General features: G+C 46.0%; 2 long non-coding RNA genes across 3 annotated transcripts; both read right to left on the reverse strand.

The window, feature by feature from the left end:
• Positions 1-41877: 41877 nt before the first annotated feature.
• On the reverse strand, positions 41878-64373 carry LOC148522306 (uncharacterized). The gene is made up of 3 exons (XR_015878757.1): positions 64307-64373; positions 48959-49111; positions 41878-46964 (listed from the first exon to the last, which is right to left on the reverse strand). It is a non-coding gene; the product is annotated as an uncharacterized LOC148522306 (long non-coding RNA).
• A 7838-nt stretch (positions 64374-72211) lies between these two features.
• LOC148522307 (uncharacterized) lies at positions 72212-112147 on the reverse strand. 2 transcript variants are annotated; one of them, XR_015878758.1, is made up of 2 exons: positions 112036-112147; positions 72212-72962 (listed from the first exon to the last, which is right to left on the reverse strand). It is a non-coding gene; the product is annotated as an uncharacterized LOC148522307 (long non-coding RNA). The 2 variants fall into 2 exon arrangements; XR_015878759.1 differs by having other exon boundaries at positions 112057-112145.
• Positions 112148-121896: the final 9749 nt, after the last annotated feature.

Raw genomic sequence — 121896 nt, forward strand, 5'->3', positions numbered from 1 at the left:
TCCTCAAAGCGCCAAGCGTGCGTCTGTCTGTTAAAGGGTGGTGTAACCCCCAAAGTGCGCTCCAACCAAAATAAAATAATCTTCTTCTTTTTTTCTGTTTGTGTGTGAAATGTATGCGCAGTAGCCGCACCTGCATCCTCAAAGCAGCAGCGACAAGCGTGCGTCTGTCTCTTAAAGGGTGGTGTAACCCTCAAAGTGCGCTCCACAAACAATAAAAAAATTCTTCTTTTTTTTCTGTCTTTGTGAATTGTGTGGGCTGTAGCCGCACCTGCATCCTCAAAGCAGAGGCGACAAGCGTGCGTCTGTCTGTTAAAGGGTGGTGTAACCCCCAAAGTGCGCTCCAACCAAAATAAATTAATCTTTTTTTCTGTGTTTGTGTGTGAAATGTATGCGCAGTAGCCGCACCTGCATCCTCAAAGCAGCAGCGACAAGCGTGCGTCTGTCTGTTAAAGGGTGGTGTAACCCTCAAAGTGCGTTCCACAAAAAATAAAAAATTATTTTTTTTCTGTCTTTGTGAATTGTGTGGGCTGTAGCCACACCTGCATCCTCAAAGCAGCAGCGACAAGCGTGCGTCTATCTGTTAAAGGATTACATCGGTGACAGTATCCAAGTGAGCATGTCAGACAGTCCGTACATGTACTGGCAGGAAAAAGAGGCAATTTGGAGGCCCCTGTACAAACTGGCTCTATTTTACCTGAGTTGGCCCCCCTCCAGTGTGTACTCCGAAAGAGTGTTTAGTGCAGCCGGGAACCTTGTCAGCAAAAGGCGTAGGAGGTTGCTTCCAGAAAATGTGGAGAAGATGATGTTCATAAAAATGAATTATCAACTCTTCCTGGGAGACCAGCCTCCAGAACGTACAGAGGGACCTGTGGTGGTGGATTCCAGCGGGGACGAGTTAATAGTCTGTGAGGATGAGGATATACACAACACTGAAGAGGGTGAGGAATCGGTGGATGAGGACGACATCTTGCCTCCGTAGAGCCAGTTTGTGCAGGGACAGATTAATTGCCAGCTTGTTTTGTGGGGGCCCAAACGAACCAATCATTTCAGCCACAGTCGTATGGCAGACCCTGGCGCTGAAATGATTGGTTTGTTAAAGTGTGCATGTCCTGTTTATACAACATAAGGGTGAGTGGGAGGGCCCAAGGACAATTCCATCTTGCACCTCTTTTTTGTTTCTTTGCATTATGTACTGTTTGGGGCCTAGTTTTTCAAACTGCCATCCTGTCTGCCACTGCAGTGTCACTCCTAGATGGGCCACGTGTTTGTGCCGCCCACTCGTGTCACTTAGCATAGCCTTTTGGACATAAAAACATTATTGTGTGGTGTGAGGTATTCAGAATAGACTGGAAATTAGTGGAAATTAAGGTTATTGAGGTTAATAAAAGCATAGGAGCAGAAAAACCCACACATTCTGTGATTTTAGCTGTTTTTATTCTTTTTTAAAAAAAAATACAGATACAAAACCCAGAACCCAAAACACGGAAGGGTGGTTTTGGCAAAACCAATCCAGATCCAAAACACAAAGAAAGATCCAGATCCAAAACATGAAAAGTGGCCGGTGCACACCCCTACATTAAACCCTTTTTTACAGGTACAACACACAAGCAGCCTGCACATATCTCACTGATATGTGCAGGCTGCATGTTCTGGAGAGTTAGGCAGAGAGAAGACACTGCAATCTCGGGTGAGTAATCTCTTCTAAACTTGCTACTCGGGGGAGAAGTCTTGATCTGTTTCACCATCGGAGAACTCACTCTCAATTAAACTCACTTCTTAGTAAATTCATGAATTTAAAAACGGGAAAATCACCCAAGTTTCGGCGATGCAAATCGAGTTTAAAAAAACCAAACAAACTCAATCAAACTCGATTCTTAGTAAATTTACCCCTAGTAGTTAGTCCCAGACATTCATCCCAGCACATTGTACCTAATGCATGCTTGCTGACATTTGGCTCCCTCCTTCCGGGAGGGAGCTGTCGGGCTTACAGGGCTGGGGGCATGATGCTGCCAAAGGTTGTGGCAGCATCATGATGCAGCATTGGAGGCGGAGCATGGGGGCGTGACAGTGCGATCGCGTCATCGTGGCTCCGCCCCCTCTTCACAATGCCATGATTAATAGCATTGTGCAGCGGGGGTGGAGCCACGATGACGCGATTCAGCGCGAATTGCGTCACCGGCCCCCCTGCTGCCGGGGTTTGTACCTAAAGGCGCGGTGGGGTGCGGGCACATCGCCGGGGGCCGGGAGGATTGCCTGCCTTCCCGGGAGGTCGGGAGCGGCACCCGATTTTCGGGAGGCTCCCGACCAAATCGGGAGGGTAGGCAAGTATGACCTAATGCTGTCTACGTGGCCTTCTGTTAGGTGGGTCCCCCAACAGGAGCTTTCCTACCATATAATACATAACTGCATCTCTGCCGCAGAGTGTAAGTGACTCCTGATGTCTGACACAGGTCTCCCTAAGCTACCCCAGTGGTCTCTACTGCACTGAGGGGGAGATGCACCAAGCCTGCTAAAGAAGACTGGGAGAGACGTTTCCCTTAGCAACCAATTAGCCTCAGGCTGCCACTATATAGAATGTACCCGATAAATGATCGGAAGAAGTTGATTTGTTGCTATTGGAAACTTCTCCACTTATCATTTTTAGAGGATCTGGTACATTTTTTTATCTAAATAAGGGCGGGATGTATCAAGTGTCGCATTTTGAATGCGATACATCCCGCCACTTACTGCATACATACCGTTGTGATATAGTCAATTCAGACTTTTGAAGCACCTTTCTCTATCACCCGGCTTGATGGACACTTGTTTTCTGGAAGTCCTATTGCCTCCATGACAGCCCCAGTTAGGATGTCTCTGGGGCAGGGGCATTTCTAGAGAGGAGGGGGCCCGTGTGCAGTCTCTGACACGGGCCTCCTCCTCTCCGCCCGGCAGCCGGCAGCACACTGAGTTGTGCGCGGCCAGCACCGGAGTTATAGACTCTGGGCACTAGAGTGCACCCAGAGTCTATAATGTATGCACGGGTCACCGGGAAAATGGCCGCAACGGCCATTTTCCCTGTACTGCGCATGTGCAAACGATGGGAAAATGGCTGCCACGGCCATTTTCCAGTCGTTTTACAGCGCCGGACGCCAGCGCCGACATTGAACTCCAGAGAGGTAAGTAATACTATGGGTGCAAGGTGTGCGGTGCGGGCCCCCCTGGACCCAGGGGCCCATGTTCCCCGTACCCTTGCACCCATTATAGATACGCCCCTGCTCTGGGGTGTTTGCATAAAGAACACATACTCTTCTTTGTCATTGAAGCCCCATTTGTTTCCACTAATATCGGGGTATCCCTGACTTTTTATACAGAATTACAATTGACTCGGTGACTTGACTGATTTCTCAATGGATTTTACACTGTATTAAGTCTTGCCTGACTCCAATTACAGTTTTACCTCCCATTTCTACAAGTTTGCTGGATTATTATATTGAATTCGAAGATTTATTCAATAAAAAATCACGTCCTTCCCCTCATGGTCAGTGTGACTGTGGAATAGAACTTTTGCCAGGGAGCCATTTACCCAAAGTTTACGCGCCTCTAAAAGAAAGGTTATGTGGCCGAGAACCAGACCCTCCACATCTCCAGGAGTCGGTATTTGGAGCAGACAAATAGGTTTAGAAAATAATTAAATCTCAAAGGGAATCCTACAACATAGGAATAATTGATTAATCCAGAACAAATATTTTATATTCCAAGTAGAGGCGTAACTAAAACTTTGAAGGAGCCCCTGTCCCAATGCTTCTAGAAAGACACCTCTCTCCTGGCTGTTCATTGTATGCTCCACAGTAGTAGTGCCCCACTTCACATTATGCCACTTTACAGTAGCCGCAGTTCACATTATATCATGTTATTTTTCAGGCCTGAGCTTACCACACTCCTTGCCGATACCCTAAGCTGGCAGATGGTGGTTACACGCTACATTTTCTGCTCATTAATGGATCTGTGAGCCAGGGTCTCACTCCAAAACACGCATAAAATCCATCAGACCTATCCAAATATTCTCCAAATACCCCTCAATCTCTCCACATGCCTTAAAATCTTGACATCAGACCTCTTAATATAGCCCCACAAATTCCACTCTGACCTCCCCACATCCCAGGGGAGGCACTAGCGGCGGTACAGCCGGTGCCTTGCACCCGGGCCCGCTATGGTGCAGGGGCCCATAACTGCCGCTGCACCCACCGCTAGTCCCCCGGGCCCCCGCAAGTATAGGGCAGACCGCAGTGAGAGTGGTCTGCCCTACACAGTAACAAACACACAGCTGCCAGACTCTCATTGGCTTCTGCATCCACAGAGGGAGCCGGTTGGAGCTCACTCATGAGCTCCGCCTTCCGGCTCCCCCCGCAGCGGGTGATTGGAGAGACATCATGGCGTCTTTCCCATAGTGCAGAGCGGGCTGGGATGAGCGGACAGTCAGTGGCAGTCAGAAGCGGGGATTCAGGCAAGTTGTGTGTTTTTTTTTCTGTGCGTGTAAGCCTGGCACAGCACAGGGGGGGGGGTGGCTACTAGGGGGCACTGTATAGGGGTAGCCACTACTGGGGGCACTTTATGGGGGGTCCCATCAGATGCTGTTTTAGTGATTGCCTCAGCACAGTTTTGAAAATTTATACTGGGTAAATTACAACTACTGCTCCCATCAGATGCTGTTTTAGTGATTGCCTCAGCACAGTTTTGAAAATTTATACTGGGTAAATTACAACTACTGCTCCCATTAGATGCTGTTTTAGTGATTGCCTCAGCACAGTTTTGAAAATTTATACTGGGTAAATTACAACTACTGCTCCCATCAGATGCTGTTTTAGTGATTGCCTCAGCACAGTTTTGAAAATTTATACTGGGTAAATTACAACTACTGCTCCCATCAGATGCTGTTTTAGTGATTGCCTCAGCACAGTTTTGAAAATTTATACTGGGTAAATTACAACTACTGCTCCCATCAGATGCTGTTTTAGTGATTGCCTCAGCACAGTTTTGAAAATTTATACTGGGCAAATTACAACTACTGCTCCCATCAGATGCTGTTTTAGTGATTGCCTCAGCACAGTTTTGAAAATTTATACTGGGCAAATTACAACTACTGCTCCCATCAGATGCTGTTTTAGTGATTGCCTCAGCACAGTTTTGAAAATTTATACTGGGTAAATTACAACTACTGCTATACTAAGAGCAATTTATCTAAAGGAAGTTAGGAATGTATTGTGAATCTGTGTTGGCCTCCCCCTTCTCACAAATTGTTTATCTTAGACTTTATTGCATCCCAATTTAGTGTGTGTTAGAGCTTTTGGGGTGGGGTCCCAATCAGTGAGCACAGAGACACATGTTTGTAACTTTAGATATTACTGCTCCCACAGGCTGCATAGCCGGAGGCTGCCATAGTCTGTTTTAAGATTCAAAGTGTTCTGATTATAAGTGTAAATACAATTTGATAACTAAGTCGGAGTTACGCTGGAGTTAAACTGGAGGAAAACGAAACTCAAAACCAGAACACTTTCTGAACAACAAGAAGCAACATACTTATGTGAATGAACAAAATCAACATCTTCTGCTGTATCCAGGCAACTACTTACTGCACTCACTGCTTGGACACTGCAAGTGCTCCCCTGTCTGTGTGCTGCTCTTGTTGATTGATCTTTGTTGATCAGAACACTTTGGACTGGATCAGCTCGGGTACATTGTAATTTTGTCCTCATTCATTTTGTATTGCCTTTTCCAATTGTGTCACATCTATCCACATTAATCATTTGTTTATAAACTAATTCCTGCACCCACTACTCACATACCTCTCCTTTATATATCACTTTTGGAGCTGCGCTCATACATTAGCAGCACTGTTCTTTACATGTATTTTTGAACATTTAACAACTTTAATCCACACTGACTCTATATCTCACTGTCTCTACATCACACAGCCTCCACATTACACTGTCTCTATATCACACTGACTCTATATCTCACAGCCTCCACTCCAGTTTACATCTCAATTATTACCTTGTCCACAGCATGAACACCCTTACTTCACACAACCCCCATATTCTATGTCCACATAATCCTCTACTTTATCCGTCCCTCTCTTCCCCCTCCTGTTTCCTCCACTTGCTGTTCTTCCTTTTTTTCTCTCATCAGTCTGCTTCCAACCCTCTGCTTCTTTCCCCCACTTCTCCTATACCTCCACTCTCAACCACCTCCCTCCATGGTCTTGTTACCCCACTACTAAGCCCCATTCCCTCCTCGTTCTGTCTGTCACCTCCAGGGCTGCCAAGAGAAATTCTGGGCCCGGGTACTGCAACATCCTGTGGGACCACATCATGTATGGCTGCACCCATTTGTGAGTGGGTCTAGCATGTGAGATGCACCCACTCACAGGAGCATGGCATAGCACCCAGCAGCTGGAACTAAAGTAGTCACTACTGTATTAGGATGGCGGGACAGTCCCATAATAGCTGCATTTCTTGTCAGGCTGTATATAGATGCTAAAATGTAACACACAAATTAAAGTGCTTCTACTTTACTTTGTACATCTCTCATGTAAATAACACAAACAATCTATTTTCTATCATAGAGATAGATGTATGAAGGACTTAATTTTTACATAACATCAGGTCGTCTTATACACACACATTCCGCAACACATATCCTAACCCACTGCTCCATGCTCCTTCTTCACTATCTACCCCTCTGTGTCGCCCCTGTCTGTCTACCCTTCCCCTTTAGAATGTAAGCTCTCACGAGCAGGGCCCTCATCCTCACGTGCTTCTCCTCCCCCTACTTATAGTAGAATTTACTCCTAACTCCCTACAATGGCACCTACCACCTGGTTGCTCATGTCCTGCTGCTTGTGTTTTGCAGCTGAGTTTATAACCTTGTCCTTGTCCTGCATTGTTTTGTATTACTATTAACTGTTTTTCTTGTGTGCTCATTTATGTACTGTGTAAGGCGCTGCGGAACCTTTGTGGCGCCATATAAATAAAGGATAATAATAATAATAATATAGGGGGGCCGTTACTGGGGGCACGTTATTGGGGGGGTGGCCGCTACTGGGGGCACTGTATAGGGGGGACTACTACAGGGGGCACTGTATAGGGGGTACTACTACAGGGGACACTGTATAGGGGGGACTACTACTGGGGTCAATGCATAGGGGGGACTACTACTGGGGGAAATGCACAGGGGGAACTACTATGGGGTGCAATGCAGCATAGGGGGGATTACTACTGGAGGACTGCATAAGGGGGACTACTACTGGGGGCACTGTATGGGGGTGGTGGATGCTAACGTGGGCACTGTATAGGGGGGGAATACTACTGGGGGGCAATGCAGCATAAGGGGGATTACTACTGGGGCAATGCATAGGGGGGACTACTACTGGGGCAATGCATAGGGGGGACTACTACTGGGGGCAATGCATAGGGGGACCACTACTGGGGGCACTGCTTAGGGGTGCCCAAAGAATATTCTTGCACCTTAGCTCACCACTCTCTATTTCCGCCAGTGCCACATGCCATCAGACCATCTCACGTGACCCTTAAATATCCATCAGATCCCGACACGTGCACTCAGACCTTCCCACATGTTCCTTAAATGCCCCTCATACTGATATGTAAAAGACACGCTATACTTGGGTGCAGGGGAGAATGACACCCTAACCGTCCGGGAAACAATAGCGGCAACCCCCTCTATAGTTACCATCCTGGTTCCAAAAATGTAAATGTGAGCAAAATACTCATCATTATACAAATCAAGAAACTGCTTAGATAAAAACAACAATCTATGGCCCTGATTCAGAGCCGGACGCTCTGACAGAGCGCTCGCTCTGAATCAGGGCCGTCCCTGCTCCTTTTTGGAGCGGCCTCCTGGCCACTCGCATAGCTGTGGGTGACCACCCACAGCTATAGCGAGCGGCCATGATGATGGTCATGACTAGGGATGAGCCTGTTCGGTTCCCTGAGAACTGAACCCACCCGAACTTCGGGGATCCGGGGCGATCCGAGCCCAAGCTCGGATCTCCTTGTCTGCCCCGGATCCCTTTCCTGAGGCAAAACCTCGAAATCTGCTGTCGGATCTCGAGGTTTTGCCTCGAGCGGCCATTTAAAAAAAATGCCTTTGCCTTTAATGTGCAAAGTGCTGATTGGCTGACAGAGCCGTCTGTCACGGCTCTCGGCCAATCAGCATTATGGTGCTCATTTGCATGTAGCACGGACCCGGGAGATCCGTGCTACATGCATCTGTGTGATTGACAGTGACACAGAGCAGAGATGGGTCCGTGAGACCCGTCTGTGCTGCTGTGGTAAAAAAAAATAAACCTGTGTAAAAAAAGAAAAAAATGGCGTGCACCCCCCCAAAAAAGAGCAACCAGCCCTGGGCATTAGTGACCCAGTGCTGGGTGTGCTTAAATACAGGGGACAATCGACGTAGGGGTCCCCTGTACTTAAGCACAACCAGCACCAACGCTTGCGAGCGGGTCAGAATCAGGCCCTATGTACACAATTGTTTATTATTCTTGTATCAGCACATTCACCAGCCTGTATTACTGCAATACAATACAACTGACAGTGTACATGAATTTACTAACACAGAGTAATCAAGAGATCAATGCTGTTTCAGATTACATTGGATTAACAGACCCCTAGTAATTTCCAATTTAAAATACAGCTTGTGTCCTCAATGTAAAATTTCCAAAATCTGATTCATCTGGCAGATAGAGCGAGCTATAAACCCTCCAGCAAATCGCTGTTACAAAGTGTTCATTCAAAACGTACAGTTGCCAGGAGACCCGTAATCAGTGGCAAACGCAGCATTTCTAGAGGGGGGTTTCCAAATGCTGGATTTTAGAGCAAGTATGGCCAGTCCATGAAGAGGGCACAATTAGTACTTATCCAGCTTTAATATGCGTCATACAAAGTGTATTGTGTGTATTATTTCAGCATATACAGGACCAGTGATCACAGTAAGCCATTAGATGCGCCAGTAGGCCATCCTGCCTGAGCTGAACGTATTTATTTTAGATGTGAGCACCATTCCAGAGCATTGGAGCAAGTCCGGGAGCCTGGACAAGGGCATCTCATGGATTGGGAGGATTAATGTAACAAGAATGAACATTTTACCTCGGGTGGTTTACGGATCTTCATCAGGTGGTAAAAATTTTTGTGTGGGGTGGGAGAACCCCTCGGTTCAAACACGATATCCTATTTAGACGTCGACACTTGGGTGGACTCCAGCTTCCATATTTTAGTTTTTATAATGACACTGTTATACTTAGTAGAATACTGGAATGGTCCAGTATGGACTCTGTTAAACAGTGGGTAACTATCAAGGGCTTCTTTTTGCAGACACCCCTGAATGTTGTACCTTGGTTGTCTCGATTACCTAGCATTTCACATCCAACCATAGGACCTACATTGGGAATTTGGAAAAGACATATGGGCTTAGAATGCATTTCCACGGTCCCTTCTCCTCTAGCCCCGTTGTTTGGCAATCCTGGTTTTCCCCCTGGGGGTCTCCAACCTGGCTTTCTAATATTGGTCACGGGCAGGGATATCCAGGGTAGGTCAATTGTGGGGTACCTCTGGAGTTTGATCTTTTCAGGGTATTCAAAATCAGTGGCATTTACCCAATGATGAGATCTGGAGATACCTCCAGATTAAACATTTTCTCCAATCACAGAGTCTCCTTTCTTCAGGAACTCATAAATCTCTACCATTTGAGCAACTGGTCCTGTCCTCAACTTTCCCAGCCCACATTGTATTCACCATATACACACTTCTGATAGAATATCGCTTTTCCTCTTTGCCAAACTTTACTAAAAAGTGGGAGACAGATCTTGAAGCGATATTCAATGGGCTTCTATTTTTGAGAAATCCTGGAGTAGCTCTACCAACATATTAACTATTGAGACTCATTTTAAGGTATTCTCTCGTTGGTATCGTCCATCAGTTTTATCTAAAATGTATCCTGGGGTGTCGGCTTGTTGTTGGAGATGTGGTGGGGATTTCGGTAATCCTCTTCACATTTGGTGGTCTTGCTCGGTTCTTAAGCCTTTTTGGGATGGGGTGATCTCGGTTGCACTGGAGATTCTGGGCTTTGAGGTTCCGGATAGGCCTGAATTTTTGCTCCTGAAATTAACCTCTATTCCTTTATCTGTTTACAAAAAAATCTCTTCTTAAGTACCTTAATAGTGCTGCCAAGGCGGTTGTTCCTGTGCAATGGAGATCTACCTCCCCCTGACTGTAGTAGATTGGTTCAAAAGAATTGAACGATATCGCTCAGTGGATGATATTATATTGTCTTCCACTGACCAATCCAAAAACTACCCAAAGATTTGATTTTATTGGTTAGATTTTTGTGAGTCGGCCCGCTATAAATCCATAATGGGGCTATTATAATTTATTTCCCAATCGCCCTCGATAACGTGAGCCTGATTTTTGTTTTCTTTTTGTCTTGGTCCTTAGGTTCCCAGTGGAAAATTCCCCCCCTCCCTCTCCCTCTCTCATCTTGTCACTTTTTTATTTTCTTTCTTCTTTTTCTTTTTCGTTTCTTCTCCTTTTATTATTTTGTATTTGTTATGTTATATTAGATAATTAGTTTAATTTGATCATTTTATGTGATGGTTTATAAATGGCCATTTTAATTGATTGTGGACTTTTTGAGTCCGTATGGTGTTTATACTGCATTAATTGGGCTATTTTGTTTTGTATACTGATATGTTTATTGAATACTTTCACATATTATTGTGTCTGTGGACTTGTACTGTGAAATTCTTTAATAAAAATTACTTGCGGAAAAAAAAGTGCATTTTTGGTGTATTTTTTTTCTCCATTCGCCCAGCTACACCCAAGGCCTCATCAGTTGCAAAGCAGGCCATTAACTCACACAGAATCATCTGATAATGTAAGGCATGCTACCAGAGAGGATATCAAGACCTTTAACGGGACATGCGACAAACTATTAATGAATACAAATTAATTTCTCTTCCTTAGCTTGGATGACTTGAAAGAAATGGAAAATTTTGCAGCGACAGTATAGAAAATAATCAAGAGGCGCAGGTAAACCTTCACAAATGTAACACAAGAAGCGTCATCCAAGAAAATTTTAATATTGATATCTACCTATTTCCAAGCTCAACTGCACTACGTGTTGTCCCCAATATGGTGCCATGTTCCAGAGCTGGCCCTTGGCATTCTAAGCAAATGCCTAGGGCATCGGGAATGCCTAGGGGGCATTCCATGACCCTGCATTTTCCCCCCCTCGCCCCCCGCCACTACCGCAATGTGAGCTCAGCTCTGATTGGGCAGAGCAGTAGTCAGACTGTCAGGTGACAACCAGAAATAGGTCAGAATGAGCTTCTGAAGAGAAACTCATTCTGGCTACAGGGGACAAGGAAGATGTGTTTAATGCCCAGCTGCGGCCCCTCCTCCCATGGTCCTTTGTGGAGCAGAGCCTTCGCATTTGCCACCCACTGGCAAGCGCCCATCGGACCAGGGCACTGCAATGCAACACAGCCCAAGCCCTGAAGTCAGCATGCTGACTAGAGAATGCACTCACTAGGCAGAGAGTGGTGCAGGCTATATATATATATATATATATATATAATCCAAATAAGTCCTGCACTCTCATCCAAAAATGGACATCATTGGGGTGCTTCCAGTGACCTGGACCTGGTCAGTGGAAATCTGGGGCGCCGGACGTGGAGTGAACACGGGGCTTCTCCTCTCTTAATACGCCCCTAAGTGTACTGTGAGAGTCTAGATAGAAATGAGCAAAAGGAAAACACCCCTTGTTAACATGAGAGACACTGAAAAGATTTTATATCTAAACACTACAGTGATATCCAAAATAAGAGTCACTAAGTGCCACACACACACACACACACACATATATATATATATATATATATATATATATATATATATATATATATATATATACAGTCAGGTCCATAAATATTGGGACATTGACAGAATTTTCAAATTTGGGCCTCTATTCACCACCACAATGGCTTTGAAATGAAACAAACAAGATGTGATTTAACTGCAGACTTTCAGATTTAATTTGAGGGTGATTACATCCAAATCAGGTGAACGGTGTAGGAATTATAACGGTTTCTATATGTGCCTCCCACTTTTTAAGGGGCCAAAAGTAATGGGACAAACTAAACAATCCTAAATCTAACTTTCACTTTTTAATACTTTGTTGCAAATCCTTTGCAGGTAATTACAGCCTGAAGTCTGGAACGCATAGACATCACCAGACGGTGGGTTTCATCCCTGGTGATGCTCTGCCAGGCCTCTTCTGCAAATGTCTTCAGTTCCTGCTTGTTTTGGGGGCATTTTCCCTTCAGTTTTGTCTTCATCAAGTGAAATGCATGCTCAATTGGATTCAGGTCAGGGGATTGACTTGGCCATTGCATAACATTCCACTTGTTAGCCTTAAAAAACTCTTTGGTTGCTTTTGCAGTATGCTTCGGGTCATTGTCCATCTGCACTGTGAAGCGCCGTCCAATGAGTTCTGAAGCATTTGACTGAATATGAGCATATAATATTGCCCGAAACACTTCAGAATTCATTCTGCTGCTTTTGTCAGCAGTCACATCATCAATAAATACAAGGGAACCAGTTCCATTGGCAGCCATACATGCCCACGCTATGACACTACCACCACCATGCTTCAATGATGAGGTGGTATGTTTTCCTTCTCCATACTCTTCTCTTCCCGTCACTCTGGTACAAGTTGATCTTTGTCTCATCTGTCCATAGGATGTTGCTCCAGAACTGTAATGGCTTTTTTAGATGTTGTTTGGCAAACTCTAATCAGGTCTTCCTGTTTCTGTGGATCACCAATGGTTTGCATCTTGTGGTGAACCCTCTATATTCACTCTTGTGAAGTCTTCTCATGATTGTTGACTTTGACACATATACATCTACCTCCTGGAGAGTGTTCTTGATTCGGCCAACTGTTGTGAAGGGGTTTTTCTTCAAAAGGGAAATAATTATTTTGTCATCCACCACAGTTGTTTTCCGTGGTCTTCCGGGTCTTTTGGTGTTGCTGAGCTGTTCGGTGCATTCTTTCTTTTTAAGAATGTTCCAAACAGTTGATTTGGCCACACCTAATGTTTTCGCTATCTCTCTGATGGGTTTGTTTTGATTTTTCAGCCTAATGATGGCTTGCTTCACTGATAGTGACAGCTCTTTGGATCTCATATTGAGAGTTGACAGCAACTGATTCCAAATGCAAATGTCACACCTAGAATCAACTCCAGACCTTTTACCTGCTTAATTGATAATGAAATAACGAGGGAATAGCGCACACCTGTCCATGAAATAGCTTTTGAGTTGATAGTCCCATTACTTTTGGCCCCTTAAAAAGTGGGAGGCACTTATTGAAATTGTTGTAATTCCTACACCGTTCACCCGATTTGGATGTAATTACTCTCAAATTAAATCTGAAAGTCTGCAGTTAAAGCACATCTTGTTTGTTTCATTTCAAAACCATTGTGGTGGTGAACAGAGGCCAAAAATCTGAAAATTCTGTCAATGTCCCAATATTTATGGACCTGACTGTATGTGTATATATATATATATATATATATATATATTATATATTTTATATTATATATATATATATATATATACACACTCACACACACGTGTATATACATATATATATATATATATACACGTGTGTATATACTAGGGATGAGCCCCCCGATCCAGCTTGGGTTTTCCCGACAGACTTGGTTCCCGGAATGAGGCAAAACGTCATCATCCTGGTTTCGGATTCTCGCGAGACCCGGACTTTGCACATTTTGTGCCTCCCACCCCACTATCTTCACTCCAGTCCTGAAGAGGGTAGTGAGAGGACGTGTCTCTCTAGTGTCTGTGGGAAAGTGGCGTGGTGACCTGCTCTGCTGTATAAGTCTGGGGGTACCTGCTCTGCTGTATCAGTCCAGTCCAGTGGTGCTGTGCTGCTGTATCAGTCTGGGGGTGACCTGCTCTGCTGTATCAGTCCAGTCCAGTGGTGCTGTGCTGCTGTATCAGTCTGGGGGTGACCTGCTCTGCTGTAGCAGTCCAGTCCAGTGGTGCAGTGCTACTGTATCAGTCTGGGGGTGACCTGCTCTGCTGTACCAGTCCAGTCCAGTGGTGCTGTCCTCTGCTGTATATTCAGTCCAAATAATTTTTACAGGTGCTGCCCTGTGTGGTGTAGGGCTACGGTGCCCTGTGCTCTGTATTCACTCCAGTCTCCAAATAAAAAAATGGGTGATTTAATTCATCCAAATAATTTTTACAGGGGTTATTTAATTCATCCAAATAATTTTTACAGGGGCTGCCCTGTGTTGTGTAGGGGTATGCTGCCCTGTACCCTGTGTATATTCACTCCAAATAAAAAGGGGTGATTTAATTCATCGAAATAATTTTTTCAGGGGCTGCCCTGTGTGGTGTAGGGGTAGCTGCCCTGTGTATGCTCACTCCAAATAAAAAAGGGTGAATTAATTCATCCAAATAATTTTTACAGGGGTTACCCTGTGTGGTGTAGGGGTATGCTACCCTGTGCCCTGTGTATATTCACTCCAAATAAAAAGGGGTGATTTAATTAATCTATATAATTTTTTCAGGGGCTGCCCTGTGTGGTGTAGGGGTATGCTTCCCTGTTTACATTCACTCCAAATAAAAAGGGGTGATTTAATTCATCCAAATAATTTTTACAAGGGTTATTTTATTAATCCAAATAATTTTTACAGGGGCTGCCCTGTGTGGTGTAGGGGTACGCTGCCCTGTGCCCTGTGTATATTTACTCCAAAAAAAAAGGGGTGATTTAATTCATCCAAATAATTTTTACAGGGGTTATTCACTCCATAAAAATAATGGAGGATAAAAATTTGGAAGATAAAATAGGGAAAGATCAAGAATCACTTCCTCCTCATGCTGAAGCGACTGCCACTAGTCATGACATAGACGATGAAATGCCATCAACGTCGTCTGCCAAGACCGATGCCCAATGTCATAGTAGAGGACATGTACAATCCAAAAAGTTCAGGAATATGACCTTAAAATATAAATTGAAATCATCTGAGGAGAAACGTAAACTTGCCAATATGCCATTTACGACACGGAGTGGCAAGGAACGGCTAAGGCCCTGGGCTATGTTCATGACTAGTGGTTCAGCTTCACATGATGATGGAAGGCCTCCTACTCCCGCTAGAAAAATGAAAATAGTTAAGCTGGCAAAAGCACAGCGAAGAACTGTGTTCTAAGAAGATATCACAAATCCCCAAGGAGAGTCCAAGTGTGGTGGCGGTTGCGATGCCTGACCTTCCCAACACTGGATGGGAAGAGGTGGCTCCTTCCACCATTTGCATGCCCTCTGCAAGTGCTGGAAGGAGCACCCACAGTCCAGTTGCTAATATTCAAATTGAAGATGTCACTGTTGAATTACAACAGGATGAGGATACTGGTGTAGCTGGCACTGAGGAGGAAGTTGGCGAGGAGGATTCTGATGATGATGTGGTTTGTTTAAATCAGACACCAGGGGAGACAGTTGTTGTCCGTGGGATGAAAAAGCCCATCACGGTCATGCCTGGGCAGAAGACTAAAAAATCCACCTCTTTGGTCTGGAAATATTTCTATCCAAATCCGGACAACAACTGTCTTGCTATATGTAGCTTATGTAAAGGTGTAATAAGTAGTGTAAGGATGTTAACCACCTAGGAACATCCTCCCATATACGTCACCTGCAGCATGTTCATAAAAAGTCACTGTCAAGTTCAGAAACTGTGGCTAAGACCGTAAGCAGTCCAAGGACACCTAATTCCCTTTGTCCTGTTGTATCCAAGCGTCTGCAAACCACACCAGCAACTCCCTCCTCGTCAATCTCCTCAATCAGGATCGGAAGTAGTCCTGCAGGCCATGTCACTGGCATGACTGACTCCACTCCTATCCGGGATTCCTCCAGAGGATCCTGCATTGCTACGCTGCTGCTGTTGCTGCTGGGAGTCGTTCATTATCCCAGAGATGAAGTAGGAACACCACTACTTCTTTTACTAAGCAACTGACTGTCCAACAGTCCTTTGCGAGGAGGATGAAGTACGACAGCAGTCATCCTGTTGCAAAGCAGATAACTGAGGCCTTGACAGCTATGTTGGTGTTAGACGTGCATCCGGTATCCTTCCATTGGTGCAGTGGGATTTAGACAATTGATGGAGGTAGTGTGTCCCCGGTACCAAATCCCGTCTAGATTCCACTTCACCGGGAAGGCGATACCGAGATGTCAGAAAAAGTGTACTCTGTCCTAAAAATGTGGTTCTACCCAATGTCCGCTTAACCACGGACATATGGACAAGTGGAACTATATGACTTTGACAGCCCACTGGGTAGGTGTATCGCCTTACGCAGCAACAACAGCAGCATCCCCAGTAGCAGCATCTCAGAAACGCCAGCTAGTACCAAGGCAGGCTACGTTGTGTATCACCAGTTTCAGTAAGAGGCACACACCGCCAACAACCTCTTAGAGAAACTGAGGGAAATCATCGCCCAATGGCTTACCTCACTTAGACTCTCCTGGGAATTTGTGATATCTGACAACGCCACCAATATTGTGTGGACATTACATCTGGGCAAATTCCAGCACCTCCCATGTTTTGCTCACACAATAAATTTGGTGGTGCAGAATTTTTTTTAAAAATGACAGGGCTGTGCAGGAGATGCTTTCGGTGGCCCAAAAAATTTCGGGCCACTTTCGAAATTCAGCAACTGCGTGCCGAAGACTGGAGCTTCAGAGGATGGAGGAGTAGCAAATGGCCTGTCAAGCCTATACATCCACCTATGACATAGGCAAAGGAGAGGGTATGCACCTTACTCAAGCACAGTGGAGAATGATTTCTGTGTTGTGCAAGGTTCTCCAGCCCTTCGAACTTGCCACACGTGAAGTCAGTTCAGACACTACTAGCTTGAGTCAGGTCATTCCCCTCATCAGGCTTTTGCAGAAGCAGCTGGAGAAAGTGAAGGAGGAGTTAAAATGGATCGATTCGCCTCGATATGTGGAACTTGTGGATGAAGCCCTTCATTCGCTTTCCCAGGATTCGAGGGTCGTCAATCTGTTGAAATCAGACCACTACATTTTGGCCACCATGCTCGATCCTAGGTTTAAAGCCTTTGTGGTGTTTCTCTTTCTGGCGGACACAAGCCTACAGGGGTGCAAAGACCTGCTGGTGAAAACACTGTCAGCTGAAGTGGAACGTGACATGGCAACAGCTCTTTCTTTATTTTCTCCCGCAACTGGGGCTGCCAGGAAACAACTTAGATATCCTAACCAACCCGCTGGTGGTGATACAGGGCAGGCAGGACCAAGTTTGGACATCTGGTCCGGACTGAAGGACCTGCCAACAATTTCTAACATGTCTACTGTCACTGCATATGATGCTGTCACCATTGACAGAATGGTGGAGGATTACATCGGTGACAGCATCCAAGTAGGCATGTCAGACAGTCCGTACCTGTACTGGCAGGAAAAAGAGGCAATTTGGAGGCCCCTGTACAAACTGGCTCTATTTGACCTAAGTTGCCCCCCCTCCAGTGTGTACTCTGAAAGAGTGTTTAGTGCAGCCGGGAACCTTGTCAGCGAAAGGCGTAGGAGGTTGCTTCCACAGAATGTGGAGAAGATGATGTTCATCAAAATGAATTATCAGCTCTTCCAGGGAGACCAGCCTCCAGAACGTACAGAGGGACCTGTGGTGGTGGATTCCAGTGGGGACGAGTTAATACTCTGTGAGGATGAGGATGTACACAACACTGAAGAGGGTGAGGAATCGGTGGATGAGGAGGATGAGGACGACATCTTGCCTCCGTAGAGCCAGTTTGTGCAGGGCCAGATTAATTGCCAGCTTGTTTTGTGGGGGCCCAAACGAACCAATCATTTCAGCCACAGTCGTGTGGCAGACCCTGGCGCTGAAATGATTGCTTTGTTAAAGTGTGCATGTCCTGTTTATACAACAAAAGAGTGGGTGGGAGGGCCCAAGGACAATTCCATCTTGCACCTCTTTTTTTTCTTTGCATTATGTACTCTTTGAGGCCTAGTTTTTCAAACTGCCATCCTGTCTGCCACTGCACTGTCACTCCTAGATCTGCCACGTGTTTGTGCCGCCCACTTGTGTCACTTAGCATAGTCATCCAGCTACCTCGGTGAAACCTTTTGGCCTAAAAACAATATTGTGAGGTGTTCAGAATAGCCTGGAAATGAGTGGAAATTAATGTTATTGAGGTTAATAATAGCATAGGAACAAATTCTGTGATTTTAGCTGTTTTTATGCTTTTTTCCAAAATAATACAGATCCAAAACACAAAACCCAGAACCCGAAACATGGTTTTGGCATACACACATGTATATGTGTGTATGTATATATATATATATATATATATATATATATATATATACACATTTATACTGTTATACACACACACACATATATATATATATATATATATATATATATATATATATATATATATGTAAATATATATGTACATGTCTTTATATATATATATATATATATATATATATACACATGTATATATATATCTGTCTCAGTGTCTGGCCCGCTGAGATGCTGAACATGTCCCGTACACAGAATATATGTCCGTGAACAACATTGTTCACAGACATATCGCATCAGCTGTGCAGCACAGCCATTGGCAGATATATCTGCTCATCGTGCTGTGTTTACGGGCGTTCAGCTGATCGCCCTTACACTTACTGCAGTGGCCGGAGGGGAGGGGGTCGCTATGTGACGCTCGGCCAGCCGGGCCACAGATGATGGTTGTTCAGTGTATATGAACAACCATAATCTGTAGATATATCTGTCAGGTGTGTACCTACTTTAAGATTGGTGGTGGGATTATTGTCTAGTGGGCACCAGCAAAAATCTTGCCTAGGGCACCAAATTGGCTGGGGACGGCCCTGCCATGTCCTCTTCTCAAACCCCAACTCCACTTTGCTACACAAACACTGAAATTGGTGAACATTAGACATCAATAATACATATTCATTATCAGTAATTTATATAGCACATGCATATACTATGCAGAGCTGTACAGAGAATATTACATTTCTTCACATCAGTTCCTGCCCCAGTGGAGCTTAATATCTATGGGGTAGATATACTAAGCCTTGGAGAGAGATAAAGTTCCAATCAGCTCCTGTCACTTTAAAGGCTGTGTTTGAAAAATGACAGGAGCTGATTGGTTGGTACTTTATCATGCTCCACTTTATCCATTTCCAAGGATTAGTACATCTACCCCTATATTCCTTTTCACTCAAACACTTGGGTCAGAAGCCAAATTAGCTACTGTTATGTAACTGGATACTTGTAATGACAGCTGTGGAGTCAGCAGCATAGTGAAATATAAATGGTTTATTAAAACAAAAACATAGTCCAGAAAACGCTATCTTAGGGCACGAAAACTGGGAGAGAGAGAGCTTGTTGTAAATCTGCCCTTTCCCTAACAGACTAATCTTGGAGGGGTCTGCGATTATGACTCCCTTGTTCTATTAGCGCTGCTGGACTTACCTCCCGATATGTTGATCCTTTTTGGAGTGTCCTTTGTAACCAGCAAGCGTCAGATCTGGCTTTGGTGTGACTGCTGAGTTGTGTCTTGCCTGGGGTTCCCTGCTTTTGACCGAGCCATTTTCAAGTTATCTCTGCCCTGGAAAACCCACAGCGACGCTGATCTCTGAGAGTGGTCTCCGGGAGCTGAGGGGAGACTGGGGGTCTCATTCAGACCCGCTCGCGAGCGCAGGACGCTCGCAAGCGGGTCGATGTTACCCCAATGCGCATGCGCACGACGGAGGGTTTCGCACCAAAGTGGGCGTGCTGTCGATGGTGACTGACAGCACGCCCCCTTTGGTGGGCGTGCCGGGGGCGTGGCTGCCAGACGGAGGCGTTCCCATGGGAACGCCTACCGTCTGGGCCCGGCCCCACTGACATCACTAGTGATGTCAGTGGGAGTGATTTTGGCTCTGATAGAGCCAAAATCACTCCAGGGCTTGCGGCCACGAGACCCTACCGCAGGGTCTCGTCGCAATCCCGATGGTCGCGATGGTCTTGACCAGGGGTTTTCAAACTTGGCCCTCCAGCTGCTGTGGAACTACACATCCCAGCATGCACTGCCACCTTTTTGATATAACAGCATGCTAAAACTATGTGCAGTGCATGCTGGGATGTGTAGTTCCACAGCATCTGGAGGGCCAAGTTGACCATCACGACCATCATCATGGACGCTCGCATAAGCTGTGGGTGGTAACCCACAGCTATGCGAGCGTCCAATAGGCCGCTCCACATTTAAATAGGACGGCCCTGATTCAGAGCGAGCGCTCTGGTCAGAGCGTCCGGCTCTGAATCAGGGCCTGGGTCCCTTCCTGTGGATGGTCCTGCTATCCATTTATACAGACCTGTTCCTCTGTGCCAGCCTTTGAAGTAACCACTCGCTGCACTTTCCCACACAGTTTCTCTGCATCATCTTCATCCCTGCTTTGGTGGAGACATCTTTTCTGTGGCTGCTTTGGCTGGGTCTGCTGCTGCCAAGACTGCTACACTACATCTGTCTGGACTGGGCTTAAGCAGCTCCAGTTATCGCTGAGACAGTCTGCGGTAGCTGAGGTTCCAGGACCACAGTGGGGAAATCGAGTAATTCCCCTAGCAAGAACTTTGCTTACCTTATTACTGTTATTTGTTTATATCATTATGATATATTTTTACCTGTTTTTTTACTGATATTCTGCTCTTCTACCATTTACTGCATGAGCCTCTGTTTTATTTTTTGTAGCTCAGTGCTCTTCAACTGTATATTATAATTTACAAGTAAGGCTTCATATTGCCATCTAGTGGATAAACTTTTACTTGCAGTCTGTAGACTATTTAGTGTTCTATAATACTCTTTTTGGTATTTTGTGAGATCTATCTTTCCCCCTCACTTCACTACCTTCCTATTTTGCCAACAATGGAGGCTCAAGTATTCCATATCAGACGCTAAAGTCTTTGCTACTCAATTGGCGATGGGGTTATCGGAGATCCTGATTCCCTACCTAGACGACAGGTTTAATAACTTGTTGTCTCTTTTAGACCCTGACTCAGTCCCTTTGAATGCCCAAGAACCAAGCCCAATTATACCAATTATACCTGAGAATAATGTACCAGCCCAAATTAGTCTTAACTTTGAGTCTGTTACTTCCTTACCACATGCATGCCTACCCTCCTGGTTTTTGTGGGAGGCTCCCGATTTTTTGGGTAACCCCCTGCACCCCCGGAAGGGTAGGCACTTATCCCGCATTCTGCCCACTTCCTAGTGAAGTGGGCAGAAGGGGGAGAATTTCCGCAGCGATCGCAGGTCCTCGTGTAGGGTCGGGCTTAATGACGAAATTCTCAGTGAATTGCGTCATTTAGCCCCGCCCATTATTTACATGTAAGCCAATCACGGCAATTTGTCTTGAAAGGGGCGGGGCTTAATGACGTGACCGGTCAGGCCCCGTCCCCGTCACAGCCCACCTGCTTCTCCTACCAAGCATTCTCTCAGGGAGGAGAAGACAAAGGTAGGCAACTATGCCTTATCCACACATCGCTCTGAAGATGCCATCGCTATTCCTATCTGTACAACCTCCCAATATGTTGCACTTTTTAGTTTTAAGAGGAGCCCTGCTTCCCATTCTTTTGCATTTCAGACTTCAATCGTGCGCTGGGAACATCACCAATGTATGATGCACACTCTTCTTCCCAGGGGAATGGAGACAGTGGATATAGGGGGTCATTCAGACCCGGTCGTTAGCGCCGATGCGCTCGGACCGGGTCGATGGCCCCCCACAGAGCATGCGCACGACGGTGCCGGCGCCGTCGTGCGCATGCGTGAGACCCGCTACGACCGACAGCGCCGGTCGTAGCGGGTCTCGATCCAAAGGGGGCGAGCTGTCGATGTTGATTGACAGCTCGCCCTGTTTGGAAGGCGGGCCGGGGGATGGCAGCCCACTGACATGGGAACGCCTACAGTTTGGGGGCGGCCCCACTGACATCACTAGTGATGTCAGTGGAGAGCTTCCGGCTCAGACAGAGCCGAAAGCTCTCCAGGGCTTACGACAAGGGAGACCCTACCCTAGGGTCTCGTCGTAAGCCCCGATAGTCGCAATGGTCTTGACCATCGCGACCATCACCTTAAGCGGTCGTAAGGCTGTGGGTGTTAAAAATAAAAAACAATTTTTTTATGTGTTTGTGACTTGTGTGCGATGTAGCCGCACATGCATCAACACAGTAGCAGCGCCAAGCGTGCGCCTGTGTCATAAGTCAAGGGCCGGTTTGGACATCTGGTCCGGACTGAAGGACGTGCCAACAATTTCTGACAAGTCTACTGTCACTGCATATGATACTGTCCTCAAAGCAGCAGCGACAAGCGTGCGTCTGTCTGTTAAAGGGTGGTGTTACCCCCAAAGTGCGCTCCAACAAAATAAAATAATCTTTTTTTCTGTTTGTGTGTGAAATGTATGCGCAGTAGCCGCACCTGCATCCTCAAAGCGCCAAGCGTGCGTCTGTCTGTTAAAGGGTGGTGTAACCCCCAAAGTGCGCTCCAACCAAAATAAAATAATCTTCTTCTTTTTTTCTGTTTGTGTGTGAAATGTATGCGCAGTAGCCGCACCTGCATCCTCAAAGCAGCAGCGACAAGCGTGCGTCTGTCTCTTAAAGGGTGGTGTAACCCTCAAAGTGCGCTCCACAAACAATAAAAAAATTCTTCTTTTTTTTCTGTCTTTGTGAATTGTGTGGGCTGTAGCCGCACCTGCATCCTCAAAGCAGCAGCGACAAGCGTGCGTCTGTCTGTTAAAGGGTGGTGTAACCCTCAAAGTGCGTTCCACAAAAATAAAAAATTATTTTTTTTCTGTCTTTGTGAATTGTGTGGGCTGTAGCCACACCTGCATCCTCAAAGCAGCAGCGACAAGCGTGCGTCTATCTGTTAAAGGATTACATCGGTGACAGTATCCAAGTGAGCATGTCAGACAGTCCGTACATGTACTGGCAGGAAAAAGAGGCAATTTGGAGGCCCCTGTACAAACTGGCTCTATTTTACCTGAGTTGGCCCCCCTCCAGTGTGTACTCCGAAAGAGTGTTTAGTGCAGCCGGGAACCTTGTCAGCAAAAGGCGTAGGAGGTTGCTTCCAGAAAATGTGGAGAAGATGATGTTCATAAAAATGAATTATCAACTCTTCCAGGGAGACCAGCCTCCAGAACGTACAGAGGGACCTGTGGTGGTGGATTCCAGCGGGGACGAGTTAATAGTCTGTGAGGATGAGGATATACACAACACTGAAGAGGGTGAGGAATCGGTGGATGAGGACGACATCTTGCCTCCGTAGAGCCAGTTTGTGCAGGGACAGATTAATTGCCAGCTTGTTTTGTGGGGGCCCAAACGAACCAATCATTTCAGCCACAGTCGTATGGCAGACCCTGGCGCTGAAATGATTGGTTTGTTAAAGTGTGCATGTCCTGTTTATACAACATAAGGGTGAGTGGGAGGGCCCAAGGACAATTCCATCTTGCACCTCTTTTTTGTTTCTTTGCATTATGTACTGTTTGGGGCCTAGTTTTTCAAACTGCCATCCTGTCTGCCACTGCAGTGTCACTCCTAGATGGGCCACGTGTTTGTGCCGCCCACTCGTGTCGCTTAGCATAGCCTTTTGGACATAAAAACATTATTGTGTGGTGTGAGGTATTCAGAATAGACTGGAAATTAGTGGAAATTAAGGTTATTGAGGTTAATAAAAGCATAGGAGCAGAAAAACCCACACATTCTGTGATTTTAGCTGTTTTTATTCTTTTTTTTTTTTAAATACAGATACAAAACCCAGAACCCAAAACACGGAAGGGTGGTTTTGGCAAAACCAATCCAGATCTAAAACACAAAGAAAGATCCAGATCCAAAACACGAAAAGTGGCCGGTGCACACCCCTACATTAAACCCTTTTTTACAGGTACAACACACAAGCAGCCTGCACATATCTCACTGATATGTGCAGGCTGCATGTTCTGGAGAGTTAGGCAGAGAGAAGACACTGCAATCTCGGGTGAGTAATCTCATCTAAACTTGCTACTCGGGGGAGAAGTCTTGATCTGTTTCACCATCGGAGAACTCACTCTCAATTAAACTCACTTCTTAGTAAATTCATGAATTTAAAAACGGGAAAATCACCCAAGTTTCGGCGATGCAAATCGAGTTTAAAAAAAACAAACAAACTCAATCAAACTCGATTCTTAGTAAATTTACCCCTAGTAGTTAGTCCCAGACATTCATCCCAGCACATTGTACCTAATGCATGCTTGCTGACATTTGGCTCCCTCCTTCCGGGAGGGAGCTGTCGGGCTTACAGGGCTGGGGGCATGATGCTGCCAAAGGTTGTGGGGCCTGGCACATGATGCAGCATTGGGGGCGGAGCATGGAGGCGTGACAGTGCGATCGCGTCATCGTGGCTCCGCCCCCTCTTCACAATGCCGTGATTAATAGCATTGTGCAGCGGGGGTGGAGCCACGATGACGCGATTCAGCGCGAATTGCGTCACCGGCCCCCCTGCTGCCAGGGTTTGTACCTAAAGGCGCGGTGGGGTGCGGGCACATCGCCGGGGGCCGTAAGGATTGCCTGCCTTCCCGGGAGGTCGGGAGCGGCACCCGATTTTCGGGAGGCTCCCGACCAAATCGGGAGGGTAGGCAAGTATGACCTAATGCTGTCTACGTGGCCTTCTGTTAGGTGGGTCCCCCAACAGGAGCTTTCCTACCATATAATACATAACTGCATCTCTGCCGCAGAGTGTAAGTGACTCCTGATGTCTGACACAGGTCTCCCTAAGCTACCCCAGTGGTCTCTACTGCACTGAGGGGGAGATGCACCAAGCCTGCTAAAGAAGACTGGGAGAGACTTTTCCCTTAGCAACCAATTAGCCTCAGGCTGCCACTATATAGAATGTACCCGATAAATGATCGGAAGAAGTTGATTTGTTGCTATTGGAAACTTCTCCACTTATCATTTTTAGAGGATCTGGTACATTTTTTTATCTAAATAAGGGCGGGATGTATCAAGTGTCGCATTTTGAATGCGATACATCCCGCCACTTACTGCATACATACCGTTGTGATATAGTCAATTCAGACTTTTGAAGCACCTTTCTCTATCACCCGGCTTGATGGACACTTGTTTTCTGGAAGTCCTATTGCCTCCATGACAGCCCCAGTTAGGATGTCTCTGGGGCAGGGGCATTTCTAGAGAGGAGGGGGCCCGTGTGCAGTCTCTGACACGGGCCTCCTCCTCTCCGCCCGGCAGCCGGCAGCACACTGAGTTCTGCGCGGCCAGCACCGGTGTTATAGACTCTGGGCACTAGAGTGCACCCAGAGTCTATAATGTATGCACGGGTCACCGGGAAAATGGCCGCAACGGCCATTTTCCCTGTACTGCGCATGTGCAAACGATGGGAAAATGGCTGCCACGGCCATTTTCCAGTCGTTTTACAGCGCCGGACGCCAGCGCCGACATTGAACTCCAGAGAGGTAAGTAATACTATGGGTGCAAGGTGTGCGGTGCGGGCCCCCCTGGACCCAGGGGCCCATGTTCCCCGTACCCCTGCACCCATTATAGATACGCCCCTGCTCTGGGGTGTTTGCATAAAGAACACATACTCTTCTTTGTCATTGAAGCCCCATTTTTTTCCACTAATATCGGGGTATCCCTGACTTTTTATACAGAATTACAATTGACTCGGTGACTTGACTGATTTCTCAATGGATTTTACACTGTATTAAGTCTTGTCTGACTCCAATTACAGTTTTACCTCCCATTTCTACAAGTTTGCTGGACTATTATATTGAATTCGAAGATTTATTCAATAAAAAATCACGTCCTTCCCCTCATGGTCAGTGTGACTGTGGAATAGAACTTTTGCCAGGGAGCCATTTACCCAAAGTTTACGCGCCTCTAAAAGAAAGGTTATGTGGCCGAGAACCAGACCCTCCACCTCTCCAGGACCCTGGAGTCGGTATTTGGAGCAGACAAATAGGTTTAGAAAATAATTAAATCTCAAAGGGAATCCTACAATATAGGAATAATTGATTAATCCAGAACAAATATTTTATATTCCAAGTAGAGGCGTAACTAAAACTTTGAAGGAGCCCCTGTCCCAATGCTTCTAGAAAGACACCTCTCTCCTGGCTGTTCATTGTATGCTCCACAGTAGTAGTGCCCCACTTCACATTATGCCACTTTACAGTAGCCGCAGTTCACATTATATCATGTTATTTTTCAGGCCTGAGCTTACCACACTCCTTGCCGATACCCTAAGCTGGCAGATGGTGGTTACACGCTACATTTTCTGCTCATTAATGGATCTGTGAGCCAGGGTCTCACTCCAAAACACGCATAAAATCCATCAGACCTATCCAAATATTCTCCAAATACCCCTCAATCTCTCCACATGCCTTAAAATCTTGACATCAGACCTCTTAATATAGCCCCACAAATTCCACTCTGACCTCCCCACATCCCAGGGGAGGCACTAGCAGCGGTACAGCCGGTGCCTTGCACCCGGGCCCGCTATGGTGCAGGGGCCCATAACTGCCGCTGCACCCACCGCTAGTCCCCCGGGCCCCGCAAGTATAGGGCAGACCGCAGTGAGAGTGGTCTGCCCTACACAGTAACAAACACACAGCTGCCAGACTCTCATTGGCTTCTGCATCCACAGAGGGAGCCGGTTGGAGCTCACTCATGAGCTCCGCCTTCCGGCTCCCCCCGCAGCGGGTGATTGGAGAGACATCATGGCGTCTTTCCCATAGTGCAGAGCGGGCTGGGATGAGCGGACAGTCAGTGGCAGTCAGAAGCAGGGATTCAGGCAAGTTGTGTGGTTTTTTTTCTGTGCGTGTAAGCCTGGCACAGCACAGGGGGGGGGGGGTGGCTACTAGGGGGCACTGTATAGAGGTAGCCACTACTGGGGGCACTTTATGGGGGGTCGCCGCTACTGGAGGTACTGTATAGGGGGGCCGTTACTGGGGGCACGTTATTGGGGGGGTGGCCGCTACTGGGGGCACTGTATAGGGGGGACTACTACAGGGGGCACTGTATAGGGGGTACTACTACAGGGGACACTGTATAGGGGGGACTACTACTGGGGTCAATGCATAGGGGGGACTACTACTGGGGGAAATGCACAGGGGGAACTACTATGGGGTGCAATGCAGCATAGGGGGGATTACTACTGGAGGACTGCATAAGGGGGACTACTACTGGGGGCACTGTATGGGGGTGGTGGATGCTAACGTGGGCACTGTATAGGGGGGGAATACTACTGGGGGGCAATGCAGCATAAGGGGGATTACTACTGGGGCAATGCATAGGGGGGACTACTACTGGGGCAATGCATAGGGGGGACTACTACTGGGGGCAATGCATAGGGGGACCACTACTGGGGGCACTGCTTAGGGGTGCCCAAAGAATATTCTTGCACCTTAGCCCACCACTCTCTATTTCCGCCAGTGCCACATGCCATCAGACCATCTCACGTGACCCTTAAATATACATCAGATCCCGACACGTGCACTCAGACCTTCCCACATGTTCCTTAAATGCCCCTCATACTGATATGTAAAAGACACGCTATACTTGGGTGCAGGGGAGAATGACACCCTAACCGTCCGGGAAACAATAGCGGCAACCCCCTCTATAGTTACCATCCTGGTTCCAAAAATGTAAATGTGAGCAAAATACTCATCATTATACAAATCAAGAAACTGCTTAGATAAAAACAACAATCTATGGCCCTGATTCAGAGCCGGACGCTCTGACAGAGCGCTCGCTCTGAATCAGGGCCGTCCCTGCTCCTTTTTGGAGCGGCCTCCTGGCCACTCGCATAGCTGTGGGTGACCACCCACAGCTATAGCGAGTGGCCATGATGATGGTCATGACTAGGGATGAGCCTGTTCGGTTCCCTGAGAACTGAACCCACCCGAACTTCGGGGATCCGGGGCGATCCGAGCCCAAGCTCGGATCTCCCTGTCTGCCCCGGATCCCTTTCCTGAGGCAAAACCTCGAAATCTGCTGTCGGATCTCGAGGTTTTGCCTCGAGCGGCCATTTAAAAAAAATGCCTTTGCCTTTAATGTGCAAAGTGCTGATTGGCTGACAGAGCCGTCTGTCACGGCTCTCGGCCAATCAGCATTATGGTGCTCATTTGCATGTAGCACGGACCCGGGAGATCCGTGCTACATGCATCTGTGTGATTGACAGTGACACAGAGCAGAGATGGGTCCGTGAGACCCGTCTGTGCTGCTGTGGTAAAAAAAAATAAACCTGTGTAAAAAAAGAAAAAAATGGCGTGCACCCCCCCAAAAAAGAGCAACCAGCCCTGGGCATTAGTGACCCAGTGCTGGGTGTGCTTAAATACAGGGGACAATCGACGTAGGGGTCCCCTGTACTTAAGCACAACCAGCACCAACGCTTGCGAGCGGGTCAGAATCAGGCCCTATGTACACAATTGTTTATTATTCTTGTATCAGCACATTCACCAGCCTGTATTACTGCAATACAATACAACTGACAGTGTACATGAATTTACTAACACAGAGTAATCAAGAGATCAATGCTGTTTCAGATTACATTGGATTAACAGACCCCTAGTAATTTCCAATTTAAAATACAGCTTGTGTCCTCAATGTAAAATTTCCAAAATCTGATTCATCTGGCAGATAGAGCGAGCTATAAACCCTCCAGCAAATCGCTGTTACAAAGTGTTCATTCAAAACGTACAGTTCCCAGGAGACCCGTAATCAGTGGCAAACGCAGCATTTCTAGAGGGGGGTTTCCAAATGCTGGATTTTAGAGCAAGTATGGCCAGTCCATGAAGAGGGCACAATTAGTACTTATCCAGCTTTAATATGCGTCATACAAAGTGTATTGTGTGTATTATTTCAGCATATACAGGACCAGTGATCACAGTAAGCCATTAGATGCGCCAGTAGGCCATCCTGCCTGAGCTGAACGTATTTATTTTAGATGTGAGCACCATTCCAGAGCATTGGAGCAAGTCCGGGAGCCTGGACAAGGGCATCTCATGGATTGGGAGGATTAATGTAACAAGAATGAACATTTTACCTCGGGTGGTTTACGGATCTTCATCAGGTGGTAAAAATTTTTGTGTGGGGTGGGAGAACCCCTCGGTTCAAACACGATATCCTATTTAGACGTCGACACTTGGGTGGACTCCAGCTTCCATATTTTAGTTTTTATAATGACACTGTTATACTTAGTAGAATACTGGAATGGTCCAGTATGGACTCTGTTAAACAGTGGGTAACTATCAAGGGCTTCTTTTTGCAGACACCCCTGAATGTTGTACCTTGGTTGTCTCGATTACCTAGCATTTCACATCCAACCATAGGACCTACATTGGGAATTTGGAAAAGACATATGGGCTTAGAATGCATTTCCACGGTCCCTTCTCCTCTAGCCCCGTTGTTTGGCAATCCTGGTTTTCCCCCTGGGGGTCTCCAACCTGGCTTTCTAATGTTGGTCACGGGCAGGGATATCCAGGGTAGGTCAATTGTGGGGTACCTCTGGAGTTTGATCTTTTCAGGGTATTCAAAATCAGTGGCATTTACCCAATGATGAGATCTGGAGATACCTCCAGATTAAACATTTTCTCCAATCACAGAGTCTCCTTTCTTCAGGAACTCATAAATCTCTACCATTTGAGCAACTGGTCCTGTCCTCAACTTTCCCAGCCCACATTGTATTCACCATATACACACTTCTGATAGAATATCGCTTTTCCTCTTTGCCAAACTTTACTAAAAAGTGGGAGACAGATCTTGAAGCGATATTCAATGGGCTTCTATTTTTGAGAAATCTTGGAGTAGCTCTACCAACATATTAACTATTGAGACTCATTTTAAGGTATTCTCTCGTTGGTATCGTCCATCAGTTTTATCTAAAATGTATCCTGGGGTGTCGGCTTGTTGTTGGAGATGTGGTGGGGATTTCGGTAATCCTCTTCACATTTGGTGGTCTTGCTCGGTTCTTAAGCCTTTTTGGGATGGGGTGATCTCGGTTGCACTGGAGATTCTGGGCTTTGAGGTTCCGGATGGGCCTGAATTTTTGCTCCTGAAATTAACCTCTATTCCTGTATCTGTTTACAAAAAAATCTCTTCTTAAGTACCTTAATAGTGCTGCCAAGGCGGTTGTTCCTGTGCAATGGAGATCTACCTCCCCCTGACTGTAGTAGATTGGTTCAAAAGAATTGAACGATATCGCTCAGTGGATGATATTATATTGTCTTCCACTGACCAATCCAAAAACTACCCAAAGATTTGATTTTATTGGTTAGATTTTTGTGAGTCGGCCCGCTATAAATCCATAATGGGGCTATTCTAATTTATTTCCCAATCGCCCTCGATAACGTGAGCCTGATTTTTGTTTTCTTTTTGTCTTGGTCCTTAGGTTCCCAGTGGAAAATTCCCCCCCTCCCTCTCCCTCTCTCATCTTGTCACTTTTTTATTTTCTTTCTTCTTTTTCTTTTTTGTTTCTTCTCCTTTTATTATTTTGTATTTGTTATGTTATATTAGATAATTAGTTTAATTTGATCATTTTATGTGATGGTTTATAAATGGCCATTTTAATTGATTGTGGACTTTTTGAGTCCGTATGGTGTTTATACTGCATTAATTGGGCTATTTTGTTTTGTATACTGATATGTTTATTGAATACTTTCACATATTATTGTGTCTGTGGACTTGTACTGTGAAATTCTTTAATAAAAATTACTTGCGGAAAAAAAAGTGCATTTTTGGTGTATTTTATTCTCCATTCGCCCAGCTACACCCAAGGCCTCATCAGTTGCAAAGCAGGCCATTAACTCACACAGAATCATCTGATAATGTAAGGCATGCTACCAGAGAGGATATCAAGACCTTTAACGGGACATGCGACAAACTATTAATGAATACAAATTAATTTCTCTTCCTTAGCTTGGATGACTTGAAAGAAATGGAAAATTTAGCAGCGACAGTATAGAAAATAATCAAGAGGCGCAGGTAAACTGTCACAAATGTAACACAAGAAGCGTCATCCAAGAAAATTTTAATATTGATATCTACCTATTTCCAAGCTCAACTGCACTACGTGTTGTCCCCAATATGGTGCCATGTTCCAGAGCTGGCCCTTGGCATTCTAAGCAAATGCCTAGGGCATCGGGAATGCCTAGGGGGCATTCCATGACCCTGCATTTTCCCCCCCTCGCCCCCCGCCACTACCGCAATGTGAGCTCAGCTCTGATTGGGCAGAGCAGTAGTCAGACTGTCAGGTGACAACCAGAAATAGGTCAGAATGAGCTTCTGAAGAGAAACTCATTCTGGCTACAGGGGACAAGGAAGATGTGTTTAATGCCCAGCTGCGGACCCTCATCCCATGGTCCTTTGTGGAGCAGAGCCTTCGCATTTGCCACCCGCTGGCAAGCGCCCATCGGACCAGGGCACTGCAATGCAACACAGCCCAAGCCCTGAAGTCAGCATGCTGACTAGAGAATGCACTCACTAGGCAGAGAGTGGTGCAGGCTATATATATATATATATATATATATATATATATATAATCCAAATAAGTCCTGCACTCTCATCCAAAAATGGACATCATTGCGGTGCTTCCAGTGACCTGGACCTGGTCAGTGGAAATCTGGGGCGCCGGACGTGGAGTGAACACGGGGCTTCTCCTCTCTTAATACGCCCCTAAGTGTACTGTGAGAGTCTAGATAGAAATGAGCAAAAGGAAAACACCCCTTGTTAACATGAGAGACACTGAAAAGATTTTATATCTAAACACTACAGTGATATCCAAAATAAGAGTCACTAAGTGCCACACACACACACACATTATATATATATATATATATATATATATATATATATATATATATATACAGTCAGGTCCATAAATATTGGGACATTGACAGAATTTTCATATTTTGGCCTCTATTCACCACCACAATGGCTTTGAAATGAAACAAACAAGATGTGATTTAACTGCAGACTTTCAGATTTAATTTGAGGGTGATTACATCCAAATCAGGTGAACGGTGTAGGAATTATAACGGTTTCTATATGTGCCTCCACTTTTTAAGGGGCCAAAAGTAATGGGACAAACTAAACAATCCTAAATCTAACTTTCACTTTTTAATACTTTGTTGCAAATCCTTTGCAGGTAATTACAGCCTGAAGTCTGGAACGCATAGACATCACCAGACGGTGGGTTTCATCCCTGGTGATGCTCTGCCAGGCCTCTTCTGCAAATGTCTTCAGTTCCTGCTTGTTTTGGGGGCATTTTCCCTTCAGTTTTGTCTTCATCAAGTGAAATGCATGCTCAATTGGATTCAGGTCAGGGGATTGACTTGGCCATTGCATAACATTCCACTTTTTAGCCTTAAAAAACTCTTTGGTTGCTTTTGCAGTATGCTTCGGGTCATTGTCCATCTGCACTGTGAAGCGCCGTCCAATGAGTTCTGAAGCATTTGACTGAATATGAGCATATAATATTGCCCGAAACACTTCAGAATTCATTCTGCTGCTTTTGTCAGCAGTCACATCATCAATAAATACAAGGAAACCAGTTCCATTGGCAGCCATACATGCCCACGCTATGACACTACCACCACCATGCTTCAATGATGAGGTGGTATGTTTTCCTTCTCCATACTCTTCTCTTCCCGTCACTCTGGTACAAGTTGATCTTTGTCTCATCTGTCCATAGGATGTTGCTCCAGAACTGTAATGGCTTTTTTAGATGTTGTTTGGCAAACTCTAATCAGGTCTTCCTGTTTCTGTGGATCACCAATGGTTTGCATCTTGTGGTGAACCCTCTATATTCACTCTTGTGAAGTCTTCTCTTGATTGTTGACTTTGACACATATACATCTACCTCCTGGAGAGTGTTCTTGATTCGGCCAACTGTTGTGAAGGGGTTTTTCTTCAAAAGGGAAATAATTATTTTGTCATCCACCACAGTTGTTTTCCGTGGTCTTCCGGGTCTTTTGGTGTTGCTGAGCTGTTCGGTGCATTCTTTCTTTTTAAGAATGTTCCAAACAGTTGATTTGGCCACACCTAATGTTTTCGCTATCTCTCTGATGGGTTTGTTTTGATTTTTCAGCCTAATGATGGCTTGCTTCACTGATAGTGACAGCTCTTTGGATCTCATATTGAGAGTTGACAGCAACTGATTCCAAATGCAAATGTCACACCTAGAATCAACTCCAGACCTTTTACCTGCTTAATTGATAATGAAATAACGAGGGAATAGCGCACACCTGTCCATGAAATAGCTTTTGAGTTGATAGTCCCATTACTTTTGGCCCCTTAAAAAGTGGGAGGCACTTATTGAAATTGTTGTAATTCCTACACCGTTCACCCGATTTGGATGTAATTACTCTCAAATTAAATCTGAAAGTCTGCAGTTAAAGCACATCTTGTTTGTTTCATTTCAAAACCATTGTGGTGGTGAACAGAGGCCAAAAATCTGAAAATTCTGTCAATGTCCCAATATTTATGGACCTGACTGTATGTATATATATATATATATATATATATATATATATTATATTATATATATATATATATATATATATATATATATACACACTCACGTGTATATACATATATATATATATATATACACGTGTGTATATACTAGGGATGAGCCCCCCGATCCAGCTTGGGTTTTCCCGACATGACTTGGTTCCCGGAATGAGGCAAAACGTCATCATCCTGGTTTCGGATTCTCGCGAGACCCGGACTTTGCACATTTTGTGCCTCCCACCCCGCTATCTTCACTCCAGTCCTGAAGAGGGTAGTGAGAGGACGTGTCTCTCTAGTGTCTGTGGGAAAGTGGCGTGGTGACCTGCTCTGCTGTATAAGTCTGGGGGTACCTGCTCTGCTGTATCAGTCCAGTCCAGTGGTGCTGTGCTGCTGTATCAGTCTGGGGGTGACCTGCTCTGCTGTATCAGTCCAGTCCAGTGGTTCTGTGCTGCTGTATCAGTCTGGGGGTGACCTGCTCTGCTGTATCAGTCCAGTCCAGTGGTGCTGTGCTGCTGTATCAGTCTGGGGGTGACCTGCTCTGCTGTAGCAGTCCAGTCCAGTGGTGCAGTGCTACTGTATCAGTCTGGGGGTGACCTGCTCTGCTGTACCAGTCCAGTCCAGTGGTGCTGTCCTCTGCTGTATATTCAGTCCAAAAAATTTTTACAGGTGCTGCCCTGTGTGGTGTAGGGCTACGGTGCCCTGTGCTCTGTATTCACTCCAGTCTCCAAATAAAAAAATGGGTGATTTAATTCATCCAAATAATTTTTACAGGGGTTATTTAATTCATCCAAATAATTTTTACAGGGGCTGCCCTGTGTTGTGTAGGGGTATGCTGCCCTGTACCCTGTGTATATTCACTCCAAATAAAAAGGGGTGATTTAATTCATCGAAATAATTTTTTCAGGGGCTGCCCTGTGTGGTGTAGGGGTAGCTGCCCTGTGTATGCTCACTCCAAATAAAAAGGGGTGAATTAATTCATCCAAATAATTTTTACAGGGGTTACCCTGTGTGGTGTAGGGGTATGCTACCCTGTGCCCTGTGTATATTCACTCCAAATAAAAAGGGGTGATTTAATTAATCTATATAATTTTTTCAGGGGCTGCCCTGTGTGGTGTAGGGGTATGCTTCCCTGTTTACATTCACTCCAAATAAAAAGGGGTGATTTAATTCATCCAAATAATTTTTACAAGGGTTATTTTATTAATCCAAATAATTTTTACAGGGGCTGCCCTGTGTGGTGTAGGGGTACGCTGCCCTGTGCCCTGTGTATATTTACTCCAAAAAAAAAGGGGTGATTTAATTCATCCAAATAATTTTTACAGGGGTTATTCACTCCATAAAAATAATGGAGGATAAAAATTTGGAAGATAAAATAGGGAAAGATCAAGAATCACTTCCTCCTCATGCTGAAGCGACTGCCACTAGTCATGACATAGACAATGAAATGCCATCAACGTCGTCTGCCAAGACCGATGCCCAATGTCATAGTAGAGGACATGTACAATCCAAAAAGTTCAGGAATATGACCTTAAAAAATAAATTGAAATTATCTGAGGAGAAACGTAAACTTGCCAATATGCCATTTACGACACGGAGTGGCAAGGAACGGCTAAGGCCCTGGGCTATGTTCATGACTAGTGGTTCAGCTTCACATGATGATGGAAGGCCTCCTACTCCCGCTAGAAAAATGAAAATAGTTAAGCTGGCAAAAGCACAGCGAAGAACTGTGTTCTAAGAAGATATCACAAATCCCCAAGGAGAGTCCAAGTGTGGTGGCGGTTGCGATGCCTGACCTTCCCAACACTGGATGGGAAGAGGTGGCTCCTTCCACCATTTGCATGCCCTCTGCAAGTGCTGGAAGGAGCACCCACAGTCCAGTTGCTAATATTCAAATTGAAGATGTCACTGTTGAAATACAACAGGATGAGGATACTGGTGTAGCTGGCACTGAGGAGGAAGTTGGCGAGGAGGATTCTGATGATGATGTGGTTTGTTTAAATCAGACACCAGGGGAGACAGTTGTTGTCCGTGGGATGAAAAAGCCCATCACGGTCATGCCTGGGCAGAAGACTAAAAAATCCACCTCTTTGGTCTGGAAATATTTCTATCCAAATCCGGACAACAACTGTCTTGCTATATGTAGCTTATGTAAAGGTGTAATAAGTAGTGTAAGGATGTTAACCACCTAGGAACATCCTCCCATATACGTCACCTGCAGCATGTTCATAAAAAGTCACTGTCAAGTTCAGAAACTGTGGCTAAGACCGTAAGCAGTCCAAGGACACCTAATTCCCTTTGTCCTGTTGTATCCAAGCGTCTGCAAACCACACCAGCAACTCCCTCCTCGTCAATCTCCTCAATCAGGATCGGAAGTAGTCCTGCAGGCCATGTCACTGGCATGACTGACTCCACTCCTATCCGGGATTCCTCCAGAGGATCCTGCATTGCTACGCTGCTGCTGTTGCTGCTGGGAGTCGTTCATTATCCCAGAGATGAAGTAGGAACACCACTACTTCTTTTACTAAGCAACTGACTGTCCAACAGTCCTTTGCGAGGAGGATGAAGTACGACAGCAGTCATCCTGTTGCAAAGCAGATAACTGAGGCCTTGACAGCTATGTTGGTGTTAGACGTGCATCCGGTATCCTTCCATTGGTGCAGTGGGATTTAGACAATTGATGGAGGTAGTGTGTCCCCGGTACCAAATCCCGTCTAGATTCCACTTCACCGGGAAGGCGATACCGAGACGTCAGAAAAAGTGTACTCTGTCCTAAAAATGTGGTTCTACCCAATGTCCGCTTAACCATGGACATATGGACAAGTGGAACTATATGACTTTGACAGCCCACTGGGTAGGTGTATCGCCTTACGCAGCAACAACAGCAGCATCCCCAGTAGCAGCATCTCAGAAACGCCAGCTAGTACCAAGGCAGGCTACGTTGTGTATCACCAGTTTCAGTAAGAGGCACACACCGCCAACAACCTCTTAGAGAAACTGAGGGAAATCATCGCCCAATGGCTTACCTCACTTAGACTCTCCTGGGAATTTGTGATATCTGACAACGCCACCAATATTGTGTGGACATTACATCTGGGCAAATTCCAGCACCTCCCATGTTTTGCTCACACAATAAATTTGGTGGTGCAGAATTTTTTTTAAAAATGACAGGGCCGTGCAGGAGATGCTTTCGGGCCACTTTCGAAATTCAGCAACTGCGTGCCGAAGACTGGAGCGCCAGCAAACACTCTTGAACCTGCCCTGCCATCAAGAGCAAGAAGTTGTAACACGGTGGAACTCAACCCTCTATATGCTTCAGAGGATGGAGGAGTAGCAAATGGCCTGTCAAGCCTATACATCCACCTATGACATAGGCAAAGGAGAGGGTATGCACCTTACTCAAGCGCAGTGGAGAATGATTTCTGTGTTGTGCAAGGTTCTCCAGCCCTTCGAACTTGCCACACGTGAAGTCAGTTCAGACACTACTAGCTTGAGTCAGGTCATTCCCCTCATCAGGCTTTTGCAGAAGCAGCTGGAGAAAGTGAAGGAGGAGTTAAAATGGATCGATTCGCCTCGATATGTGGAACTTGTGGATGAAGCCCTTCATTCGCTTTCCCAGGATTCGAGGGTCGTCAATCTGTTGAAATCAGACCACTACATTTTGGCCACCATGCTCGATCCTAGGTTTAAAGCCTTTGTGGTGTTTCTCTTTCTGGCGGACACAAGCCTACAGGGGTGCAAAGACCTGCTGGTGAAAACACTGTCAGCTGAAGTGGAACGTGACATGGCAACAGCTCTTTCTTTATTTTCTCCCGCAACTGGGGCTGCCAGGAAACAACTTAGATATCCTAACCAACCCGCTGGTGGTGATACAGGGCAGGCAGGACCAAGTTTGGACATCTGGTCCGGACTGAAGGACCTGCCAACAATTTCTAACATGTCTACTGTCACTGCATATGATGCTGTCACCATTGACAGAATGGTGGAGGATTACATCGGTGACAGCATCCAAGTAGGCATGTCAGACAGTCCGTACCTGTACTGGCAGGAAAAAGAGGCAATTTGGAGGCCCCTGTACAGACTGGCTCTATTTGACCTAAGTTGCCCCCCCTCCAGTGTGTACTCTGAAAGAGTGTTTAGTGCAGCCGGGAACCTTGTCAGCGAAAGGCGTAGGAGGTTGCTTCCACAGAATGTGGAGAAGATGATGTTCATCAAAATGAATTATCAGCTCTTCCAGGGAGACCAGCCTCCAGAACGTACAGAGGGACCTGTGGTGGTGGATTCCAGTGGGGACGAGTTAATACTCTGTGAGGATGAGGATGTACACAACACTGAAGAGGGTGAGGAATCGGTGGATGAGGAGGATGAGGACGACATCTTGCCTCCGTAGAGCCAGTTTGTGCAGGGCCAGATTAATTGCCAGCTTGTTTTGTGGGGGCCCAAACGAACCAATCATTTCAGCCACAGTCGTGTGGCAGACCCTGGCGCTGAAATGATTGCTTTGTTAAAGTGTGCATGTCCTGTTTATACAACAAAAGAGTGGGTGGGAGGGCCCAAGGACAATTCCATCTTGCACCTCTTTTTTTTCTTTGCATTATGTACTCTTTGAGGCCTAGTTTTTCAAACTGCCATCCTGTCTGCCACTGCAGTGTCACTCCTAGATCTGCCACGTGTTTGTGCCGCCCACTTGTGTCACTTAGCATAGTCATCCAGCTACCTCGGTGAAACCTTTTGGCCTAAAAACAATATTGTGAGGTGTTCAGAATAGCCTGGAAATGAGTGGAAATTAATGTTATTGAGGTTAATAACAAATTAACAATATAGGAACAAATTCTGTGATTTTAGCTGTTTTTATGCTTTTTTCCAAAATAATACAGATCCAAAACACAAAACCCAGAACCCGAAACATGGTTTTGGCATACACACATGTATATGTGTGTGTGTGTGTATATATATATATATATATATATATATATATATATATAACAGTCCAAAGATCCGGCACTCAAGTCATAAAGATGTATACTTGCCGGGTGCCCTCCTCAGTCTTACCGCAAATAAATGAGGGAAGCTGTATATATCGTTCGAATGGCGGCACTCCGTAAAAAACAGCACACAAGTCAGTGCATAGTATAAACAACGTTTCAGCGCTTTATTTTGCGCTTTTGTCAACATAACATACAGAGACACATTACACTTACCACTATAAATACAAGACAAACCCATCAGCGACGACGACTCGCGGTCCCGAAACCGGAAGTGACGGAGACCGGAAGTGACGTCACATAACCCCGTTGTTATAGAAACCCACAATAGAGACAAAACAACATTACAAATAACACGTGACAACGATAACACAATAACATAGTCGCAATGTGACTGCATGGAATTATCAGGAACTGTATCACTGTTTAACAAACAATCGATAGTTAAATAGATACCATCGATACCTTTAAAGGGGCACAAATAAATTAACATGATCAAACTACATGGTAAAGACTGCCGATAACAATCAAAACCAAATGTAGATATATGTGAAATATAAACATTGTCAATCAGTGCAACAAACTGTGCCTTGCATGATAACCGATCTAATGAATAAGAGGTATACTGCTAACATACTAGTATAATGGATATAACATAACCCAATTGTCAGTTAAATGCATAGAAAATCACTAAATAAAACAATGTAAACCCAGAGTCTCATTCAAACCACGTGGGGAAAGAGAGTCCAATCGCATAATCCACTGAGATTCACATTGCAGTAATCTACGTGCTCTGTCACCCCCCCTCACTAGGGGAGGTACGTGATCAATGATACGATAGCGCAAAGTTGAAAGATTATGATGTTCTGCAGCAAAATGCCTGGCCACAGGCTGCTCGCTAGTGCCCGTAACAAGTGCTGCACGCATGGCAGAACGATGCTGCGCCATCCTTTCTCTGAGGGAATTTATACTGTTATACACACACACACACACACATATATATATATATATATGTAAATATATATGTACATGTCTTTACATGTATATATATATCTGTCTCAGTGTCTGGCCCGCTGAGATGCTGAACATGTCCCGTACACAGAATATATGTCCGCGAACAACATTGTTCACAGACATATCGCATCAGCTGTGCAGCACAGCCATTGGCAGATATATCTGCTCATCGTGCTGTGTTTACGGGCGTTCAGCTGATCGCCCTTACACTTACTGCAGTGGCCGGAGGGGAGGGGGTCGCTATGTGACGCTCGGCCAGCCGGGCCACAGATGATGGTTGTTCAGTGTATATGAACAACCATAATCTGTATATATATCTGTCAGGTGTGTACCTACTTTAAGATTGGTGGTGGGATTATTGTCTAGTGGGCACCAGCAAAAATCTTGCCTAGGGCACCAAATTGGCTGGGGACGGCCCTGCCATGTCCTCTTCTCAAACCCCAACTCCACTTTGCTACACAAACACTGAAATTGGTGAACATTAGACATCAATAATACATATTCATTATCAGTAATTTATATAGCACATGCATATACTATGCAGAGCTGTACAGAGAATATTACATTTCTTCACATCAGTTCCTGCCCCAGTGGAGCTTAATATCTATGGGGTAGATATACTAAGCCTTGGAGAGAGATAAAGTTCCAATCAGCTCCTGTCACTTTAAAGGCTGTGTTTGAAAAATGACAGGAGCTGATTGGTTGGTACTTTATCATGCTCCACTTTATCCATTTCCAAGGATTAGTACATCTACCCCTATATTCCTTTTCACTCAAACACTTGGGTCAGAAGCCAAATTAGCTACTGTTATGTAACTGGATACTTGTAATGACAGCTGTGGAGTCAGCAGCATAGTGAAATATAAATGGTTTATTAAAAACAAAAACATAGTCCAGAAAACTCTATCACCCGGCTTGATGGACACTTGTTTTCTGGAAGTCCTATTGCCTCCATGACAGCCCCAGTTAGGATGTCTCTGGGGCAGGGGCATTTCTAGAGAGGAGGGAGCCCGTGTGCAGTCTCTGACACGGGCCTCCTCCTCTCCGCCCGGCAGCCGGCAGCACACTGAGTTGTGCGCGGCCAGCACCGGAGTTATAGACTCTGGGCACTAGAGTGCACCCAGAGTCTATAATGTATGCACGGGTCACCGGGAAAATGGCCGCAACGGCCATTTTCCCTGTACTGCGCATGTGCAAACGATGGGAAAATGGCTGCCACGGCCATTTTCCAGTCGTTTTACAGCGCCGGACGCCAGCGCCGACATTGAACTCCAGAGAGGTAAGTAATACTATGGGTGCAAGGTGTGCGGTGCGGGCCCCCCTGGACCCAGGGGCCCATGTTCCCCGTACCCCTGCACCCATTATAGATACGCCCCTGCTCTGGGGTGTTTGCATAAAGAACACATACTCTTCTTTGTCATTGAAGCCCCATTTTTTTCCACTAATATCGGGGTATCCCTGACTTTTTATACAGAATTACAATTGACTCGGTGACTTGACTGATTTCTCAATGGATTTTACACTGTATTAAGTCTTGTCTGACTCCAATTACAGTTTTACCTCCCATTTCTACAAGTTTGCTGGATTATTATATTGAATTCGAAGATTTATTCAATAAAAAATCACGTCCTTCCCCTCATGGTCAGTGTGACTGTGGAATAGAACTTTTGCCAGGGAGCCATTTACCCAAAGTTTACACGCCTCTAAAAGAAAGGTTATGTGGCCGAGAACCAGACCCTCCACATCTCCAGGACCCTGGAGTCGGTATTTGGAGCAGACAAATAGGTTTAGAAAATAATTAAATCTCAAAGGGAATCCTACAATATAGGAATAATTGATTAATCCAGAACAAATATTTTATATTCCAAGTAGAGGCGTAACTAAAACTTTGAAGGACCGCAGTGAGAGTGGTCTGCCCTACACAGTAACAAACACACAGCTGCCAGACTCTCATTGGCTTCTGCATCCACAGAGGGAGCCGGTTGGAGCTCACTCATGAGCTCCACCTTCCGGCTCCCCCCGCAGCGGGTGATTGGAGAGACATCATGGCGTCTTTCCCATAGTGCAGAGCGGGCTGGGATGAGCGGACAGTCAGTGGCAGTCAGAAGCGGGGATTCAGGCAAGTTGTGTGGTTTTTTTTCTGTGCGTGTAAGCCTGGCACAGCACGGGGGGGGGGGGTGGCTACTAGGGGGCACTGTATAGGGGTAGCCACTACTGGGGGCACTTTATGGGGGGTCGCCGCTACTGGAGGTACTGTATAGGGGGGCCGTTACTGGGGGCACGTTATTGGGGGGGTGGCCGCTACTGGGGGCACTGTATAGGGGGGACTACTACAGGGGGCACTGTATAGGGGGTACTACTACAGGGGACACTGTATAGGGGGGACTACTACTGGGGTCAATGCATAGGGGGGACTACTACTGGGGGAAATGCACAGGGGGAACTACTATGGGGTGCAATGCAGCATAGGGGGGATTACTACTGGAGGACTGCATAAGGGGGACTACTACTGGGGGCACTGTATGGGGGTGGTGGATGCTAACGTGGGCACTGTATAGGGGGGGAATACTACTGGGGGGCAATGCAGCATAAGGGGGATTACTACTGGGGCAATGCATAGGGGGGACTACTACTGGGGCAATGCATAGGGGGGACTACTACTGGGGGCAATGCATAGGGGGACCACTACTGGGGGCACTGCTTAGGGGTGCCCAAAGAATATTCTTGCACCTTAGCCCACCACTCTCTATTTCCGCCAGTGCCACATGCCATCAGACCATCTCACGTGACCCTTAAATATACATCAGATCCCGACACGTGCACTCAGACCTTCCCACATGTTCCTTAAATGCCCCTCATACTGATATGTAAAAGACACGCTATACTTGGGTGCAGGGGAGAATGACACCCTAACCGTCCGGGAAACAATAGCGGCAACCCCCTCTATAGTTACCATCCTGGTTCCAAAAATGTAAATGTGAGCAAAATACTCATCATTATACAAATCAAGAAACTGCTTAGATAAAAACAACAATCTATGGCCCTGATTCAGAGCCGGACGCTCTGACAGAGCGCTCGCTCTGAATCAGGGCCGTCCCTGCTCCTTTTTGGAGCGGCCTCCTGGCCACTCGCATAGCTGTGGGTGACCACCCACAGCTATAGCGAGCGGCCATGATGATGGTCATGACTAGGGATGAGCCTGTTCGGTTCCCTGAGAACTGAACCCACCCGAACTTCGGGGATCCGGGGCGATCCGAGCCCAAGCTCGGATCTCCCTGTCTGCCCCGGATCCCTTTCCTGAGGCAAAACCTCGAAATCTGCTGTCGGATCTCGAGGTTTTGCCTCGAGCGGCCATTTAAAAAAAATGCCTTTGCCTTTAATGTGCAAAGTGCTGATTGGCTGACAGAGCCGTCTGTCACGGCTCTCGGCCAATCAGCATTATGGTGCTCATTTACATGTAGCACGGACCCGGGAGATCCGTGCTACATGCATCTGTGTGATTGACAGTGACACAGAGCAGAGATGGGTCCGTGAGACCCGTCTGTGCTGCTGTGGTAAAAAAAAATAAACCTGTGTAAAAAAAGAAAAAAATGGCGTGCACCCCCCCAAAAAAGAGCAACCAGCCCTGGGCATTAGTGACCCAGTGCTGGGTGTGCTTAAATACAGGGGACAATCGACGTAGGGGTCCCCTGTACTTAAGCACAACCAGCACCAACGCTTGCGAGCGGGTCAGAATCAGGCCCTATGTACACAATTGTTTATTATTCTTGTATCAGCACATTCACCAGCCTGTATTACTGCAATACAATACAACTGACAGTGTACATGAATTTACTAACACAGAGTAATCAAGAGATCAGCAGCAGAAGAACCTAGCACTGCCCTGGACATACTGTATATGTACATATTGGGCTCTATAGCAGTGCATCTCTAACAGTGCATGTTTTCCAGATCTCCTAGTTGGTGCACAGGTTATTTATTACTGGTTGATACATGTTAAAAGATCCACAGGTGGTGCTAATTATTTCATTTGTGATACTGTGAATAACATGTAGCACTACTAACATTCTATTATATTACTATTTCTACTGTGGTCATGGTATGTGCTGGGAAGGTGAGTTTCCAGGCAGACGAAAACCCCCCTGCGTTTTCCTATGATAATCACAATGAACTGGGAACTAACAAAGTTGTAACTGAATTTGAATTATCTAACATATTCTTATATGTATCTCCAAGTACTTCATGCTGTTGGGTCCCAATTTGGTGGTGATCCAACTCACTTGGCCAAATCTCCTCTCAAAGCTGTTTTGTGTAAGGTGCGCTCCTCTAAGACTATCTCCGTACCTTGGGGCCTACTCTGCGTTGTGCGCAAGTCTACAGCAATTGCCCCGCATTGCGTGCATGGACCTAAACGCAGATATTGGCGCACATGCAGAGTTGTACATGCGTAAGCAACTGCATCATCAGCTCTATCTTTGGTGCAAAAGATCCTTCGGAGCTCTGAGTATGCACAAATCAGCGAGGCCCGCAATTCTGGCGACATGCTGTTACTAAACTTCACCTATGTGCGAACGCCCCATTGCCTCCCATTTATGCCCCTTCAGCTAAAAGCGGCGATGTGACTGAGCCGGTGAATTTCCCATAGATGCGTGCGCTCAGCTACAGAGCATATGCAATCATAATGGACTTGTGCGCAACTCTGCATCAGCAACCTGGTCCAGGATCTCACTGTGCACCCTCACACTACATGTACTGCCTAATGGGGGAAAGGGGATTGTATCAGGGCCGCTCGGAAGCTCGGGGCCCGGTACATGTGTCCCCCAATTACCCCACTGTCACCGGGGGCCCGATTATACCAACTGGACAATTTGCACTAATTCTCTGTTATTCGTTGGCTGAACATCACATGGTGATAATAGTTTATACTCGCACCTTATAAAGGTCACCATATACTCATACACTGTGATATCACAGTCTGTATTAATTGTGGCACAATGTTTGACAATGATACTATTAAAATCGATAGGGTCAATGTTGGGCGTGTTGGTTGTGGCAATCGGAAGGTAACCGCTCTCCGGAGCACAGGAGTGATATAGAATAAGACCTACACCACTTTGCGGTACATAAACTGGCTCTTTAGTGAGTGCAGTTTACGACTGTGGTACAGGCTTGCCTACCCTCCCGATTCGCCTGGGAGCCGCTTCCGGCCCCCCGGAAAGACAAGCAAGCCTCCTGGCGGCCGCTGACACTCCCTCCACCCTCCAGAGTAAAGATAAAAAACCCAGCAGCGGTGGGTGCCGGTGACGCGGTTCGCGCTGAATCGCGTCATCGTGGCCCCGTCCCCTGCTTCACAATGTCGGCAATGTGAAGAGGGGCGGGGCCACCATAACGTACCGCCCAACAATGGTCATGCCCCGGCCCTGTCCCCAATACGACAGCATTGCCTGGCCACAGCCACTGCTGTAAACTGACATTCAGCTCCCTCCCGGAAGGAGGGAGCTGATCGTCGGCAAGTATGCTGTGATATAGGGTGTAATTGTGCCCATCTGTGTATCAGGGCCTTCATACTGTATGTTGCCATCGTCTGACCACCACGCCAAGCACAGTGTAGAGCTATGCATTGCATTGCAAACAAGGAAAATGTCCATATACTGTATGAACTAATGGCATGTTCTACACACTTACTCCATAGAAATATAAATACAGTATATTATATAAGAATGCACAAATTAAATTAACACAAGTATAACTGCTACAATCTATGGGCCTGATTCAGAGCCGCTCGTTAGCGGCCGCTCGTTTGCTCGGAGCGATGTTCGCACAACTGCGAATGCGTATGGGTCGTAATGCGCATGCGCCAACCAGTCATTGCGGTCGGAAATCGTGCGCTCGTAAAACAGCGAGGGGCTGCTAATTTGAGTGACAGAATGAGGCGTTTGTGGGTGGTAACAGGGGACGGTGCTTGAAAACGGGGAGTGGAGATCCGAACGCAGGCGTGCCAAACGGTCAAAACGGCGTTTAATGGGTGTGCATAATTAACAAAGCAGTGTCATCGACCACGTCACTTGGTTGTCTTTTAGCCTGAACTGCTCGCAGTGATTGCGGGAAGTAAAGCCTACCACAAGCACTGCGAGCAGTTCAGATGCCTTTCGATGTTCCCGATTCATCTAATAAATAGCGGAGATGACGTATGATGCGAACGGCAAAGGTGACGTCTTTACAAAATAACCTGACTATATATATGATGGGAGGTGCTACCTAATGAGACTAATTGCAGGCACAGAAACAGACAAATCCCAGGTGCACAACTCCAAATCACCAACAACATATATAAATGTAAATGTATAAATGTAGTGAGCTCCGGAGCTAGTGGTTTTCTCCCTCACTCCGGGGCTTGCGCAGGCGCAGTGCGGACGCTGCGCGCGCGCAGGGCCATAAAATCGACCCGGTTATGAGCGCTCAGCGCTTGCGACCGGGTCTGAATGAGACCCATAGAGTGTCCGTTTTGAAGACGTTGAGGTTTTATTTACATTTGTCTTTTGTGATTCCTGTGTGAAAGGAGGACTTCCGAAGGAAAAAGACCATTATTTCAAAAGGCAGCCAATCAGCACCACCTCAGCACAGTACAAAAATCAGGATGTTTTACATTCCGAAGAGGCCACCCACTAAAATAGAAACTCCTCCCTAAAAGGTGACATCTCCATTCCTTGAAGTTCATTTAAATATCTTATTTCAGTAAACTAAAAGTTTGCATTTGATTATTACAACAATTTGTTATCATTATCAGTAATCACTATGGAAAAACACAGTTTGTATCTCATGATGTTTTGTTGCTACAGGGCTTAACCAGAAATTGCACAATTTTTAGCATTTGCTCCATCACCACTGGAGCAGAGTCCGGCATCAATATATCTAGATCTGTGTTGTTGACAGTGAATAACGGGGGTACGGCTAAACCCTCCCTTTCTTTGTTGATGAACAGAGGTCCTACAAAATATAAACATTGTCCAAACGGAGTGTTCACCTTCCAATAAGAGCAGAAAGAATCCCAAGTCACGTAGTACTTTTCATTGTTTTCTCTGAAAACCCAGGTTTGGATGCCGTAGTCCCCTTTTTGAAGACCCCAGTCCCTAGGGGGAGTATCTGAGCTGTAGGCATGGTTAATGCGCTCCCATATCATCTTCAAAGGCCAACAGGCTTCCTGAAATGCCGGCAGGGTTATTAGTGTTTCCATATTTATTTGGGCCATTAATGATTTTTCTTTCAACAGGGTCAATGGAAGTGTAGGCTGAAAATGCTTCACTGACCTCAACCAAATAAATCTGCAACAGAAGATAATTTAGGGACAAATAATATTACATTGGACACGTTGGATTTGTAAGTGGTCACATTTTTGCCATAAGTAGAGACCCGTCTGTCTGTCCCATTCATGGTTATAGTCTCTGCTCAATGTACCCACGTCTGTATAATTGGTCAGTGACTTAAGGTGCGTAAACACAGGGCGAAATTTTGGACGACGGAACGATATCGTTATCGTTCAGATTATCGTTAATTTTTTGCCCCAAAATGATGAACGATAATGATCAATGTGCGCTCCCGTTTGTAGTTGGTCATTATCATTCATCGCCCAAACCTCCCGTCCTGTCCAACCTGATGACAATGTCAGGTTGAACATGTTCGGGGATGAGGGAGGGAGCCCGGCACTGAACAAAATCGTTCTTGATTTCCTTCAGTGCATGTGCTCAGCGTCATTAACGACACTGAGCGCACCCCTGCCGGGGACACATGGAACGGTGTTGTTCATGGAGTAAATCGTCCGGTGTGTACGGACCTTTACGTTACAGAAGTGATATAACAGATCATCCGATATTAACGGATCCTCTCAGATACACCACGTCATAACATCTTGCACTGATGAGATCTAATTAATATCTGCCTACTCTCCCAGAATGTCCAAGAGAAACCTCAGAATTCCATGGAGTTCCCCCCTATGCCGTCTTTTCTTGTGTATGCAGACTCTACATGAACCCCTCTATCTCTCTAACATCCCCCTAAGGAGTCCCAGATGTTGATTGGAAATGTGCCCCTATAAATATGCCCTATATTGTACAATATAATAACATTCCTATGTCTTTTGCATGCTCTAATTTTTTTTGCTTGTTTTCCTGCAACTATACGTCTTTCGGTTTCTATACCCATTCCAAAAAGAACCACTGCGATTTCAGTATTGTTAGAAGGTTTGGGGGAGATTTCTTAAATCTTGGAGAAACATACAGTATAGAGGCCCTGATTCAGAGACGGACGCTCTGAATCTGGGCGTTTTTTTTGTTTTTTTTGTGCGGCCTCCTGGCCGCTCGTATAGCTGTGGATGACCACCCGCAGCTATAACGAGCGGCCAGGGTGATGGTTGCAATGGTCAAGACCATCGCGACCATCGGGCTTGCGACGAGACCCTTGTGTTTGGGTCTCGTGGCATCAAGCCCCAGAGAGCTTCTGGCTCTAATAGAGCCAGAAGCTCTCTCACTGACATCACTAGTAATGTCAGTGGGGTCGCCCACAAACGGTAGGCGTTCGCTTGGGAACGCCTCCGTTTCTGAAGCCACCCCCCGGCCACGCCTACCAAACGGGGCGAGCTGTCAATCACCATCGACAGCTCGCCCCCTTTGGTGCGAGACCCGGAGCGACGGAGTACCTGTCGCTAGTCGGGTCACGCGCATGCGCACAATGGAGCCGACTGCGCTTGCGACCGGGTCTGCATCAGGCCCAAAGTACCAAACAATCAGAACATGGGGTCTATTTACTAAGCAGTGTTAGGAGACAGAGTGAAAAGTGATAAGGTGCCAGCCAATCAGCTCCTAACTGTCATTTTTCAAACACAGCCTGTGAGATGGCAGTTAGGAGCCGATTGGCTGGCACCTTATCACTTTTTACTCTGTCTCCTAAATAGACCCCTATGTCATGTTACGGGCTGTGCTAGAAAACTGACAGAAGCTAATTGGTTGCCATGAGCAATTTCTCTCCCTCTCCAAGATTTGATAAATCTCCCCCTATGTCTTAGATCAGTGATTCCCAACCTCGGTCCTCAAGGCACACTAACAGTCCTGGTTTTAGTGATATCCATGATTGTACACAGATGGTTAAATCAATATAACTGAGTATATTATATATAATTAATATAATTAATATAATTAAGTCACTTGTGCTCAAGTATGGCTATCCCTAAAACCTGGACTGTTAGTGTGCCTTGAGGACCGTGGTTGGGAACCCCTGTCTTAGATCCTGAGAGATTTAACTTGTGGATTTAATGCATACTTACCAATCTATAATCACAGGACTGCAGCAGAACAAGCTCTGAGAAGGCCTTGCTATGAAATCTGATCTGATAGATGGCGGGTGTGTCCGCAGGCGGTGGTCTGTTTATTCCTTCTCCTTCTTTGCTTGGTACCCCCTTGTGTTATATTCCCTACAGCTGTAATAGAGGAGCCACAAGATAGTCATGTACTGTATACAGAATACGGATAACAGAGCATAGTGTAACAGCAATGCACTGACTGCGCACAAGTGTCATTTTACCTAGTGCTGGGGTGGAAAAAGTCATATATTGGAGCCAGAACATTATTTTATAGGGGTCAGGGAATATGTACATCCGCTGATATCAATAGAAAAGGCTCCTGGATGTTAGGCAACAACAAATCATATCAGTCAATGGTCTTTATATTGAAGTTATAGATTCAATTCTATCCAGGGCACTATCAGTGGGGAGTTTGTATGTTCTCCCCGTACTTATTTGGGTTTTCTCCATGTGCTCTGGATTCCTCCAGAAACGCATTGGAAAATAAATTGGCTTTTGAGTAAAAAATATTTCTAGAGTTTGAGAATACAGAGTGTAAGCTCCACCGGGGCAGGGGCTGATGTCACTGACTAAATATTCCCTGTAAAGCGCTGCCTAGTATGTGGGCACTATATAAATAGATATTAATAAACAGACAGTAAGATGAATGTCCCCTTTAAGGAAATAAACATTTTGCCATCTCATTTACTTAATGGCATGTGCGGTCTGTACTGAGATAACGGCCCCAAGCCAGGGCTGTACTAGGGTGCTGTGGCCAATGCCACCGCACAGAGCACAGATGTCCTCTGGGCGGACCTGGCCACCACCACCATGATCTGTAAGTGCCCCTACTGCCTATCACCTGCTGCAATGCATATTTGTAGTGGTGCGTCCAGCTCCACCACTGCCAGAAGCACCGCTATTAGGGGTCTTTTTACTAAGCAGTGTTAGGAGACGGAGTGAAAAGTGATAAGGTGCCAGCCAATCAGCTCCCAACTGTCATCTCATAGGCTGTGTTTGAAAAATGACAGTTAGGAGCTGATTGGCTGGCACCTTATCACTTTTCACTCTGTCTCCTAACACTGCTTAGTAAATAGACCCATTAATATACATTGGAGTGGGCAGTGACAGTCCTCTGTGCTCTGTGGAGTCCTTGCCCCTCTGACATTGTCCATCTCACATACGCTGTGGAGTCCTGCCTATACCCTGCCCAGTGGCGGAACTAGAGAGTGGTGGGCCCAGGTGCAAGAATATGCTTTGCCCCCCCCCCCCCCACACTGCGATTTCCTTGTACCCCAACATTTATTCACCACCCCCCCAGTAACTAAATACAGTGTCTGTCCTGCTGCCCAGCCTTGTTTTTTCACCACCCCTCACTGCCCCTCCCGGTCAGTATATCCAATCTGTCCAGCCCTAGCTTGTCAGCCTCTCCCCCCCCCCAGCATGTGTCAGCCTCTCCCCCCCCAGCATGTGTCAGACTCTTCCCCCCCCCCCAGCGTGTGTCAGCCTCTTCCCCCCCCCAGCATGTGTCAGCGTCTTCCCCTCTCAGCATGTGTCAGCCTCTTTCCCCCCCCCCTGTGTGTGTCAGCCTCTTCCCCCCAGCATGTCAGCCTCTTCCCCCCCCAGCGTGTGTCAGCCTCTTTCCCCCCCAGCGTGTCAGTCTCTCCCCCCCAGCATGTGTCAGCCTCTTTCCCCCCCAGCGTGTGTCAGCCTCTTCCCCCCCAGCGTGTGCCAGCCTCTTCCCCCCCCAGCCCCAGCATGTCAGTCTCTTCCCCCCCAGCGTGTGTCAGCCTCTTTCCCCCCCAGCGTGTGTCAGCCTCTTTCCCCCCCCAGCACCAGCGTGTCAGCCTCTTCCCCCCCAGCATGTGTCAGCCTCTTCCCCCCCGCTCCAGCGTGTCAGCCTCTTACCCCAACCCCAGCGTGTCAGCCTCTTACCCCCAGCGTGTGTGTGTCAGCCTCTTTTACCCACTCCGTACCACCGCAACTTACCTTATTTCTCCTCTGCGGCTCCTCTCAATCCTCTTACTCCAGCAGCCCGGCCCCTTTTTATGACACGGCGCACGTGACGTCATGACGTCACGCGCGCTGTGTCATAACAAGGAGCCCGGGCTGCGGCTGGTTTCTGTCATGTTGGAGCCGGAGCGGCCGAAGCGGGCATGCTCCGGCTCCAACCATTTAGTTAATGGGGACCAGGTCGACGGGCAACAGCGCTGTCGGATGCAGGCGGCCATGGGCCCCTGCACCACAGCGGGCCCTGGTGCAAGGCACCGGCTGCACCGCCGCTAGTTCCGCCCCTGACCCTGCCCATGTGACTCCGTCCATCCCACATACACTGTGGAGTCCTTTTGCCATCCAGCCATCCACGTAGTACTTGATGCGACTGTGGGACACATATGCTCCCATCTAAGCCATGTCATTCAATCACTGTACGCTAGTTCCGTAGAACCAGTGTTGTGATGCATGCCGCAACTAGATCAACATAGGGATGGTCCTCGAAGGGTTGACCATCGATGGTGCATTCTGTGCTTAACATCGATGGTATGAAATGATCGGCGGAATACCATGGACGGTTTGAACCATCACTGAACATTTCTGCTATATGAAGCAAGAAATCAATCAGGGAAATAGGGCTGGGGCTGAGCGACACTACAGGGAGCAGGACTAAGCACTCTGGCCCTGATTCAGAACCGCTCACATGCGTGTTGATGGGCGTGCAGTGCACACGCGCGAGCCCTGGAGCGAGCGAGAAATCACTCGCTCCGGGGCTCGCAGCAAAACGGAGTGGCTGTCGATGTTGATCGACAGCTCGCCCCGTTTCTGTAGGCGTTCTGGACAAACGGAGGCGTTCCCAAAGGAACGCCTGCCGTTTTTGGGTGGCCCTACTGACATCACCAGTGATGTCAGTAGTGAACTTCTGGCTCTATTAGAGCCGGAAGCTCACTGGGGCTTGCGGCAGACGAGACCCTACCACAAGGGTCTCGTCGCAAGCCCGATGGTCGCGACCATCGCAACCATCACCTGGCCGCTCGCAAAAGCTGTGGGTAGTCACCCACAGCTTAGCGAGCGCCCACGACGCCGGTTTAAAAAAAAAAAAGCGGCCGCCCTGATTCAGAGGTTGCCCCTCATTGTGTACATACAGCTTTCTCCATACTCCCGTAGTGTAGATGAGCTGTGGGCCTGATTCAGACCCGGTCACGAGTGCTGTGCGCTCACAACCGGGTTGATGGTGGGCCAGTGCGCATGCGCATGACGGAGCCGGCTCAAGCGGTTACCTGCTCAGCTGCCTGATGGTCCAGAGACTGTGTTCCCCCCTTTTTGATTTTCTTAAATTCTTCCTCTCCTTTCTACTTATTCCCCATTTGTGTCCATCTCTCTCTCTCTCTCTCTCTCTTCTTGACCTTTCTCAGCTCCATTTCTCACTCCACCCTTTTTTTCTCTCTCTCCTGTAGGACTCATGTTCGACTGTAGTCTTTGTCTGGATGGTAGGGGATATCGCAGTTTGGCTAGAAGGCTTGGCCCTGGACACCCCTGTCTGGCTCTGGACAACCACTGTCCCTCCCTGCCTCCCGGAATTCTGCGGGCCCCTACTGATTTCTTTCACCAACTATCCACTTGAGGCTTCATTGATACCTGGAACTTCAGAGCTTTTCCTTCCCCACTTCTTATTTTCTTCTGTGTACATACCTTCCTTGGTAGTCCTCCTCCATGGCAATCCCAGGGCCCAGTCAACTGCTTTCCTTGTGAGTGGACAGGGAAATACACTGACCTCAAGTCCACAGGTTTTTACTTTATTGTTTAGATTGCACTGTAGTGCTTATATGTTACTTACTCCTTTCCCTACTGTGGTTTCCAATACATTCTACCAATGCAGCCTACACCTTGCTCTAATTGCGTCTTTGTCTGCTACTACTCTACTGCTGCCATCTAGTGTCTCTCTCTTTATTCACCGCAAGTTATGTCCTTTCAATGGTTTTTGTTCATACTGCTCCATGTCTGATTTCATTGTATTGCCATATTGTTTTGCCTGCTCTGATTTATTTTGATCTATACCACTGTTCATATTGATAAACTGTGAATGCTATATTCCGCAGCCACCTGTCCGAAATGTCAAACTGATAATGCTGATTTATTTAATTGTTTGTGGATTTGTCCTCTTGGGTTCAAATGAAAAGATACGCAGAGGCTCATTTGGCAATCTATCTCCCATTTACCCCTGAGCGGGCTGTGGCACTGATTCATTACGGATCGCAATTATGATTGCAATAGCGATTACGCATGCAGTCTCACTGCGATAATGTGCTAATCCATTGCGATCGCTATGCCGCCGTAGCACTACATAAGGACGCCCACCTTACCTTACACACATCTGTAATGTTTAGCAAGACTGCAAAACCATCGGTAACATCGAGTACCATCGCAGTCTCACGCACACTTGCACAAGCTCTGACCTTACTCAGGAATTGCTAACTTCATCGCACGCTACGAGTCCTTATGCTGCGTAAGGCATTGTAGTGGATAATTTATCCACGCTTATGCAACGGCGTTCAAACGCAATGGTACGCCTGCGTTTCCACGACCACTCCCCCCCTCACCACCCACAAACGGCACTTTCTGTCAATCACTCTGCGATCGGTCTGCATAGTCACTGCAATCTCAGTCCCGATCGCAGTGGCCGGTTCGCGCACTGCAATGCATACGCAGTACGCAACAACCAGCCGATTGCATGCATATTAGCAGTAGCGATTCAAGCTGAATCAGGCCCTATGTTAGGTAATCTCCCCAGAGACCAAAGGGTGACTAAGGGCTGTTATAACATTATTGTTGGCCATTAGTGCCACAACCAAGAAGACCATCCTCCAGCAATGGATACTCCCATCGCCCCTGCATTGTCTATTTAAGGACAAGTTATTGTATTTATTCTGTGTGGACTAGATTGATACAAAAAAAAATATTTGAGGTTTGGGAATGTTATATAGACAATGGCCCTGATTCAGAGCCGGATGCTCTGACCAGAGCGCTCGCTCTGAATCAGGGCCCACCTCCATAAATATGGAGCGTCCTCCTGGACGCTCGTATAGTTGTGGGTCACCACCCACAGCCTATACGAGCGTGCAGGATGATGGTCGCGATGGTCTTGACCATCGCCAGTGCGAGCAGAAGCCTGCGGTTGAGTTTCTCAACCGCAAGGCCAGGAGTGATTTTGGCTCTATCAGAGCCAAAATCACTCCCACTGACATCACTAGTGATGTCAGTGGGGCCGGCTTCTGACGGTAGGCGTTCCCTTGGGAACGCCTCCGTCTGGCAGGCACGCCCCCGGTACGTCAATCAACATCGACAGCACGCCCCCTTTCATCAGACACAACGAGCGAAGGAAAGCCCTTCGCTCGTCGCGTCTCGCGCATGCGCACGACGGAGCACCCTCCGTCGTGCGCATGCGCAGTGCACACCATCGACCCACTTGCGAGCGGACAGCCGCTCGCGAGTGGGTCTGAATGAGGCCCAATGTCTTTAATGGTGCATACACACGGTCAGATTTTTCCTTCAGATCTGAACGATAACGATTTAAAAATCGTTCAGTCGTTCATATCTGAAGGAAAATCTGACATATCTGACATGCCTGAACGATGGGCGATGAACGATGCGCGTTCCCGATGGTCAGATAACGATATCTGACATCTGATGTGTTTGCAGTCAGACTTGGACGATTCCATTCATTTCAATGCAGTCAGAAATCGTTCAATCGTTCAAAACTTTGGTAAAATCGTTCAATCGTTCATCTGACAAATCTGACCGTGTGTATGCTCCATAACACTCCGTTCCCAACTTCACAATATCTTTGAAGCCATTACTTGGTATGCCCTCCGTCTTTTGGATGGAGACACTCGTATTGCACCCTCCCTTATCACCGTGGTCTTCTTGGTTTTATCATGTTTCTTTTCAGTTTCTGTTTGTTATAGGCTGTGTTACTGTTATTGTTGTCTATTGTGTGACAATGGCAACTAGATTTTTATTAGCGTTCATCAAGCGCCTTATCTCTGTATTGTATTATTAATATGTGGCTTATTGGGAAACAGTCGGGAAGCCGACGGACAGAATCCCGACCGCCGGCTTCCCGACTGTCTAATCCCGGCAAGGGTTAAATGACAGACGTCGAGATCCCGACGCCTGTCACTTTACCTACGCTGGAAGCCCGAAATCCCGATCGAAGGTAAGCCGGGCACGGACAGCTGCGGGGGGGGGAGGGTTAGGTTACGGGCTCCCAGGGGGGACTTAGGGTTAGGCACCCCCCCCGGGAGGTTAGCGTTAGGCTAGGGGAAGGGGGGGTTAGGGTTAGGCACCCCCGGGGGGATGTTAGGGTTAGGCTTCGGGGAAGGGGGGGTTAGGTTTAAGCACTTAGAGGGGGGTTAGGGGTAGGCACTTGGAGGGAGGTTAGGGTTAGGCACCCCTAAAGGAGGGTTAGGGTTAAGGGGTAGAATTAGGTTAGTTTATACTTAGCTTAAGACGTTTGGGATTTCCACCTCTGCCGGGCTGCCTCTGCGGCCGGCGGTAAATCATACCGATCCCGTATTATTGAGGCTGTATCCATCTGTTTATCATTTATTTTCTGTATCTTGCTGTCATTTTTTTTTTTTTTTGGAAAATATTTTTATTGTCAATCAAAGTGTTGAACATAACAAATACAATCAAGGATGAACATGGCTATACAGAATTGGTTAGATATATCAAATCACACTTGTTTGGGGGAAGAGAGAAAAAAAGAACATCTGGACCTCTCAAAGCAGAGTACAATCAGCTATCATAAATCAGTATGAAATGGTCACAATGGATCATTCGGAATATTTTGTAGTGTGGACATATTAGCTTAAAAGAAATGATTGTCCATTAACCAACATACTGAAAAAACAAACAATACATTTGAACAAAGTAAAGAAATTACACAAAAAAAAAAGGGGGGATGGGTAACCTCTATCCCTCCCCTCCCTCCCTCGCCAAACACAAAGAGAATAAAAGACTCCTCAATAATAAATCAAGGTCAAGCATCTAATCTAATTGGAGGATCTCCTGCCACACACTGCGTCAAGTACCACGATGAGTTTTGTAATGTTCTATGGAGCTGGAGACGAAGAGTTCCCGAAAGAGTATCTACGTAGCTCTCCCACACACCAAAAAATCTTTCTATCTTGGATTCTTTTTCCATTATTACTTCTACCCAGCTCATCCTGAAGATATGGTGTAATTTTGCCTTAAAAAGAGCTATAGGAGGTGGCTGCTGATCTATCCATGTATGTAGGATTGTTTTACAGGCTGCTGCACTTATAACTAGCAGTAAACGTTTTCCTCCTGCGGAGATACGAGTATTATCAGGAAGAACTCCAAATATCGCCCATTCAGGCGTTAGTGGAACAAAATTAACTAACTGTGTGGTAATATATGTCCGCACCTGTATCCAGAACCCTCGTATTATAGGACAAGACTACATGCAGTGAAAGATATCTGCCTCAGGAGTCCCACATCTATAACAGTTTGAACTTTGCGATGTGCCTATTAGAAAGCTCCTATGAGGTGAAATATAGGATCTATGCAAAATGTTCAGAAACATAGTAGTGTATGATGAGTAAGGCATTAGTGCACAGGCTTTATCGTAGGATCGATTTAAGTCATCCATCTGCAAAGCTGGAATCTGAGACACCCACTTAGCATAGCTTGCTGGAGGTTTGTCCGATACAAAAACTGTGAGAGTATATATCTGTGAAACAGCTTTTACCTCTAATGGTTGTGAGCTTAAAAGATTGTCTAAGGAATTATTCCAGTCCATAGCTGAAAAACTCCGAACTGTTACCTCAACGTAATGTTTAGCCTGCCAAAACGCAAGCGGATTTCTCGTTAGTACAGGATATTTGTCCCTAGCCTCCTGGAACGTGAGGGGCCTCCCATACTCTCTCTGTGTCAATTTGCCAATATTGTTAATTTCTAAGGTCTGCCACCACGTAAATGGATACGAGGCACCACCAAACTGGAACTCTGGGTTTGCGAGAAAAGGTAAATATAATGTTTTGTAGGCATCCAAAGCGAATTTGCGTCTAACAATATGCCAGGTTTTTCTTGTGAACCAAAGCAAAGGGTTTTCTTTGATCTCCTGCGATATTTCCTGATCTTGGGCATGTAAGAAGGCATGTAAGAAGGCCTGATTCCAAAAATTCCTTTTCAAGAGAGGAATTAGCATACAAGTCACAATGACACAACCAATCCTTGATGTACCTGAGATGTGCTGCATAAGAGTACACCTGCACATTGGGAAAGTTAATACCTCCCTGACTTCTAAGCTGCTGTAATTTATGTAGGCCAATGCGAGGTTTTTTTCCATTCTACACAAATTTCCTGAAAGCATAATTAAGTTGTTGTGCATCTTTGTTATTGATCAAAAATGGCAGAACTTGTATAGGATACATAATTTTTGGAAAAGAAACCATCTTAATTAGATTTGCCCTTCCTGTGTAGGAGAGCATTAACTTCTTCCAACCCTCCAATTCCAAAGAAATGGATTTAATGGCAGTAGTGAAATTCAATTCATAAATGAGGTATGGGTTGTTAGAAATCTGTATCCCCAGGTATGTGATCTGTCTGTTTGCCCAGGTGATTGGGATATTTGAGAAAAATGAAGTACGGGCCGAAGGATGACCCAGACGTAATGCCACTGATTTGCTAACATTGACTTTAAAGCCTGATATGTTACCAAAATCAGCCAAAATTTTAAAAATGAGACTCAGCGATTGTGAGGGGTTTGATACAAATAACAGTACATCATCGGCGAATGCCGTAATTTTGATCTCCTTTGTACCTATCTGAATCCCCTGAAAGGAGCTGTTTGATTCTAATATTCTAAGCAAGGGGTCCAGACTGATATTGAATAGCAGAGGAGAGAGGGGACATCCCTGCCTTGTACCCCTGAACATGATAATGGGGGAGCTACAATGTCCATTGATCAATAAAGAGGTGCGAGGGTCAGTATAAAGAAATTTTACAAAATTTATAAATAAAAGTGGGAACTGCCTTTTTTGTAAAATTTAAATAGTTGCGGCCATAATACCGTTTCAAACGCTTTTATTGTATCTAAGCTGATTAATACATTGCTACTATTGTTTGCATTATGTGAAGCAACAATAGCTGCCATTGCCGTCCTAATTCCCTTAACTATTTGTTTGCCTCTTATAAATCTCAGTTGATGATCCGTTAATATTTGTGGTATTATTGATTGTAATCTATCCGCCATTATTTTGATGTCTGTGTTTAGTAGGGTTATTGGCCTATAAGAGTCTACCAATTGAGGGTTTCTGTCAGGTTTTGGGAGTAAAACCGTGTAAGCGAGCAAGGTTGGAGCTAAGTAACCTTGTAAAATCTTATAGTATTCATTTGTAAGCCCATCTGGGCCAGGGGATTTATGAAGTTTCAATGAAGAAATAGCATCCGTTATCGCCTGTATTGTTATATCCTTACTTAAAATTTCCCCATCTCCAACAGTGAGCAAGGGAAGATTGATATCCGATATCAAACGTTCATGCATTTCCTCATCGAAAGGGCGGGTGTCATATAAATTAGCATAATAATCTTCAAAATGTTGGAGAATATGTTGTGTCGAAGTATCTATAGAGTCTGAGTTGGGGTCTTTAAGAGCAGTGATAAACCGTTTCGATTTTTCCGGTTGAGACATGTTGGCCAGTAACCTCCCAGTCTTATTACCCCAACGGAAATATTTAAACTTTGAGAAAGTTAAATCTTTTTTTGATTGTAATAGCAAGAAATCATCCAATGATTGTCTGGCACTAAGGTAGGATTTCTGGGTATTTGGGTTTGGAGAGTCTATATATGCTCTCATTGTTCTAGTCAAGGAGCTGTGAAGATCCTGATATTGCGCCGAAGACTTCTTTTTTTGTTGCGCTGTATATTGAATAATGTGGCCCCGCATTGTAGCCTTAGATGCCCCCCAAAACACAGCCGGTCTATTCCAGTAATCTATATTATCATCCACATAGGTCGTCCAATTATTAATAAGGAAGTTTCGGAAATCATCCGAAGAGTAAAGGTAATTTGGAAACCGCCATTGGCGGAACCCTTCCATAAAAGCTGGTATGCTCAGTTTCAATGATATAGGGGCATGGTCAGAAATGAGTATACTATGAATGTCGGCCCTGACCGTGCGTTGGACCAGGGCATCTGCTATCAGAAAGGCATCAATGCGAGACCATGAGCCGTGGACGCCCGAATGAAATGAAAAGGAGTGGTCTGTGGAATTTAGTAGTCGCCATATGTCTGTTAGATTGAGAGTGGTTTTTAAAAATTGGAGTTGTCTACTGTCTGACAAATTAGGGTTTCTAGGAATGGGTTGCCTATCCAACGAAGGGGAATCGACTGAGTTAAAATCGCCTCCTATCACTAGGAGACCATTTTGACGTTGAACTAGGAGTTGGGCAATTGCCTGCAAGAATTCTGAGGTAGAAGTATTCGGGGCATAAAGATTAACCAGGGTGTAGCTAATACCCCAGATAGTGACATCCAAGATTAGAAAACGCCCATTAAGGTCTAATACTGTGGAGGTAACAGTGTATTGTACATTTTTAGCGAATAAAATAGAAACACCCCTCGTCTTTCTATGAAATTTGGAGGATATACACTCGCCTAGCCATGGCGCTCTTAAACTAGAGTCCCCATCACTCCTCCAGTGCGTCTCCTGCAGAAATATGACATCTGGACGAAACCTACGCAAGTGTGTGACAACTCTCTTTCTCTTGATGGGTGAATTGAGGCCCCCCACGTTCCATGACATCAACCCAAACTGTGAGGAATTCCTATTACTAGATTGAGGTGTAACATCTGCAGGCATTCAACCCACACCTGTTTTGATCTGACATAGATACAAAAACACATAATTCAAATAAGCGCTCTCTCCGACCCAGCCTTCAGAGGGAGCTTTCAAGACCTTTTTGAGAAAAAATTTAAACAAAAATAAAGGAATGGCGAGGGAGGAGAATGTCAACAACACCCATCCTATAAAATAAAATGCCCAACACTTCAAAGAACATTTTCCAATTTTTCCAAAACCAATTAAACTGAGGGTGGATGTCACCTATGGCAACAAAACACCCATAGTAAACTTAACAAATAGCACAATCTGTAGGAAATACAGTAATAAAGTGAACAAAATCTATTGAGGCGACCTTATATTTTCACCTATCCAAACAGCAATAAAACTAACATCACGATTGAGAATTCTAGTATCAACGGTTAGGAGACCTAATAGGATTCAATAACCCAGAGAAATGTTGTTTCGCTACAACTGGGTCAGAGAAAAAATAGGTTTGATCATTTTCTTGTACATAAGCTGAAAACGTTTGTTGTTTTCATGTAGAACTTTACACACTTCTGAGAACTCCCTTCTTTTCTGTGATACAGAAACCGAGAAATCCTGAAAAATAAGGATTTTTGACCCCTCAACTTCCACATTCTGTGCCCTGCGGTAAGCTCTCAGGACTTCCTCTTTCATACAATAGTCCAGGAACTTCGCTATTACTGGCCTAGGTCTTGTGGCAGAATTAGGTTTTTCAGGGCCAATACGATGGGCTCTTTCTATGTTTGGCAGTGAGGAGTCAGTGGAAACCTGCAGTTTCCTATACAGGGCAGTAGTAATGAAATCAATCAGTTGAGGACCCCTTACAGTTTCGGGGATGCCTATGAAATGTAAATTATTCCTCCTATGACGATTCTCCAGATCATCAACCTTCATTTGGAGCGACTGTAAGGATGATGCCTGTGAATCTGCCAAATTTTGGAGAGTAGCAATACGGTCCTCTGAGTCGCTGGATCTCTGTTCTAAAACAGTGATTCTAGATGAATTGGTTTCAATTTTTGCCACTGTAGCATCAAATGCGGACTGTAAAGCTTCTAATTTTTTGTCAATCATGGGCATTATGATTTTAGATATTTCCTGAGCCGTATCTGAGGCTGAAGGTTGTCTTGTGGAAACATCGGGAGATGAGGGCGCACTTAATGAGTTGTCCGCAAATAGGTTAGGCCCTGGCGGAGAAGGGGGGTTGGAATGACCCACATTTTGCTTAGCTTTACCCATTTTAGAGGTATTATCAGGGGTTTGAGATCTGTGGGAGGACGATCTCTGATAATATCTATCCATACCCCAGCCCAGAAAAGATTCTGGCTGGAATACAAGTTACAGACTCAACACCGACACTCCCACTAGTACTGTTAAATTGGTGTTAGGACAAAGAATGCGGTTATTGTAATGATGGAAAAGGTCACCTCAATTATCAGTCTAACATCAGATAAAAATGATCACATCATATTAACATTACATTTCCTCATTGGTTACTCAGAATAAGCAAAACATTTTTTTATCCTTTTTTCTTTCCCTCCTCAAGTAACTGTAATAGAGCAAGGTATCATACAACTATTATATCAGAAATATACCTATGTATCCTGAGAGACAAAATATGGATATAGTATAGAATTTAAACTGTTATACCAGAACATTTTTTGTCATAGATAGCCCCACTAGGTGGAGACAAATTGTAAAACATAACCCTGTGGTTTGACAGTAGTATAATTGAGCCTAAATACCAATTAATTGAGATCAACAAGAACTATGATCAAACAATTATTAGGACAGATACATTGAGCTGTGAGGCACAATTAGAGATGGTGAATAAATTATTTAGAAAGGTACCAGGACTGTCAGTGGGTGTAATACACTGCACACTTTCCTGATCACGTAGCAGCAGGCAAAAGAGATCATGGGGATCCTTCCCCTCAAATTCAACTCGAAGGTGACCAGCAGAGTCCAAGTGAGGCCTCCCACAGTGACCGCCGCTCACTGTCACCAGAACCACGGGTATATCATCTGCGGTCACTCCGGGATGAAGAGTATCCCTCACAGCCCCTAGGGTTGGGGTAGGGCAGCCAGCCAATGAATTAGAATAATCTTGGGTCTCCAGGGTCAGCCGCTACAACTTGAAGAGGTGTGTGGGATATAGCAACAGGGTCCCCGTGTACAGCCGCACCCCGAGATCCCGTCGGCGTCACAGAGATCACCCAAGCCAGGGGTAACTGAACCAGAGCAGGCTCTTCGGCAGTAGAGGTAAGCAGCATGCGTCTACAGCCAGGGACACCAAGCAGCGTCAGCAGCAACCGATATCCTTCCAGGCAGGGCAAGACACAGAGCGAGGCAGCCGCACCACGAGGTCCCACCGCCGTCACTGAAAGCACCCAATACCAGAGCAGGCTCTTCGGCAGAGGAGGTAAGTAGCAGGCGTCTTTAGCCAGGGAGTAGCTGGTATCCTTCCGAGCAGGGCAGGACACAGCGTGAGGCTCCCGCTAGCAGCCTCAGTCCACGCAGACCAGGGGCAGCCGGGTCAGAGCCTACCGATCAGCGGGCACCACATGCAGCAGAAGTCCTCATCTGGAGACTAAAACAATCCGGCTCCCTTCAGGGCACAACAGGAGTCCTTAGTGCACGGCCGCACCACGAGGCCCCGCCGGCGCCAAACTCATAGGGTTCAGCCGCACTGAGCCGAGACACCCCTGCAGAAGCAAGCCAACAGGCAGCAGGTAAGTGGCACCCCGGGATAGGTCTAGGTTTCAGATTCGATTTATAGAAATGACACCGGGTGAACCAAAAGCCATCAAGGTGCTTTCGCGCCAAACAGACTATCAGTCGGCGTGCAGGCCATCCAGGGTGATGGCTGGATTCCAGGGAAAAGTAAAACGCTCCCAGACAATGTAAGGATCTCCTGAATCCCCAAGCAATGGGCAATCCAAGGAGACCAAGGCAGTCCAATAATTTTAGAAATCCAACAGGATGGATCAGGATTCTTTGTCCGCTGTAGGGAGCTAGGCTAAAAAGCGGCCATACTCGATGACCCGCCCACCGGAAGTCCTCTTGCTGTCATTTTAATCGTGCTTTACTGAAAAAAATGAACTTAAAAAAAAAAGACAGCTGCAGAGACAAACTATCCAGTTAGCGATCAGCATGCATTGTCCACATGAGGAGAAAGAGAATTCCATATAGGGGCCTATGTACTAAGCCTTGGAGAGCGATAAAGTGGAAGGAGATAAAGTGCCAACCAATCAGCTCCTAACTGTCACTTTACAGGCTGTGTTTTAAAAGTGATAGCTAGGAGCTAATTGGTTGGTACTTTATCTCTGTCCACTTTATCTCTCTCCAAGTTTTAGGGTCTGATTCAACGCGGATCGACAGGTTGCGTTCGCACGCACCCGCTAGCTGCGAAAATATGCTAATGAATGTAATCGCACGGCAACCGTATCACTATACCAAGACGCCCATCACTGTATAAAGCCTGCCCACTTCCCATGACATGCATCCGCAAGTCAGCGAAATGACTGTGCAGCTAGTAGTCAATCAGAGCCTCACAGCATATGTGGTGGACTGATAACACACACTCTCCAGTACGGTGCTCGGGTTGGCTCAAATATGGCAACCTCTGCACTGCTCAAAGGCACTGGGCCCCAGGCTAACATTTGCCAGCCAGCCCCTGCACACATAAAAAGCTTTTCTTGTCTCTTATATTTTCACCTAAAGCCCCACTTTCAGAAGTTTCTAGCTTCCATATAGAAGTGTTATAAAATAAATATGAATTATATTTTTACACTCTCAGCAGTTTTTCCACAAGTTTGTTAATGCTCTGTAACACAAACATTTAAAAAAAAAAAAAAGAAACTCCTACATGTGGTAGGGAATATAGATCGTAAGCTCCACTGGGGCAGGTCCTGATGTGACTGGCTAAATGTTCCCTGTAACCTGTTGTATAATGTGTGTGCACAATATAAATAACTGGTAATAAATACAGTTTTCAGTTTCTAATAATTAAGACGCACATAAACCAACAGTCTGGACAGAAAGGCTATAAGACATTAATGGAAGATGTGCAAAATGCTAATAGTTACTATGCAGGAATACAGCTCTGATCTATAAATGAATTGTCAGTGCATTATCTCAGTGCAGTAACAGGATTTCCTTGCTTCACTAATAAATGTAACCCCCTACCTCTTCATTCCTGTGTCCAGTCTCAGTGCCCCTCACCCCAAGCTGACATTCCTACACTACAGTAGCGGATTTGTTTCCACTAATAAAGACCCCAGGCTGCAGTCACATATCTTAGTTCTAACTGCAACAAGTTTCAAACATACTGTACTACATGTACTTATATTCTTCCCTACAATCCGTTAGGAGCAGGCAGCAACAATGGCTGAATGCTGATTATACTGGAGGTTATTTTATAAGACATAAATAAATACATTGTTGCTTACAGTTATTCTTCTCCCAGCCTCGGGCTCTTAGCAGTGCTGGTCTGTCTTCTGCTGTGGCGCAGGCAGGGTCCATAGGTACATAAGGAGGGGTTGGGAGCAGGAAGTGAATATTAGCTGCTCTGCTTAACTCTGTCACTGCTGATGTGGTACACGAATACCATTACTAGCCAACCGGGAGATGGAAGGTTCAGATCATTAAGAGAACTCTACAAGCTGATTAGCGGTAAGCGGATCTATATAAGAAACAGTGGGCCTGATTCAGACCCGCTCGCAAACGGGTCGATGGTTGCCCAGTGCGCATACGCACGACGGAGCCGTCGTGTGCATGCGCGAGACCCGGATCGCTCCGGGTCTCGCACCAAAGGGGGCGTGCTGTCGATGTTGAGTGACAGCACTCCCCCTTTGGTGGGTGGGCCGGGGGCGTGTCTGCCCAGACGGAGGCGCCTACCGTCTGGGGCCGGCCCCACTGACATCACAAGTGATGTCAGTGGGAGTGCTTTCGGCTCTGTTAGAGCCGAAAGCACTCTGGGGCTTGCGGCAACAAGCAACCTACCACAAGGGTCTCGTCGCAAGCCCGAGACCATCGCGACCATCATCATGGCCGCTCGCTATAGCTGTGGGTGGTCACCCACAGCTATGCGAGCGGCCAGGAGGCCGTTCAAAAAAGAAAATAGCCCGGCCATGATTCAGAGCGAGCGCTCTGTCAGAGCGTCCGGCTCTGAATCAGGCCCAGTGTGCACACTTTTCACCAGACTGCCTCCCTTTATCATCACCCCACGATAACAGAGTTTTATGCATCCGAATACTTGAATAAGTTTGAGGATAGATAAGCACCCTGTTTGATATGTAATTTTGTTAGGTAAGTTAAGGGTTAAAAGCTGGAAGGGGGTGCGGTTAGTATTCGTCACTTGAGGAGTATAAGCCTATGGTAGGATTTAAGGGAGGGCTTAGAGGTCCCATATAAATAGCCTGGTGAAGGAAGCCATCTTCCTCTTTCCAGTTTATTTCAACCAGGCTGGCTAAGTGGCATATATATTGTATTTTATCTGTCTGTCTTTCTCTTGTTCTTTCACACCCCATTTATTTCCCCTGGTCTACCACCCTCTCTGTCTCCTGTTAATTTTATCTTTTACTACCTTCCTTTTTCTAATTTCCCCCGTCCTTTCCTTTCAGCACCTGTTCCACACTTTTCCTCCCCCTTACCCTGCTTGTGTTTCCATATAGTCCCCGTTACCTGCCAGTGCCATCCCGCCCTGCCATTTACAGATACACAGGCCCCGTGTCCCCCCCCGCCAGCGGCTGCCAGGCCTCTCACCTCCGTGGCTGCTTCCCCAGCCAGGCGAGGGCCATGGTCCGCTCAGGCGCAATGCTCCACCTGCCTGCACTCCCGCTGCCGGCTCTTGATCGCCGCCACTCTCCATCGACCGCCCCTTCCGCCGCGTCCGCCTGCTCTCAAGTGGCAGCGATATCAGTCCAGACGGCCCCCACTCCCCATCCCCCCTCACGCTAGGCGCGGCCATCCCGCTCCCTGCACCGGTGGCTAACTCCACCCACAGGGTCGCGGCGGCTATCTTGTGCAGTCAGGCGCCGCATGATGCCCTGACGCACCCTTCCGACCCCCCCATGCCCCCACTACTTAAGAACAGGGGGGCACCTCCCTGCACAGCCCCCCCCTGCTCTGCCAGCACCAGAGACCCCCCCTTGGTGCGGTGTCCCCTAGCGCGCCACCCACCAACTTGTCCCCGCTTCTCCCCCTGCACCCTTGGGTGGGGGTTACACCCCCTTGCCTTTAGGGGCGTCTGGTGCACAGCATAATAACCCTGCCCAATTCAAGCCTGCAATTACGCACTGCCCGGCTGCCCCCCCCCTTATTTCAGATGCATGCAGATCCAGTGATTTGGCCAGTTGCTCTTTGGGGTACTTTAATAGGGTTCTCCCTCCAGGTGGCGGGCAGTGGTTATCCATGTTAATCTAACCCCCTTTGTCCAGGTCGTAGTTTACGAGGGTGTTTCAGAATAATATTATAGCTATGGCAGTGAAAGTCGTATTTAAAACAAGTAGCATTAAGTAGTTGCGCTCCTTGCGAGTTTGTTGGGAAACCCAGGGGCCTTATGCCTACTGCCGCTAGGGATTCTGAAAGGATTTTCAGCTTTTGCCCTCAAAGAGGTTTTGCTGTTTTCCATCTTCAGATGGGTCACCCAACTATTTGTTTCCCTTTCCTTGGGGTTAGATTGTTATTGTTATTATACATAGCAATTTCTGTCTGTATTAAATACCAATATCTGTCTGTATAAATGCCAATTCTGTCTAGGTGAACTTTCGGGCAGGGTTGTCCGGGAGTGCTAACTGTCGGGTGTGGGAAAATTCCTATATTTACTGGGCTAGCCAGCACCCTTTGGAGTTACATGCCCAATTTTTGTTGTGAGTGCGTAAGTTGCATTGCTTAGGATTACGAGACATGCACTGTAAGTGCCTGCTGGATGCCCCATGGGCAGCAGAGGAGAGGTTTGGGGCCAGACTTGGGAGGCAATGATTTGGTCGCGTTCGTGGGTATTGAACGGATATGGCCATTGCACGCTTGTCATTTAGCGTTGGGCGGACGCTTCATACAATTCCCAAGTTTATGTTACGGGGCAGAGAGCTTTCATAGGCCCGATGGGGTACATCTCACGAGCACGTGGCTAGAGCGGTTGACCAATGACCTCTGCAGTTTTCACTTTAATTAAGAGGGTCACAGTTTTGGTGGCGGGCATGGTTTTGCGAACCGGGCTTTGGCGGGAAGCAGTGCTCATGGGCGGCCTATTATTAGCGCAGGAGTGCCTGTGGTAGCATTCTTCCTTTGAGAGCGGCCAGTTTGTCACCGCCTAAAGGGGGGACATGGTCATTGTTCCAAGGGAAGGGCCAATGCTGTGCCAATTAGGGGAGGATGGTACTGTCCCAGGTCAGTCTGTGCAGGGCGGGGATCCGCCCCTTTTTAATTGTATTGATATCCATCGGGCTGTGGCCTCGGAGCTCTGCTTTCTTCTTGCCACCTATTCTAAAATTTCAATTTGATCAATAAATTCTGGCTGTGACCTCTTTTCATTCCATATACATGTGTCAGTGTGTTTATTTCTAGGTTTAGGTTTAAGTTAACAAAAGGGAATAATAAAACAAATGGGTGACTTAATACCGGCAATGTCCTGCATCCTCTAACTTGGATATTATTACAAAGAAATCTGGACTTTGGTGTCTACAAGATTTTATTGGTGACTATTACACAAGTTTCTCCAATGATTTATGGTCGTCTGGCCAGTATTCAATCTAAGTGGCAGACACCGCTTGGGTAGTTGAGATTGCTACTTCACACATCATATTATATTGACACCTGCTGCAGAAGGATTCAGTCTATACACTGGGGGTTTATTTATATATATATATATATATATATATATATATATATATATATATAACTATATATAACTATATATATATATATATATATATAGTTATCAAGCTCTATATAGAATACCACACTTCTTGGCCTGTCCTGATCAATCCTTATTTGATACTTATCTATTTATGTATTGTTTGAATTTATTTTTCTATTCAGTACGATATTTTGATGCAATAAATGTTTATTTAGCGCTCTTTTTGAGATTGCATTATTCAGTGATTGGTTTTTAGTATTATTTATTTTATAAATATTCTATTTTATGTGGTCTCAATTTATACAGTCATATTGAGAACATCTGGGAAAACATCAGAGTGTCTCTGAAGGGTGATGGAACATTCCCGTAGGGCAGTAAATAAGCATAAAAGACAGAGGACCTCATTCAGAACCGCTCGCAAAAAGCGAGCGCTCGCTTTTTTTTTTAGCCGGCCTCCTGGCCGCTCGCTAAGCTGTGGGTGACCACCCACAGCTTTTGCGAGCGGCCAGATGATCGTCGCGATGGTGGTGACCATCGGGCTTGCGACGAGACCCTTGTGGTAGGGTCTCATCTGCCGCAAGCCCCAGTGAGCTTCCTGCTCTAATAGAGCAGGTAGCTCACTACTCACATCACGAGTGATGTCAGTAGGGCCGTCCACAAATGGCAGGCATTGCTTCAGGAACGCCTCAGTTTGTCCAGCCACCCCCCTCCCCGCCTACAAAACAAGGCGAGCTGTCGATCAACATCGACAACCGCCCCGTTTGTAGCGAGCCCCGGAGCGAGTGAATTTCTCACTCGCTCCGAGGCTTGCGTGCGCAGTGCCCCACCATCGACCTGCTTCCGAGCGGGTCTGAATGAGGGCCAGAGTGTATTCAAAGTTGGAGACAAGATGTGGAGTTCAACCTGAAATTTTAAGCTTAATCATCTCGCAAGCTGGGCCCTCGATTCATTGGCCTCTTCGAGATCTGTAAGAAAATCAATTCCATCTAATTCAGTCTTGACCTGCCAGCTTCACTGAGAGTCCTGAGGACATTTCACTGTTCTCTCTTGAAACCTGCTTTCAAGTCTAATATTTTCTCCTCCAGGACCACATATAAGCCTGCCCCTATTAGGACACCAGGGAGTAAATTTACTAAGATGGGAGTTCTATTTAAGAAGTGATGCTGCCCATAGCAACCAATCAGATTCTACTTCTCACTTATCTAGCACCTTCTAGAATACCTGGAAACTGATTGGTTGCTATGGACAACATCACTTCTTAATAGAACTCCCATCTTAGTAAATTTACCCACAGGAGTTTGCTATAGAGATGATTTTAGTTGTTTCCCAGCTTGTGTGTAGCCAGGTACAGTATCTGGTGTATTGTAGGGGTTATGGCCCAGAAGAAAGTTCTTGGGTACCAGCAAATAAACTTCATGCAGAGAGACTAAAGTGAGCTTTTCACAAGATGTTCCCTGGGAAACCCCGGTATTGGGGTCCTTCGACCCCTTGTCAAAGAAGAAGAGGGGGGGAGAGGGTGTAATGTTATATTTCGGAGTAGGCACACCTCAGAAACACCTGGTAAAGTTAACACGGTTAGCTTCAGACGATCTCCTGGCAACCATGTAACTGTGCAAACTTGGCATTACCACTCTGTGCTGCATTGTGACTCCTCATTAGGGTGTATCTTGTAGCTGTGCTTAGCTTAGTCAGGAACTGATAGTGATTGGCTGCTCAGCCTTTATAACCCTTCGTCCCTGACTCTCCTGTGCTGGTTGTAATCAGTTGTTCCTGTCTGTGTTAGTGAACACTTGGCTACTGCTCTTGATTGGATATTCTGTGTTTGACAACGTTCTGACTATCTACCCCTGACCTTGGCATGTAACCTGGATCCTGATTTATATCTGCCTGCCCTGTACTGTACTCTGTCTAAATACAGACCCCCAGGGCCTGGGTTGAATAACAGACTCCCTCTTTGATTTTTGATCAAGGGAGCCAATTGTTTACGTTCTGTATTTTCGTACCTATTGTCCTGTTTCCATAACCACACGTCAGTGATCTTGCACCATAGTAGAGCCCTAGTTCACCTTATGCCACGCTATAGTACCCCCAGGTCATATTATGGCTTGTTATGCCCTGTTCATATTTTCAGGCTTGCGCTCACCATACTCCTCCTTGCTGACCCCATAACCTGGCAGATGGCGGTTACACGCTACATTGTCCCATTTTCTGGTCATTAATTGATCTGTGAGCTGGGGTCTAACTCCAAAACATGCATAATGCCATCAGACCTATCCACATGTTCCTTAAATTCCCCTCAGACCTCCCCACATGCCATCAGATCTTCCCATATGCGATCAGACAAATTGCTCTCTAACCTCCCCATATGCCATCAGACTACTTCACAAGACTCTTAAATATCCATCAGATACCCACATCGGCACTTAGACTTCCCCACAAGTTCCACAAATGCCCCTCACACCTCCCTACATGCCATCAGACTACCCCGCATCCCCCTTAAACGCCCATCAGATCCCCACAAGCCCCCAGACCTTCCCATGTGCCCCTTAAATGCCCCTCATATGCTTTAGCCATTGAGCAAGGACAGTGTGGGATGCAGCAGTGATTTTTTTTTTGCCTATTCTCTGCACCACCCACTCCTGTTGGCACAATGGACATCAGTTGTCCTGCTTCCACAGTGACAATATTTACATTCAACTCTAAATTGTTCCCTATTTTGGAGACTGTCCCGGACCAAGAGGCAAGTACCATCTATTGTCTGGGGAGCTAATTCGGAATAGAGTGACTTGTATTGATATTATGTGGCTTGGGGCATGGTCCACAATTTCCTAACCACGAATGAAGAGATTGGGATACTTGAAATAACAAAAAAGGGTCATTTACAAACCCAGCAGCGCAGAGAAAATAGTTTTGTGCACATGTGTCTAGGTCTTCACTAGATGTACACACCCTTCTGCTTTCCAATTCCATTGGTGCAGAAGTATGCACTAGTTTTCATTTATCTGCTTAATTCATTTCAATGTTTACATTTGCCGCCCCTCCCCCAAATTAAGGAGTTATTAAATATTATCCTTGTAGTATTATTTAATATTAGCAGTTGCTGCTGCTTCACCCACGATGAAATGGTTTCGCCCAACATTTTTTTTTTTTTATTTGAGGGGTTCTAGTTGTATCGCTTTGCATAGAGGCCCTGTCGCAGGAGTGGCCCATGTAACCAGAGGCACTATACAGACTGGTGGCAGCAACGCCTTTACCCACCACTCACACCAATGCCACTGTATGCCCTGTGCACAGACTGCTATGTAACCTATCCTATTCACCCACCTCTCATACCAATGTCACTGTGTGCACTGTGCACAGACTGCTATGTAACCTATCCTATTCACCCACACCAATGTCACTGTGTCCCCTGTGCACAGACTGCTATGTAACCTATCCTATTCACCCACCTCTCATACCAATGTCACTGTGTGCCCTGTGCACAGACTGCTATGTAACCTATCCTATTCACCCACCACTCACACCAATGTCACTGTGTGCCCTGTGCACAGACTGCTATGTAACCTATCCTATTCACCCACCACTCACACCAATGTCACTGTGTGCCCTGTGCACAGACTGCTATGTAACCTCTCCTATTCACCCACCACTCACACCAATGTCACTGTGTGCCCTGTGCACAGACTGCTATGTAACCTCTCCTATTCACCCACCACTCACACCAATGTCACTGTGTGCCCTGTGCACAGACTGCTATGAAGCCTATACTATTTAAGTGAGCACCGCAAAAAAAAGAACCTCTCCCCCCACCCCTTACCGGCAGCACGCAGGGTGCCACACCTATCTCTTGCGTTTATGATGTCAATACATTTCGTTTGTGTTATTGCTCAGCTTTAACGTGACGGATCGCGATGAAACAAAGTGCAGGTTATTTCTAGGGGTTTCCACTACACAATGATGCAGTTTTCATGAAAATTAGCTTCAGTAGTTTGTGCGACAACTTGGAACAAACTGACCCAATGTTCTTATAATATTAGTATAGATAATGTGTTGTATTAAATAATTTATGAACAACTTCCATAAGTTCTAATTTTGGGGTGGGACAGTCCTGATTTGTGATCCTTGACAGGGGTTGAGTTTTGTCCAAAAACATGAGCTTGTGGACGGGGATTGGGCAGAGTTTATTTTGGCCTGATTTCAGGGGGTAAATTTACTAAGAGGAGAGTTTTTAGAAATTGAGATGTTGCCCATAGCAACCAATCAGATTCGACTTAACATTTAACTAGCACCTTCTAGAAGATAATAGCTAGACTCTGATTGGTTACAATGGGCAACATCTCCACTTCTAAAAACTCTCGTCTTAGTAAATTTACCTCCAGGCGTAAAATTTTGGGGGAGAGGTGTTGGCAAGCGTAAGGGGACATGGAGTGTCCCACTTGGAGAAGTTAAGGTTTTATTTACATTGTTGTTTGCGATTCCTGTACGAAAGACGAACTTGTGGAGTAAAAATAGCATTTATGGTTTCAAAAGGCAGCCAATCAGCACCACCTCTCAGCAAGTGTACAAAAAACAGGATGTTTTACATTTCCAACACAGCCATTAAAATAGAAACTCCCCCCCCCACCACCCTAAAATGTGACATCTCCAGTTCCTTAAAATATCTTATTTCAATAAACTAAAAGTTTGCATCTGACTTACAACAATGGGTTATCACTATATAAAAACACAGTTTGTATCTCAAGATGTTTTGTTGCTACAGGGCTTAACCACAAATTGCACAATTTTATGCATTTGCTCTATCACCTTTGAAGCCGAGGCTGGCATCAATATATCTAGATCTGTGTTGTTGACCGTCAATAACGGGGGTACAGCTAAACCCTCCCTTTCTTTGTTGATGAACAGAGGTCCTGTAAAAAATAAACATTGTCCAAACGGAGTGTTCACCTTCCAATAAGAGCATAAAGAATCCCAAACCACTGAGTATTTTTCATTGTTGGCTAGAAAAACCCAGGTTTGGATGCCGTAGTCCCCTTTTTGAAGACCCCAATCCATAGGGGGAGTATCTGAGCTGTAGGCATGGTTAATGCGCTCCCATATTATCTTCATAGGCCAACAGGCTTCCAGGAATGCCGGCAGCTTTAGTAGTGCTTCCATGTTTCTATGGGCCATTAAAAAAAGTTTTTTCTTTCCACAGGTTCAATAGAAGTATAGGCTCAATATGCTTCACTGTCCTCAACCAAATAAATCTGCAACAGAAGATAATTTTGGGGATAAATAACATTACATTGGACACATTGTAACGGTTGGACAAATTTATGTCTGTCTTTCTGTTCAAGCCCCCCCTTACTACTATATTTGCGTATATTTTGTACACTTGAAGGTTGAGACTCCTATTTGGATGTAGAAAAAGAACAAAGGCTGCGCTGTCAGTACCGTGTGGGGTGTAGTAAAGAAATACAAATATAAAAGGATGTAGCTAATAAAAATCAGAGGTCATCTGAAGAGTAAGACAAACAAATAAATACAGAAATTAGCGCAATCCAATAATTATATAAATAATATATAAAATCAATAAAGAGGCAGATGAAAATGTATAATAAAACAATTTATTGTCTATATAAATATAACATATAAAATCACATACACATCGAACTATTCATATGTATAAGAATGGCAATATATTGGAAAAGAAGTCCCAACAAATGTTGAATAAAATGAAGTTCATTTATTTGTTTGTCCTTCTATTGGGAATTTGCACCCCACCCATCTGCCCTCAGGTGTTTTTAATCACCAGCCCAGGTTCCTGCATCTCTGTCTACATATTAGAATGAGCACTATATCAAGTATGTCCTGGATACATTTAATGTAATGTGTTAGTATTAGGGACTCATCTTATGGGGTTCACCTTGACAAGGTGGATGGGCAAAACATTTTTGGCCAAACATGTACTGTGGGTCTGATTCAGAGCCGGACGCCATTTGCGCTCGCTCGTTCAGAAAAAGGGGGTGGCTATTTAAATGAACCGTTTGCTCTTTGCGGTCTGTTCACGCCTCTATGTCTGAACGAGCGATCAAAACATGCGGTCATATTTTGGAAAAAGACGCCCCCTGGCCGCTTGCATCATACGTCATGTCCGCTATTTAATAGATTAATCGAGTACATCGAACAGCGTATGAACTGCTCGCTATTCTTGTGGTTGGTTTTTCCTACCGCAATCATGCGAGCAGTTCGGACTATAAAATAACCAAGTGACGTGGTCGCTGACGCTGCTTTATTAATTATGCACACCCATGAAACGCCCGTTATGACCTTTAAGCACGCCTGCGTTCTGATCTCCACTCCCCGTTTTCAAGCACCTTCCCCTGTTACCACCCACATACGCCTCCTCCTGTCACTCAAAATAGCAGGCATTCGCTATTTAGCGAGCACACGATTTTCATCCGCACTGACTGGTTCGCGCATGCGTATTACAAACCGTACGCATGCGCAGATGTGCGAACATCGCTCGGAACGAACGAGCAGCGCTTACGAGCGGCTCTGAATGAAGCCCTAAGAACCTCACTTAAACTCTACAATTGACATGGAGTGTATCAGGATTATTTTGTCTATCATTGTTCTTAGTACCTAGAGTGTGCACCTGCATTCTATGTCCCCTGCATTGTCCTGCAGGTCTCAGCATGGCAGCAGCTTCTATTAGGTTTAAAATTAGGGTGTGCAGTCCAAGCCGCCCCCTTCTGTCCCGCTCATGTTTATAGTCTCTGTTTTATGGGGGAGCTCAATGTACCCAAGTCTATATAATTGGTCAGTGACTAAGGTTACAGAAGTAATATAACAGATCATCCAACAATTATGTGATAATGTACAAACAGATAAAAGATACTCTCCAGCGCACCTAATAGGAGATGAATAAAGTCAATTTGTGGTTGTTAATTACCACTAAATGATGTGTTAAATAGTCACTGTAAACCAAACTATGAATCAGGATAATTGTCAATCGTTCGCCGTAGCTACCACAATGTAACAAATGGTAATCAGAATGGTATTCAAAAGTTCACCATAGCTCCAATAATATCAGGTCATCACTCCACCATCTGGTATGAAACCTTCTTCTGCAGTTAACCTCCTCTGTGTTAGTTTTCAAGATGTGCATATATGTAAGACAAAAAGAGGGTTGCCGCAATAGTGCAAAATCTTTAACAGTTTATTTCAAAATATAAAACGTACAAAATGAATGCGTACCCCAAATGACTTTTCAAGCAAGGCAAACTGTTCTGCGTATAGGGGTATTATTCTGCTCCCCCTACAGAGCTTTACCTTCTCAGTCTGGGTATTTCAGAAATAGAAACCACAGAACCAACGCGTTTATACCTCTGTTGAGGTCTTTATCAAGGTATATGGTGACAGAGTGATGTAGCCTAATATATATAATAGCATGGGTGGAGCTAACCCATTAATTGGATAAAAAACGTTAATACACTCACTTTAAAACGCCTGGCGCTGTCTTTGCCTTCCCTGGTCCTGAAGCGTGCACTGTGTCACGTGATCGCTCTTACAGACCCGGAAGTGCTGCGCTCCAAATCACCACACGTGATGCGTTCCACCACACGGAGCGCACCACATGGTGCGCTACCTTCACTGTACTTATTGCGCTGCGTTCCACCGCTTGGAACGCAGCCTCCCTTAACTTCCTACTACAAAGAACACAGGATTGTTTGTAGCTGTAACCACGTGGTGTGCACCACGTGACCGGCTTTAATGCCGATATGTAAACCTCAGTCTTTTGTATAGATAAATAAAGTAAATAACATCCCATCGGATTTCCTGACTCTTATCTTAGATGTTGGATGTATATCATCCCGCATATATATATATCTATATATATATCTATATATAGTGCGCAGTGACTCACATATACAATGGGTACATTGTTATATAGGTACTTACAACATAAATGATAGCAGGTACATGAAAATTCATATATAAAAATCCATCCATAAAAACTTCTAAGAACATCGATGATAGAAAACACATATGATATTAAAATAAAATTAAAAAAAACTTCAACCAGAATAATAAGATAGAGATATATATATATATATATACGCAAAATGTCCACACTCTCGTTTAACATGAATCCAATGCTGGGGTAGCTGACCCAAACAACGTAAATACCTTGTCAAAGACAATCTCCAAAAGAAATGAGGGTGCACTCACCAGACTTCATAGAAATATCAAAAAGATTTGTTTTATTTACGTCATCTTAAAAGTACAGCCATCTATATATACATAAAATTACATTAAGAAAATTATAAAAACCTTTTCAATTCAAAGTCAGCGTTCAGTCCATGGGGTTCAAGCGTTTTCACCTCATATATATATATTTCATCTCTGTTTTAGCTAGAAATGAATCAATCCCTTTAGTACGCCAATTCCCTTCCACTTTTTTTATACCTACAATATATTTAATGTCCTTAACTGAACTTTGGCGTTTCTCCTGAAAATGTTTTGACAGTGCATGGTTTGTCACCACCCCCCCCCCCCCCTTTTTGATATTACGTAGGTGTTCTGCCCATCTGACTGAGTTTTCTTGAGGTTTTACCTATATATTGTAGCCAACAGGTACATTCCAGCATATATACAATTATTGCTATTACACGTCATAAATTCCTTTATTTTGAACTCTTTGAGATTAGATCTAGATTCAAACTTTTCTATTTTTGAAGTTTGATTAGTATGTGTAGTACACACTATACATGAGCCACAGCGGTGGAAACCTGTCGTCTTTATTCTCCCAGTCCTTTTCTCCGATGCTGCACTTTTTACAAGTCTATTATTAATGTTGGGAGCTCTTCTATATATAAACATAGGTTTACGTGGGATGATTTCCCTCAATAAGGGATCTTTTTGTAGAAGGAACCAGTTGTTTTGAATGATTTTTTTCTAATTTTTTATATTGATTATGAAATGTGGTGATCAATGCCACTTTGGGTTCAATTTCTTGTTTGTTCTTATCTTTTATATACCAGGAGATCATTTTGTGGAATATTACCCATTTCATCAATTATTTTCTGCATATTTTCATTATCATATCCCTTAACCAAGAATTTCTGACGTAATGATTCCACTTGTTCTATAAAGTTTTCATCTCTGGTACAATTTCTACGTATTCTCTGGATGGTGATGGCTTCTCATGTTCACATAAGAGTTGCTGTCTGTGGGTTTATTAAAGTTCTTAGTAGCTATACCATCATCCGCTAAATAAATAACCAAGTCCAAAAAACTAACCTCTCTTGAATTAATATTATACGTAAGGTGGATATTATATTCATTAATGTTTAGACTCTCACAGAATTTGTTTAAAATATCCTCTTCACCCCTCCATATAAAAAATATGTCGTCTATAAACCTAATCCAGACCACAATATTGTCCAAAAATGTGTTATTCTTCCAGATGGCAAGATCCTCCCACCATGCCATAAATAAATTTGCATAAGCCGGAGTGATCCGGCTTCCCATAGCAGTCCCTTTTCTCTGTATATAGTACTGGCCATTAAACCAAAAATAATTGTTATTCAAAATGAAACCTAGGGACTCTTTAATGAAATTAATTTTCTCTTCACTTATTTCATTTACATTTTTTCTCATAGCATATTCCACTGCATTAATACCCAATTCATGATTTATAATGGTATATAGCGCGGTAACATCAGCATGACCAAATAGCAGTGGTTGGGAACGGAAGTATTCTTTAAAATTTGTACAGTGTTTATGTTATCCTTAACATACGACTTAGTTTTTAAATCTTCTGGTTGAAGGATAAAATCAATAAAATGCACTAAATTAGATGTAATGGAGTCAGTGCCAGCAACGATAGGTCTTCCAGGGGGGTTAATAGGATCTTTATGGACTTTGGGTAAAATATACATTACTGGGAGTACAGGGTGATCATTGATCAAATATTCTTTTTCCTGTTTCGTGATAATTCCTTTTTCTTCATATTGAAAAATAAAGCTTTTAAAGTTTTTTTCAATACGTTCTGTAGGGTTACCCCTAAGTAAGTTGTACGCATCCGTATCTCCTAACTGTCTTAGTACTTCCTCATTATATTTGGTAGTGTCCATTATAACTATACCCCCCCCCCCCCCCTTTGTCCGCTGGCTTGATCGTAATATTATGATTTTTTTCTAATTCCTGTAGGGCCTTGTATTCAGTCTTTGATAGATTGTATGTCATATTGTGATTGACCTCTAGTTTCTCTATTTCTGCACATACAATTCTATTAAAACTTTCTAAAAAGCATCCTCTATTAAATGTCGGATTAAACGTCGATCTGGGTTTTAAATAATTGTTCGTATCTTGATTCTGATCTGTCGTACTATTTTCTACCCCTTTGTTTTGGTTTATAAAGTACCTTTTCAATGATAATTTTCTGATAAATTTTTTTATGTCAATATACATTTCAAATTTATTTGTCTTATTAACTGGAGCAAATTTCAAACCCTTCTGTAATAAACTGATTTCCTCTTTTTTTAATACATGGGTGCTTAGATTGAATATTTTTATGGATTCAATCTCTTTTTCGGTAGATGGTTTAGCATTCATCTGGACTTGTTTCTTTATAATTTTTGCTGTTCTTTTTCCTCTTTTACCTCTATGTGTCCGTTTTTTGTTAACATTTTTATTTAGAATCGTTTCCTCATGCCCGTCCCTTTCCTGAAAATCCTCTCTATCCAATGCTTTAAACCGGCTACGAGTGGATATCTGGTAGGGTGTATGGCAGTGTTGGCTAACCTTGACACTCCAGCTGTTATGGAACTACATAACCCAGCATGCACTGCTACAGTTTTGCTATTAGGGCATGCTAAAACTGTGGCAGGGCATGCTGGGATATATAGTTCCACAGCAGCTGGAGTGTCAAGGTTAGCCAACACTGGTGTATGGTGTGAGGTAGTTTTTCTATTACCCCATCTTACTGTGTTCCAATAAGTGTATTCATTATTAGATCTCCCATAATATTCCCTATCTTGGCGATTCCGTCGTTCAGAATGTCCCCAATCATTCCATCTTCTATTTCTATGGGTACGTTCTCTTGGTGAGTAATCCCTTTTTTGATTACGGGATTTATTCTCAAATCTGTTTTGATTTCTGCCTCTCCTATCCGACATTTTGTCAAATTTGGATGGATGATGGGGCACTGGTGTATGTATTGAACATCTGCCTGTAGATTCCTGTTCAGAATTAAAGCTATAATCCAGATTTTCTACCTCTTCGACCCTTGTCTCATCTTTTTTATCCCGTAGATACTTTCTACTGATTTTTTCATTACCCTTCCCTCCATTTCTTTTTCAATGTCTTTACATTCCTTCTTATCTCTATAGGGATTAATTAGTGAAGATAATTCTTCAATTTGCTGTTCATTATTACTGAGTGTGATTTTTCTTTCCTTAATAATTAATTCTATAAGGGAAAAGGAAAGGAACATGTTCTTTGCAGTAGGAAGTTAAGGGAGGCTGCGTTCCAAGCGGTGGAACGCAGCGCAATAAGTACAGTGAAGGTAGAGCACCATGTGGTGCGCTCCGTGTGGTGGACCGCATCACGTGCGGTGATTTGGAGCGCAGCACTTCCGGGTCTGTAAGAGTGATCACGTGACACAGTGCACGCTTCAGGACCAGGGAAGGCAAAGACAGCGCCGGGCGTTTTAAAGTGAGTGTATTAACGTTTTTATCCAATTAATGGGTTAGCTCCACCCATACTATTATATATATTAGGCTACATCACTCTGTCACCATATACCTTGATAAAGACCTCAACAGAGGTAGAAATGCGTTGGTTGTGTGGTGACTATTTCTGAAGTACCCAGACTGAGAAGGTAAAGCTCTGTAGGGGAGCAGAATAATACCCCTATAAGCAGAACAGTATGCCTTGCTTGAAAGGTCATTTGGGGTACGCATTCATTTTGTACGTTTTATATTTTGAAATAAACTGTTAAAGATTTTGCACTATTGCGGCAACCCTCTTTTTGTCTTACATATATGCACATCTTGAAAACTAACACAGAGGAGGTTAACCGCAGAAGAAGGTTTCATACCAGATGGTGGAGTGATGACCTGATATTGTTGGAGCTATGGTGAACTTTTGAATACCATTCTGACTACCATTTGTTACATTGTGGTAGAACGATTGACAATTATCCTGATTCATAGTTTGGTTTACAGTGACTATTTAACACATCATTTAGTGGTAATTAACAACCACAAATTGACTTTATTCATCCCCTATTAGGTGCGCTGGAGTGTATCTTTTATCTGTTTGTACATTCCCCCTGTGACCTGTGAAAGTCACCTTTATGGAGCATACACACGGTCAGATTTGTCAGATGAACGATTGAACGATTTAAACGATTTTACCAAAGTTTTGAACGATTTGAACGATTGAACGATTTTTGACTGCATTAAAATGAATGGAATCGTCCAAGTCTGACTGCAAACACATCAGATGTCAGAAATCGTTATCTGACCATCGTTCAGGTATGTCAGATTTTCCTTCAGATATGAACGACTGAACGATTTTTACATCGTTATCGTTCATATCTGAAGGAAAAATCTGACCATGTGTATGCACCATTACTCTCAGGCAGCCCTATTCAACAGGGATCGCGATTGTGATATCTTTACTTAGTTATGTGATAATATTTAATGGATGCGCTCAGATACACAAAATGTTACGTACTGTACACCTCATGTCATAACATCTTGCACTGATGCGATCTAATTAATACCTGCCTACTCGCCCAGAATGTCCAATAGAATTAATAGGGAACTTCTATCTTTAGTTTGAGCTTCAGTCAAGGCAGTTTTCAATAACCCCATGGGATAACCTTGCTCAAGATATGACTTCCTGAATGTTCAAGAAATGGGATGGGATAACCGTTCATATCTTGAACAAGGGGTTATTGAAATGTGGCCTGTTGTTGGTCCAGTTCTGTATCTCCATCCACTAAGTATTTTATACTGTTCAGGCCCTGAGTGTGGTTGATGACCATATACAGCGACGCGACATCGCTTGTGGCTAGCCACAACTCCTCGGTCCAGATAATGTCTTGCAATATATTGAGTACCTGGGTCGTATCCCTCAAATGCGATCTTTGTTGTTTCACATATATCTGTAAAACTTGATCTATGTATTGGGACAATGGTGCATTTTGGGAATTAATCCCAGGCGTAATCGGCCTTTCCGGTGGGTTTGTAGAATCCTTGTGCAATTTCGGGAGATAATAAAACACAGGCAGGGACGTATCTACCCATTGGCCAGGATGGCACTCGCCAGGGGCGCCAACCAAAGGGGGGGCGCCGCCCGGCAGTGCCACCAGTAGCCAAGGGGTGGACAAGTCCCCCGGCCCCACAAGTGTAGGGCAGACCGCAGTGAGAGCGGTCTGCCCTACACAGTTTACAAACACGCAGCCGCCAGCGGCGGCTGTGTGTTTGTAACAGGAGCCAGCTAATGAGAGTCAGACAGACTCTCATTAGCTGCTGCGTCATCCGCGGAGGGAGCCGGCTGGAGCTCACTAATGAGCTCCGTGTGCTGGCTCCCCCCCAGCAGCATGTGATGGGAGAGACGTCATAACGTCTCTCCCATCCAGGAGAAGAGCGGACGGGACTCAGAGCGGAACCCGGCGGTTGCGTCAGGAGCGGGGATCAGGTAAGCTGAATTTTTTGTTGTTCTTTGTGTGTGTGTTTGTGTGTGTGTAAGCCTGGCACTACAGGGGAGGGCACTGAAATAGGGGGTGGCTGCTACTGGAGGCACTTTATGGGGAGGTACCCGGTACTGGGGGGCACTGTATAGGAGTGGCCACTACTGGGGGTGGCCACTACTGGGAGCACTGTAAGGGGTAGCCACTACTGTGGGCAATTTAGGGGGTGGGTGGCCACTACTAGGGGCACTGTATAGGGGTGGCCAATACTGGGGGCAATTTAGGGGGGGTGGTCACTACTGGGGGCACTGTATATGGGGGACTACTACTGGGAGCACTGTATGGGGGGGGGGACTACTACTGGGGTATACTACTTTAGGGGGGCACTGTATAGGGGGGTACTACTGGGGGCAATGCAGTATAGGGGGGGTACTACTGGGGGCACTGTATAGGGGGGTACTACTGGGGGCAATGCAGTATAGGGGGGGTACTACTGGGGGCACTGCATGGGGGGGCGCCAGTCCATTACATTGCCAGGGGGCGCTTGGATCACTGGATACACCCCTGAACACAGGGATCACTGGGTGGGGAATTCAAATTCCTGTTTTTTGAGGATCCCTATTCTCAAACCTTCCTTCAAAAGTGATGTTAACTCCTCATGATAATTTTTGGTGGGGTCCCCTTTTAGTATGGGTATAGTTGTCGGTATCGCCTAGAATTCGCATGGCTTCTTTCTGATAGTCCTCCTGATTGAGAATAACAATACCCCCCCCCCTTTATCTGCCAGCTTGATGATTATTTTAGTGTCTTTCTTTAAATCATTGAGTGCTTTAATCTCTACTTTAGTTAAATTGCATGTAGTGCGTCTCGATTTAGTGTTGATTTTGTCGATATCATTCATAACTGCCTTCTGAAAAGTGTGGACATAAGGGCCCTTTAAATGACTTGGATTGAACTTCGACTGTGGTTTCAAATGTAGTGTGCCTGTATCTGTCACTATTCAAGTTGTTATTCAGACCAACTGGTTTATCCAGAAAATATTTCTTTAAACTGAGTTTTCTGGTGAAATTCCTTATGTCCATGTACGGTATGTTGAGAATTTATCAATCTTGTTACTTTATCAAGAATTTATTAATTCTTGTGCTTGTGTCAGAAATGGTCTCCCTTCATTACAATTGCATTTTAATCTATAGTATTGGCCTTTGGGAATACTATTTATCCATGGTTTGTGGTGTCAGCTTCGATAATTTAAATAATTATTGCAGTCCTTTCTATATGTGCTGGTAAAAATAGTATTATTTTCAATCTGTACTGCTATATCCAGAAACATAATATAAGACTCATGACGAGTACTTGTAAATTTTAAACCAAGAGTTATCATTCGAGTAAGAAAACCTCTTGTGGACTCCATACTCCCTTTCCAAATTCTAAAAATGTAATCGATAAATCTACCATACAGCACCAAGTTCACTCCAAACGGACTTCTCCACACAGGTTGTTCTTCAAAAAGTCCCATGTATAATATAGTGTGAATTGCGATTTATTTTTTATGAAATTCGTTTTTTTATTAAAAATAATTTTAGAATTGATTGTGCTCTTTGTTGTTTAAAAACAGTTTGGAGATAAATTGGATTTACAGTACTCCATAGGAGCAGCAATTGACTATTATATTAATTGGAATCATTGTTGCATATCTTTTAAAGCATATTTTTTAGAGCCTGTGTCTAATTGTGCTTTATTTCCAAAACTATGTGTCTTTTGGGTACAATACTCGTCCCAAAAAGCACCACTGTGATATCAGTATTGTTAGAAGGCTTGGGGGAGCTTTATTGAGTTTTGGAGAGAGTTAAAGCACGAACCAATCAGCTCCTGTCATTTTTTCAGGCTGTGCTAGAAAAATGACAGAAGCTGATTGGTTGCTATGAGCAACTTCTCTTTATCCCTCCCAAAATTTGTTAAATCTCCCCCATGTCGTAAACCCTGAGAGAATTATCTCTATGGTTGTGACTTTAATACATACTAACCAAAGCTATAATCACCGATGACAAAGACTCACAGGACTGCAGCAGAAAAGCTCTGAGAAGGTCTTACTATAAAATCTGTTCCGATGGATAGCGGGTGTGTCCGCAGGCAGTGACCGGTTTTTCCCTTCTCTTTCTTTGCTTGGTACCAACTTGTGATATATTCCCCACAGCTGTACTAGACAGAGGAGTCATAAGATATTCATGTACTGTATACAGAATACGGATAAGAGAGCACAGTGTAAGTGTCATTTTACCTAGTGCTGGGGTGGAAAAAATATTGTATAGCACAGGAAGTAGTCAGTCATATATTGGAGTCAGAACATTATTTTATAGGGGTCAGGGAAGATGTACATCCACTGGTAGCAACAGAAAAGGCTCCTGGACGTTAGCTCCACTGGAGAAGGGACTGATGTGAATGACTAAATATTCTGTGAAGCATTGTGGAATATGCTCACCACCCACTTTACACCTAAAACTGAATCCATACGTCAGGGCATCGCATCTCACCAAACCATCGTCATCCCATCCTCTTTCCTCTCCTCATTCTCCCCATCTCTTGACTTCATTCTCACCAGTATCTGATCCTCCCATTTTCCATCTTCCCACTTGACCCTATCCCTTCCCACTTCCTTTGCTCCCTCTCTTCTGTTGACTGTTCCCATCTTGCCCATCTCTTCAATCTCTCCCTCTCATCAGACACTGCCTCCCTCTGCATTCAAGCATGCCCTTGTCTCCACCAGTCTTAAAAAACCCAACCTTGATCCTGACACGCACTCTAATTACCGCCACATCTCTCTTTTCCTCATCCACTTTGCCTCCAAACTCCTTGAGCGTATTGTCTACAACCGCCTCACCGTCTTTCCTTCCACTCCTCCTTGACCCATTCAATCTGCCTTTCGTCCTCTCCACTACTCATAAACTGCCTTCACTAAAGTCAGCAAAGACCTCATTGCTGCCAAATTCAGGGGTTACTACTCACACCAAGTACTACTCACAGTGTCACTACTTTACACTGTTGACCACCCTCTCCTCCTGCAAATCCTTTACTCCCCTTGGTGTGTGCGATACTGCCTTCTCCTGGCAGTCCTCCTACCTTTCTGACCATTCTTTCTCAGTCTCCTCACATGGCTCCACTCCCCCCCCCCCTTCCAACTTCCTCTGCCAGTAGATGTCCCCAAGGTTCTACTCTTGCACCTCTCCCATTACATCCTCTTTAGGTGAGCTCATGGCACCAATATCACAACTACGTTGACGACACGCAGATCTACCTCTTCTAAGGAGACCTTTCCCTTTCTTTCCCCACTCGTATCTCATGTCGTCTCTCTGCCATTTCCTCCTGGATGTCCCAACAATTTCTTAAGCTGGGTACAGATGTGTACGCAGCCTGACTTCGCAGGCAACGGGAGCTGGCATATGGCAAGTGCATTTCACACTTGGCGGTGCCAGGTCCGACGGGGGGAGGGACACGTCATACTGCATTCTGCAGCATGGTATCATTAGCTACATCCCCCATCGGCCCGACGAAGGATGTCACCAACGACTTGCTGGAATGTGCATGCATATCATGGGTACACACTAGATGATATACCCTAAATGATGCTCCGATCCGCGGGATCGGATGACAAATCATCTAGTGTGTACCGAGCCTTGAACGGAACATGTTTAAGACTGAAATAATAATCTTCCCATCTTCCCAAATAACTTAATCTACCTCAATTTCATTAATTATAGACAGCACCACCGTCTCCTTGAGCCAACAAGTGTGCCGTTATCTTTTTCACATCCCTCTATTTTAAATCTCATATTCAGTCCCTTTCGCAGTCCTGCTGTTTCCATCTCAGGAATTTCTCAAGGATCAGACCCTCTCTCACCCTGGAGGCAACTAAGAAACTCATCCACTCATTGGTCATCTGTAGACAGGACTTCTGTAACCACCTCCTATCGGGCCTCCCTGTCTCGCACCTCTCTCCACTCCAATCTGTCCAGCTCATCGTCCTCTCCAAACGCATTACGTCTGCCTACCCTCTCCTGCAGGCGCTACACTGGCTCCCCTTCCCCTTCAGAACCTAATACAAACTCCTCACGCTCACTTTCAAAGCTCTCACCCAATACTCTCCATTTATATCTCTGACCTCATCTCCCTTCACACTCCCACCTGCCCACTTCGCTTCATACGTGATTGCCATCTCTCCTCCCAACTGATTACTTCCTCCCACTCCCGCCTCCTCGATTTTGCCCATGCTGCTCCCTGCCACTGGAATCTCTGTCCCTCCCCCCATCAGACTCTCCACCTCTCTACAAATCTTGAAACAGGCTCTCTAGACCCACTACTTCATCAAAGCTTTCTCGCTCTCATCCTAACCGGGATGCAGTCAGGAAGCAGACGGTCGAAATGCCGACCGCCGGCTTCCCGACTGTCAAATCCCGGCAAGGTACTAATGACAGGTGTCGAAATCCTGACGCCTCTCATTAGAACGAACAAAGGTAAGCTGGGCGCGGACAGTCGCATGGGGGAGGGGGTTAGGTTTAGGTCGCCCGAGGGACTTAGGGTTAGGAAGGGTTAGGTTTAGGCTAGGAGAAGGGGGTTTAGGGTTAGGCATACACGGGTGGAGGTTAGGGTTAGGCACCCCTGCCGGCCAGAGGTATTACATACTGATTCCTCCTAACCTGCTGCTCCTTGCTCACTGTCTCTGCCCTCTCTGTCACCCATGACTGTCTGCTCGCCCCTTTACACTGTTAGCTCTCACACACAGGGCCACCTTTCCTCATGTGCTTTTCCATGTTGTCCTGCAATATTTAGTACTGTAAGTCACTTTGTTATTGTTTCATTCATATGGATTCTATTTATGTACTTTGTACTGTGGATCCCTTATGGCGATAAATATATATATATATATATATATATATATATATATATATATATATATATTACTACGAATAACTTAATAAACAGATAGTAAGCTTGGCCAATCCCTTTAAGGCATTAAACTTTTTGCCAACTCATCTACCTAATGCCATGGGTGGTCTGTACTTTGATGACAGCCACCAAGCTCATTGGTTAAGGAATACTTACAACGATAAAATGTAGGCGTGATCCTTCCTATGTTTGTGACCCTGAGCAGCAGAGTGTAATGTACAATCACTGCTAAATATCCTCACCCACCGGCTAGCTGAGTGTCACGGTTCCTGTAATTAATTGTACTGATTTTTTTTTTTCTGTCAGGTGACAACAGATTCAACATGTTCTAACTTAAGAAGGATCATTATAAAGTATCTCTGTCCTGAGTTGTCAAGCTTGCAAAAAAATAAATAAAAAGTAATATCTTGTTTTTGCAGGCACATAAAGCTAGGTTGGAGTCCCACTAACTCCAGCAAAACTGTCCCTTTATTTTAAAATGTAAATCATTGCTCAATTAGTAGTAAGGAGACTTAACTTAGAACAACTTGCTTTTGACACATTTTTTCGCACAGGTATTATTGTGGCTATACAACAAATACGGTGTAAACTGGACAACATGGTAAGATGGTTTACTGACATAATCATGCACATCTAATATGTTTATTTCCCACCCAGGAGAGATGAGAACATCTAAAACATCTTGGGTGTGCGCTGGCTTTAACGTCAGACCTCCTAACATCACTGCTGGATTGGGATGTAGGCTCGTCATAATGTTGACATTGTTGAAGTATCGACATTGAACATGGCGGCATCTGTAGAATGTCAACATGTTCCCAATGTTAACATGCGAAATGCTGACATTTTGCACAGATAGGCTGCGGAATGGGACGGTTAGGATTAGGCACTAGGGGGAGGCTTAGTGTCAGGCACTAGGGGGAGGGGCATATCTATAATGGGTGCAGGGCCCACACCGCACACCCTTTACCCATAGGTAATTATACTTACCTCTCCGCCGATTACCGAAGCGCTGTAGAGAGGTAAACACTCACTGGGAAAATTGGCGGCAGCTATTTTCCCAGTGATCTGCGCATGCACAAAAAAGGTGTCCCCGGGAAAGTAGGTGCGGGCACCATTTTCCTGGAGACCCGCGCATGCGCTGTAGATTCTGGCATGAAGCCAGAATCTGCAGCGCTCAGTGCAGCTGAGCCGCCATCTGAGAGGAGGGGGCCCAAACTGAGGCTGCACATGGGCGGAGGCTTAGTGTCAGGCACTAGGGGGAGGCTTAGTGTCAGGCACTAGGGGGAGGCTTAGTGTCAGGCACTAGGGGGAGGGTAAGGCTGGGTACACACAAAGATTTTCTGTCCAACCATCCAACTAGTTGATTGGTTGGAATGAAAATATGGTAAGGTATGAAAGCAAATGACAATCAGCAATTTGCTCCCAAATGCCGAAAAATGGACAAAAACGGTTGTTTGAACAAATTGTTTAGATCTGTGGTACCCCCATAGTTATGGAGTTACCCCTTAGTAAATTAGGGAGGCATTTAAGTGTCCTGTAGCCCCTGTCAGTTTTTTTTTCTCTAAGTTTATACAGCACCATTGGCCCCTAAGGCAAGTAAGTGAACTCTTACTGACCCTGCAGAGTTCCTTGTAGGCGGCCTGTTGCTGGGGGCCCAGTGTCCACTCATAGTAGCTGGATGCACAGGGAGGAGAAAGAAGGGAAGATGATGAATATGGTTCCCCTGGAGGGGAGAGGAGGCCCTGATGGGAAGTAGCTGGGGAGTAGGAGCTGCCATGTAGCATGTATAAAAGTGGACCTGCAGGAGGGTGCGGCTGAGGGCACAGGGAACTGCCCCAGTGTAGTACCTGGCTGCGTAAAGCTGGCGCAAGTTCCCCTGCTAAGATCAGGATTGACCATGATGGACCCTGACTGCTATGGGCTGTTGGATCAGGCTGCTTGGAGAGAAAGTTGCTGCCTGTGGAGCGGGGAGAGCTGTCGGACCCCGGGAGAGGACGGGGGTCTAGAGAGAGGAGCGGTTGCTGTTAGGGGGGCTGGCCTAGGCTGCTGCCGGTGGAGTGGAGATTGTTTTGCTGCATGGAGCGGGGTGAGGCTGGACCTGCCAATCCCTTAAGGAAAGTGCCGCCACTGACCTACACTGACTGCCGGGACTGTTTGGAGCGGCACATACCTGGCTCCCCTTCATTGCGGTTTCATATCTGCCCCGTCGAAGATCTGCCAGCCTGCAGCAGGGAGCCAAGACTGCTCTGCAGAAGACGCTGGGTGAAGAGGACGGAAAGCTCCAGCGTTGTAGTGTGACAGCCACCTTCCGCAAGGAGCCCCAGAAGACCCTGGCCAGTGGAGGCTGCATGCTGTGTTGCCTGCAGGGACGGATGTTTGCCAGACCAGGATGGGGCAATGTGCAGGAGGGGCCGGAGGTCAGCGGCTGTGACACAGTGTGAGGAACTGCCGCAGTGTAGTGAATCCCAGCTGAGGACCCGGCGCCGGATGCCTGCAGGGACAAAGAGGACCCCAGGAGAGGAGACCTCCTGGACAGGAGAGCTGTGGAGGCCTGCCGGCGCGGAGTGGATTGCCGCTGTTTGAGGCCCTGGGGAGATGCCTGGGCATGGGACTTGGCTGCTGGAGCTGCCTTGCTGTGGCTGGATCGCCGGGGATAGGGTTTGTTGGTTTGCCGGAGTCACGGAGAGGACTGCCTGGGACCTATGCTGGAAGCCGAAGACCCGGAAGAAGACCCCACGAAGGAGCAGAGAGGACCGCTGACCTGCGCGGGCAACGCAAAAGACAACCCCTGCCAAAGAGACACCTGCAAAGCCCCTGGAAATTACAAATTCCCTCGCTGTGTCCGACTGAGGAGGTGGAGGAGCCAGGAGTCTAGCGCATCCCGGGCTGTGCCGGTTCCGGTAACCAGGAATCTGTTTGGGCAGAAGAGCCCCTGCTAGTGATGAGGACTATGCTGCCCTATTTCCCCCTAGAAATTAGCTAGTGTCTGTGGTCTGTTCTCCTCTTACCTTCCCCTGGGTGTTGTTTATTCAGCAGGGTCTCAGGTTAGGGGTGCTATTTGCCTCCACGTAACTGAGGGGAGAAGGGATTTTACAGTCAGCTGTCCTAGGGGTCAAGGGAAATTAGAGATTCTGGTGCATGCATGCCGACTATCTGGCTGCCCCTTCCGGGAGGGAGCAGCCAGATCGGCTTGACTGGGGGGCGTGGCCAGCCAACGGGGCGGGGCCGGCCAGACTACAAGAGTTTGTGGGTTGAGCGGGGGTGGAGCCACGCGATCGCGTCAGTTTGGCCCCGCCCCCGATATTACAGGCAGCGTGAAGCAGGGGGCGGGGCCAAAATGACGCGATTCGACGTGAATCGCGTCACAGGCCCCCCCGCTGCCGAGGATTTTCCTGTCATTGCGGTGGGGGGCAGGAGGGGTCGGCAGCTGCCGGGAGACTTGCCTGCCTTCCCGGGAGGTCGGGAGCGGCACCCGATTTTCGGGAGGGTAGGCAAGTATGTTCTGGTGGGATACTTTGGTGGGTGGTGTAAAGTGAGGAAACGGGGAAAGTGAAGGTTAGGTCACCCCTATTATTTATTCCCTGGGTTTGGTGTGACACCCGGCAGTACAGTTGGTGATTTAGGGTGGCTGCCTGGTATGATTTGAGAATTGATGTTCCCTGCACGCCTTAAGCTGCGTACACACGTAGCTTTTTGTGTCCAGCCATCCAACTAGTTGATTGGCTGGAATGAAAATCTGGTAACGTATGGGAGTAACTGATGATCAGCAATTTGCTCCTAAATGCCAGAAAACAGATGAAAATGGTAGTGAGACAAGTTTGTTAAATGTTTGATCTAAACAATTTGCTCAAACAACAGTTTTTGTCCATTTTCCGGCGTTTGGGAGCATTTGCTTTCATACCTTACCAGATTTTCATTCCAACCAATCAACTAGTTGGATAGAAAATCTTTAGGTGTGTACCCAGCCTTAGTATCAGACACTTGGGGGAGGCTTAGTGTCAGGCACTAGGGGGAGGAGTCATGTGTATCATGTAAAGTGCTGCAGGATCCGCTGAAAGTCATCAGGATGTTGCCACCAAACCCAGTACACACCGTTGGAGCCGCTGGATCATATAAGTCACCACTAGACCACCAGGAACATTTTGTCGACATACTAATCATGTTGACATTATGAGTGTGCCAAGCATGTTGACAATACGCCCATATTGATATTCCCATGATGGGGTCAACTAAATATACCACACCCATAGCATTTGCTGATGTTTTATGCTCTCTCCCACATTAAAGGTAGTATAGTAGTATTATTTTTAAAAAATACAGCCAGTGGCGTAGCTTCATCCCAGCTGCCCAGAGGCAAGGTAAATGTTGGGGCCCCTCCCCCAAAATTAAAAAGTGGATCCGTAAAAAAATAAATAAAAGTGTGTGTGTGTCTGGAGGTGTATCTGAACTATCTTATTATTACACTATTTCCACACTATCCTGCTCATTAAATTTACCATGACTTTATCATGTGAGTGCTCTCCCGACTCCCATCCACTGCCCACAGTGACAGCAGCCGCGCAGTACTCTGGGCCTGATTCAGACACAGTCGCAAGCGCTGAGCGCTCACAACCGGGTCAATGGTGGCCCAGTGCGCACGCGAGCCCCGGAGCGAGCGCAATATGCGCTCGCTCCGGGACTCACTACAAAAGGGGCGGTTGTCGATGTTGATCGACAGCTCGCCCCATTTTGTAGGCGTCGCCGGGGGGTGGCTTCACAAACGGAGGCATTCCCAAGCGAATGCCTGCCATTTGTGGGCGGCCCCACTGACATCACCAGTGATGTCAGTGAGAGAGCTTCCGGCTTTATTTGAGCCAGAAGCTCTCTGGGGCTTGCGGCCACGAGACCCTACCACAAGGGTCTCGTCGCAAGCCCGATGGTCGCGATGGTCTTGACCATCGCAACCATCATCATGGCCGCTCGCTATAGCTGTGGGTGTCACCCACAGCTATGTGAGCGGCCAGGAGGCCGCTCCTAAAAAAAACTAGCGCCCGCCCTGATTCAGAGCGAGCGCTCACTTTTTGCGAACGCCTCTGAATCAGGCCCTCTGTGTGTACACCCAGGCAAGCAGGCTCAGGGTCGTGGTCATATGTTATGTGACATCCGCGACCAGAGCATGGAGTCTAGGTCACGGAGGAAGAGCGCCACTGACGCTGATCGGCAGGGGCGGATGGGGTATAAAAACAGCCCAGGAATTTTATGGAAGCAGCCCTAATGGGTGCAGGGACTGTAGAAGTGGTGGGATCTGTCGAGGGGGCAGGATCCGTCCTCATAGGGCCCGATTTTGAGTTAGATGCAGTTTCGGCTTTCCTTGCATCCTGCAGTTGCATCTGCGACTTTTCCAGGCCTTGCAGTTGCTTCTGGGACTTTAGGGCAATGCCGCTAGGATGCCCTTCCCTGGTGTACAGTACATCCAATTATGTATAGACTGAGATGCCTACTTCCAGGGTCTACAGACGCTGCAATCATGCTGTGTAGTCTTTAGATGCCACCATCGCTCGGACCATTAAAAATGTCACCAGCCCTATGCTATATCACCCGTTTGAGTATGGCCTCTAATGTGAGCAATTTAGCGTCTCTGTACTGTACACAAGCAATGTCATTAACACACACATACTACGTTACATCTGTGTCTGCTTAGCCAACCACCTGTAGCCACCTAGGAATGACAAATACACATCTCTAATATACTGCATGTGCCTGTATCTGTGCTGCAATGCTGTACAAAGCATACACGGTGCAACTCAGACGCATTCGCAGACGAAAAACATTGTACAGGAAAAAAAAATAAACACATTGGCCCACACAGAAAAAAATACACCGTAGCCCCACATAAAACAATTAAACACATTGGCCCCCACAGGAAAACATATTATTAATAATAAATAATAATAAATATTATTATTACTACCAGTTATTTATATAGCGCACACATTCCGCAGCGCTTTACAGAGAATAGTTGGCCATTCAGATCAGTCCCTGCCCCAGTGGAGCTTACAATCTATGTAATACATTGGCCCACACAGGAAAAAAAAATACACCTTAGCCCTCACATAAAACAATGAAACACATTGGCCTGCATAGGAAAAAAAAAAAACAACACACACACACACACACACACACACACACACACACATTGGCCCCCACAGAAAACAAACACACTAGCCCCCACAAGAAAAAATAAAACACATTGGCTCCCAACAGAAAAAAAAAAAAAAAATCAAAAAACATTGACCCCAACAGGAAATAAAAAAGCACTTTAGCCCCCACAGAAAATATAAAAGACATTGGGCCTGATTCAGACCCACTCGCGAGCGGGGTCGATGTTATGGACTGAGCATGCGCACGACGGAGGGAGCTCCGTCGTGCGCATGCGCCAGACGCGACGAGCGAAGGAAAGTCCTTCGGTCGTTGTGTCCGATCAAAGGGGGCGTGCTGTCAATGTTGATTGACAGCACGCCCCCTTTGGTGGGCGTGCCGGGGGCGTGCCTCCCTGATGGGGGCGTTACCACTAGTGATGTCAGTGGGAGTGATTTTGGCTCTGATAGAGCCAAAATCACTCCGGAGCTTGCGGTTGAAAACCTCAACCGCAGGCTCCGGCTCGCAATTTCGATGGTCGCGATGGTCTCGACCATCGCGGCCATCACAATGCACGCTTTCCAGGAGGACGCTCCATGAAAATGGAGCCCGGCCCTCATTCAGAGCGTGCGCTCTGCTCAGAGCGTAAGGCTCTGAATGAGGGCCATTGGCCCCAATAGGAAAAAAAAAATAAAACAAGCAAATTGGCCTGGATAGTGTGGATAATGTATGTCCCTGGGGTGGGGGTGCTGTATCTAGGGGGCGTCGTAGGGTGGCTAGTGTATGTAACCGGGGCTGGGGTGTGTGGTGGTCAGTGTACGTTTCTGGGACCAGAGAGGGGGTGGGTAGTGCATGTCACTGAGCTGGGGAGTACTGTATATATTGGGGGCCGGGTTTAGAACGGATTACAGGTATGTTCTGTAGGCGGGGGCAGTGGTTAGGGTGGGCCAGGGGGTAGGATCGGTTAGCCTATTACCCCCAACATGGCTAGCATTTGGAGCACAAGCTCCATTCACTCCGAGGCCACTGTGGACAGAATGGGAGTAGTAGTGGGAAGCAGGGGGGAGAAAGAGGAGTAGTGGGAAGCAGGGGGGAGAATGAGAGGAGTAGTGGGAAGCAGGGGCCCAAGATAGTAGTAGTAGTGGGAAGCAGGGGATAGTATGGAAGGAGTAGTGGGAGGCAGGGGCCAAGATAGTAGTAGAAGTAGTAGTAGGAAGCAGGGGGCAGGATGGGAGAAGTAGTGGGAAGCACCCTTCCCCAACATCCCGATTTCAGCAGCACAGTACTGTCCCGCTGTTCCACCAATGGGCCGAAGTGGCTCGCGGGTGGTCAAATCAGGAGGTTGGGGCCCCCACCGCTGTAGCTGTGCTGGACCCCGGAGTCTGAATGGGTGCTGCGCACGACATCCATTCAGTGACAGGAGAGGGCTGGGGGAAGCCCAGCTAGTGAGGCTTCCCCCCAGCCTGATGTTATGGCACGTTATGATAATTCTATCAATGTCCTGAGACACCAGTCTATTGCACACAGAGGGGCCTATTCATCAACACTAAAATAACGTTTTTAAGGACATTGTCCTTAAATAACGTTATTTTAGTATTCATGAAGCCACTTAGCACAGGAGATATCACTGATATCTCCTTGCTAAGCTCCCCTGCGTTAATTTCCACACTCCCCATACATTAGTACATTAGTATGGGGATATGGAAATTATGGTAGTCATCAAATGCCGAAAATTATGTATTTTCGGAATTTGATGGAGTTACTATCCGCCACTGTGAGGTGGCGAATAGCAGGACAGACTTACCTGCTTCCAGCTGTGCAGGTCCCCCGGCGTCTCCCTCCAGCGCTCTGATGCGTCCTCTGACTCCGTCTGCAATGCTGACATTGTGTTCTACCAGCAGAACACAAAGTTTAGAAAAAATTATTATTATTATTTTTTTCTAAACTGCACTGTGGGCTGCTGGGAGACCACATGACAGACCAGCAGGACGAAGCCGGAGGCGCTGCAGCGGGCAGCTAAGTGCAGAACAGGGGGAGGGGAGCGGAGGGGGGCGCACACAAACTTACCGCAGCTGTAAGTAGTGCTGCGCATACGCTGGGTTTACGATTGTAACAGCGCATGCGCAGCACGGATTCCAGCTGCGGTAAGTTAGAGTATAGAGGGAAAACTATTTCCCGAAAAGCTGTCATCGCAAAAAACAAGAGATATGGTAAGAACTTACCTTTGTTATCTCTGTTTCTACGAAGTCCATAGGGTCCACAGGGGTGACCTTGGGGTATAGCTTGGATCTGGATCCACGGGCACCATACAGTTAAAAGCTTTAGCTCCCAGAATGCACTTGGGTCCTCCTCTATACCCCGCCCCCGAGCCACAGGCACCTCAGTTGGTAAGTAGCCTAGGCCGAAGGAGGAGACTAAACAGAGAGAAGGAAGACTGGAACACACAAGAAACCATACTCACAGAAATGGGAGACGGAAACACCGGTGACCAGTACCACAGCCCATTTGAAGCCAGGTGCGTCAGGGCGGGCGCCCTGTGGACCCTATGGACTTCGTAGAAACAGAGATAACAAAGGTAAGTTCTTACCATCTCTCTTGTTTTCTACTTCAGGGTCCATAGGGGGTCCACAGGGTTGACCTTGGGGATGTCCCAAAGCAGTTCAACTAAGGGCGGGGACGCTCCTGAGCAGAAAGGAGAATCCTGCGCCCGAAGGATGCATCCTGAGAGGCAAAGGTGTCAAACGCATAAAACCTCAAAAATGTCTGAATTGAAGACCAAGTGACTGCTATGCACAGCTGAACAGCGGAGGCACCACGTCTAGCAGCCCAAGAAGGGCCTACAGACCGAGTGGAATGAGCCTTAACCGAGGCTGGAACAGGCAAACGTTCCTGTATATAAGCCTCCCTAATAACAGAACAAAGCCAACAGGCTAAAGTTTGTTTGTTGGCAGGCCAACCCCTCTTATGGAAACCAAAGAGGATGAACAACGAATCGGACTTCCTAACAGAGGCCGTCTGTTCAACATAAATTCTGAGAGCCCGGACCACGTCTGGCGAAGCCTCGCCAGCCGGAAGACCCGGAGCCTGAAAAGCTGGTACCACAAGTTCCTGATTTATGTGGAACTTAGAAACCACTTTAGGCAAAAACTCAGAACGGGTGCGAAGCACAGCCCTGTCCTGATGAAAAATCAGGAAGGGGGGGCTACAGGAAAGTGCCCCCAACTCTGATACCCTCCTGGCCGAAGCCAGAGCCAGGAGAAACACAGTCTTAAGTGTTAACCACTTGAGGTCAACCGACTCAAGAGGCTCAAAAGGAGGTCCCTGCAGGACCCGAAGAATCACCGCCAAGTCCCACGGAGCCACTGGAGGCACAAAGGGAGACTGGATCCTCAGCACACCTTGGAACAAGGTGTGAACGTGAGGCAGTGAGGTAATCCTTCGTTGGAACCAAACTGACAGGGCCGATACATGAACTTTTAGGGAAGCAAGCCGTAAGCCCAGGTCAAGACCTGACTGCAGAATTGCCAAGATCCTAGAAACACTGAACACCTGAGGGTCATTGCCTCTAGACTCGCACCATTGAAAGTAAGTGTGCCACACTCTGTGGTAAATCCGTGCAGAGGCAGGTCTACATGCCCTAAGCATGGTACTGTTGACAGAGCCTGAAAAGCCCCGGGACCTTAAGACGGCTGTCTCAAGAGCCATGCCGTCAAAGACAGTCGACCCAGATCCGGGTAAAGGCAGGGACCCTGAGACAGCAGATCCCGACGTTGAAGCAGAAGGTACGGAGCGTCTACAGACAGGCCCCTGAGATCGGAGTACCAAGGACATCCGGGCCACGCTGGAGCCACCAGCAGAAACGTGCCTCCGTCCCGTTTGATCTTTCTGAGTACCCGAGGGAGCAGGGAGATTGGAGGAAACAGATACGCTAGGTGAAACGACCATTTCACTGACAACGCATCCACATAGGCTATCGCCCGCGTCCCTTGTCCTTGAGCCGTATATGGGCAACTTGTAATTGTGACGAGAGGCCATCAGGTCCAATTCCGGCAGTCCCCACTTGTCCACGAGAAGTTGAAACACCTCTGTTTGAAGCAACCATTCCCCGGGATGCACGTCGTGACGGCTGAGGAAGTCTGCCTCCCAATTGAGGACTCCCGGGATGAAGACTGCCGATATTGCTGGAAGGTGGCACTCCGCCCAAGTCAGGATTTGGGACACTTCCGACATCGCAGCTCAACTGCGAGTTCCTCCCTGGTGATTTATGTATGCCACCGTGGTGGCGTTTTCTGATCGCACCTGAACTGCTCTTCCGAGAACGGTGCCTGACGCCAGAAGAGCACGGTACACTGCCCGTAGCTCTAGAATGTTTATGGGAAGTACGGCCTCCTCCGCCGACCAACGGCCCTGAAGAGACAACGAGACGGTCACTGCCCCTCAACCCCGGAGACTGGCATCTGTCGTGAGCAGAACCCAGTCCGGAATCCAAAAGGGGCGACCCTGGCTGAGATGAGCTGACTGCAGCCACCACGCCAAGGACCGGCGCACATCCGGGGACAATATCAGCATCTGGGATCGGATCCGGCGGGACAACCCGTTCCATTCCACAAGAATCTGCCCCTGCAGGGGTCTGGAATGGAACTGGGCGAACTCCACCATGTCGAATGCCGACACCATGGACCCCAGGACTCATTGCCGAATGTATTGACACCCTGCCACTGCTTAGGCAACCGTGTATCCTCAGTTGTAGGGAGGATACCTTTTCCAGAGTCAAGAAAATCCTTTGTTGACTGGAGTCCAGAAGTGCTCCCAGATGGACCATCCGTTGAGATGGGATCAGAGACGACTTCTTCCAATTTATTAACCACCCATGTGCTTGAAGACAAGCAATTGTCAGGTGTAGATGATGAAGAAGCACCTCCGGGGAACTTGCCAGCAGCAGCAGATCGTCCAGGTGCGCAGCAGCCGTATACCCTGACCCCGAAGGTGGGCAGCCATGACTGCCCTCACCTTGGTGAAAACCCTCGGAGCCGTGGAAAGAACGAAAGGCAATGCCCAAAATTGGTAGTGATGGTTTAGGATAGCAAACCTCAGGTACCGCTGATGTGCCGGTGCCACGGGCACATGGAGATAGGCGTCCTGGATAACGAGGGAGACCATGAAGTCCCCTGGTTCCATCGCCAGGATGATGGACGGCCATGTTTCCATCCTGAACCTGGGAACTCTGAGGTACTTGTTCAGAGACCTGAAATTCAGAATAGGGCGATGAGACCCATTGAGTCTCTGCACCAGAAACAGAGATGCGAAGCTTTGGACTCATCCAGCGAAGGACTCGTGCAAAAAAATTGGTGGGGCGGCCTGCACCGAAACGACAGGGCGTACCCCTGAGAGACTACTTCTCGAACCCAAGCATCCGTGGTGGTACTGAACCAACCCTGGGCGAATCTGAGAAGTCGGCCTCCCACTCTGGGGTCCCCCAGGGAGAGGCCCGTCCCGTCAGGCAGCAGGTTTATCCTCCTGTTTGGAAGAGGGGCGCCAAGCATTCCACATGCTTCTTGGGTTTGGATGAGGCTTTGGTCGCTGAATGTCTCGGGAAGGACTGGCCCTTGGCCTTACCCTGAACCCGAAAGGACCGAACGGCAGTGCTCCTCACCCTAGCCGGCGCAGAAGCCGAAGGGAGGAAAGCCGACTTGGACTTAGCCAAGGTATCCACTATTTTGTCCAAATCCGGACCAAATTGCAAATCTCCATTAAAGGGGAGAGCCTCCAGACCCTTTTTAGAGTCCGCATCAGCCCTCCAGGACCGCAGCCACAAGGATCTCCAAGCAGACACAGCCGCAGCCGAAACTCTAGAGGTTAACATGCTTGCGTCCAATGACGCTTCCCCAACATAGGAAGCGGCATCCCTCATTTGTGCCACTAATGCTCTCTGAACATCCGGAACATCGTCCGTAAGAGAATCCTCCAAGGCATTGGCCTAGTTCTCAATGGCTTTAGCCACCCAGGAAATGGCCACGCCACCGCTCTGGAGAGCGAGTAAATGGACTTCAAACAAATCTCCACTTTCCTGTCCGTTGGATCCTTTAAAGAGGAAATAGACGGCAATGGTAGCGTAGCGGTTTTAACCAAGCGAGTGACATGTGAATCCACCGCCGGTGGAGTCTCCCATTTCCTGCAATGATCCTCAGGAAAGGGATAATGAGAAGCCAACCCTTTCTGCGGTTGGAATCTCTTGCTGGGTAATTGCCAGGCCGCCGCCATATGATCCTGCGCAGTGAGTAAACTCACAACAGGCCGCTAGGTCGCCTTCTGTGGCACATCACCCTGCAAAAATGACTGAAAAGCCGAGGATGAGGCCGCCAAACTCTGTACCGAGTTGGAGAGAACATCCACCCAAGGCGGAGGAGCCGACTGAGGGAAGCTCTGAAAAGGCACCACAGACTGTTGTGATACAGGGGGAGACTGGACATACACAGGCAGCCCCAAATACTGTCTCACAGTCTGGGCCCCGGAGGGAGACCGCAATACCTGCGGAATATCCGGGGAATGGGAGATAGAGTGCTGGGACAATGCCCCAGAAGGGGTCACTGTAGGGATCGACATCTGCAATAGATGTCAGCACTTGTGAAAACATCGCCCAAGGGGGGTCCTGCTGCATAGGGGGTATAGAGGGGCCTGGTGCCAGCTGGCACTGTGATATAAATCCCCCCCATTAACACCAGCAGAACAGCGTCTGCAGGAAAGCAACACAGGAGCCCCGGAGTGCTCAGTCTCCTCATCAGACATGATACAGTAATTATGCAATAAATACTTATCAGCAGAGGACATACGGTGTTAACACCCCCGCACTCACCAGCATGCAACACAAACAGGCTCAAAAATATGGTACTGTGTAGCACACAAAACAGTATGTGACTGACCTCACAAATACATGATTTATAAAAGTGAGGTTAATAGAAAACGCCCCTCCCCCACACACCTTCGGGCTGTAGGAGAAGCAAAGGGATAGATATAAGCTGACAGCAATTAGAGAATAAGTACAGACAGCAGCACTAGCAAAGTCACATACAATGCAGGAAGATTGTACTTACTGCACCAATCGCTATCCTCAACCACCCAGATTCAGTGTCTAGGGGGAGTTAAAGCGCCGTGTACACTGTCCTTTTGGTGGGGAGAGGTACACAGGGGGACCTGACCATGCACCTGCCTGGGAGCCTTCGTTAGTCGGAGAGCTCTGAGGAGGAGTGGCCAGCAGAGGAGCAGCTCAGCGACGCCAGTACACATGAGAAAAGGCGCGCTGAGCTGAGGGGAGGAGCCGCTAAACCAGGGAAGGCTGCCTCCCCTGGCTAGTATTTAACCCCAGGGATGCCGGTTCCCCTCCGGAACTTATAACCTGGTGGTCCAGCGGAGCGCGGGGTATGCCTGCATGAGGGGGAGCCCGCTGCCGCTACTAGCGCCGCCGGTCTGTCCCCAGAGACCGGCGGCAACTGACTGTATTTATCTCCGCGAGCGGCACTAAGAGCGCTGCTCGCGGCTTACCTGTTCCCCGTAGAGTCCGGCAGCAGTCAGAGGGAGGTCCCGGAGCCATGCTAGGAATAACTCCGGGGTCCCGCTGCGATCCCCAGAGCAGTACTGGCGTCGCAGCGCCAGCGGGGTGTTGAAGCGGCAGCATGGACGTCCAGAAGGACAGTCCTATGCTGCCGCATTAAGTGTAAAGCCATAGAGAAAAAAATAAAAAACTTTTCTTCTATAAAAATGAAGCTTAGGGGCTGCTCCTGCAGCCCCACTGCACAGTGCAACCGACTTCGGCCGGCACCAAACTGAAACTGAGGTGCCTGTGGCTCGGGGGCGGGGTATAGAGGAGGCCCCAAGTGCATCCTGGGAGCTAAAGCTTTAACTGTATGGTGCCCGCGGATCCAGATCCAAGCTATACCCAAAGGACAACCCTGTGGACCCCCTATGGACCCTGAAGTAGAAATGACAGCTTTTCGGAATAGATAGTTATAGGAAGGAGGAATGATGACATCCTCTGGTAATTAGGTAGAACTCCATGCCAGTTCTAAACATAATTACCTCCCTCGATATTTTAGGTATGATGAATAGGCCCCAGAGTCTTGCAAATTTATATATGGGGGAATGGGAAAAGTAGTATGATTTTGTAAATAATCCCTTTGCTGCTAATATAATTTTATTTAAACCTTATATAGATGACATTCTAGTGATCTGGCTTGGGACGAAATAAGAATTTGAAGAATTTGTGATATATTTAAATGTTAAGGATTACAATCTCAGTTTTACGTCCAACTTCCAAGAGACAGATTGAATTTTTAGACCATGTATTAAGTGCAGACCAGTGTAAAGAAATACTATCTACCTTCTTGAAAAATGTGTCTTACGTTTGTAACAGCTACTTAGATTCTTGTAGCTGTCACCCTAGGAAATGGAAAAAGAACTTGCCCTTTTCTCAACTAATAAGATTGAGACGAAACTGTAGTACCCGCGAAAAATTTGAGGAGCAATCTGAGGTATATAAAAACAGGGTTTTAGAAAAAGGGTATTCCATTTCACTCATTAATGCTGCTATTAATAAGGCAAGAATTCTAGATAGAGAACAGCTCATTTCCTATCAGAAAGAGAGAAACATTGGGGTGGGTGAACCTGAAAATATGAAATGTGCCTGTATTACCCAATATAATAATTCCCATCATGAGATTCAAAATATTTTGGGGAAATACTGGCACATTATCAAAATGGACCCGAAATTATCCTCTTACGTACCAGATAGACCAGAGGTAATTTTTTTTAAAAAGCAAGGACCCTGAAATCATATTTGTATCCGAGTTTATTATCCTCTGTACAAGACATTAACAATAGCGGTTCCTTTATCATGAATAAACTAGATGGATTTTTCTCGTGTGGCAATTGTAAAGTTTGTCCACAAGGGTTAAAGGGTAAAAAATCCTATACGAGTGAAAAAGGGAAAGAATTTAAAGTAAAAGGTCTGATTAACTGCAATACCACCTTTGTAATTTAAATGATAAGTAAAAAGCTGCAGGTGCAGCAATGAGAACAGATGAAATTATTGGCCCACCAACCCTACTTAAATTAGTTATAGTAATCACCCGACAGCCTCCTGACGAAGTCCGGTGATAAAACACGTAGGGACGTGGCTTGGCGATTCGATCATTTGTTGAGAAGTTACCCCGGGAGTAGTTCCTGGAGACATTCAGGACACTGGCTGGGTGAATACTTCCACTGTCTATGCTTGTCATAGCGGTGGTTATAGCCGCATGTTTTGGTACGCACGCCACTTTAGACTGTGTATGAATTGCAAATGAATATTATCCATTTTGATGCACGATGTGGTGCCCTTTCTCTCTGTGCTTTCTTTCTATATTGATTCCCGACTGGATTCGGGTATTTGTTACCGGGGAGGACGCTGGCCACGGATAAAAGAGTGGCCCGTGCTTTGAAACTTAAATTACTTCCATTCTATTAAGGAGACAGCTTTTAACTTTGCAATGGATATAGAGACTGGTGTCTCGGTACATTGATAGAACTATTGATTTAGCACACTTAGGGCTGTATTCAATTAGAAGCGAAAAGCCGAGATCCGCGAAAAAGTATAGCCGATTGTGACTTTTCGCCAGTCGGAAACTTATCTCCATATCCAATTCCAAATACTTTTCATGTACGCAGAAACTCAATATAATGTAATAGGCGGAAAAGATTCACCTCTGAATAGTAGGAGGAAAAAAAAAAAGTGAATTTTTATATTTTGGTGTGCAACGGTGGAGAAACCTCTCAGAACCCTTGGGACAGCCCCCCAAAGAATAACTGCATCACCACCCCAAAAAAGTACTTTCATTTTGGGGGTGAAAAAGCATAAAGTGGGGGGACAACTTCAAAAACTAGCAAAATAAGGTTCTGGGGGTGCTCTAAGAAGGGGCCGAGTGTTTTGGGGATTGAAGGTGCTTTTATGACGATGGAGTTTACATTTTATTAATACTTCACTTTAGAGACAGTAAAAAATGCTTGCACCCATTTTTTAGGTGCCCCAAATTTGACAGGACTACTTATTTTCTCCTAAAAATACTGCTTTATGCCATTCTTCACCACTTCTTTTGGAATTGAAAACAGCGAATAGCGGGGACGCACACGATAAGTTTCCGCGTTCAGTGAAAAGTCCGGGAGGTGGAACTTTATCGTGGGTGCGAAACTAATGGAATACCGCCCTAACTCTCTATTTCATATATTTATTTATATATTTTAAAAGGAAAGTTATTGGAAATTTTAAATAGAGTTTAACTGTGCATATAGTGCAGCGATCATGTGAACACGTTAGAGTCTGAATGAATGCTGCCTGTTACATGTCAATGCATAAATAGACTCCTAGCAAGGTAATACAGAGTAACATTAGGTAATTATATAAAAAGTTTACTTGTCTCCTCAATGCTTCCATAGTGGCAGCCAGCCTGCAGGGAACTGAATAGACTGACAGATGGATGAAGGCAATTGACAGATTTAAAAATCTATCAGGATTTATTTATTTATTTATTACCAGTTATTTATATAGCGCACACATATTCCGCAGCACTTTACACAGAGAGAATATTTGACCATTCACATCAGTCCCTGCCCCATGGAGCTTACAATCTATATTCCCTACCACATGCGCACACATACATACACAGGTTAATTTGTGTTGGGAGCCAATTAACCTACCAGTATATTTTTGGAGTGTGGGAGGAAACCGGAGTATCCGGAGGAAACCCACGCAAGCACAGGGAGAATATACAAACTCCACACAGTTAGGGCCATGGTGGGAATTGAACCCATGACCTCATTGCTGTGAGGCAGTAACGCTAACCATTACACCGTCTGTGCTGCCCATGATGGGGGCAAATTTAGTTTTTTTGCAACTCTTAATACCCTGCACATGTGTAATCAGGTCTGCGGTCCTACAAAAGTAGGTATAGACTGATTTTCCATGCACAGTTCCTTAAACCAGATCATGGACCCGATTCAGAGATGGACATAGTTCACATCGCTGCTGTGTCTTTGGACGCAGCAGCGATATGAACATATACTAATGCTGCAGGAGACGTCTGATGAGAAGAGACTCCCCCCTAACAGCATCGAAGAATCGAATGCTGCGTCCAAAGACACAGCATTGGATCACCATCGATTGCGATGGTTGCAGCATCAATCATCCGAGAAAGCCAAAGGCTACTCAAAGTGTCCATATTACCAGCGTAGCCGAGGCCAGGAAATCTGCGTCTTCCAACTCAGACCCTGGCACTACCAGAAAGCAGGAACGCCAGGATGGCGCCAACCCCTCCCTGCCCGCAAAGAGAGACTGCCAGCAAACTCGCAGATGGAGACTTGCACATGCACAGTGCAACATCCTGCACATGCGCAGTCCTCCTACCATCGGATATGTACGTAAACCGTCAGGTGAATGAGGCCCTATGCACCTCTGAATGAGCCAGACTGAGATATAGATTACATTACAGGAATAAAGAAGCCCTGTACGCCAAAAGATCGGGCTGTGCTGGGTGGCATCCAGCCGGCCATTTAGTACTGATGCGGCTACGAACCACATGTGTTTGCCCATTGCAGCCACGTCATTCCGTATCACACAATTGGCACTACACAAGTACTGGAGGACCAGTGTTGTGATGCGTGCCACAACTTGATAAACAGTGATGATCATTGAAAGGTTAAGCACCGATGGTGACATCAGTGCTCAACATCAATGGCATGAAACCAACAACAGGAACCATCGATGGTTTGATCCATTGATGGACATCTAATTTGGGGAACTAGGGAGGGGCTCTAGACTGCACACAATTACAAAAGACATTTAAATATGAACAGTAATGATCGCATAGTGCATCTGCAACTCCTTTTTCGGTGTATAAATTTGGGGAAATGTTTGCGGGGCTGAGCGGTACAATGGGGGGGGCAGTGCTAAGCACTGAGAAAAAAACAAAAATAACAAAAAACACATTGCTGCCTCTCTGCCACTGATGGCGGAGAACTATCAGATCTCTGTCAACGATGGCAAAACCATCAACCAATCGGTGTCAAAACCATGCATGGATGCTAGCCGTCGAGCTCAGCAAAACGCAGACATATATGCGACTGCTAACCGAGTAACAGTGGTGCATGAAGGACACTGCAGTGTTGGTGTGTGTGCGTCTTTTGTTGCTTCTGTGACTTTACAAGCCCTTCCCGAGTGTACCGCCGTTCCTCTGGATGTGCAAGGCACGAAACGCCCACTTTGAATGACGATAGACGCTGAAATATCACTTGGCGCATCTGTAGGTGTAATCATCGCTTGCCCCATCACAACTTCTACATCAGAGTATGGCCACTCAGCTGCATAGCCGCCTCCCAGTCACTGCGCGGGAACGCCCACTACAGTTTCAAGACCTTTCTCAGACCGCGCGTCTCAATTACAACTGCAACCGTGCGCACGGACTCTGGACCATGCGCAGTGCTACTTAGATGCTTGCGCAGAAAAAAAATTGTTCAACTGTGTGTGTTGGCGACACTGCGTCCAACTCATTGTGTATACTGTGTGTAGTACCTTCCTTTGTACTGCTCTAGTCCAGTGGTGTCAAACTCAGGCCATCCAGCTGCAATGGAACTACACATCCCAGCATGCCCTAACAGCAAAGGGTGGCAGTGCATGCTGGGATGTGTAGTTCCACTGCAGCTGGATGGCCCGAGTTTGACACCACTGCTCTAGTCAGCGAGCCAGAGCTTTGAATAAGGCTGCCCATCAGTGTGTACGTGCGGCTCCCTCCATACTCCCGCAGTGTAGACCAGCTGTGTCCCAGAGACCAAAATGTTGCTTCTAAGCAGCTGCCAGAGAATGAGCCCAAGGCTATTATACCACACAGACAGGGGCTATAAGTGAGGAAGGGTCCGTGTGCAGTCTTCATCCAGGCCTCCTCATCTCTAGTTAGCGGCATAAAGGAGTAGAATCTGGTGCTATGCTAGTGTCTATTGCATATGCACGCAGGTCTATGGGAAAATTACGCGTTGCCCATTTTCCCAACGATGTTTCTACTGCACATACGCAGATCACTGGGAAAATGGCTGCCGCACACCATTTTCCCAGTGATTTGTGCAGCACTGCCGCGGGACTAGGAAGAGGTATGCATTAAAGAATATGGCTGCATGGTGTACGATGTGGGCCCCACTGGACATAAGAGTCCATGTGTACTGCACACCGAGCACCCATTACAGATACGCCTCTGTACACAGGGGTTGCTGGAAACCAGTAGCAATCAGCTGTTACCAACAGTGGCGTCACAAAGGGGGTGCGGGTCCCCACCAAGGGGTGACACCAAGGTGCAGACTCCCCCTCAGTGACAGGAGCCGGGTGCTGCACTGACATAGTGAAGGAGCCAGCACTGCAAATAGAGTGGTTCCTGGGGGCAGTCAGCATCTCTGGGACCCCTTGAAGTGACTAAAACGAGGGGCCACTACAGGGAGGGACGTCACTGGTTACCAATTCAGCACTGTATGGGAGACATTAGCCAGTCAGAGCTGCTAATGGAAGTAAGAACTAGAGAGGGTGGTAGGCATAGGCGTAACTACCATAGGTGCAAGAGGTGCAGCTGCTTTGGAGCCCATCTTTCTTGTCAAAGTTACATGTGTTCTATAAATTTTTCACCATTGGGTGGTACATAGGGGCCCTCACTAACCTTTGCTATGGGGTCTTCATATACCTAGTAATGCCCCTGGTGGTAGGTCATAATAGTAGGTGAGAAGGTGGATCTCTTAGCGCAAAAACCTCAGCAGCTTAGACACTTTAAAATGGGGTAATCCCTTTCCCCAGGAATAGAAAACACAATATAAAATTCTTTAAAGTGACACTAGCGCTTAAGGTTAAAAAATATATTTAATGAATATAGAATAAATAAGACAAAATTTCCCACATTGCTTAAGGGAAAATGAATAAAAAACAAATAGCAGCAGAGTATACAGTGAATGTACAGTACATGTAGATAAAGCAGCAGAATATGCAATGAATGTTAGGAACGAAGTAGTCCATAAACTTAAGTCCCATATGTGATACAATGCATACCGTGTGACGTAGGTGAGTGTCTATTTAGGTGGGGAAACAGGGGATCCAGATAGCACCCTGGTCCAGACACTCACAGGCTTAAAGGATGTGATCCTGCAGACTAGCGCCCTTGTATCACATATGGGACTTAAGTTTATGGACTACTTCGTTCCTAACATTCATTGCATATTCTGCTGCTTTATCTACATGTACTGTACATTCACTGTATACTCTGCTGCTATTTGTTTTTTATTCATTTTCCCTTAAGCAATGTGGGAAATTGTGTCTTATTTATTCTATATTCATTAAATATATTTTTTAACCTTAAGCGCTAGTGTCACTTTAAAGAATTTTATATTGTGGTAGGTCATAATAGTTCAGCTAGTTTTGACCCTAGGAGCCTTAATTACAAAGCGGTGGCTCTTGTAAGCTGACGCTTCCCAGCAGGTTGGAGGTGAAGATTTAAAATGGCGCTCAGTGTCAGGGTAAAACCTGATGTGCTTTACAATAAAGCTGGGCATACACGTCCAGATAAAATGTCTGTCGTTCTGACAGGCATTTTATCTGGCAGCCTGCCAGCCCGCAGATGTCCGCGACATCACTCACAGTGCATTTAGCCCCGACATCTGCGCTCCTCCCCCGGGGGAGGAGACATTTCCCTGTTCCTTCACAGGAAATATCTGTCTGTCGGCAGCGGCTGGGCATACACTGCCCGATACGGCCGACATTTTAACTCATAAATATTGCATTGGACAGGCATGCTGGACAATCTGGGATATCGGGCAGATCGCTCTGATAATTGTAGCGTGTATGGCCAGCATAAGAGTGCACTTCTCAATTTTAACCTCCAAACCACCGCTTTGTAAATAGAGCCCTAATATTAGATATTGACTATAGAAGCTGTTTAATAGTTATTTTTGCCTCTATACGTAGGGCTTATATGGCTGTCAATGTGGCAAGACAATTTACAATAGAAAAACACATTTAATACATAACAGACGATTTACTAAGGGGAACCAAGGGCCTGATTCGGAGCCGCTTGCTGTTTGCGAGCTCTCTCTGAATCAGGGCAGGGATTTATTTATTTTTTTTCTTCTCCTGCCCAATCACTTAGCTGTGGGTGCCCACCCACAGCTTGTGCGAGCGGGCTGGAGATGGTCGCGATTATCGTGATCATCGGGCTTGCTAGGAGACCCTGTGGTAGGGTCTCTGCTCCCGCAAGCCTGAGTGGACTTCCTGCTCTAATAGAGCAGGAAGTACACTACTGACATCACGAGTGATGTCATTAGGGCCGCCCACAAACGGCAGACATTCCTAAGGGAACGCTTGCGTTTGTGCAGCCACCCCCCCTCCCCGCCTACAAAACGGGGCGAGCTGTCAATCAACATCGACAGCCACCCCGTCTTGTAGCGAGCCCCTCAGTCACTCACTGGGGCTCGCGCATGCCGGACGTGGCGCATGCGCAGGGGCCAAACATCGACACGCTTGCGAGCGGGTCTGAATCAGGCCCCAAGTCTTATCAATCAACTATCCCAAGAGAGAGCAAATCTTCCTGCAACCTGTGGCTCGTAAGGCAATAAGGCATCACAACATGCAGGTGCGCAAAAAGGGGGGGTCAGATTACCCATACATGGGCTGGTCTGTGAGGCCCAAGCCAGCCAGGGAAGCGAAGCACTGCCCGCACTTCAAAGAGCATTGTATACTGATTGGGGTGAAGCCATGCCCCTAGCACTGGCTATCGGGGGCCCCGAACATCATCTGATAATTTTTTCCATCGATGGTCATCACATCGTGCTATGAAGGGACTGGGGATTACTTGCCTCGGTTCTGGTGATGTGGTGCATGGTCAGTCTCAATCCAGCCCAGACAGGACACCTCTGTGCATGCCTCTGACAAAACGCCATGATCATGTTGGAACTCCCATGGGGCTAAAGATATCAACTTGCACTATCACCCCACTCCCAAGAGAGCACCCAAGCAAAACAAGAATTGTGTTGCACATTTACTGCCCATTATGGATCTATGATTCTGCTCCCACCTTCATAGGCTGCGAGGAGAATCAGCCTTCTGTAGTCAGCGTGCAGAAGACACCGTAACAGGTCCCGATGGATTCTGTGCTTAACTGACCTAAAATGTTGGGAGCGATACCCTTTTGGATCACATATCACTATGCTGAACACTGGCCCTGATTCAGAGCCGGACGCTCTGAAAGAACGCTCGCTCTGAATCAAAGCGTTTTTTGTTTTGTTGCGGCCTCCTGGCCGCTCGCATAGCTGTGGGTGACCACCCACAGCTATTGCGAGCGGCCAGGATGATGGTCGCGATGACCATCAGGCTTGCGATGAGACCCTTGTGGTAGGGTCTTGTGGCCGCAAGCCCCAGAGAGCTTCTGGCTCTAATAGAGCCGGAAGCTCTCCCACTGACATCACTGGTTATGTCAGTGGGGCCACCCACAAATGGCAGGCGTTCGCATGGGAACGCCTCCGTTTGTGAAGCCACCACCACGCCATGCCTCCAAAACGGTGCGAGATATCTATCAAAATCGTCAGCCGCCCCCTTTTTGGTGCGAGACCCGGAGCGACGGAGCGCCCGTCGCTAGCCGGGTCTCGCGCATGCGCACGTCGGAGCCGGCTCTGGCGAGCGCATGCGCAGTGGCCTAAGATTGACCCGCTCGCGAGCGCATAGCGCTCGTGAGCTGGTCTGAATCAGGCCCACAGTTCATTCAAAAGGAATCTAATAATCGTGGACTAAAGGGAAAATATCCTCCCAAAGGGGAACTCGCAGGGACAGCGGTTGCGGTAACCGGTGTCCCTGTGAGTTATATCCCTGGCATTTAGATGAAGTCTTTCGCGGAAATTAAAGACTTCTCCGGTGGAAGCCGTTTGGAGTTTAGTACATAGGGGGGAATCGGTATGTAATCCCACCGGCCGCATGGCCAGCGGATCAACTCCCGACAGTGCTAGCCCGGCAGGGGTGGAAACCCTGACTGCTTCTAAAGGTAAGTAACCCTTATCTACCCCCCCTAACCCTAACCCTCCCTTAGGGGTCCCTAAACCTAACCTTCCCCCCAGTGCCTAAACCCAAGTCTCCCGTGGGGGTGCCTAACCCTAACCTCCCCCAGGGAGCCCTAAAACCTAACACCCCCGCGCACGCGACTGTCCGCGCCCGGCTTACTTATGTTCGGTATGCCGGGCATCGGGCTCTCGGCGTAGGTCTAATGCCAGGCATCGGGATTACGACGCCTGTCATTAGTGCCTTGCCGGGATTAGACAGTCGGGAAGCCGGCGGTCGGGATTTCGTCCGTCGGCTTCCCGATAGGGGTCAGATCGCATTCCCCATTGATAATAACGGGGACTGATCTGCAGCGCTAATTAGCACTTTACCGGAGATTTCTGTGAAATCACCTGTATTGTGCTTTTAGTACATAGCGACCTCACATCAAATTATGAGAAACTGCAGTTTCTGCATAATTTGATGTAAAAAATTGTTTGATACTGATAGATCTATATGAGAATCTTCAACTGTCTAGCACCGGGCAGAGCTCATTACTGTATATGTGTCAAACTCGCGTTCAGGATATACCTTGTTAAGCAATTGCTTGAGAGGAAAAAGACTGGAACCAAGCAAGTCTGTATTCAGATTCCTCTGAGTGTATTACTAAAGTACACAGATCTTTATAGGCAGATTTACAAGCAAAATGATCTCATAGTGTAACATGTACAATTATCAGTAAGTACAAACATTCATTGTTAGTATTCATTACATTATTATCTATACACGCAGGAGTGAACTGTTAGGGAGTCAAGGCAGTGAGCTTGGGAACAGACATACAATGTTATCTCCAATACATGCTAATCCCGCCCTAAACTAGGAAGGTCACCAAAACCTGGATACAGCTGAATTCAGAATTAACACAAAAGGTGTGTACACACGTAACGATTTTTTGAACGATTTCACTATAACGACGTTATCGTTAAATCGTTTGAAAAATGGTTCATTTTTTATGGGTGAACGATGAACGATAATCGTCCAAGCGCGCTCCCATTTGTAGTTTATCGTCCATTCTGACTGTCCAACTAACGATTATCGTTCATGTTGTACAGAATGAACGATGTCCATTTACTGTATGCATGAATAAAAAATAGTTCATCGTTGACAAAATCATTCATTAATTTAGTAACCAATTTTGCTAAACTATTTTCGTTCACTTTTTTAAGGGAAAATCTGAATGAAAATCGTTGTCTACTAAAATTGTTACGTGCAGCTTTATGATTAAAGGCGGGTATCCACTACCCGACAGTGAAAAGACTGAACGATATAGTTATCGTTCACTACACTGCAGGGTGCCCACACTGAACGATATGTCGTTCAGTGCAGACACAATCAATCATCTGCAAACATGCTGAACCTGACGATATCGTCAGCATCACCAGCATGATTGCACGATGAGAGATGTCTAAAAGACCAAACTTTCAAACGATGTTCAAATGATTGAACGAATATCGAACAATTTTATCGTTCAATCGCTCATTTTAATCGTCTAGTGGCTAGGCACCTTTACTCTTCTTAAAAGACACACCATCCTGTTACAAAATGGAGTTTATATGTGGACAGCTTAATATCAGATTCTTCAATACATAGGCCCCTAAAATAGTATTCGAGCAAGAATAATAAAAATGAGAATCACATTTCTAAACAATCTTTCAAGTTAGATAGCATTGCTCTAGTGTGTGCGTATTAGTAAATCAAACGGCCGATATATTGTGTGCCCGTCGACCAGTGTATACAGACGATATGCCTGTGAAAACCACGTCGTTCACAGACACATCGCGTCAGCTGTGCAGTACAATCGATGGCAGATTGAATCAGCGCATCATGCTGTGTGTACGGGCGGTCAGGAGGCACAGTCGGAGAGGTGCGCTATTGCACATCCCTGAAGCAGCCCCATAGATCTGTAAAGCGCTGCGGAATATGTGTGCGCTATACAAATAACTGGTAGTAATAATAATAATAATAGATTGTAAGCTCCACTGTGGCAGGGGAATGGCTAAATGTTCTCTGTAACCCGTTGCATAATGTGTGTGCACAATATAATAATAACAGGCGATAAATACAATTTTCAGGTTCTAATAATTAAGACACACATAAACCAGCAGTCTGTGCTGGAATACAGCTCTTATCTGTGAGTACATTAGCTCTTTGCAGTAATGTGATTTCCTTGCTTCACTAATAAATGTAACCCCCTACCTCTTCAATCCTGTGTCCGGTCTCAGTGCCCCTCACCCCAAGCTGATAGCCCTACGTTACAGTAGAAGATTTGTTTTCCCTAGTAAAGACCCCAGGGTGCAGTCAAACAAGTTACAAACATACTGTGGCTACATGTGCTTATATTCTTCCCTACAATCCATTAGGAGCAGGCAGCAACAATGGCTGAATGCTGATTATACTGTGGGTTATATTAGACATAAATAAATACATTATTGCTTACAATTATTTTTCAGCCTCCTACCTATGCTGGTCTGTCTCCTGTGGGGGTGCAGGCAGGCAGGGAGGGTATGGATTAGATACAAACACATAATGAGGGGTGGGAGGAGGAAGTGGAAATTAGCTGCTGTGTTTAACCCTTTTACTGCTGATGGAGTAGTTGTTTTTTTCCCCACCCCCTGTGCAGAGACTGTTTTGGCTTCTTTTAGGCTGAACACATTCCGATTGCAATGTTAGTCATTGTATTTATGTGTAGTGCTCACACTGCCATTGCTTGTTCATCAAGAAAACTTTTTATTTTCCAAAATATAATTTTATTTTTTTACACCTGACATAATTAAGAGAGTTACTGCTTTTGCAAGAACATTGATGGATCGGCTCTGTACATTGTAATTTTTGCCTTCATACTACAGAAAATCTTCTTTGTATTGCCTTTTTCTTTTCTTTTTTTTCTTTTTTTACAATAAACTTTTATTGATTTTTTCAAAAAGAAAACACATATACAATATATCACGATAGAATAAAAATAAAATAATCTAATCTACAAAATTCAGAAAACCAGGGTGTACAACGAAGGGTAAAAAAGAAAAACCTGAAGGAAAAAATGGGTAGGTGCCACAATACCCAAAAATAAACATTACTATATATAGTTATCAAAACCAAAGAAAAACTAATGTAAATTCATTAATATAGGAAACAGACAGCTAATATTATTTGGGAAAATGCCGAAATTAGAATAAAGTCTAATAATATAAATAGTTTTTTATAATAAAGACATATTTGTATTGCCTTTTTCCATGGCATCACATCAATCTACTTTAATCATTCTTTTAATAACTACTTCCTGCACCCACTACTCACACACCTCTCTTTATATATCACTTTCGGAGCTGCACTCATACATTAACAGCACTATTCTTTTACCTGTATTTTTGAACATTTAACAACTTTTATCCACACTGTCCCTACATCACACAGCTTCCACATCACACTGTCTCTACATCACACATCCTCCACATCACACTTTCCCTACATCACACAGCTTCCACATCACACTGTCCCTACATCACACTGTCTCTATATCACACTGTCTCTATATCACACAGCTTCCACATCACACTGTCTCTATATCACACTGTCTCTATATCACACAGCTTCCACATCACACAGCCTCCACATCACACTGTCCCTACATCACTCTGTCTCTATATCACACTGTCCCTACATCACACAGCTTCCACATCACACTGTCTCTATATCACACTGTCTCTACATCACACTGTCTCTACATCACACAGCTTCCACATCACACAGCTTCCACATCACACTGTCCCTACATCACACTGTCTCTACATCACACTGTCCCTACATCACACAGCTTCCACATCACACTGTCTCTATATCACACTGTCTCTATATCACACTGTCTCTATATCACACAGCCTCCACATCACACAGCCTCCACATCACACTGTCCCTACATCACACTGTCCCTACATCACACTGTCTCTATATCACACTGTCCCTACATCACACAGCTTCCACATCACACTGTCTCTATATCACACAGTCTCTATATCACACAGCCTCCACATCACACAGCCTCCACATCACACTGTCCCTACATCACACTGTCTCTACATCACACTGTCTCTATATCACACTGTCCCTACATCACACAGCTTCCACATCACACTCTCTATATCACACAGCCTCCACATCACACAGCCTCCACATCACACTGTCTCCACATCACACAGTCTCCACATCACACTGTCTCTACATCACACAGCTTCCACATCACACAGCCTCCACATCACAGCTTCCACATCACACTGTCCCTATATCACACTGTCCCTACATCACACTGTCTCTACATCACACTGTCTCTACATCACACTGTCCCTACATCACACTGTCTCTATATCACACAGCCTCATATCCATTCTTCATCTCACTTATTACCTCGTCCACAGCATGAACACCCTTTCTTCAAACACCCCCCTTATTCAGTGCCCACATAATCCTCTACTTTATCCACCCCCATCCTCCCCCTCTTGTCTCCTCCGCTTACTGTTCCCCCTTTGTTCTCTCATCAGTCTCCCTTCCCTCCTTCTGCTTCTTTCCCCGGCCTTTCCTGTTCCTCCACTCTCGGCCACCTCCCTCCCTCCATGGCCTTGCTACCCCACCACTAAGCCCTATGCCCTCCTGGTTCTGCCTGTCACCTCCAGGGCTGCAAAGAGAAATTCTGGGCCTGGATACAGCCACATCCTGTGGAACCACAGCATGTTGGGCATGGCTGCACCCGTTTGTGGGTGGGTCTAGCATGTGAGATGCACCCTCTCACAGGAGCATGGCATAGCACCCAGCAGCTGGGATTAAAGTATACACTACTGTATTAGGATGGCAGGACAGTCCCATAATAGCTGCATTATTAGAAGGATGTATTTAGATGCTAAAATGTAACAGACAGTAATTAAAGTGCTACAACTTTATTTTATACATCTCATGTAAATAACACATAAACAAAATCTATTTTCTGTCATAGAGATAGAATAATGAAGGACTTAATTTTGACATAACACCAGATCATCTTATACACACACATTCCGCAGCACATATCCTAACCCACTGCTCCATGCTCCTTCCTCACTATATACCCCATCTGTGTCACCCCTGTCTGTCTGCCCCTCCCCTTTAGAATGTAAGCTCTCACGAGCAGGGCCCTCATCCCTGACGTGCTTCTCCTATCCCTACTTATAGTAAAATTGACTCCTAATTCCCCAATTGGCACTTAACACCTGGTTGCTGAGGCCCAGCTGGTTGTGTTATGCATCTAAGCTATGTGCATAAACCGTGTCCTTGTCCTACATTGTTTTGTATTACTATTAACTGTTTTCGTGTGTGCTCATTTATGTACTGTGTAAGGCGCTGCGGAACCTTTGTGGCGCCATATAAATAAAGGATAATAATACAAAATAATAACATTAATTGTAAACACCACATTTTTTATTTATTTTTTTCTTGCTAACTCCGTCAAGAATCACCTTCTGTCCAACGAGGCTGAAGTTGGCCTCTTATTCACTTCTTATTCATTTTCCAGCTTCTTATTCAGAACATTTTGGGGTATATTTACTAAGGTGCGGGTTTTTAGAAGTGGTTTTGTTGCCCATAGCAACCAATCAGATTCTACTTAACATTTATCTAGCACCTTCTAGAAGGTAATAGCTAGAATCTGGTTGGTTGTTATGGGCAACAAAACCACTTCTAAAAACCTGCACCTTAGTAAATATACCCCTTTATATTAAAACAATTCAATCTAATTGAATCACTATGTGCAATTGGCCTGGCCCAACAAGGTTTTGGACTATTTAACCCTTGTACAACTACAGCTACTTATTCAAATGTAGAAAATCTGGTGCCTGTGCCCACTTTACCACCCTATTTCATGCCCAAAACCTTGTTGGGCAAGGATAATGGCAATTGGGTCATATGTAAGTGACCCCCCTCTGTGGATTCCAAGTGTCATTTTTTTTGCCCAAGGCTATTTAACCCTTGCACAGCTACAGCGACTTATTCCAATGTAGAAAATCTGGTGTCTATGCCCACTTTACCACCATATTTCACGCCCATAACCTTGTTGGGAAAGGCCAATTACAAGTGGGTCATATATAAGTGAACCCCTTCTGTGGATTCCAAGTGTCATTTTTATTTAACCCTTGCACAGCTACAGCGACTTATTCCAATGTAGAAAATCTGGTGTCTATGCCCACTTTATCACCCTATTTCATGCCCAAAACCTTGTTGGGCAAGGACAATGGCAAGTGGATCATATATAAGTGACCCTCCTCTTGTGGATTCCAAGTGTCAATTCTTTTGCCCAAGGCTATTTAACCCTTGCACAACTACAGCAACATATTCCAATGTAGAAAATCTGGTGACTGTGCCCACTTTACCACCCTATTTCATGCCCAAAACCTTTTTGGGAAAGGTCAATTACAAGTGGGTCATATATAAGTGATCCTCCTCTTGTGGATTCCAAGTGTCAATTCTTTTGCCCAAGGCTATTTAACCCTTGCACAACTACAGCAACATATTCAAATGTAGAAAATCTAGTCCCTGTGCCCACTTTACCACCCTATTTCATGCCCAAAAGCTTTGTGGGCCAAGCAAAATACAATCAAAATTTGTGTAGTAGACACCCTTGTTTGTTTATATATGGTAAATATAGTGATTCAATTTGATCTAATTGTTTTAATATAACATGTTCTGAATAATGCTGGCCATACACGCTACAATTATGATAGCGGCGGATCGCCCCGATAATTGTAGCATGTGTGCGGGCGACCGAGGGTTAAATATTGCTCGGTCGGGCATGCCGTACTATCCAGCATGCCCATCCGATGCGATATTTCCCGGTAAACTGTCGGCCGCATCAGGCAGTGTATGCCCAGCCGCGGCCGACAGACAGACATTTCCTGTGTTCCTTCCTACGGAAGGAACAGGGAAATGTCTCCTCCCCCGGGGGCGGAGCGCGGATGTCGGGCTGATACACTGTGAGATTTCTCTCACAGTGTATGCTGGCGACATCTGCGGCTGGCAGGCTGCCAGATAAAATGTCTGTCGGTCTGACAGACATTTTATCTGGCCGTGTATGCCCAGCATAAGAAGCTGGAAAATGAATAAGAAGCTGGAGCTCGAATAAGAAGTGAATAAGAGGCCAACTTCAGCCTCGTTTCTGTCCTCGGGTTTGTATCAATTGACCTCTCCAACAGCAAAGTGCAAACAGGTTTTTCTAATAGTCTCAACACTTGAAAAGGCAATTTGATGTATTTAGCGCTCTCTTGCCTGTAGTGCATAAAATATGTAAGAATGATATGGGCAGAAGACAGAAAATGTCAGCATCCGAATAATGACACCAGAATGTCGACAGTTCATGTTAGGGTCAGGGATAGGCTGTGGTCAGGGTTAGGGCTTAAATGGACAAAAAACACTATGTCGACAGTTTATACCACACCGCCCCTTTTTAGGTCGCTTAAACACATATTTGTTGACGTTTCTCCTTGGCCATCCGTGAGATGCTGAAGGGGGAGGAGCAGGAGGAAAGTGTGAGGGGTGTGGCGCTGTGAATCGTGGCTCCTCCCCACTGTGAGATGCCGTGATTTGCAGCACTGTGCAGCTGGGACAGTGCCTCACTTACACCATTCATCGTGAACATACCCGCCTACCATCCCGATTTCAGCGGGACAGTCCCGCTTTTCGGACACTGTCCTGCTGTCTCACCCGTGGGCTGCAATGTCCCTCTGGTGTTGGGAAGGTTGGGGAAGCATTTGATCACTGCTGTGCAGTGAGAGACTACATCTATGCAGTTCAGGGAGGAGAGCCTGGGGGCAGAACAGCTGCTCTTGGAGCGCAGGACATGCCCCCAGAGTGGTGAAAACGGGGGATGTGATGTAAGGCCACACCCACCAACCAAGGCCACGCCTCCCTTTCTAGCATGCCTTAGGCATGCATGGGGTCCCGATTTACTAAGTAAATTTGTTGGGAGGTAAGCATGAATTGTGTCCTCAAACCGAAATTAGGGAGACTCCAGCAATATACAGTAACAAGAGTATGCTAGTATGCTTAAATATATAACCCAGAACTAGAATGTGTTTTCCAGTAGGCAACACGATCGCGAACACAAAATCATGTACTTAATATTACAAATAAAATTTTTGAAAATCTTCATATACAGTAACAAATATTGTTAAACCCTGCTGGAGAGCTGAAGGCCTCCTAACAAAAAAAAGTGGCACCCCATATTTTTTTTTCGTGCTCCTTGTTAATATTCTGTAGTGTTGCTTGTAAAATGTATGTTGATCACAAGGGACACCCATCTCTACGTATAAACTTTTGAATCACTATTTTCAACAAGTTCAATGGAGGAGGAGGGAGGGGGGGGGGGGCGTAAAACAGAAGATATGAAAGGAGTAGGTGGGGCGGGGAATGGAGAAATGCATCCAAACAAGACAAAATACATTAGATGGTAGAACAATATGGCATTATTGAAGCTAAACAAAGTATACACCAAAAGAAAAAGTAATAGAACATAAGATACACTAAAAGAAAAAAATAGAACAAAAGATACACTAAAAGAAAAAAAATAGAACAAAAGATACACTAAAAGAAAAAAATAGAACAAAAGATACACTAAAAGAAAAAAAATAGAACAAAAGATACACTAAAAGAAAAAAATAAATAAAAGAAAAGCCATTCGTACACAAGAGAGCACATGGTAAATGATAGAATCCCTCTAGGGACCTAAGGGCTACAGGCCCAAGGACACGGAAAGGGGATTAATTGTGAAAAGTATACTAATAAACTGGCTGCTGAACCCTTTAAATCCAATCAGAAAAAGTTTTACTGTATATAAAACATTTAATGCCACAATCCCACATCCAAGAAATGAAATAAAATAAATACACATATGACAATAAAAAGTTACGATATAAAAACAATTAACAATGTATTACTAGAAAGTCTGTCTAGTTTAACATTGTCCCTTACTGAATGAATATAGTCTCGTCAATTAGTGAAGAGTAAGTAATTACCACATCCGTATAATTTATCCTCACTGGGTATAGGTACTGCTGTGTAAATCTCCGGCAATTGTAGCTGGGGTCCTGATATCAGGCTCCAGATGTCCAGAATATCAGTGGACCATAAGCCAGACAGATATGGTTCCTGTCTCCGGTGTGCCGGCGTACAGCTCGTCTCCAATGTGCTCAGTACTGGTTGCTGTGGGCGGGATCGGGCAACCGCGATGTTCAAGGTGCCCAAGGATATGTTTCAAAATCGGGCTTTTGGGGCTAAGGGCAGCCCGGAGTGTCACTAGTGCATGGTTAGTATAAAGTAACTCACGCTACAGCGTATGCTGTGAGATCTATTGTAGCTGTGCCGGCACAGAACTCAATCCAGCTGCCAGAGCCCCATGAATGTAGCAGTATAAAGTCCACCGTGAGGGATAATGGATAAAATATCCTAATGTGGTTTAGGAAGGCTCAACGCGTTTCTGTGCTGTTAAGCACCTTCGTCAGGAGCATACAATAGATCGGAGGGTCCGGAGGTAGGGGACAGCTCTAATGACGCAATTCTATTAGAGTTGCGTAATTTGGGTCTGCCCCTATTTATATAAATGTGCAGTTTGCGGCAAATTGCTACGAGGGGCGGGGCTTAATTACGCTACCCGTCCGAACCTGCCCCCAACTCCGCCCACTTGTTTCTCTTTCCCGGGCTTCTCCCAGGAAGAAAACAGAAGAAGTTGCCAAATATGGGGTGAACAGGTAGAGAGAAAGGGATTGGCTTTATTATTTACAATACTAGAGATATGTTTCCATCTGGTAGGTAAACCAGATTGCTTCTATGGCCCGTATTCAATTAGGAGCGAAAAGTCAGAGGCCGGACTTTTCGCCGTCATCAGAGGTTTTTGCTGTTGAAAACTTATCGCGCGCATCCCCGCTTATCCCCATATTCAAATCCAAATCGGAGAAAACTGGACTCGGCGAAAACGAAATCGGGAGCGAAAAGTGCTGTCATTTTTGGGGAAATCAGCCTGACTCCCCCCAAAAGATGCTCTGACATGGGGGTTCACTATGGGTACCCCTGATTAGCCCTGCTGAAGGTATTTGGTGTTAAGAAGTGACACTTCTATTAAGAAGTGATGTTGCCCATAGCAACCAATCAGATTCCAGGTATTATCTTCTAGAAGGTGCAAAATAAATGAGAAGTAGAATCTGATTGGTTGCTATGGGCAACATCACTTCTTAAATAGAACTCCAATCTTAGTAAATGTACCCCTAGGTTGGTGAAGCCGGGACGGTGACATTAGTGACCTGAGTAATGAGTTGATGCCCTCTTGTCCACATGGGAGCCAATTTCGGAGAAGACAAAAAGTATGATGCGGTGTGTCCTCCCTGCCACAACCCCGCCAGCATAGCTCCGAAGAGGAAGGATACATTTTGCGTAGACACCACGGGACCATGTACCAGTGTAGATAAATTTTCAGCGAATGTTCACGATGGCGGACACTATGTTAACCAGTATTTGGTCCCAAGTGTCTGCTTCAAGGGTCTCCCCTGTGTCCCGCTCCCAAGCCATTTGATGAGATGCTAAAAGAGGAGCCCCGTGCAACAATAAGTCGATAGATAGTAGAGAATAGTCCCGTGGCCGGAGAGCGTAGGTAACACAATGATTCAAATGTTGTACGCGAGATGGGCCCACACAAAGATAGAGTAGAATTACAAAAGTTGTGTAATTGCAAGTACTGATAAAAACAACAACAGATAATGACAATAGTGAGAAATATAAGCCCACAACTAACAGGAGGGCCTTGGAGGGGTTATGTACAGGATGCCAGCGCTCGGGATCCCAGGGGTCAGAATCCCGATGCCGGCATCCCAACAGGGTTAGAATACTGACACCTGTCAGTAAGTATCCTAACCCTCCCCCTACCCCTATCCATTCTCCCTACTGCCTAAACCTAACCTCCCCCTCGCAGCCTAAACCTAACCCTCCCCCTCTAGTGCCTAACCCTCCCCCTAACCCCAGTACTTACCGTCGGCATGCTGGCCATCAGAATGCTGGCACGTGGATTCTGACTGGTGTCAGGATTACGGAGCTGGGCATTCTGAGAGCAAGCATCCCACCAGCCGGGATTAGGAATTCATCCCCCTTGGAGATGGGATGTGAATCGGGAGAACATGAAAAACAGAGCAGACAAGGGAGAATATTCATTTTAAGAGCATTCGCTTGACCAGTCCACAAGATAAAGTCAGACAACCATTTTTAAGATCCCCAAAAATAGTGCAGAATAGCTCAGGAAAGTTTGCCTCATACAGCTTAGAGTTTTGCTTATTGAGGAATATTCCAAAATATACAGTATGAGGTGGGTCTGTTTGCAGTTGAATTTAAAGGTTACTAACGTTGTTCTAAGATTATCAGGGAGGTCAAGATCAAGATCCTCCATTTTAAAAGCATTAAACTTAAAATTGGATAGCTCACTGAGAACATCTAGATTCTTGAGGAGCTTAGGGTGGGAAATGAGAGGGTACGTAAGAGTTAGCAGGACATCATCAGCATAAAGATAAATTTTGTAGCATAAAGAGCCCAATCGAACTCCATAGATGTTCAAGTTACTGCAAACTTTAGAGGCCAGAGGCTCAATCATAAGTGCATAATATACATTGCTACATATGGATAATATATATTGCTACATTAGTGACCATAACACCCACATAAGCAACAGAGCATAAGCAACCAAGTGGGGAGTAAGAAATAGATGAAAGTAAAGTAAGGAGAAGAGTGTAGAGGGCCCTGCTTGTAAGAGCTTACATTCTAAAAGGGAGAAGCATACAAACAGGTGTGACACAAATGGGGTAGACTGGGAGGAAGGAACATGTAGCAGCAAGTTAGGATGAGAGCTAGAAGGCTTTAATGAAGTAGTGGGTCTTGATAGCTCGTTTGAATAATTGTAGAGAGGTGGAGAGTCTGATAGGGAGAGGGAGAGAGTCCCACAGGTGGGGAGCAGCACGGGCAAAATCTTGGAGGCGGGAGTGGGAGGAAGTAATCAGTTGACATGAGAGGCAGTGGGCATTAGTTGAGCGAAGAGGGTGGACAAGAGAGTGAAGGGAGATGAGGTCAGGATGTAAATGGGAGAAGATTGGGTGAGGGCTTTATAAGCGAGGGTGAGAACCTTGAATTGGGTTCTAAAAGGAAAGGGGAGCCAATGGAGGACTTGTAGGAGAGGGGAGGCAGATGTAATTATTGAATTTCACATAGTTTGCTGATTCAGTTGGGCGGCCAAGAGTCAGTATGTGGCCCAGAA

The sequence above is a fragment of the Taudactylus pleione genome, unplaced genomic scaffold, assembly GCF_031769625.1.
Source record: "Taudactylus pleione unplaced genomic scaffold, aTauple2 ptg000147l, whole genome shotgun sequence".
In the NCBI taxonomy this organism is placed as follows: Eukaryota; Metazoa; Chordata; class Amphibia; order Anura; family Myobatrachidae; genus Taudactylus; species Taudactylus pleione.